This window comes from Pleurodeles waltl, chromosome 9 (assembly GCF_031143425.1).
Source record: "Pleurodeles waltl isolate 20211129_DDA chromosome 9, aPleWal1.hap1.20221129, whole genome shotgun sequence".
In the NCBI taxonomy this organism is placed as follows: domain Eukaryota; kingdom Metazoa; phylum Chordata; class Amphibia; order Caudata; family Salamandridae; genus Pleurodeles; species Pleurodeles waltl.
The window spans coordinates 373,668,403-373,777,992 of record NC_090448.1 but is presented as its reverse complement, the minus strand read 5'-3'; the positions used below and the strand labels follow the sequence as shown (position 1 = coordinate 373,777,992).

At 44.5% G+C, this 109,590-nt stretch overlaps 1 protein-coding gene across 2 annotated transcripts; it reads right to left on the bottom strand.

The window, feature by feature from the left end:
* Positions 1-17,040: 17,040 nt before the first annotated feature.
* Positions 17,041-100,094, bottom strand: LOC138259323 (ras-related protein ORAB-1-like). Of its 2 annotated transcripts, none has more exons than XM_069206959.1 (7): positions 100,001-100,094; positions 74,282-74,382; positions 71,012-71,084; positions 66,821-66,916; positions 54,420-54,515; positions 51,179-51,310; positions 17,041-18,471 (listed from the first exon to the last, which is right to left on the bottom strand). In XM_069206959.1, the coding sequence occupies exons 2-7, from the start codon at positions 74,302-74,304 to the stop codon at positions 18,256-18,258; spliced, it is 636 nt and encodes a 211-aa protein (XP_069063060.1). In that variant the 5' UTR covers positions 74,305-74,382; positions 100,001-100,094; the 3' UTR covers positions 17,041-18,255. The 2 variants fall into 2 exon arrangements, with proteins under 2 accessions (XP_069063060.1, XP_069063059.1); XM_069206958.1 differs by having other exon boundaries at positions 99,976-100,074.
* Positions 100,095-109,590: the final 9,496 nt, after the last annotated feature.

Here is a 109,590-nt window from a genome sequence, read left to right as displayed (position 1 = left end):
ACTTGTCGACCATGCCCGATCAATCTACTACACCAAACAGATTACAACATAAAACCAAGTGTCTCATGCACATTTCAATATACTCAGGAGTGTTAGACCATGCAGGGTCCATACAACAACAACCACGTGGACAATTTGTGAGCACAAAGCGCCACACATGAAGTTCGAAGACTTCCCTACACTCACACTGCAGAGTACGCACACTCCTTCTACAACTTCATCAGTATGCAATCTCCCTAAAGCCCTCACGATTCACCTGCAATTTGCATAAGCTGTGCAAGTGCAACCTACTTCATTCGCATTATCACTAGAACGCCGAGAACACCCTCAAACAACCATTAGCAGGATCCAGGATTCTGGGAAAGTCGTTTCTGGACTTAAGGGAACATAATTTTCTCTCCAATTAGCATCATTGAAAAATAAAATCCAGATCTTAATAATAATTATCTCTCAAAGGACGAACTCATCAAGCTACTACCATCTCTGGGAACACCTGTCACTCTGCACAGGATGTCTATGATAAGCTCTCAGAGAGACAAACCATCAGTCTGCTACCATCTCTGTTAGCGCGTCTGGCCTTAATAAGTAAACTTACAAGGGGACGCAAATACGTCAATGAACCTTTTGACTCGCAATTAAGATGTTCTTACCATAGCTCCAGTACAAAATCAATACACCATAATGAGTAATCATCAACAAATCAATAATGAAAATAATCAATGGAGTCAGTAATTATCACATTAGACATTTCAGTCATTAATAATCACACCTTTTAGTAAAAGTTAGAATATTTTTCCCTATATTAACAATGGTAAGGTCATGTAGATTAATCTCAAAAGCAAATGGAACACATACAGAAACAATACTGGCTGTCCAAAGCGACGAAAGAAACGTAATCCAATCAAAGCTTGAATTACAACACATTCTAAAGTCATGGTGCAAATCAGTAAGAAAGTCAGATGTGTTGAAGTAATTTCATACATTAAGTTTAGCAGATAATTCATCAAGCATTAATCCCTATTAACATGAGTTCATTAGTGAGGATCCTTAACTAACGCCAGATTATCATCAGCATGTTGGGCTTCATGCAAAACAGTTTAGAAATACAAATGTGGAAAACCATCTAATTATGGCTCTATCAAAACAGTGCAGTTGGTACCTAGAAAGGAAAAACAAACATGCAAAATAATCAACAGTCTGTTACATTATACCTATCTTCAGTGTGCCTCAGCAAGCAGAGTCAGTCTTTGTCCTCAGAACATCAGTCGATCAGTAAGGCATTAGGATTCAGCATCAAAGTTCAGTATACGCAAAGTCTCTAAGCATTAAAGTTAAGCAAGCATCTTGTCAAGACACACAAGAAATAATAACCTTTCGGTCAGGAAGAAAATGGGCAATGACGGTATCTTCTCTCAGTGTAGTATTGTTCTATTAAAACTAGTAAAACGACTTCCCTATTAGTCAGTTAATCGCATGTTCACACTTTGTCCAATAAAACTAAAACTTCAAATCTATGCGTTCTACTATTACTCCGTTCACATGTTGTTGATTGGTTTGTCCTGCAATGTCCTCATCATCCGGCTTGTCGAGTAACAATATTGTTGTACCTTCTACTCTAGTCAGTATCTTCATTGTTCTTGTCCTGGGAAAGTCATTCTCACGCACCTTACACATAAAATGTTGCATTAGCAAGAACATTATCTTCTAGCAGTTGGTTCTCATGAGAAAGCTTCCATTATTAGCACATTTAAACAATACAATAGAAACTACAGTTAAACTCTCTAGGACAGCCATTTTATTAAACGTTAAGAAATACTGTTTTTACATGAGGCCTGGCAAGTAGGCCAAGACATTCGGTAAGTTAAGGCCTACAATTAATAGAACTAAAACATAATACATAACCCTTAATATAACATATTACTACATTAGTCAAACATATATTCAACATTTCATAATATTAAATCATTGATTAGTACATTTCGTTAACATTGGTGGCCATTCTTCGTAATCACATTTTCAAATGCGTGCATTATTTTTCTACATAGACTTATTATTCATAATACATAAACACTCATTAATAATTTTTATTAATACACCTGCACTAGCAAGTACGACGAGGCTGCAGGAAAATTACTTCGGAGCTTTTTAGTATTAGTGTCAAAAATATTGATGCTAATCCTGCAAAGCCCTTTGTAAACAAGGGCGTGCCTCCTTTTAACGCCTGCTCTGAGCAGGCATTATAGTGCTGAAAAAAATGACGCAAAGAAATCTTCTAGATTTTTTTGCACCATTTTTTCGCCGCCCCCCCCCCCCCCCTCTAATGGGGGAATGCCCCCTTTGCATACATTGTGCCTGGTGCAGGCATAATGTAACGCAAAGGGTTGCAAAGTGGCGCAGTGCATGCATTGTGCCACTTTGTAAATTTGGCACAGCGATTTTGGCCTCGTTGGGCCACATTAACGTCAAAATGTTTTTTGCTAATGTGGCGCTAGGGGCTCATAAATCTGCCCCTTAGAATCTCCAGGCACTGGGTATTGACGGCGGGTGACCTTACAGTTCACTTCCAGAGTTGAAGTAGGCTTGCCCTATGTTGCTTCAATGGTCTCAATTAACACCTCATTGAGCAGTGTTTGAGGCTCAGAAGCTGAAGAAGCAGATTGCAAAATTCTTTCAGAATGTTTGGGTTATTTTCTGCCCTGGGCAAAGAAAGTTGCAGTGCCTAAGTGGCCTAAGAACAGCTGTAAATGACTGCCTCCTCTGGGGAAGTATCTAGGCATTTTGCAGCGCCATATAATTGTCTGAGTCTGTGTTCACTGAAGAGAGATTAACCGCCCCTCTGCTACCATCGTCATTATGGTGTACAAAGTCAGGTATTTGTATGTGATCTGAGTCTGACCTAATGAGCGCATTCATTTGGCGAAATATTTGTGCCTAGACAGTGGCAGGTGATTGTGACCCCACCACCAACTGAAGCCTTGCAGTAATAGAGCATTAGTATGGCCTTTGTCTTGGGAAAGTCGCTAGGCTTAGTGGTTCTAAAGACAGGGCCGACGGGGGCACCACTGGAAAAGCCTTCAGCAGAGGGACAGCCTCCACTGGTGTCAAAACGGCATAGGGAGTCGGCTGAGCTGAGCGGAGCAGATTAGCACTGAGAGAGGAACTGCTGGTAGATGCCAGTCAGAAGTTCTGATTGCTCCATGGGACGCGAGGGCATATCAGAGAGAGTGCTGTGGAACAGAGCCACCATCACCTGTGTAACTGTGGTCTTTGTGGGGTTAATTCCAGGGGCTTTATACTTCAGAAACCATAGAAGGCACCATGTCCGGCATCTGAGGAGTAGGCAGCACTAGGGTGATATCTAGCAGGTCTGGCTCAGAGGTTGAATCCAGGTCTGATGTTGGAGAAATGGCCCCTCTGCTCTGGAGAGGTTCTTCTCCAGTGTTTCTTACATTTTTTTTTTTTTTTTTTTTTTTTAAACACTTGTCTCTGCCCATTTAGGAAGACTTGCTCATCATTGGCGAGTGAGAGGTTCTGGATCAGAACAAAGATCTGGATTGATTCAGGGCTCATGGACATTGCTGGCCACACGCAGCTTGGCCTCCTGCTCCCTATTGTCCTTGGGATATTTAAGGCTACATTTATCACACAACCTGAAATTGTGGCTTGGTCCCAGACATCAAAGACACACCTCATGGGGGCCTGAAATTGACATCTGTTTAAGGCAGAACTGGCACTGTTTGAACTCTTAATCTCAGAGTAGTGACATCCTGTCAGTGATACAGAATAAAAGTTTTGATATGAAACATTCATCAAGGTGAACACCTTAGCTCTGTGTCGAAGAGTTTGGGGAAAAAGGTAGTCTTTCTCAAGGCACTAGAACCACAGAAGAAGCTATGCTCCCTTCTACCCTTAGCCACATCCAAGCTGGATGTGGCACAGTAATAGTGAGGCAGTAATTGTGAAAAGATAAGCTAAAGTCTCTGGGCTTTCTGGAGAAAAAAGGAACACTGTTCCCATTCAATCCCTTCTAAATTGTGCGCCTATATGTATTCTGTCTTGAGCTGGGTTCAATTTGTTTTCTGTATAGTTAAGTAGACCATGTGATTGTAGAACATGCTGAGCATCCAGAAGTCCTGCACGTGCTTCTCTGGAGGGAGCATGAAGAAGTAGTTTTCCAAATAAGGGAAGATGTTTCAACCTTGAGGAGGTAATAATGCTACCGAAGGCGTTTTCATCGTTGTGAGTACCCTTGGGCAGATATGATGTCAGAAGGCGGTGCCTGGAATTGATAACGTTTTCCTCGAAGAACAAGGTCCATATTTATACTTTTTTGCACCGCATTTATGTCGTTTTTTTTACACAAAAGCAGCTCAAACTTACAAAATACAATTATATTTTATAAGTTTGCGCTGCTTTTGCATCAAAGAAAGATGCAAATGCGGCGCAAAAAAAGTATATATACGGGCCTAAATCTGAAGAACCTCCGATGGCATTCTTGGACTGGAATGTGAAAGTAAGTGTCCATAAGATACAATGTAATCATGACCACACCTTCTGGGTTCAATGGAGTTATACTCTGGATGGTCTTCATCTTGAATGGAATTGTCATCATACACTTGTTGATATTCCTCAAGTTTATGATTAATCTAAAACCTTCCATGCTTTTGGAAACCTAGATGATGATTGTACCCTCTTCACCTGTTCATTCTATGGCACAGGAATGATGGCTGTTTTTACCAACAAGGTATAAATCGCAGATATCATGGCTTTGTTCTTGACAGTTATGCAAGCAAAGCTTAATAATGGTCTGATTCTTTAGAGGAGCTGCAGAAAACTCGATCTGATATCCCTCTTTTATGATCTTCAACACCCATGTAGCTGAAGTAGATGCCTCCCATGCCAAACTTAAGTGCCTTATCTGCCTTCCATCTGCGCACATTAGGCCATTTCCAGTATTGTTGAAAATATTTTGTCCTTTCCCACAAACTGACACTTGCAATTCCTGCTGCGTTGTCTGCGAATTAGCAGATTGCTGCTGCAAAAGTGGTCTTCCAAAACGTTCTCATAAATAAGACTTCCTGAAAGTTTACAAAAAAGAAACAGTAAAACCTGAAGAGTGGTGAAAACTGTATAGTGTTTACTTTCTTCGGAACGGTGGAGCTACTTTTTTAATTCTGCCCCAGAGAGCTTCACTACTTCAAACGGCGAACAAAAAGCTGTGGATTTCTGTACAGTCTGTATACCAATCCCTCAGATACAAGTGCCTTCTTGAACAAATAGTAGCATGGTCTGCTAATGATCAGACAACATCAAATGTTTCGGACAGATAATCTGTTTCTCCGTGGATTCCAGCAATTCCGAGCATTCTAAACCCTGCTGAATAAATCTTAGAAATCAGAAATCGGCTCGGATAAGTGCAGTAAATCCATGCAGGCATGTCCAGATGTTCACAAGCATATCCTTTTTTCAGAGCAGTCAATCTTTATATCAGTCTGGTCTTTAAGGTAACCACATATTATAGCCCCTGGGTACTCACAAATATTTTCCCAGGGGCCAAAAGGTTTTGTCTGAGATGTGACCAAGGGCCGCATTGATATTAGAAGTGTGGTGGTTGGGGGCTTAAAACCAGGAAAGGGGGTGGGGGTGGGGGTGGGGGTGCCTGTAAGGTGGGTGCAGGTAGGGGAGGCAAAGCATATACATCCATTGGCTGGATTGCTTAATGAGAAACCAGAAAACCTGGGATAATTCCCAGCTTCCCTAAATTGTGTGATCCTAGGCAATTGTTTAATTTCACGTTCCCTCTTTATTCTTCAATATCATATATAAAAGGACATTGAAATACAAGACTTCTGTGTGTGCATTGTACAAAAACTTCTCCTGTGTTTGATTTAATAAACTAATGTTTTCATGTATTATAGGATCCCAGCCCAAAATGTGCACTTAACGACTGACTTGCATTATTTTCAGGGTGTTGGAGGGGGGAGAAAGAATGAATGTAAAATAATGTTTGAAAACTATTGCTTAAAAAAAAAAAAAAATACACAGTGCACTGGTATAAAGTGATGTAGTAAGGGGAAACGGTTCTTCATGGTTATGAACTACATTCTTTGAAGTTTAGAAATACCTTATCATATTTTTACATTTTTGCTGCAAAATGTCTTTAAAAATAAAGGTGTTTCTTAAAAGTTAGGCTGTGCAGGATAACCTAGTTTCTACCTTTCATGAACTTCAATTAAGCTTTAAATACAGGATTGCCTATTTATTTACCTAGTTGAGAAAACAGCAGCCCAGTGCTGCTCTTGACCTGGGGGCCACATGTAAAGGTCAGGAGGGCCGCATGCGGCCCCCGGGCCGTACTTTGAATATCACTGTTGTAGCCTATTCAGGTCCTGGTTTCCAGCAGCTTATCTTTATTGATGCACTTTCCTCTTTGGCCTGAAGGAGCAACATTGACCCCCTCATCCTTACCCTAATTTGATGAAAAGATCATACTTCTGCTCAGCCTGCTTGCAAGTAGTAACATATTCTGTGCATGATTTAGTATTTAGCAGACTAGTCTGTTTGGGTGGTGGAGTGTATTACCCTCTGCCACCATGACAGACTACCATCTGCTCAGTGGTTACCGCTATACATTGAAAAGAACAACTATCAAGTTTGATGGCCAGTCCTGTCTGTTTTGATGGCCTTTCACTATCAGTGTTTCATTTCCATGTACAAAAAGTTTGGTGGACAGCTGCCGTCTGTGTTCATGGCTGCCGAACAAACTTTGGGGCATATTTATAAGCTCCTAGCGAGACCTTGTGCCACATTAGCGTAATTTTGTCTTAAGCTAATGTGGCGCGAGGCCAAAATCCTTGCACCATATGTACAAAGTGGCGCACTGCATGCATTACACCAATATGTAACCCTTTGCGCTACATTGTGCCTGTGTGAGGCATAATGTAAGCAAAGGGGTCATTCCCCTGTTACGGGGGGGGGGAACAAAATGGCACAAGGAAATCTAAGATTTCCTTGTTTCATTTTTTACGGCACTTTTAATGCCTGCTCAGAGCAGGCGTTAAAAGGGGGCTTTCATTACTTATAATGGGCCTCTATGTACTCTGCAGGAGTAGCGCCAATATTTTGGTGCTGCTCCTGCAGAGTATATCAATAGCGTCAAGAAAAATAATGTTCTTGCCCCCTACCCTTCGCCATGGTGTGCATTAGTTCAAAACATGGCGCATAGTGACGGTAAAGGGCGCAAGAAAAGTGGGCAGTGCCAGTTTTCTTAAATATGCCCCTTTATTTTTCAGAAACAAACTCCGAAAGCAAGTTTTTGTTTCTGGAAGAAAAGGAAAAAAAAAGACTCCCACTCCCTAGAAGCGTTCTGCCAGGGTCGTTATTGTTTTTCTGTTCCTCATCAGCAGCTTTTTTCTGGTGGTGATGGGCAATAAAAAAAGACATTACATCATTCATCCTGAGTACGGTGGGTGATGTCGCATCCTTCCTCCAACCACCTCTACACCGATGGGAGAAGCTTTCCATCTGAGCGAAAGAGAGGGATGGCAACGGAAATATTAACGACCGCTCGCCGCTAAATGTGGCAGGTGGGCAGAGGCTTTGACAGACCGGGTATTCCTTTGTGTTGGTGACGGTTCTCTGTCTGCCAAACTCAAAAGCAGGCCCTCCGTATTGAACAAATGGTCTTTAAAACATTCACGATTCCCAATTCTGTCTTCAAAGCTTTCAACAGAAAAATCCACTTGACTGCTATGCTGCTTTCGATGGAGAGCAGGAAGAATAACCATACACATAAGGTTTGCCCATAACTGTGGTATCCCTTCTACCAACACTGGGAGTCTAATAGGACTCTTACCTGCTCAGCGCGCTTTGACTAAGGACCATATTTATACTTTTTTTAGCGCCTCATTTGCGTCGTTTTTTGACGTAAAATCGGCGCAAACAAAAAATAAAATGGTATTGAGTAAGTTTGCGCCGATTTTGCTTCAAAAAACGACGCAAATGCGGCGCTAAAAAAGTATAAATATGGGCCTAAATCTCTCCAAATCGCGTGCTAGCAATAGGCGGATAACTAGTGAATCTGCAAAAGTGTCTGGCTACCGGCTCTATATGCATGCTTGTACACCAACAAAACAGACACTTACAGGAAGCTGCTGTGCCCGCACCCTGTGGATCTCTTACCTTCTCCAGCTGCCTGTAGGCTGTTACTACAACGTCACATCCTTGCATCCTCTCACCCACAACCTGCTGCTCCGGCTGCCAATACGAGGCAAGGCTAGATTCGGTGCTGTATTGGGCAGGCGTTTTCTGCCCTGTGCCCAGCCCCGGGAGAGCCTTGGGCATGCACCTAGGGATCCAAGCCTAACGGATCCCGCTTCGTGTACTCATCTCAGTCGTAAAACAGCAGGAAAAATAGAGTGCTACACTTTCATAGCAACCACAGGAGTGAGTGGAATTAGCACCTTGTTCACTTCTGAAGAAATGACTGGGGTGAGGGAGGTAGGGACAATTAGCCTTTCACTTTGAAATTATACAAACGTCTGCCTACTGAAAACTCCTCTTTATTTCCTTCTGTGACTGAGTCCTCTCAGAAACCTGGTGATGGTTTCTCTCATCCATTGGTCCCGCCTCTGTTTCTGGTTGCATGTTTCCGATTCTGTTAAAAATAATGGGGGTTATTACAACTTTGGAGGAGGTGTTAATCCGTCCCAAAAGTGACGGTAAAGTGACGGATATACCACCAGCTGTATTACGAGTCCATTATATCCTATGGAACTCGTAATACGGCTGGTGGTATATCCGTCACTTTACCGTCACTTTTGGGACAGATTAACACCTCCTCCAAAGTTGTAATAACCCCCAATGTGATATTTTTGTCGGAAATATCCATAAAAAAACAGCATTCTGTGCTTTTGCTATGGCCTTCAATAAAAAACGTTGTCAGAGTTCTTTATTCAGCCTGCATCTTGATGTAATATAAAGTTATTCCAGTCGTTTCCTATCGGAAATGCTTTTACTGTTTGCATTATCTATAAGTGAGTCTGGATTATGTTGTGCTGCTGCTCTAGGAAATGTTTAGAAATCTATAATTCATATTTGCTTTCTGATCTTGATTTTTTGCTTTAGCCAACAGGTTTTTACCTTCCTCTGTATTTTTCCAAAGTATGATCAACCGCAGGGGTACTTTATTAAGTATATGGAATGATCTGTTTTGCAAATGGTAAATTCTTTCACACTAATTTCATTTGATGATTTTGTGGCGCATTGTTACAGTTTGAACACTGAAAACTTGAAAATGTTAATTTTCAGTGGTAGAGAATACTACTTGGCATCTCTGCATTTAGTTAAACTCTTAGTGGATATTTAGGCCAATATTTAACTGAAAACGATGGCGGGCAACGCTACGCCAAAATTGCCAGCATCGCACTCTGCTATTTTCACAACGCAGGGATGCGCCGCCTTTAAGTGAATACGGCGCACCCCTGTGTTGTCACGTGCGCTGGCGCTACATTGAGCTGCCTAGCCCCAACACAGACATAATTGCACCATTGTGCAAGGATATCTCGGTTGAGGGGCTGAGTGTGAGAAGGTGTCCCTTCCTGCACATAAACAATGACTAAAGGCGAGTTGACACTTCAGAAGTGCCAAAGCGCCATTTTGAAATGATTGTTTATGTGCAAGAAGGGGCACCCTCCCGCACATAAATAATCATGTCTGGCATTTTTCTCTTTCTTTGCGTTCTGCAGAATGCAGCACACATGGGAAAAGCAAAAAAACGAGGAGGAAAAAAAGTATTCCTCCTCATTGCACCTTTCTTACGGCATCCCTGGGGCAGTGTTACATTTTGGCGGTGCCTCAGGTTTACGAAAAGTCGTAAATCTGAGGCAGTGTCAAAATGCAATGGGGGTTGCTGTGGCAGGCCCACAGCAACACCCATTGCACGCTCCTTCTGCGCAAAGGGCTGCGAGTGAAGGGGCCATGTTTAGAAGGTGGCGTTAAGCCACAAAAAGTGGCTTAACGCCACCTTGTAAATACGGTGCAGCGCTGAGTGTCACGAAAAGTGACGCTCTGGTGGTGCTAGGGGCTCATAAATATGCCCCTTAATGTTTTGAAAATGTTGGAATGCAAATGTATAACACCTCTTAAAAATGTTTTAATTCCTCATGTAATTTTAAAATGACCCACTTTTTTAAGATTGTTTTTGGCCTGATAGCTTTCTTCTAAGAATTCCAGGATGAATGACAACTACTCCATTATCTTTTTGGGCATGGGTTATAGGAGTGTCTGTCAATCAATCAAAGAAGCTCTGTCGTTTGCTTGTTGAAGAACTAAGGATATCTTCTCGCTCACAACTTTTGCATCACAACTTTAAAATCTCAGAATGCTCTGACCGAACACATTATACTTTCCAAGCCACACAAATCCTTCGTTTCAACAATTATTCTCTCCTGTCTTGACAGCTTCTCGCTATATTTTGAGCACACTGCCTACTACTTAGCGCTTCTCGATTTAAAGTTCTGTTAACTATCTCCTCTCCCACTAACCTATTACTGCCTCAATCACCTCCTCTCGTTCTGTTTTATGTTGGCTTGTTTGCCTTCTATTTATTGTTTGTGTATCAGTTTTATTTACCATGGTCTTTCACTTCTAACTATCTCTGCTTGATAAATAACTCTTAGAATTACTTACAATTGTTCTTGCTAGACCTCCACACTCCGCTCATTCCCATTTTCTTGCTTTCTTTAGACTGGCCCCAAAATACTGGAACTCTTCTGCTTGCTATACGCTCAACTGTTACACTTCATTCATTTTTTTTTTGTTCTGAAGGTCTACATTCCTTTTAACTCTTAACCGTAAAATGCTCATACTGTATTTCCTGTACACTGGAGGTATTTTTGTAAAGTCTTAATTTTATTGTTAAGCATTTTGGCGAAAGTGTTATATAAATTCAATGAATGAGATGAAGTTGAACATCACCTCACTGATAGCACAAGTATTGTGTTTATTTTAAAATGAGTCAGATACAGTAGAGTGTATGTTCAGTGTGAGAAGTTAATACTCCCTTCATTGACAGTAAAAGTTAGCTTCAGTGATAACAGGAAGAATACACTCCTCCAGCCCTTCTATCACCTCAGTGACATTAACTTAACTCTCCATTTGGTAGGGGCAGTTACATTAATCAGCCTTCAGAGTAGCATTATAAAATCAACCGAGTTGCTCCTTCCCAGAAGGAAATTATTGAAGCAATAAAATCAGAAAGGAGTGCTCAAGAATGTGGGCATTTGGACCAAGATTTGGAATCTACCATGTGTTGCAAAAAGACAGCAGCAGAGATGCGAGGTATATTCATGTAGAGATGTCTTCTGCACCCTGCCATCTGTAGTGTATACTAGTGCTGTAACTGGTATGCGCTCAGGGCCTATGGGACTATCATGAGGCGGGGGAGGGGGTTCAGTTCTAATTCACCCACAATTGCGGGTGTGTTGATGTGGCCACGCAGCTATGTAGGCCACAATACATAAAAGGGGATGCAGCCAGGCGGGGTCAGAGACATCACTGGTGCAAGAGCTCTGAAACCATACCTTACGGTGTCACCATATTATTCTGGTTCCGCACTGCTCAGTATCTGGAGCAACTTCACATTGGCAACAAGGAGGGGTGCATCTGTCTAGGCTGTTTTGCTTGTTGGGTGCATATGTTCTGATACCCTATGTGGTTCTCGTGCCACATGTGTGACGTTTTGGCCACGCTCTTCTGCCTCCAAACAGCAGCACCCAGACGTGCAGAGGCCCAAGGCAGCTCCCAGACACAGCAAGCCGAGGAAAAGGCCCAGAGTGCAACCCACCCACCCTCACTGCAAGCACAAAGCTGGTACCTAGAACCATGCCCGCCTCCAACCACAAGCAAGAGTGCTGGTGGCTATTGTGGTGGCCACCAATTTCTCCTCATCACTCCAGGATGCTCAAACAGCAGGCACTGTTACGAGCCCAGGGGCACTCATTGGTGGATGCAGCATGCCCGCCAGGCCATGAAATATTGCACCCTGACTCTTCAAGCTCACCTGGCACTGCACCCCATTGGGTGTCCAGTCCAGGCAGACACAATGTCCAAAATCCCATCAATTGAGCCATTTTTTGTGGAAATACTTCCATTGGCGCAGGTGCACAAGTAGAGAGACTGGGTAGAGTGTCTGGAACTTTATTTTGAGGCCACAGGGGTCGGGGATGACAGGAAGTGAGCTCTCCTACTGCACTTGGGAGGGAAAACCTTACACAAGATTTCAAAACAAATCACAGAAGCAACCCCAGAAACATAAGCCACTCTAGTTACTGCCCCAATGCATATTTTGAACCAGTGGCCAATCAATATTATGAACGATTCATTTTCAGACAAGGCTTGGAGTCGTTGATCAACATATTCTATACTAGACTGAAAGAACTTGCCAGCACGTGTGCTTTCACTGATGAGAACACAAAGATCAAGACGGCAAATAATTCAGGAACGTGCATTCACAAAACTACAAGAGTCAGGGAGGTCACTGAATGACATCCTGACAGCAGGATGCTCCAAAACGTTGTCGAATGCACAAGCCTCCCACATGGAAGTGGCCCTACAAAGGAAGATAGAAGCAGAACTTGTCAATGCAGTCATGCCTCGCCAAGGACCAGAAAAAACTAAAAAAAGTCCCTTACAGACTGTAAGCTTGTGGACACTGCAGAGGCCCTGCCAACTGCCCTACAGACTGTCCTGCGAAAGGCAAGAAATGTGCAGGGTGTGGAAAATAAAATCATTTCATGAGAGTCTGTTGGTCATGAAAGAGCCAGAAATCGCGCATGACAGCATGCTGCTGGAGGCCTAAGAAGACACAAATGACATGGATGATGATGAAGTTAAAGAATACCCAGTACATTCAGTCTTCCCTGTTGGTACAACCACTGCCACACAGCATTGGCTGCCCTGGTGCCACACCCGAGTGGGAACACACCCACTGACCACCACATCATGTCAGCATATGTGTTCAAAACTATGAAGCAGGCCCAGACCCTTCGGAGAGCCACTGCAAAAGCTCTAGGCATGGTCAACCTCGCATTCAGAGAACACCATGAAGAGGTCTCACACATCCTAACAGAATTCAGCGATGTGTTCAAAGGCATAGGGTCTGAGAGGAAAAGTCATCAAGCTGCATATTGACTACATCCAACCGGTGGCAAATCAACATTGACGCATTGCATTTCATCTGAGACTACTAGTGGAGAAAGAGCTGGAGAAGATCGAAGCGGCTGGAGTTATTGAAAAAGTGTCCAGTCCCACCCCCTGGGCAGCCCCCATTGTTGTCACAAGGAAGCTGAAACAACCAGCCGACGTCTGCATATGTGTGGACATGAGACTCCCAAATGTTGCAATAAAAAGGGAACGGTATCTAACTCTCACCATTGATGACCTCCTGGTGGAACTGAACTGAGCCTGCTGGTTCCTCAAGGAAGATTTGAGATTTGGCTTTCATCAACTAACCCTGGCTGAGGAGTCACAATACAGCATGACATTTTCCACCCATATCAGCCTGAGAAAATATAAGAGGTTCAGTTTTGGGATAGCAATTGCCACTGAGGTGTTTCAAAACACCATACTAGAAATACTAGTAGGACTACCAGGCGTCGTCAGTGCAAACAACAACATCCCAGTATATGCCAAGTCTGTGCAGGAGCATATTATGAAACTGAGGGGTGTCCTAAAATGGATACAAGAGTCTGGGCTTACGTTACACCAGAGTAAGTGTGAAATTGTGAAACAACAGATCTATTTCTTCGGATATACCTTCTCTGCAAAAGTGGTGGGTCCATATCCTGAAAGGTTTTGGGACATTAAGGAAGCACCACCACCATGCAACATATCAGAGTTACAAAGTTTTTCTAAGGGACGCCAGTTATTGTGGCCATTTCATCAAGGACCTGACCACTCTGACACAACCACTCTGAGGCCTAACAACATTAGGCATCTGGATGTGGGGCACAGGGCATGAGAGGACATTACAAGCTACCTAAGTTGACCCCCCAGAGGGAGACAACCGTAGCTGTGGATGCCAGCCCAAAAGGGCTCAGATCTATGTTGATCCAACAGCAAGAATGTAGGGAGTTAGGCTCCTGTGGACTATGCGAGCCGGTAGTTGAACCTGACTGAACGACAATACTTGCAAATAGGAAAAGAAGCAATTGTGATACACTAGGGCTGCCAGCACTTATATGTGTATGGCCATCATTTTGTGGTCGCTATGGATCACAAACCTCTGAATCCCCCTATTCAGAGAAATGGCATCAAAGCCACCCCAATGCATAGTCGTAACATCCATTTGTCTAAGAATATACCTGCCAGGTGGAATACCCCCTGGATTTAACAACCCCACTATCTATCCTGGCATCCCCATGCAGCTACTCCAGAGGAGGAAGAAGAAACAGAAGAGTACGTGTGGTACGTAGCAGACCAGTCACCCCCTATACCGCTGTTGATGGACACCTTATGCCATGCTAATTTGAAGGATGCTGAGTGTTTGCAGCGAGCTCAAGAAGCTGTCAGAAAAGGTCGCTGGTACCAGTTCAAAACACACTAGGCTCAACGCACTCTGGAAGCCCAACACATACTTGACTTCTTATGCCATGAGCTGGCAGTGGATCCAACTGGTTGCCTCCTACGAGGGCACCTCCTTGTCATTCCCACATGCCTAACCAATCAGGTGGTACCACTAGCCCAGGACGGCCATAAAGGAATAGTCAAAACCGACTCCATAGCAAGGTAGGGTTCCTTCCTATGGACAAGTTAGTTGAGATGAACATATGTTCCTGTCCATGGTCCCAGGTAGCAGGAGCACCAGACCTGCCAGCTCTGGTCATTACTGAACAAAGGCCTCAGCAGCCATGAGTATTTAACAGTCTTGACTTTGGAAGTCTTCCCAATGGGAAATATACCATTGTCCTCATTGGTGACTATTCCAAATACCCAAAAGTGGAGATCCTCAGTGTTCAGGGGGCCTACCAGGTATTCCCCAGCTAGATAAAAAGATGGCCACTCATAGTCTCTTGTAAGAGATCAGGACTGACAATGGGCCTCCGCAATATAACGCGTCATATATGCAGTCTCCAAATCTCAAGCACAAGAAAGCTACTCCCTGTTGGCCTCAAGCCAATGGGGAAGTGGAAAAATTCATAGGAACACTGAATAGAATCATTAGGATAGCATACGCTAACCAGCAATCACTTGAGTGGGCCATATACTTGTTCTTACAAGAGTACCGACAAACTTCCCACACGAACACCGGTAAAGCACCAGGAAACCTTATCATGGGACAAGCGATAAAGGGCTGTGTCCCTCATCATCCGGAATGGACACCACCCCCAACAGACGATAGTCTAGTGCTCCAGAAAAGACATGCAACCACCACCTGAGCCAATAGACAAAGGTGTCATGTCTACAAATAGCGGAGCAAGTGCTCCTCAGGGATTGCTTCCCAAGGAGCAAGTTAGACTTACGTTGGAGCAGCACCCATGGGTAATTCTTCGTAGGCAAGGCCAAAGGTTACAGCCTGAAGGGGAGAAGTGATCAACTGAAATATTTCACATTTAAAAAAAATAATCTATCCCATGCCTATGCCCCCTGTAGAGAGACCAAGTGATGCAGACTCAAGAGACAATGAGAAGTGATCAGCTTCCCAGCATGTAGTGGGACCTCAGAAAGCAGCACTATTAAGGCACCGGAAAGGTCTTGAAGTTTTCATCCTGCAGCTGATAATACCCTAATCCAAAACATAGAAGTGAGGGCCGAACCACATTAGACTAGGTGGGGGGGAGAGGGGGTACAAGAGGAACATTCTAGATATTGTCTCCAAATAATTCCCACCGCCATCCACACGGCTACGTTGTATAAGTAGCCACTCTGTATCCAGCCAGAATACGACATTGTGCTAGGATGTGCCCTAGTTTTTGTGCCTGGTGAGGTGAGACTGATTGTTCTTAAGTAAAGATGGTGTAGGTTGGTTTTGTTTACTTTTTGAGCTGTCATATTTCACTAAAAGGGGGAAGACTGTAGTGTATGCCAGTGTGACATGAATGGTGTGTGCTCAGGACCTGTGCGACTATCATGAGGGGAGTTCATTTGTATTCACCTGCTGTTGTGGGTGTGTTGCTGTGATCTCGCGGTCGTGGGAGCTACAATAAATAAAAGGGGGCACAACCAGGTGGGGCCAGAGACACCCCACTGGCACAAGGGTCCCAAAACCATACTTTACGGTATTAGCATATTATAATGAGGCTAGGCCATGACGCTGCCTGCATAGTGCAGATCCACACTGCACAGTATTGGCCGCAACTTCACACCATCCTCAACAGCAAACCAATCCTCTCCTCTAAACAATGAGCTCAGACTCTTGTATTTTGATAGAATCTCTCTTATGAGCAATGTTTTGACAAAAGATAAAATGTGAAGTCTTTACCAACACCCATAGGATATTACGGTTACACATGCCTTAGCTATTGAGTAATTTCAAGCCAATAGAAAAATGTCCTGTAGTAATATATCCTCCAGTGTTGTCTATCCTACCTCTAAAACTCAAATAGTTTCAAAGGATGTAATTCAGTTTTCTCACTTTTGAACATGAATTTTGGTTGTGAAAAACGGATTTTAACTCTGAGAATCAAGAGGAAAATATTACGATACGAAATATTTTGTTAACAGTGACGTCTTCAGATAAAAAAAAAGTCAAGCATCTGCTCTTAACTTTTAGCCAGACATTAGGAAGGAACTGCAATTTAAGGGTAAAATACAAAAGAAGGGAAGTTCAAAGGAGCAATCGACCAGGGGCATCACTTTATGTTAAGTGTGTGATGGGCCACATGGTAGCTCAGGTTGCATCCAGCGGCCCTGCACATCCCTGATCCAAACGGAAGAGACATGATTTTGTCTTAATTCGTGTTAGTATGCCAGTCAACATCGAGGAAGCTACTAGACAGGGATACAAGAGACGCAAAGTAACCACAGGGATGAAAGCAGTGATTAAGTTAAGTCAAATGTAAGTTTATTTGTATTTCATTCAAACGTCACAATCGTTATGGTAAGCCAACACATTTCTGCACCCTATAAAACAAGTCAACAGAAAAAGAAAAGGATCCAAGAAGACGCTTTGAACCAGTGTTTTCAGCACAATATCTTGTCAGATGGACGGTATCCAGCACAGTTAATAACCCCAGCATTACACGCCTCTCGGACGTTCTCTTGGCAGGTAACAGTATGCATGCACTCTGCAATAGTTGGAAAGAATTGGTGTACCTCGTTGGATACTAAATATGGCTCATTTTGCTCCATGTCGTTCGCAGGTCATTTTTGGGTATGGAGTGGAAGAGCTTCATCCTTCCCACATTAATCAACAGCACACAGTCTTTTATCTTTGTGTAATATGATAAACATCAGGTTTGTATTCTCAATGGAATGCTTCATCCCCCTGTGCTGGGATGGCACACGTCATCGGGAAGGGCAGTTCATGAATATGATACATACACATTTGGAATCATGCATGGGGGACGAGCATACTCGCAAAGGTGTAGGCTTGGAACCAAATGTCGGCTTGAGTGCTGCAGAGTTCAAATATCAAATAAGCCCCAACCTCTGCTTTTTTGTTGTTTGTTTTTTAACAAACTTAGAATTACTTGCCAGACAATATGAGTAACTGCTGCCTTCACTCTGTACTCAAACTGAAAGAGCTTCCTGAAACTGCTAACCATCATTCCAGGATAAAATAGGGGAAACGGCCCGGAGTTAGTCCCGGAAACATCTATTTGACAATCCCGGTCCATGCTGCTTTCCAGAAAAGATGCAAAGGCACCATGGGTCAGTTCCAAAAAAAATGAGACGTTCTTACACTACAGAGGGTGGGTGTAACAGAAGAGCCTGCGGTGGGCTTCCATACCTAGTTGGACCACAATCTGCACATACCCTGGCTTCCTTCTGTGTTTTGTTAGTTGTACTATAGGAAGACACTTCTCTGAATAAAGGCCTCAAGCAGGAAACCAAACGTTTTAACACAAACCGGTGAGCTGCAGACGTGTCAGGCGCCATGACACGACAGGAAAAAAAATCCAATAAATAGAATGAAGGAAAGGAATAATTTAAAATAAATAAAAACTGGCTCCCTTTGAAGTCTTCTCGCTCCAGCCATCTTTTTACACCAGACATCACTGGATGAAGAGCAAATCTATGCTGTCGCCCATTCATTTAGCAGCAGCCACCTCCTCCTCCAGCACCGGCCCCACCTTGCTTGAGTGGGGCACTCTGAATCCGGATGTTGGATTTCTGAGAATCGTTCTGCGTGGAGCCAGAGCCCACGCGGTTCTTAATTTCTGCTGCCATTGTGACGAAGGCCTGCTCTACGTTGTTAGCATTCTTGGCGCTGGTCTCCAGGAAAGGTATGTGTAGGGAATCTGCATATTCCTGTTGATAAGAGAGAAAATGTGTTAGAACAACATTCAATTTGGTTGTGCTCAATCTTATGAGGAACCAACGGTTGTATTCAAAGTACAGACCTGTCAATATAAGACATACAGTTAGACGCATCCCTGGAAGACTTGTACCATCAACTTAGTGGTTCGTGTGTATGCCTGTCGTTTGGCAGGAGGAACTGAGAATGCCCTTTCTAAGTTGTTAGGTCGAGCCTAGTCAGCGTGCATGTGCTGTGTGGAAGACATGCTGTATTCAGTCTATGGGCTTAAAGCACGCCCACTATTGTCATTCATTCTTTGTTAAGCTAGTCTTAAATGCTTCTTTTTTATTGGTGCATTTTTCTAAATGTCCTTCCTTTGTGTGCTTGGTTCCTTCCGAGGCAATTTCACTAAGAGAACATTTTTGTTGGCCATCACACTACATTCATGCTTCCTCCCGCCTGAGCATTGCAGCCTTAGTGTTTTGTTTTAATTGTCCATAGCAATGTGTTCACACCACACAAGTGAAAACACAGAGGGTTTCAGCTTTTGCTTGTGATGGGGCTTTGTTCTTGGATATCTCTCTCTCTCTCTCGCTACCTCTCTCCCTCTACCCCTCTTTCTGTACCTCTACCACTCTCTCTCTCTCTCTACATCTATGTCCTTCTACCTCTGCCTCCCTCTACCTACCTCTACATCGCTACCCCTCTACACTTCTACTTCTTTACACCTCTCTCTACCTCTCTCTATCTCTACCCCCTCTCTCTACCTCTATGTCCCTCTACATTTTCCTCCCTCTACCTCTATCTACCTCTCTACACCTCTACCTATACTTTCTTCACCTCTCTCTATCTCTAGCTATCTCCCTCTACATCTCTCTACACCTATACCTCTACCCCTCTCTCTTTTGCCACACCTCTACACCTTTACCTCTCTCTCTCTACCTCTAACCCCCTCTCTCTACCTCTCTCCCTCTCTCTATCTCTATCTCCTAGAGACTTCTAGTTGCAGATTCCTTCCCTTAGAATTTCTCACAAGCGTCAGACCGGATCTGAGATTTTACTTTGAGCAGTACCCTTGCACGACGTCAGGTGGTGTCGGTCGAATCCATGTCCGTCATTGGTGTCATGGTCGATGTGATGATGTTGCGGTCATGTTTAGGTGAAAACCGGCACGCTATCAGTTCTTTTCTTTCTGCGCCAGTCTACATGCAGATCTGTAGAAGAGCTACCTTCAATAGGTTTTTTTAACTGACTTTTCAATCCTTTTCTTGAAGATTTTGAGTACTTGGTGCATCAGGATTCTTCCTGCAAGTCCGGATTCAAGCCGTGTGACTCCTGTCACCACATGATGTTGGTGACGGATCTGTCTCTTGTGTGCTTGTGCTGCCTGGAATGCGACCACAACCCAAAGTCGTTCTCCGAGTGCCGAGCCATGAATCGGAAGGCTTTGAGGGAGCGGTGCACCTAAGGCTCATGGCGGCCCAGCGCTCTGCTCCAGGTCGGTCTCGTTCAAGAGGCAGATCTTGAGACCACTCGTGAAGCCATAACCACTTATCCTCGTTCCACTCCAAATCAACGAGACATTCGGGTCTCAAGAAAAAGAAGTCGAAGAAGAACAAACGTTCCTTGACTTCACCCTGTCGCATGGACAATGAGACGCAGAAGGAGCGTCGACGCTCTAGTCCTCTGAGCCTAATTCTGGGTCAGCTCCGCACCTCCCTGAGTTTTCACGAGCCAGAGACAGCCCTGCCCAAATGAGAGTTTTACGAGGTCATGTGCCTTATTTTTGGGCATACCGACCCTCCTGTGACACCTTCGGGCCCAGAAGGGTCGGAGGGGGATCCTCAGGTTCCTCACCAATGGCTTCGGAATTGGCTCTGGAGGGTACCCCAGATCTGTTACCGGATCGGTACCAGTGCCGGTCGTGCCATCGCATCCTTCCCCCGTGGCGGTAAAGACGTCAATGATTCAGACGCCAGTTGGATCCCATACTCATTCCTGACTCTGATCCGTAGCCAGAACAATGTCGATCGAGGCTGGTTCCATCTTCAACGGGGACTATGTTCCCCGGGTTGGATCCTGACCCATATGCCTGTGGTTACAGGTATGGTGAGAGTGAGGAGGAGTCGCTGGACCCTTTAGAATTCCAATAAGAAGATCCTGAAATGGACTGGGCTCTGGAATTGGGGGAAGCCAGTGGTCTCGACACCTCCCCTGACGCTGGCATGCTTTCTCTCCCTAATGTGGCCATGGAGGAGGGAGCCTCCTATTCAAAGGTGGTGAGAAGAGAGGTTTGGGCCTCGAGCTGCCTGCTTTGGCTGTCAGGACTAACCTCCTGACTGTGGTGCTTCAGCCAGGGGCTTTCATGTCTGAACCCCTTTTGCCCTTTAATGAATTCCTCACTGATGTCCTGCTGGGGAAGTGGTCTAAACTCAGCACAGGGGCTCCTGTCAACGGGACAATCACCCGCCGCCATAGGCTGCGCCTAACGACCCTACATTCCTGACCCAACATCCCAAGAGTTTGGTCATCCAGGCTTCTTCCTCTTCTGGTGCATTCCCACCAGCACCCCGATAGGGAATCAAAACGACAGGGCCAAATTGGGAAGAAGTTATTATCCTTCTCCAGTCTCGCATTGCGGTCTGTGAACACCGCATGCCTTTTGGGACGCTATTCCCATACTTTATGGGATAAAGTTGCACAGGTGCTGCCATAGGTCCCGGAGGAGGTCCGGGCCGTTCTCTCCCAAGCTCTTGCTGATGGAAGAGATGCAGCCAAGTTCATGATTAATTGTGAGCTGAACACAACTGATTCACTAAGCAGATCGGTTGCATCGACGGTAGCCTTAAGGTGCCTCGCATGGTTGAGTACATCTGGCTTTTCGGGGGATGTGTTGCAATCAGTTATGGACATGCCCTTCAATGGCACTTGTCTCTTCAGAGACAAAGCGGACTCGGCACTTGATTGCTTTAAGGAGTCCCGAGCTACAGCTTGGTCCCTTGGCCTCGCAGCTGCTCCTCCCCCCCTTCAATCCACTTTTTGCCCCTTTTGTAGCTACCGAAGGGGTGCCCAACTACGTCCATTTCACTCCAGCCACTGCGCTGCGTATGCTGCCCAGCCACTGCGTGGCCGCGTATGCGGGATCCAATGTGCCTGTGGATAAGGGAGCCAGCAATCAGCCCAGTCCATCTACCCGCTCCACCTCCCCCCCCCCCACACACACTGCAGCCTCCAAACCTTCCTAGTCCATCACGGACCAGTTGGAGGCCGGATTCGCCATCACCTGCCCCACTGGGTATCCATCACAACAGACAGGTGGGATTTGCAGATCGTCCGAAGGAGCTACTCCCTCCCCTTCGAAACTACCCCTCCGGCCATGCCAGAATCCTACGATCAGATATATACCTTTCTGCCATTACCACTTCTGCTCAGAGTTCTCAAGAAGATCAAGAACGACCAGGCCCAATTAATCCTTGTGGCTCCAGACAGGGCACGAAGAGTATGGTATCCCAAGCTTCAAAGTGTTGTCATTGAGCATCCACTCGGACTGCCTCTGCGGGAGGATCTTCTGTTGCAGCAGCAGGGGACGGTTCTTCACCCGAACCTGTCCAGTTGCAGCCTTCTGCGTGAACATTGAGCAGCACAGTTGACAACTTTCGACCTTCTGCAAAAGTCTGTAATATTATCTTTGCATTCAGGCGTCCCTCCACCAAAACGGTGTACCCCTGTCGTTAGAACGAAAGTGTGGCATGGTGTACCAACAAGTCGGTTGATCCCCATTTTGTATCTCTGTCTGAAGTTCTTTTGTTTGTACTCTCTCGCCCAGCAGAGTTCTGCTTTGGGCACCTTTAAAGGTTATCTATCTGCTATCTCTGCTCTCCTCAGACTACCAGACCAACCCTCCTTGTTTAAATCTTCCATTGTTGGGAGATTCCTCAAGGGTCTTACCCACATGTTTCCACCTACCCAATTAATAATGCCCCAGTGGGATTTGAATTTGGTACTCACTTTATGTGTGCTCTGTAGGAAGCTGGCCTGGTGTGTGGTGAGCAACTATGGTGTTATCACCTTATACCAGGTCCAGGTATCCCCTATTAGGAAGTGCAGTCAGTGTTTAGGAAGCCAGGGCTCTCGAGAGGTAGCTGTGGATGAGCAGCCAAGACGTATCTAGGAGACATGGAAAGCTTATGCAATACCACTATAGTCACACAGCACTTACAAACATGAAATAACCATACAGTGTTACAAAAATAAAGGTACTTTATTGTAGTAACACAAGTACTAAAACACTATGGGGGTTATTCTAACTTTGGAGGAGTGTTAATCCGTCCCAAAAGTGACGGTAAAGTGACTGATATACCACCAGCCGTATTACGAGTTCCATAGGATATAATGGACTCGTAATACGGCTGGTGGTAAATCCGTCACTTTTCCGTCACTTTTGGGACGGATTAACACCTCCTCCAAAGTTAGAATAACCCCCTATATAGACAATACTAGCAGTTGAGTAAACACACTATTATATATACATCAGAAGTCAGGAACTAGCATAAAAGGAAATAGAAAACGGTGAAAGCAATAGTAAGTATTGAAGGCCCTGGGGGTCAGGGGTACAACCCATATACTAAGAAGGTGGAATGCGAAAGTCGGTCCATCACCCAAGGAAGTGGAATCAGTAGAGGGGCACCAAATGTGCCCTTCAAAGCATACCAGTGACTTAGGGAGGCTACCCCTCCCAGGCCATGTAACACCCATTTCCAAGGTGAGAGTGTGTTGCCTCCCTTTCCCAAAGGAAATCCTTTGTTCTGCCTTCCTGGGCCTGAGCAGGTCAAGCAGCAGGAAGGCAGAAACCTGTTGGTAGGATGGCAGCAGCACAGGCTGCACGGGAAAATCCTGCCACCCTCTAAGGAGCCCCCAGAGTGCATGGAATCATACAACCAATACTGGCAAAAGTATTGGGGTATGATTCCGACATGTTTAATACCAAACCTGCCCAGGTTCGGAGTTACCGTTATGCAGCTGGACATAGGTAGTGACCTATGTCCAGTACATAGGTAAAATGGCTTTCCTGCACTTACGCTTTGTCTAAGAAGCAACCCCCTGAGGGTTTGCGTGCTCACTCTTCCAGAGCAGCTGCCGCAACCACTGTGTTAGCAAGCAGAGTTCCAGTCCTGGACATCTACCAGGCAGCACCTTGGGCATCCCTGCACACGTTCACTAAACACTACTGCCTGGACAGTCAGGCCCGCAGGGACAGCTACTTTGGCAGTTCAGTCCTGCAGGACTTCTTAGTAGGATCTTTAGTTCGCAGACCCACCTCCAGGGACGGTATTGCTTGGGTATCTATTCTAAGGTAAGTAATCTGCAACTAGAAATCTCTATCAGATGAACAAGTTACTTACCTTCGGTAAGAAATTATGTGGTAGAGACATATTCTAGTTGCAGATTCCTTACCGACCAACCCATCCTCCTGCTCTGTGAACTGATTTCAAGGGACAGGGACTCCCTTTCAGGGCCCTAGTTCTGGTGCACCAGTCCCAGTGTTCTTCATGGCTCTGTGCTTTTGGCGTGGAAAGTTGTGAAAAGAAACAGACGTCATTGACGGGGTGGCACCTATACACAACTGCAATGTCATCGCGGCGAATACGACACAACTTGACGGCGCACAAGTGTACTGCTCGAAACAAATTCTCTGGATCCAGTCTGACGCCTGGGGGAAATTCTAAGGTAAGGAATCTGCAACTCTACCAGATGATGCATTACCAAAGGTAAGTAACTTAAACCTCTACCCCTCTCTCTACCTCCCTCTACCTCTTTACCTCCCTCTACCTCTCTCTCCCTCTCTCTCTATACTGCTAACCCTCTCTCTAACTACCTCTCTTTCTACCTTTATCTCTACCCCTCTCCACCCCCTCTCTCTACACCTCTATCTGTACACCTCTACATCTTTCTCTACCTCTATCCCTCTCCGTCTACCCCTCTCTCTACCTCTACCCCTCTCTCTCTTTCCCACTCCCCCCAGCGCTTATTGATTCTGATACAGCTGGCAGTTGTATGTCATTCACAAAGCATATCAATAGTCTAGTACAAGCAGCTGGCTAATGCTCTGAACACAGCCCCAACCGTCCTATAACGTCAGGTGCAAGAAAAATATCAGGCACTTATAAAAAAAACACAAACAAACCAAGGGGGGACAGGGAGATTAACCCGGTCCAGTGTACAGTCTTGTAAGGAAATGTCTCCTTGGCATGGTTACCCCCTGACTTTTTGCCTTTGCTGATGCCAAGTTATGATTTGAAAGTGTGCTGGGACCCTGCTAACCAGGCCCCAGCACCAGTGTTCTTTCCCTAAAATGTACCTTTGTCTCCACGACTAGCACAACCCTGGCACTTTGGTAAGTCCCTTGTAACTGGTACCCCTGGTACCAAGGGCCCTGATGTCAGGGAAGGTCTCAAAGGGCTGCAGCATGTCTAATGCCACCCTGGGGGCCCCTCACTCAGCACATACACACTGCTTGCCAGCTTGTGTGTGCTGGTGGGGAGAAAATTACTAAGTCGACATGGCACTCCCCTCAGAGTGCCATGCCAACCTCACACTGCCTGTGGCATAGGTAGGGTGCACTATACCACAGGCGAGGGCATATGTGCATGTGCACTATGCCCCTACAGTGTCTAGGTAAAACCTTAGACATTGTAAGTGCAGGGTAGCCATAACAGTATATGGTCTGGGAGTCTGTCAAACACGAACTCCACAGCACCATAATGGCTACACTGAAAACTGGGAAGTTTGGTATCAAACTTCTCAGCACAATAAATGCACACTGATGCCAGTGTACACTTTATTGTAAAATACACCCAGAGGGCATCTTAGAGATGCCCCCTGAAAACATACCCGACTTCAAGTGTGGGCTGACTAGTTTTTGCCAGCCTGCCACACACCAGACATGTTGCTGGCCACCTGGGGAGAGTGCCTTTGTCACTCTGTGGCCAGGAACAAAGCCTGTACTGGATGGGGGTGCTTCTCACCTCCCCCTGCCGGAACTGTAACACCTGGCGGTGAGCCTCTAAGGCTCACCCCCTTTGTTACAGCGCCACAGGGCATCCCAGCTAGTGGAGATGCCCACCCCTCCGGCCACTGCCCCCACTTTTGGCAGCAAGGCTGGAGGAGATAATGAGGAAAACAAGGAGGAGTCACTCCCCAGTCAGGACAGCCCCTAAGGTGTCCTGAGCTGAGGTGACTCTTACTTTTAGAAATCCTCCATCTTGTAGAAGGAGGATTCACCCAATAGGATTAGGGATGTGTCCCCCTCCCCACAGGGAGGAGGCACAAAGAGGGTGTAGCCACCCTCAAGGACAGTAGCCATTGGCTACTGCCCTCCCAGACCTAAACACACCCCTTAATTCAGTATTTAGGGGCTCCCAGAACCGAGGAAGATAGATTCCTGCAACCTAAAGAAGAAGAAGGACTGCTGACCTGAAGCCCTGCAGTGAAGACGGAGATGACAACTGCTTTGGCCCCAGCAGCCTGTCTCCCTACTTTGAAGAAAAACTGCAACAGCGACGCATCTAACAGTGTCCAGCGACCTCTGAAGCCTCAGAGGACTACTCTACATCTAAAGGACCAAGAAGCTCCCGAGAACAGCAGCCCTGTCCAAGAAGCTGCAACTTTCTGCAGCAAAGAAGCAACTTTAAAGACCCCACGTTTCCTGCCGGAAGCGTGAGACTTTCCACTCTACACCCGACGCCCCCAGCTCGACCTGTGGAAAACTAAAACTACAGGGAGGACTCCCCGGCGACTGCGAGCCTGTGAGTAGCCAGAATTGACCCTCTGAGCCCCCACAGTGACGCCTGCAGAGGAAATCCAGAGGCTCCCCCTGACCGCAACTGCCTGTAACAAGGAACCCAACGCCTGGAACCAGCACTGCACCCGCAGCCCCCAGGACCTGAAGGAACTGAACTCCAGTGCAGGAGCGGCCCACAGGCCACCCTCTGCCTAGCCCAGGTGGTGGCTACCCCGCAGAGCCCCCCCCAGTGCTTGCCTGCATCGTTGAAGAGACCCCCAGCTCTCCCCATTGATTCCTAGGTGAAACCCGACGCTTGTTTGCACTCTGCACCCTGCCGCCCCTGTGCCGCTGAGGGTGTATCTTCTGTGCCTGCTTGTGTCCCCCGCGGTGCCCTACAAAATCCCCCCCTGGTCTGCCCTCCGAAGACACGGGTACTTACCTGCTGGCAGACTGGAACCGGGACACCCCTATTTCCATTGAAGCCTATGTGTTTTGGGCACCTCTTTGACCTCTGCACCTGACCGGCCCTGAGCTGCTGGTGTGATAACTTTGGGGTTGCCTTGAACCCCCAATGGTGGGCTACCTTGAACCCAACTTTGAACCCTGTAAGTCTTTTACTTACCTGTGAACATAACAAATACTTACCTCCCCCAGGAACTGTTGATTTTTGCACTGTGTCCACTTTTAAAATAGCTTATTGCCATTTTTGTCAAATCTGTACATGCTATTGTGATTATTCAAGGTTCCTAGAATACCTGAGTGAAATACCTTTCATTTGAAGTATTACTTGTAAATCGTGAACCTGTGGTTCTTAAAATAAACTAAGAAAATATATTTTTCTATATAAAAACCTATTGGCCTGGAATCATTTTATGTATTTACTTAAAATTTTTAATCTTGTGGTTCTAAAATAAAGAATATGTATTTTTCTATATAAAAACTATTGGCCTGGAGTTAAGTCTTTGAGTGTGTGTTCCTCATTTATTGCCTGTGTGTGTACAACAAATGCTTAACACTACCCTCTGATAAACCTACTGCTCGTCCACACTACCACAAAAAAGAGCATTAGAATTATCTCTTTTTGCCACTATCATACCTCTAAGGGGAACCCTTGGACTTTGTGCACACTATTTCTTACTTTGAAATAGTATATACAGAGCCAACTTCCTACAAGTCTCCCTAACTATATCCAACAATCAACAAAAGGTACACTGTTCCTAAAAAGAAAAAACAGGGCACTAGTACTCAGGACACTTCTAAATTTAGAAGCAAGAGCCCTCACACATCCACTGGATGTCATGCTTCATCATAGGGCTCGCTCCTCGTCAGACTGGTGCTGCAATGTCTGACGGGCCCCTCAAGGGGGCTCTTTGCCAGAGATCTTAAAAAGTGTGTGCCGTGATGGAGCCCAGTGGGGATAGAGTAAGTCTGCTACAAAGAAGAGCAGGAATTTAAAAGGGATAAAACTGACTCAAGGACCTCAAAAACAAATCTTTTAATTAGGACTTCAGGGGTCTTGGTCACGTTTGGAAACACAATAGAGTGGAAAGGAAACAATGTCACACCACTCTAACAAATGCAAGTAGCTAGACAGGGACACTCACCCTCTAGCTGAAATATCAGGTCAGGTCAACATGTTTCGCGCCTATAAAAGTCTATCCGGATCACATGGCGCTTCATCAGGACCAAAAACAGTAAATTCCTAAGCTACAGTATTAGTCCTTAATAAAATATAAAGGAAAAAAAGCAACTTACATCACATACTACAGTATTGAAAAACCTGAGTAGATGAAAAACCCTCCTGACTAGGAGCCCAGGTTCCTTGGGACAGTGCGAGCCACTAGCTTGACGTCACTCAAGTTGGGTGAAACGTCCATCACCTAGGACCTACCCGATGGCCCCTATCCTTGATTAAAACACCTCTGGGTGCACCACAAAATGCATAGACAGCAGGAAAGAAAAGGAATTACTTCTACAGCAGAGCCCCCTGGACAAAGGCTACCTCTAGATCCTCTGTTCCACTTTATGCCCTTGAGACTTATTTCCTCAGAGTTTGACCTCCAAAGCAGTCCCAGGTCGAGTACCACTAAAGAGGGAGTCTATCACTGAACGCTGAGACCAACCTGAAGAGGCACTGACAATTTTTGTACAGCTCCAGGTGCAGACACCCTAGGGCCTTGAGGGGCTCCTTCAGCCCAGAGCAGTCCTTCAGAAAAGGCTGCTGACCATTGCCATCCATCTTCACTGCCTCGAACCTGAGGCCCTGAGAAGGCAGCCTCAGCGCAGATAAACAGCTTCAGTTCCGCAGTCAAACCTAAGTGTGTCCCACCCTCCATAGAGCTTCCCGAGGTGTCTGATATAAGGCAGAGAATATGTATCCTTTCCTCCATGAGGAAGATCCATTCCAGGCCTGCCTTATTCTTCTCCCATCCCAAAGAAGAGGAAGCTCAGGCATGAAGAACACATCTCCAAGAAGCATTAGCCCTATCCTAGCTCCAGGCAGGATGGACAAGCCCACCAGCCCATCCTCACAACCTCCTACCCCTGGACCCAGCACACCACCTCCATGGCCTTGCACTCCATCACCTCCACCTCCTCTGTCACCAACCCGCTCCGATCACACACACTCGGACCAAGGCAGTCGAGTCCCTATGATCCCCAAGGCCCCTATTTAGACCCTGATACACCTGGGGAGTGGGAGAGCCCTCGGGAGGATTATCAGGTTGACCCACCAGGACGATCCTGACTTAGACCTCTACCCTGTTAAGGCTTCTGCACCAGACGATACCACTTACCACCACACAGACCTACAGAAAATAGGACAGCACCCCAAGGTCAATATCCATGTGGTTAAGGAGGAGGACAATTTGTTCTCCATTGAGGAAAAATCTCTTCCACATCACCCTATGCTCAGAAAACATGCTGAAGTTATGAGCCGACAACTTCAAACACCCTGTGACAGTTAGGGTTGTCACCCTACAGGCTCAGGAAAAAGTATAAGACAATCTGGGCTACATCATAGGACAGGTCCGCCTGACTCACTGCTTGTCTGCATTGTAAGAAAGAGAGCTTGGCTGAGGCAACGGCGTTTTGTCCTCCTCCAGACAAGGAGAAGAAGATCAATGCAGCTGAGAAACTGGTGCCTGTGAGGTTTTCCACACAGTAGAAGATTGCCAGTTTGGCTGAACTGCTTTGCATGTACGATCACCATCACTAGGAGGAGATAGAGGAGTTAAACACTCCATGAAGCCTACGGCAAGAGAAGACAAGAGCTGTCAGTGGGAGGGAAGGTATATGAAATGCAAACATCAGGTGTGCACTGGACTCTGCTGCATTTAACATTGACATCTTGTCAAAGCATGAGCTGCCTTTGGGAGGGAAGGTGGCATCAAACACAAACATCAGGTGTGCATTGGTATCTGCTGATTCTACTGAGTTTAACATCAAGTCAAAGCATGATTCTTAACAGTGTTGCAGGTTTTGTATCTGAGATACAGCAACACCTCGTCAATGTCCTGTCTGATTGGGATCATTTGTTCAGCCCTCAGGTGGACAGAATGCTAGAAAAGATACAAAGAAAAGGGACACCCACAATGCCATACGTGCACTAAAGATCTGAATACCTAGGTCTGCATTACGGGAACAATAGCTGAGGGGTGGCTCTAAGTCATTTGCTCCCACTCAGATGTATGGGTATTGCCAGCTATGGAGTGGGCAAGGGTAGAAGTTGCCACAACAAGGGTGCCTCTGCCTCTAAGCAGTGACTCGTCTGTGGATCACACAGCTGTTGGGAGAAGGTTGAGGTTCTTCTGTCCGGAATGCAAGGAAATAACCTCCAACAAAAGGGTATTCTCAGTAGTGCAGCACAGGTACTGCCAACAGTTCCACACCACGCCACCAATCATATGACCTTGCTGCCATGTACTCAGCAAACCTCCGCGACAGCTACAGGAAGAATTATAAGTCCTCCTTGACAAAAAAGCCATTGAGCTGGTGCATCCTCAGCAGTGTGATTAAGGAGTCTACTCCCTGATCCCCAAACAGGATGAAATTCTGCAACTTGTGCTGGATCTCAGGCTGCTGAACCGGGACATCCTGTTGGAGTACTGTCACATGACCACCCTGCTAAATGTCACGCCACTGTTCTGCATGGGGACTCCATAGTGGCCTTACCCTCAAAGACACCTACATCCACAGCCCCATACATCTGGCACAAGTGATGCTACCTGTGCTTTGTGGCACGTGCTCAACACTACCAATTCAAACCTCTACCCTTCGAGGTCACACACCCCAAGGGTGTTTACCGAATGTCTAGCACTGGTAGATGCTCACCTGCACAGAAACATTATTCATGACTTACTTTGACGACTGGAAAAAGAGCAACAGCGGGGAGCAATGACTAGCACACCCTCGGATGGCAGTGTCTTTGTTACACAGGCTTGGTTTCACCATTAATGTCAAAAATCCCTCTTCCAGCCAATAAGGTACTGGTATTTCTAGGGTCAGGCCTAAATACTTAAGCAAGCAAAGCCTACCCCAACCAAGAAGGGACGATGGCATTCTAAAAGATGCTGCCTCTTTTTCAAAACAGGCAGTTCTCTCACAGTACAATATTGAAACTCTTGGGGATGATGGATTCATGTATTGTGCTAGCACCACACATAAGGCTGCACATGAGAACCTTGCATGAGTGTTAGGGAGGAAATGGTCACCATCAAATGGTCCCTGGGAAGATCTAGTGTTGGTACAGTGCAGAAAGCAAAACTTCTCCCCTATGGTGGATCAACAATTTGTTGCTGGGCAGGCCTTTTCTTGACTTGCTCACCCAGGTGACCATTACCATAGATGACTCCCTTATGGGGTGGGAGTACAACTCAGCCACATCACTGTGCAGGGTACCGGGACACCACAACAGCATAGTTACTACATCAACTACCTTGAACTCACAACTATCAGTCAAACACTCAGAGCCTTTTACAGACTCATTTGTGGCAGAACAGTCCTCAAAAGAAAGAAATATACTGCATATCTATAGCAGATGGTTATTCACTCACTGTCTGTTACCACCAGCCCACAAGATCTACTACATGGCTAATCAGAACCACATTCAACTTCTGGTAGAGCATATGCCACAAGTATGTATGCGTATAGTGTCTATAACCGCAAACATAGCCAGGAGGCACTGGAACGCTGTACACGGTCAAAGACAAGCATACAGTTCACAAGTGATAGGGGAGGGTAGCCAGACTGTGGACGGTTAATGCATCGTTATGTTGTGTTCTTAAAAGAGGATCAACACCACACATGGTCAATAATCACTACTGTGTGGATATTAGGGCCAATCAGAAGGCTTTAGTTGGCCAAACACTTTTAAAGATGTTGTTGCAAACATCTTATCTGCTGGCTAGCCGCTGCTTACAGGAGGAAAATGCTTTACAGTCTATGCAAAGCATGTGCATCTACAGCTATGCATGCTACAAACAGAAAATGTGACCCTGTATCCAGCTGCTTGTGGAGCTGTAGATCCACATATGTCCACCCTCCCCAGAAGCGAGCTATGAATTCAGATGTTTTTTTTCCATTTCCAAACTTACATAAAGTACATTACTTGTTTTCTGCCTTGCTTCTCCCCACTCCACTGGCAATACTCACTCGCTGGGAAAACAGTCTGCGGTGGAGTCTTTGTCTTGGTGCATTGTGTGTTAAGGATGGAGTCACAAAGAGATTTGTTACACAGAGCTTCTTAAAAGAAAACCAACTTGCAAACATCCGCACCCAGCACTAGATGGCAGGAGTATGCAAAGCATATGAATCTGCAGCATGTACAAGCTGCAAAAAGATGGTTACATGGAAACATGATCCTTTTACATTCATTGATTTGGAAACCATGTAATAAAAGTGCTGAACAAATGGATGGTTAAGATAAGATGAAGAAATATTGGTTTGAGTGGTGTGAATCAAGGCAGAAAAATACAACTTGTTTAGAGCAAATATATACAGGACACCTTGTTGTGCGTGCAGGAGAAGACATACAATCCAAAAACAAATTCAGAAGAAAATGTAGCCGAAAAATAAATGAGGTGGTCAATTGATCACATTTTCAGGTCTTAGGTCCTCTTTACGAGTGGTTCATGTTAGGTGCGATATTTATTGCATACAATAAAATCCTACTCTGTAGGGGCTAGAATTTATTGAGTGTTATATATTGCACCTGTTCGATGTTTGGGGGGCTGGCATGCCGATTATGGTGCTTATAGCATCACAATTTGCTTGTACTGGTAATTACTGCCCGGTTTTTTTAGGGTAAATGCCAGCGGGTTTGTCCTGATGACATTTATGCTGGTGGGGTCTAGGGTGTGGCCTTTAGCCCATGCAAAGCGCCCAGACAGCCTAATCCAGAACCCATTGGGAATGGCTGTCATCCTTGTCTCAGCCATGCATGCTCCCCGTCCTCTTGAAGACAGTGTTTCATGGCCCTAACATGTTTTAACAAGGATCAACAAACTGAAGGCGCTACTAACTGGCCTAGTAATAGCTACCCCTGTGGTGCATACCTTCAGCATCGCTAAGATTGGGTGAGCTAATCTAACCCATGCATGACCAGAGCAAATTGTTTGGTACACCAACATCATAAGCCCACCAAAATAATGAACCTTCACCACCAATTGGATAATTTCAGGTTCTGGAACCAGAAGAGTGCCTCATTCAACTGGACTTGACTTTTCAAGCAAAATATGAATCACAAACCGGTTTCATAATCCCTCTAAACAAGCTTCTATGGTATTAAGACCCTTGGGAAACCAAGCTCTCTGTGAACTTTAAAGTCCAGACATGCATGGATTCTGTTACTGTTTTACATTTCCCTAGCGTTACCGAAGCAAACCAAACAAAGGGCACAGATTACAATGGAAATTAGAATTGCAAGTCTAACTTTAGTAAATACCCTATAACAAACCTTTTTCCGCAATCTGCACAGTAGGTTAAAGGATCATTGCTGAGATATTCCTACACCACATTTGGAAACTTTGACCCTCGTTTGTCGAATGCGGCTAAATGTACCCTTAATTTCGTTATTCTAGAGTAAAATATTTTTTGAGCACTCAAATTAGAGGTACTATCAAACTTCTTTAACAAGCACCTACATATACATATTTATGCCCTGCTAGTGAAAACAAGAACGGCCCAATAAAACATATTTGTAAAAATTAATATGTGTATATTTGCCCATTTATTACTACAAAGCACGTCAAATTTCACTTTACTATAATCGCACACTCAAACAAATGTAGGAAAGAAAGGCTTCTTACTTAACAGACTACATGTCACAGTGGCTTTACAGAGAAAAACAGATCTGCTATTACTCACAAAGCCTATTCTAGATGAGTTTATCCCACTGAATATATGTAACCCTTGTGCCTGTTTCTCGTTAATTGCCTTTCTTTAGTACTACTACTTCACAAGAAATGAAGTACGGAATAAATAATTTAAAAAAAATTCACAACGTGTAATGTCTTATTTACTACAATCGTTGAGAGAGGTAAGGGGCATCTAGAATCAACTGCATATTACATATACATAGTCAAGAACCCCAATATCATATTTTTTGAGAAACACCCAATTGAATATTTTGGAACCCCTAATCTAAATGCAATTCACATTCCACATAAATAGCAGTAAAATTCCACCAAATTAAAAACAATCAATCAATCACGTAATTCAATCAATCTTGTAATTTATAAAGCGCGCTACTCACCCGTCAGGGTCTTAAGGCGCTGGGGGATGGAGAACTACTGGTCGAATAGCAATGTCTTGAGGTGTTTTCTGAAAGTAAGTAGGTCCTGGGTCTGGCGTAGGTGGAGCGGTAGGGAGTTCCAGGTCTTAGCGGCGAGGTGAGAGAAGAATTTTCCTCCAGCTGTAGTGCAGCGAATGCGGGGGGCGAGGGCGAGGCAGGCGGAACGGAGCTGGCAGACGGGAGTGTGGAAGGTGAGTCTGTCGTTGAGGTAGGCCAGGCCTGTGTTGTGGAGGACTTTGTGTGCGTGGGTGAGTAGTTTGAAGGTAATCCTCTTCGATACGGGTAGCCAGTGTAGTTCTCTGAGGTGGGCAGAGATGTGGTCGCGGCGTGGGACGTCGAGGATGAGTCAGGCGGAGGCGTTTTGGATATGTTGCATTTTCATGTGTAGTTTGGTCGTGGTTCCTGCACAGAATGCATTGCCGTAGTCCAGTCGGCTGCTGACCAAGGCATGGGTGACATTCTTTCTGGTTTCAATGGGAATCCACTTGAAAATCTTGCGGAGCATGCAAAGGGTGTTGTAGCAGGAAGAGGAGACTGCGTTAACCTGCTGAGTCATGCTGAGTGCGGAGTCCAAGAGGATTCCCAGGTTTCATACTTGGGTGGTGGGTGTGGGTGCGGCTCCTAGAAAGGTAGGCCACCAGCAATCGTTCCAAGCAGAGGGGTTGCTGCCGAAGATCTCTGTTTTGTCTGTGTTTAACTTGAGGCGGCTTGATTCCATCCAGTTGGCGATGGCGTGGAGTCCATTGTGGAGGTTGTTTCTTGCTGTTGTAGGGTCTTTCGTGAAGGAGATGATCAGCTGGGTGGCGTCTGCGTAGGATACTATCTTGATGTGGTGGGATCTTGCGATGTTGGCGAGTGGAGCCATGTAAACGTTGAAAAGTTTACATGGCTCACATAAATCACTAAAATCACATAATACTTTAATATTTTCAACATGCTCAATACAAACAACACTTTTGTAACAGTATCTCAACCCTTCTGTAAGAAAACCATCAACCAATAACAGAAATGTTAAAAGTAACACAGACATTACACAGTTGTTAAACAAATACACTGTATCTAATCACTATATTATTATTTGAAAGTCTTACATATTTCATAGCAGTACCCATCAGAATATCTAAAATCGACTTGTCACACCTCACCAAAAGTCTATAAAAACATAAAAACTTATGTTTACCATCCAATTTCACATTGCAAACACTACTTAATAGGAATGAGAATTAGGGCTAAGTGAATAAGTTGCTCCTAAAAGATGAAGGAGAACCTTGACTTTTGAATTCCTTGTGTTTTCAGGTGTGTGCCGTGTCCTCTAGCAGCACAGCAGTAAATCTTAACTCCCCTTAAACTTAGTTTTATTATTATTATTTTTCTCTTAGGCATTATGTCAGAACGCAAAGTCGCATGCAAGGCTCTGAAGGGTGTGTTACCCTGGTCTTCATTATTTTTCCTTCTCAGTTTGCGTTTTTTGTTTTTCCCTAGTAAGCCCAACAACAATGCGCACTAAGGGGCCTCTATGTTTAATTTACTGTGATGCCATAATGTTTGACAGAGCTGGAGGGAACAATGTTAACTCTAGGCACAGACCTTTATTTCTTTTACTGGCCACCCCATTTAAAAGGTTCGGCTAACTGCCCATAGCCCATCTTTCACTTCGATGTTTGGGGTAGTATGTTTGGAAAATAATGGAGGGATTGCCAGGTGTTACACTAGCATGCCTATGACCCCTGAGACCATTTTTTTTTAAATCTCTCATGTTAGCAAAAGTGCCATCTTAAGGATTTTGGGGTCCTGGGTCAAGGCATATTTTGGGTGGCCCTGTATGGAACAAATCTGAATTTCATTGCCCATTTTCTGCTTCTAAGCCCACATGCTGCAAAACAATACTAAATTATGTTAAACGTTAACAGGCTCCCAAAAAGCAGTTGAAATATGTCTTGCCCGGGACTGCAAAAAAACAAAGATCTCTTGGGGTAGAAACACAGTGGTCGTATTAGCGGTGGGCAGAGAGCAAGAGCAGTTTAGATAGAGAAATAAAGTTGACAGAGATCAAAAAGATTTATAGAGGGAGGTAGTAAATACATAATGGGAAAAGAATGGAGCTCATATTCACCGAGTAGGGATGCTGGAGACACACATGGGACCTGTAGAGGAGAGGCAGGGTAGAACATAGAGAGACTAAAGGAGTGACACACTTAGGAGTTGCATAGGTGCGGGGCAGCAGCAGGAGCAAGGCAGGACATAACTCACAGCTGCAATGTGGCACATCACACAGGTCTACAGAAAGAAAGTGTCACATAGGGGAATACAAGAGAGGCAGAAGGCACATCTAGTTGCTACTGGATGTGTGGGGGCCTCAGATAGGGACTGCAGGGGCAAGACAGCACACTAACTGCAGAAAGACTGTAGACACACCCAACAGCACAGGTCCTCCCAAACAACATAAATCAACATCTTAATTATCACAATAACACCACCATCGTATGCCCACACAACCAACATCATACATCCACTCACCCACTCTAAAAAGCTAACAGACCCGTTGTCATACAGACTGTCATATGTCAGCACTCTCACTATATTACTTTCACACAGCTAACATCATAATACCAACACTGCTGCCATAGTGTCAACACATACAACATAGGTCCACAGACCCTCCATAAAAAAACATCCACAGAACAGCCATATGATGCCAATAAGCACAACAATACATTCACACAATCAACATCATACAACAAAGCCACCGCCATCAAACAGCAAGACAAGACACACACAACTAAGATCATATACCATCGTACATCCACACAGCCAATATCATAACCAACACATCAGCCGCCATATGCCAACACTCACCAGCATAATTCCACAGAGCTACCATCAAACTCCAACAGATCCACCCTCATAGACCACTGTACCCGCCTTTACATGTCCACACAAGTAACATCATACGCCAATATACACCATAAGGGAAAAAACACAAAATTGTAGGTCCACAAAACACACAACATGCCCATTGTATGCCAACACATCCACTACAACATCATACAGCAACACCAAACATAGGTCCACACAAACATCATAAATCCACACCCCCTACATCACATTAACAAACTATCATATGCTAACACACCCAACATCATATGCCAGCAAGCCCCCATAACAACAAACCCACCTTGATACACATCCAGCCACCATCATAAAGAAACACAGCCAACATGACCATCACTGCATGTTCTTATAGCCACCAATATGTTTAAATGAAAACTCATCAGACAACCACACAGGTACATTTATACACCAACATACTTGCAAACATCGGTCATGACAAGTCCCTACCAATCGTAATTGTTACCTCAAGGTCAGCAAAAGCATGGAGTCACCAGGTTTTAGTTTCTCCTCCCTCACTACTGTCTAACCTACGATATGCTTTTATTGTTTTGTGTCCTACAGACCATAAACCTCTTTCACGCCATGCAGAAGCTCCTGTCCCCGATTCAGAGACAATCTAAATTGGGGTGTGGCTTAGTTCTGAAAGCAAGGATGTTAACACCTCATCCTGGAGATGAGCTATAGGGGTCTTTTGTAGTGCCCCGGCTTCTTCTCTATGCAGGGTTACACCTCAGAATACAGCCCATTTTCAAACCAGTCGCCTCCGCTGATCGAAAGGGGGGCACAGGACACTTCCGGGCCATGGTTAGCACAGATTTTGCCAGCAGCAGCGCCAATTCAATAAATCTGATACTCACCTTATTAGTTCTGCTGCATCCAAAGTGGCCGAATAGGCAGCACTCAGGTGTTTGCAGACCAGTTTCCAAGTATTGAGTTGTCCCATCTTAGAAATGAGAGAGTTTGGGGCAGCTTCACACCCTGTGAAATAAACCAGTATCATTCTGCAAGCATCTGGACCATGTTGAAGGTATCAATGCCAATACCCTATTTAGTCTTCTGAGTGTCAGAAAGTGAATAGTCCATATTTAAAGCAGACATTCCTTGCTGCGTTGGGGCTTATCAATTAAAATGTGCCCCAAAGACGCATGGTCTGGCCACAGAAAATAATGGGTGCCTGAGCGAAGAGCTCCGTGCACGGGCAGGCCCTGGACGGAGGTGGAAGAGCCCTGGGGGCAGCGGAGGCCTTTACCATCGGCCTGGGGTACAGCATTAGTGGCATACTCTGGCCGGTGGACTGAAAAAGATAATTCTGGCCGCCGGAACTGGCAGCACACAGCGGTCGCGGCTGCAGGGCCTAGTGCCAGCATGAGGCAGCAGTCTCGCGTGATGACTGCGGCAGCCGAGGCACATCCTGCCGCGACTCTTCGGCCCTGCTTTGTGGGGGCGCACACTGGAGTTAGCAGCCCCACTCCCCGCTGCCAGCACCAGATCAATGGACATCTGGGGGGCCTCATCACAGAAGCACTCCCCCCCCGTCCCGCCTCCCCTCGCACCTTCTGCAGTGTTCTAGGGGAGGCGGAGGAAGAAGAAGGACCCTGACATCCAGAGAGCCCCATTAGACACAGTGAGGAGGAGCACGGCACCCGAAGCCCTTGAGGGACAACTCAACACAGGCAACCCAGCCTGGAGGTGGGGACATGATACCCCTCTCTCCCCCTTTTTTGGACTTTCAAACGCCACGGCCCTTAGGACCAACAACGCTTCATCACACCTTTGCTGGAACTCAAATTCATCCTCTTAAGGTAGGCTCCCCTCTTCTCTCCTTTTCACTGTCACTGGCTGTCTAATAACGGAGACTGGGGGACCCACTGTGTACCACATATGCCCAGGAGGACCCATCCATGCTTGCGGAGTATGTGGCTATGTAGCCACATGTCCTCATCAGTGCCTTGGCCCAGGCTGACTTTGTCTGTCAGCATCCCCAGGGATTAGGGTTAAATCATATCTCTGTTCTTGGTTAAACCTTCATGTTTCTAAGTAAACATAATGTGCTGTGTTACACAATTGGTTTTATCAATGCTTGTTTGCTAATGTGAGCACATGTAGACATGTGCTTCTAATTGGGTGTGGTGTAGACATGTACTTCTAATTGGGTGTGGTGACTCATCCACATGTGGAAACTCAACTGCTTTCCTGATTGGCTGTAAATAGCAGAGTGAAGCATGCCTCCCTGCTTGGCTTTATTTTGCTTCATGGTCTCAGCATCTGATTTGGCAGTCCAGCCACAGCTGTTATCCTCGTATTCAGGACTTTTGAGGCAATTCTTTTCTTTGTTCCTGTTCCAACTGACACCAGGCATTCCTCCAGCACTCTGGAAAAGACTGCAGCTAAGTGACTAGTATTCTCCAGGGAGTTTGTTCTTTGAGCGCTGCGCTTTCCTAGAACAGCTGGTGTATTTCAGACCTCGTATTTTGCCAGAGTGCTTTTCTTGAAGAGACAAATGCATTTCTGAACATCCTACATTATTATTGTAGTTACTTGCCTAAATGTGCTTCTGGAAATCCGCTTGAGCTCAAGTACTACAAAAAGGGACAGTGCAATTTTAAAAGAGCATTTACGTGACTTTTCTTTCTCTAATAGCATAACTCTTGGATTTAAATTACATCATTCATGCCTGTGTTTCAGGTTTGAGGAATTTGCTTTTGAAGGGCTTTTCACACACACACAGTGAAACCAAACCAAACTGTGCCACCCTAACTGTTTAAACCCTGAGTGGACATTTGTATTTCTTGGATTGTTTTTGTTCCTTTTAGTTTAACCCTATGCATGCAGGAAAGTTATACGCGATATAATTAATGCCCTTGTTTGCGTTCTTGTGCATGATAAGTGCAACCACAGTCCTAATTGTAGTGTGCAACAGTGAATCTCTGAAGCCAGCCCTAGTGTTGCAGTACTTATTGTTATGGTACTCAGTTTGGGTTTTTGGTAATGCAGTGTTAGTAATTGTGCCAACAGTTATTATTATCCAAGAAAAGTGCTGGAGTATCCCGGGGTTCTACCACTCCTGTACCCAAATCAGAAAGAGAGATTCAGTTTCAAGGAAGTTGAGTGCACTGACTATACTATCACTCTGTCAACAACGACCTGCCCCCCGAAGATACAGGGTGCCTGGCTGGACCGGCAAGACGTGGCAGTGTTTTGTCTCTTTCTCTTCCACTCCTCCTTTCCTTTTGGGACACCTGCCGGGGTTTCTGTGTCCACGAGGAACTGCCAAGAGGTGTTCCAGGAGGTCGGGGCATACCAACGCCCCTGCAGACATCCTGCTTTTCAGGTGAGTGGCCCTGTCTCAACATAGGACTCCGCCTCTGGGAGGTGGAGCAGAGATCAGACATTGAAGCACACCAAGGGACGGCCCCTTGACCTTCCACGCTTCAGCTGCCTTTGTTGGGTCTCCCCCTCGCAGCATCGACGCAATGGCTCGAAGATTGGACTAGGACCTATGATGAAGGTGTGAGGTGGATGGATAGAGGTGGGGCAGCTTAGAAGGGACCCCCAACTCCCTCCCTTCCCAAGGACCATGGGCCAGCAAAGGTACTGTTATCCCTCGTGTCCTGGTGTGGTGACCGCCAGACAGTGAACCTTGATGCCTATCCTCTGACTGAGGACAAGAAAGAGACAATACCCCCATCATTTATTGGAGGACACCCTGCCTTGCCCCCGATTGAGCTGCTGAGCGGACCATGACAGGAGCACTCTCTGGTCAGCGACTAGGTTCACATTGGGCCAGCTTCCACTGTTGCCGCAGCCCGGCCCTTGGGAGCACAGCCCGGAGATGCCCAACAGTAAATCAGCTGGTAAACCCTCTGGTAAGCCAGCAAGACAACTCCTCTTCTCTGAAGCCCTCCAACACTCACGCCCGCCGACCTCAGTTCCAGAACCACAGCTGGTGGATTCGCCCATCCCCATAGCGGGTCCAGGACAGGATAACACCATGGAGCGCATACTCTAAGAAATTGCAGCGGTGGGCCGCCGGCTGGAAGGGATGGACTCCACTATTTCTACACTGGCAGCTCAAACTAAATCCATATGCCTGGACAGTTTTCAGTCCAGAGTGATGGGGCTGGAGCAGCGCGTAATGGCAATGGAGGATCATCTTAACATCATATTGGAGCAGGACCAGGAAATCCTCTTCCTCCGCAGCAAGCTCACTGACTTAGAAGACAGAAGCCGTAGAGACAATGTCTGTTTTTTTGGTTTTCCGGAAAACATAGAGAGGGCGAACATCCAAGCCTTCCTCCAGGAGACCTTCACTGCCCTCACAGGTTTATCCTTTGATGCCCCCCCCCCACTTGAGTTTCAAAGGGCACACCGCCCTGGGCTGATGCAGCCAGAAGGAACATCCCGCCCAATCATTGCCTGCCTGCTGAGCCACACGCAGGTCTGCCAGCTCCTCACGGAGGCCTGCTCTTGTGGCCCGTTCCAAAATGAAGAATATGAGATTTGCATTGCTGCGGACTTCTCAAAGGAGTCCAACGACCACCGCAAGGCATTCCTGTTGCCCGCCCCCGTCAAATGGAGGTAAAATACGGCCTATTTGAACCTGTGCATATGTAGATCACCAAAAATGGCCAGTCAAAAGACTTCTACGACCCAGAAAACCTGCGTCTCTTCTTGGATGGCCTGCTGGCCCCAGCCAGGGATATGACTTCCCCAACTCCGCCCTAGGGGGTAGTCCGAAGACTCTCTGAGTACATTACCTTCACACACCTCACTGGAGGGATGGCACCGCTGTGACGGCGGGGCTCAACATAGAGACAAGATCCTGGAGAGACCTTCAAGACCTCACAGCGACAGAGACCAGGTGCTTCTAGCAGTGGCGCACCTCACCCAGCAGTCAGAAAGGAATAAATCCCACTCTCCACGGAAGCCTGTTCTCGCTCTGTGATGAAATATGTTTTTTTGACCACTGACTTTGTGTTGCACCACTTTGCACCCGGATTAGCTGTCTAGTGTTCACCAGTTGCAGACTACATTTTGTATTCAGTTTAGGTACCAATTGACTATCGTAGCATTAGACACTGCCATTTTAAAGCTGACCGTACTTTTCCACTTTGTAAACTGTGCTTGTTTTTGTGCTTTTTCTCACCAAGGGCTTTGGATGATAAGAATGTACTCAGACGGCAGAGAACAGCCTTGTTTTGATTTAGCATCTTGGGATTGTGGCCAAATCCCAACGTGTTATTTTCAAAGCAGACCTAAACTAGCCAGCATGTTTGAATTGCTAAATGAGGGTTTTTTTCCAGAAAGCTCCTTCTGGATTTTTAAGATATAAAAAAAGACCAAGTCCGACAGCGAGAGTGAGAGTGGCCTCAATCAGGTTTCTTGACGTTGGATGCCTGATATCTGTCCCGTGAGGGTGGTAATCTCTTTCTCACAGTCGAACGGGGTCATCGTCTTGCTGGCATGAGAAAGATGAAGAGCTTGGCAGCCCTGCAGTAATGAATTTTTACTTCATTATTCACTTTGCATAATATAACTACATATATTTGCAGTTGAGAATCATTTGGTATGTTTTTCTTTCATTGCTGTGACTATTTTTAAATGTGTGCTATCAACATGCTAATCTCCTTTTCAGGAACCTCGTGGTGAAATAATAATATATGTCTTCTTTGAACTGAGAAGTGCATTCCAGAGATTTTTGTCAGCTCGGTCATTAGTGAAAGCAAAACACGCTCCCAACTGAACTTTCAGCAGACACGTGGGTCTGGCGAGAACAGGGAACTGTGAGGGGACTGTGAGTACTATAATCCTACCTTGCTAGGAGCTGAGTATTGTGCTGCTATTCCGTATGTGTTCTGGGCACAGCAGTGCAGAGTCCAAGCTGATTATATGGCATAACTGAAGGCTGTGTCCACTCTCACTGCCCGCTACGCCTCTTTATCAATGCTTCATACTCTGTTCTCTCTCCTTCCTCTCTCCCGTGCCCCTCCTCAACCCTCCCTCTTTCTGATCCCTCTTTGCTCCCTCTCGTTTGCTACATATCCTTACCGGTGCGATGGTAGATAGGTCTATCCCATTCCCGCCTGCTCCATGTTATCTCCTGGAATGTCCATATATGCGCCCACTGGTTCCAAACGTTTGTTCCTCCTCCGCCTTAACTTTCCCCTTACAGAGATTGGGGCCTCACGCTAGCTCATAGGGGGCGACTGGAATCTTGCCCGGGATGGAGTGCTGGACAGGACTGGCCCCATCGATATCGGCAATAACCCAGACAGGGTGATAATGACTGATGTGACCTCCGACCACGGTCTAGTGGACTTCTGGATACTCACCCACCCAGCAGATAAAGAATATACTTTCCTCTCACCGGTCCCTGGCACCCAGTCACAATTGCACTATTTCCTTGTGCACAAAACACAGTGGCATAAGTCCGGGACACGCGGATACTGGAGTGTGCCCTTTCTGACCACTCACCGATTTTAATGTCTGTAGAAATGGGTCTTGCTTCCCGGGATGTAAATCTTGCCATTTTCGCCATACACCGGTTTCGTACCCCCAGAACAAAACACAATTACAGGCACATATCCCCACCTACCTGCAGGATAATCAGGGCTCAGTCCACTCCCAGAGATTACTGTGGGCAGCCGCGAATGCAGCTCTTCGGAGACAAATGAAAGGCGATGCAGCGATAGCCAATAGATAAAAGATAGCTTACCAAACTAAATTGGAAATCAATATTGCATCTCTCACTCAGTTGTATGCTGCCCAACCCTCGCTGTCAGTGCACCGGCATCTGGAGAGTGCCCGGCTGGCCCTCAACAAATTGTATACCTCCCAGGCCGAATATGTGCTGCAACGCCTACAGGGGCGTCATTATGAAAAAGGGGAAAGGGTGGGCAGACTCTTAGCAGCTCAACTTCGTCAACAGAAGGCTGCACAGGCCATTTCTGCAATTTCTCTCTCATCCGGTGAGCTTCTTACTCACCTGTAAGATATAGTTCAAGAGTTTGCAAAATACTACCAAGGCTTATACACACCAGAAACTGCAGCTAGCCCTACCTAATCAGAGTCCTTTCTGAAAGGTGCTTACTTCAACCCCCCTGCCCTCCCCCCCCACACATGCCCTACTGGATGGGGAGATCAGTAAGACTATAATTGCACAGGCCATATCTAATCTCCCATACCACAAATTGCCTGGGGAGGGCGGCTTCCCCGTGGAATTTTACAAAACGGCCAGCAAAGAGGCGGTTGACCTTCTATACGAAGCCTTCTGAAAGGCCACGCCGTGAGGGGTCACTGGACTCCATCTCTAACAGGGCAGTGATAGCGGTTCTTCCTAAACCCGGACGAGACCCCCTCCTTTGTGGCAGCTATTGCCTCACGCCTACGCAAGGTCCTTCCGGCTTTAATACATCCTACGTAAGTGGGATTTGTCCCGTAAGGCACCTCTAGGAACCATCTTTGCTTCCTCTCACAAGCCCTGTGGGAAGCCAGGGACCTACCGGCAGAGACCCTAGCTTTGTTCCTCGATGCTGAAAAAGAGGTTGACCCTATCAAATGGGACTATCTGTTCGCAACGCTACCGAAATTCAGCCTGGGTGATCACTTTATAGCCCAAGTACGTTTACTCTATATTGTCCCACGGCACAGGTTAACTGTGGCGGCTTCATATCTGACCCTTTTCTGATTTGCAGAGGGACGAGGCCGGGTTGCCCGTTCTCGCCTCTCATTTCTTCTAGCAATGGAACCGCTAGCAGCCACCATCCGTCAATCTCCTCTCCTTACTAGAATATTTGTACAGGGGAAGGAGTCCAAGCTCTACCTATATGCAGATGATATTTTACTCACCCTGACAGACTTGGTCTTATTAGAGATCATTGACGGCGTTGCGCTCCTATTCGGATACCGGATGAATTGGGACAAAAGCGAAGTGCTACCCCTTTCTACTAACACCACTAGAGGGGCGATCCATGGTTTCCCATTCCGTTGGATGCCATCTCACCTTAAATACCTAGGGATCCTCATTCACCCGGGACTGGATCGCATGGTGGCAGAAAATGTGGACCCACTTAAGACCCACGTGTCAGGATTTTGGAAAGCGGACCAACTTGGAACTCTCCATGTGGGGTAGGGTCCAGGCGGTGTGGATGGTTACTTTACCATGCTTCACCTTTGTAATGGGCATGTTACCCATACAAATACCCCTATTGACTCTTGGATGGATCGATATGGCGATCCAAGCTTTTGTGTCTTGCCCCCACCTGTCACCTGCTAAGCTCATGGGCCGCCGCTCTTGCAGAAGTATGGAACTTCCATCAGTGGAACAATATGCCCTAGCCCTCCATCTGTCCAACTGACATATTTGCTACCTGAAGCGCCGGACCCGCCACAATGGGTCATCACTGAGCGCCTGCTGCTCTCTAACTGGGGCAGCCTCAGCTCTTTGTACAGAGCTTGCCTCCCCCCCAGCCCAGCCCCGATGATCTGGTGATGGGGGCGACGCATGCAGCCTGGCGCCGGGCACATCACCTCAGAATACACCCCTGTCTCCACAAGAGTGCCCCTATATGGGGAAATGAATGGCTACACATTGGAGGGGATACCTTCCATTGGGTAAAATGGAGTGCAGCCGGTATTGAACACTTGGAGCAGCTCATTGAGAATGGTGAACTAAAATCATTTGCAATACTGCAAGAGGAATATGGCCTCTAACCATGACAGGCGTGGTAGTACCTGCAACTCCCAACACTGTCACCAACGTACCATGGGAGCCCAACCAGGGCCCTCCAGGACTCCCCTGTCCTGTCTTATCTTGTGACGTGGGGCCGCTTTAAGGGTGTGATGTCAGAGCTATACGAGGTGCTCACACATCACCTCTACTGACAGCCCCTCCTTGACAACCTACACTCCAGGTGGCAGCTCCGCCTCAGAACGCATCTGAGGAGGAGGACTGGACATATATCATGACGGCCCAGGAGAGGGGAACCCGGGAAGCACATCTAAAGTTCTGCCTTTTTTAAATAGTTCATGTAGGAAGTTGGCTCTGTATATACTATTTCAAAGTAAGAAATAGTTTGCACAGAGTCCAAGGGTTCCCCTTAGAGGTGAGATAGTGGCAAAAAGAGATAATTCTAATGCTCTTTTTTGTGGTAGTGTGGTCGAGCAGTAGGCTTATCAGAGGGTAGTGTTAAGCATTTGTTGTACACACACAGGCAATAAATGAGGAACACACACTCAAAGACAATTCCAGGCCAATAGGTTTTTATATAGAAAAATATATTTTCTTAGTTTATTTTAAGAACCACAGGTTCAAGATTTACAATCAATACTTCAAATGAAAGGTACTTCACTTAGGTGTCATAGGAACTTTGAATCAGCAAAATAGCATGTACATTTCTGGCAAAAATGGCAATAAGCTATTTTAAAACTAGACACAGTCAAATTTCAACAGTTCCTGAGGGAGGTAAGTATTTGTTAGTTTTGCAGGTAAGTAAACCACCTACAGGGTTCAAAGTTGGGTCCAAAGTGGCCCACCGGTTGGGGGTTCAGGGCAACCCTAAAGTTACCACACCAGCAGCTCAGGGTCGGTCAGGTGCAGAGTGGTGCCCAAAACGCAAAAGCTTCAATGGAGAAGGGGGTGCCCCGGTTCCAGTCTGCCAGCAGGTAAGTACCCGCGACTTCGGAGGGCAGACCAGGGGGGGTTTGTAGGGCACCGGGGGGGACACAAGTCAGCACAAAAAGTACACCCTCAGTGGCACGGGGGCGGCCGGGTGCAGAGTGCAAACAGGCATCGGGTTTGCAAAAGATTTCAATGGGAGACCCAGGGGTCTCTTCAGTGACGCAGGCAGGCAAGGGGGAAGGGGCTCCTCGGTGTAGCCACCACCTGGGCAAGGGAGAGGGCCACCTGGGGGTCGCTTCTGCACTGGAGGTCGGATCCTTCTGGTCCTGGGGGCTGCAGGGGCAGTGTCTTTACCAGGCGTCGGGTTCTTTGAAGCAGGCAGTCGCGGTCAGGGGGAGCCTCTGGATTCCCTCTGCAGGCGTCGATGTGGGGGCTCAGGGGGGTCAACTCTGGCTACTCACGGGCTCCCAGTCGCCGGGGAGTCCTCCCTGTGGTGTTGTTTCTCCGCAGGTCGAGCCGGGGGCGTCGGGTGCAGAGTGGAAAGTCTCACGCTTCCGGTGGGAAACGTGGAGTCCTTTTAAAGTTGTTTCTTTGTTGCAAGTTTTGGTTTCTTTGGAACAGGGCTGCTGTCCTCAGGAGTTCTTGGTCTTTTTAGATGCAGGGTAGTCCTCTGAGGCTTCAGAGGTCGCTGGACGCTGGGGAGCGCGTCGCTGTTGCAGTTTCTCTTGAAGTGGGGAGACAGGCCGGTAGGGATGGGGCCAAAGCGGTTGGTATCTCCGTCTTCTCTGCAGGGCTTCAGGTCAGCAGTCCTTCTTCGTCTTAGGTTGCAGGAATCTATCTCCCTCTGTTCTGGGAGCCCCTAAATACTCAATTTAAGGGGGTGTTTAGGTCTGGGGGGTTAGTAGCCAATGGCTACTAGCCCTGAGGGTGGCTACACCCTCTTTGTGCCTCCTCCCTGAGGGGAGGGGGGCACATCCCTAATCCTATTGGGGGAATCCTCCATTTGCAAGATGGAGGATTTCTAAAAGTCAGAGTCACCTCAGCTCAGGACACCTTAGGGGTTGTCCTGACTGGCCAGTGACTCCTCCTTGTTTTTCTCATTATCTCCTCAGGCCTTGCCGCCAAAAGTGGGGCCGTGGCCGGAGGGGGCGGGCATCTCCACTAGCTGGGATTCCCTGTGGCGCTGTAACAAAGGGGGTGAGCCTTTGAGGCTCACCGCCAGGTGTTACAGTTCCCGCAGGGGGAGGTGAGAAGCACCTCCACCCAGTACAGGCTTTTGTTCCTGGCCACAGAGTGACAAAGGCACTCTCTCCATGTGGCCAGCAACATGTCTGGTGTGTGGCAGGCTGGTAAAACTAGTCAGCCCACACTGGAAGTCGGGTATGTTTTCAGGGGGCATCTCTAAGATGCCCTTTGGGGTGTATTTCACAATAAAGTGTACACTGGCATCAGTGGGCATTTATTGTGCTGAGAAGTTTGATACCAAACTTCCCAGTTTTCAGTGTAGCCATTATGGTGCTGTGAAGTTTGTGTCTGACAGACTCCCAGACCATATACTCTTATGGCTACCCTGCACTTACAATGTCTAAGGTTTTGCTTAGAACTGTAGGGGCATAGTGCTCATGCACCAATGCCCTCACCTATGGTATAGTGCACCCTGCCTTAGGGCTGTAAGGCCTGCTAGAGGGGTGACTTATCTATGCCATGGGCAGTGTGAGGTTGGCATGGCACCCTGAAGGGAGTGCCATGTCGACTTAGTCATTTTCTCCCCACCAGCACACACAGGCTGGCAAGCAGTGTGTCTGTGCTGAGTGAGGGGTCCCCAGGGTGGCATAAGACATGCTGCAGCCCTTAGAGACCTTCCCTGGCGTCAGGGCCCTTGGTACCAGGGGTACCAGTTACAAGGGACTTAGCTGGATGCCAGGGTGTGCCAATTGTGGAGACAAAGGTACAGGTTAGGGAAAGAACACTGGTGCTGGGCCTGGTTAGCAGGCCTCAGCACACTTTCAAATCATAACTTGGCATCAGCAAAGGCAAAAAGTCAGGGGGTAACCATGCCAAGGAGGCATTTCCTTACAGTTCACGATTGGTAATGCACCCCGGCGAAATTGTGCAGAACGGGTCTACTGACTCATGTGAAATGCTGGCGTTGGGCGGTAACACGGTGTGATCTGACTCACATCCGCTGCGACTGTCCCTAGATTAAATCCCTATGGGAGGTGGGATCTACTCTTGGTAATTCTATGGCTCTCAGGCAGCCACTCTCTCCCTCTTTGATCCTTCTCCACAACATGGGAGATCTTCACGACCTGACCTAGCCGCAACACCGCCTACTGCACACTGCTCTTGCGACAGCCAAGATACGCATCCTCTGCCGTTGGAGAATCCCCTATTACTATGGAGGAGTGGTTGGTGGCGATGAGCCAGACTGCTGCCCATGAACGTGTCATCTATCATTTACAAGACCAGACAGCCCTGTTCCCACAGATATGGGCGCCCTTCCTCCCTAAAGATCCATAGAGTGTACCCGCGCACCCATTTTAGTCCCGACTGTTGCTGTTAACGCTATGATTACCTTCCTTCTTTCCCCATGGTCCCTCCCCTCCATCACCCCCTCTTCCTTTTCTCCTGCCCCCTCTATTGATCAGTATAACTACGGGCCTTCATTGCTTCGCTCCCTCGTTCTCATCTCTGCCTCCACCACACAATGCTAGGCGTGGGTGATGCACCTTACCCCCCCTCTTCCACCTTGCATCATTCTCTTCTACCCTCCCTATCTCACGCTGATCCTCTTGCCTTCCCCTATATTACAATATTCTACTGTGCTGCATCTTATTCTACCCTAACCTACCTACTTACCTCCATCTCTCACTATCCCGTTCTACCCTCTTCCACCCCACGATACATTATGACCATCAAGAGACCCGGCCTGACAGGAGGCAAAACAGTTACCCCCCCCTTGGCCGTTGCCTGTAGGACTTCCTCAGGGACCAGTGAATACCTGCAAATAATAATTACTTACTACTACCATATGCCATAATACTCTCTCTCCTGCACATCACTGATTTCATCAGATACCCTCACCCTTTCCCCCAGAGTACCCCTCCCCTGGTCTTCCTTTACGCTCTTTCTTTCTTTCCTATTTTTCAAGACCATTAGACGATGATCACATACACCTATGTTTATTTCTTCTTTCTTTGTAAAATGTGGAATTACAATGTGTCCTGTATTCCTGTACTGTTATAATTCTCTAATAAAAATTTCAACATTAAAAAAATGTGCTCCCATTCTGTCTTATCAAATTCCTTGTCTATGCCTGCTTCCCAATTAGCATTCAAATTGTTCAGGTTGGGTTTGTCATGTGTGCAAGTGTTTTGTAAAACCATGTTACAAGTGTTTTGCTATGACCCATTGTGTACAGAAATTGCAGCACTAAATGCATTTGTGATTCTGACACGGCCCCTTCCTCCCCCTTTGAAATGTTGTATGTAGTGCACTGTATTGCAGAAACTGCCCCCTCAGAAGGCCCCAGTCTAGTTGCGCCTCACAACAGTCCCTGGTCGTCACATGTCCTAATTTTGCCCATGTGCATAACTGATTTTCTGAGTAGAAGCCCAAAGGGTAGAGAGAGCTCTGCCGGAGGCAGGGCCAGTGCATACATCTTTGCAGGACAAGTCCTGACAAGCACCTCCTCAAAAAACTCCAATTAGACACAACAGCCTAGGCTTGTATCTATTTATCAGCTGTTTATTCGTCATTGTAAGTGGGAAAGGGCCCCTTTGTTTCCTTATGCTTTGAATGCTCTTAATATTTTGAGTTTTGTACAAATCTCTCAAAGGGTCATACTTAAAGGGACTGGTAAAAAAAAGTGATGATTTACAGATAACCTTGGCACTGTTTAATAAATTTGGGTGAAATTTTGCAGGCTGTTAGTGGGATAAGCTCAGTGCAAGGATTTCTACATTTAGTGGGGCCAAATCCAAAGGTTAAAGGGACATTATAGTGAGATGAACATGTCAGTTAAAACATTCAATTTTAAACAAACAAAACCACTGAACTTTATCAGTTATAACTATCCCATGTAACTGCAACTCACATCCTCGTTATGCACTGCTAATTACCTCAGATATTACACCACTCATGACACGTTCTATAACATCATTGATAACATCACTGCAACAGCTGAAATGACAACATTGATGACAACACTGCACATGATGGGGGTGCAAGTTATAGTTACTATAGGACTAGAGGTATAGTTACTTGAGAAAATCATAACGTGATTTTCAAGGGGGGAGAGGAAAGAGGGGAGAAAGAAAGAGAGAGAAAAGAGAGAGTGGGAGGGAAAAGAGAGAGAGAGAGAGAGACGCGCACTAGAAGTCCAACCTGAGTCCATCCTGGCTTCTAAGGTACCAGAATGAGCTCCGATGACAAAGTATGTCACTAATAAAGTTGGTGATGGTCTTTCTGCAAAACAGAAATTTATGTTTGGCTACTAATACTCTATTGGGGTTTACAGATCATCGCTCTGAGGATACCTTTGTGATACACTGATTAGGCTCTATGCGCGTCTGGTGAAACCAGTGTTTCAAGGTAATTATTTATTCCATCATACAGTTAATGTGTACTTACTTTTGCAGCTGTGTAATCCACAACCTTCTTAGTTGTCAGGTCACATTTGTTTCCCACCAACAGCTTATTCACATTGTCACTGGCATATCGATTTATTTCTTCCAGCCACTGATGTACGTTGCTAAATGAGTCCTTGCAAAAAAGAAAGAAAGTGGAAGAAAACAGTATAGTTACGATTCGTCTGGGAAATCTGGACTTGAAAGACTCTCTCCATGGTGGAGTGACTGGGGCAAGAATTAAAAAGATCAACAAAGGTGCCCAGGAAAACCACATCAACGAAAGAGCACAGCATCCACTACCGTTCAGGAAAAGATGCACTTCTTGTGCACTGCTATGAGAAACAGGAGAAACTGTAAAGCAGACTATCAGGGAGCTAGGCAACTCACCCATTAGTATACAACTGGAAACATATAACCAGTAGAATGAAAACACCTTGTTTCTTTTGCATTTTTGATAGAGCTGCAGGAACACACACATGTGGAAGTTGCCAAACAAACGTTTACAGCAATCTCTGTCAACTGTCCTTTGTCACATACATGCTCGCTGGAATAGCTGTGCAGTTTCTAAAGAAATATTCCCTTTGCACAATTTTAATTTTTGGTCTCTTCTCTGATTTTTCCTCATCTGTTTATTGGAAGCATGAGTCGGGGACCTCTGCTAAGAGCAGGTCTTTGCCATTTGGAAGAATTGCACCTAATAGAGGCCCAAGTTTCCTGCTCCCTACAAACAGAAGAGGATTTATGGGAAGAGAGCAAATATCGAACCGTGGCTCTTCTGCAAAGGACCCCTGGACCTAAACATTATTCTAGTGAGATGGGGTCAGTGAGAGGATTCTATAAAATTACTGCAGCCTCTTTTTTGTACTAAGCATTAATGTGTGACCTTGCCATTTGCTGAAGAGAATAAAGGCTCTTCTGTCAAGAGCCGGCATGGTAATCAGCAGGTTGTATGACCCTCAGTCCTTATCCAGAGTTAGCATTTCTATTTCTTTGGGAGTTTGGTCTTGGACGTGGTGATGATCAAAATTTACATTATAAAACACTGGTATTATGAATCAAATATTTTACCTTCACATAGATCATCCCTTATCATGGAGCAAATACTGAGATGAACCTTCCGCTAGACTTTCAATCTGTCCCAGAAGATAGAGGGGTGGTTTTATACCCAAATGGAAGTATACCAAACAGCACCTCACCATCATAGATCATTCACTTTGGTCACTATTATGATCGATTATTAAATCTCCAAATTGGTTCTGGTAAACCATTTTGAAGGGCAGATGCCTTAGACAAAAGGGGAAACTTGCAATCCTTTGAACTTGGGAAAAAGACCCTTTAGGCTGTTCTCCATGTCAGTAGGGTACTCACCTTTCACAATGTGTCTAATACTTTTCAGTCATGTGAACAAATAAAATGTCCTTATTTCTCCATGCTGCTCCAAACAGGTTTCCTCCATAAACTTCTGCAAAGCCATGAATGCTAACCCCCTCAATTGTCATGTTCAGCAGCACACTCCCTCGTGCTTCTAGAGCTACTAAACCCCAGTACCCCCATTATAACTGTCCTGATTACCATTGTGTATGGTTGATTTCGTGCTTTGCATGCACAGAAAGAAAGTGAGACATTATCACTTCAATAAGTTCATACCATTACACCGTCCACAGATCAAGAACAGCAATGTTTCTTTTTATGGACTGGACTGGGAAACATGTGAAATTGCCTTTAAACTTAGTTCAATGATCTCAAACATGCACAAAGATATTCTACTTTTTGTGAATTGTAAAGGACTACCCATGCTAAAGAACTAGGATTACAAGTAAGTAACTTTTCTTAACCTCAAATCCTAAATCAATAACCTAGCAGAAACCCTTATAAGGACTTCTCATCTTTAGTCTTTGATACAGTCCATCAACCCCTCTTCTTATACAGCTTCCTGATTTGAGATGCAGTAGCAAACCCTGTACTGGACTTTCTCTTTCCTCTTGGACCAGTCAAGATTATCTCATATTCACCCTTTACCATGTCCTGATGTGCAATAGACAGTAGAGCCCTGTGATTCCTCCAATCCTGTTTAAGCTATTTCTACCTCAGACCATTTTCCTATCTCACGGAAACTTTCAGCTTAATCTTGCAGATGTTGCGCCAATTTGCTGAAATATAATCCTTATTCTGATATCAACTGCTCTACACTCTTAACCTAGCCCACTGCCAAGTTCAGCTGATAACCTTTTGAAAATACACACTAGCTGGTCACTAATACACCTATTGGAAGCAAATTAGCGACCCCCATAAATTGGTACCCACCATTATTACTGCCCACATGGAAAAGCTTTATTGTAACACAGAACTTAAAATAAGGCCTTTGATTCACATGTGTCAAGACTTTCTTCCATCGATTAAAAACACTCAGAAGAATCCTACCTTCCTGTGATTTCCTCACTGAATTAAGGTGACCACCCCACTTCTGTCCCATGCCTAGGTTAAAGTCCTTTAATACACTCCCCCAAACAATCTGCTTCGACAGCTACAATGGATTCCAAACAGTGTATTGAGGCCTCTCCTGCAACTCTCTCCCAGTGGACCCTGAAACCTTCCCCATAGTAAAATAAGCAGCTGCCACTCCAAAGCAAAGTATCCGTTCCTTGATGTAAAATATGATTGAATTCAAACCATACAACAAATCACAAATTGGGGTATTTAGGTTCTATGACCAGAAAGCAAAACATTAGGACACACTCACTAAGCTAATTTCTCTTTCACAAATCACTGAAGACCTGGTTGTTTCCATAAATCTGAGCCATGTAGTGCAAACATTATGCCAAGCATTGTCACAACCCCAACCACCTGCATCAAGCATACAAACAAGAGAGACCTACCCTGGACAAAGCGTGTGTTATTTAAGGATCATTCAGAGGGGGTAAGAGTGCCGACATTTCACACTGTAGGAACAGTCAGCTCTCCAGAAAATGTTCTAACCGTAGCGGACGTCTGGTGGGATTTCAGGCATGCCTTCAGAAAGGACATTTGACAAGGCTGTCTGTCTTAAATCTCGGTGAGCTTCTAAGCTAAGTGTAACATTCTTCTTCCAGTAATAAGTACTCCAATTCTCCAGTAGTACTACCTGTTCCACACTGCATCATTTGTTCCTTTCTCCAAGGATAAACATCATTCCTTATTCCACATCATGTCTGACCTCTGGCCACACAGACCATTTTACTGATTATGCTATCAGAAATTGTTACCTGATCAGTGACATCGTACACAATGATGATGCCATGTGCCCCACGGTAATAGCTGGATGTGATTGTTCGAAAGCGTTCTTGACCAGCTGTGTCCCACTGAGTAAGAGAGGAGGGAAGAGATATGAAGACAGTGAGTTTTTAGTTCATGCACAGCTTCATTATGAGGTTCTCAAATACATTAGACTCTAAGCAGTTCAAAGTCATAGATGGAATCACTTCAGTTACCGAAAAAATTGAATCTTTCAGATGTGCCACTATTCATCATTATGTTATTGTGACCATCCCACAGACACTGGAGTAGTCCAAAGTAGAAAGTGAAAATCACCACCCATATTCATCAAACATCCTGGATTTTATAGGACAGGAAGGGCCATACTACAATAGGAGTGGTGCCTAAACTAATGAAAGGTTTTAGTTTACAAAATCTAAAATTCAGCAATGTGAAGGCACAAAGGATTTTGTCGTAGGATACAACATCACAATCATGTACTCTGGTAAACTGAGTTCAGAAATAGCGACGCATGCTGCAAATGTCAAGGGGGGGGGAGGGACGACTGGGGAAACAACTTAAAAAAGAAAAAACATGTACTGCTCTTGCCTCCACCTCCTGTCGCCTTGCTCCTCTTCTGGTGTCTGAGCATTCACTGAGACACCAGCACAGGCTCCCCAGCAACCCTGGCGCTGCTCTCATGCTAAACCAAGCATGAGAGCCACACCAGGATTGGTCTGAGCGGCTTGGGCTGCCGCTCAGACACAGTCCTGTGGTCTGTGCAGTTTCTCCAGCCCGGCTGTTGGAGAAACCTAAGTGCACATGTGTGTTTGGCTGGCCTGAAAAGGCCGGTCAAACACACATGTGCACTTAGGTGCTCTCTCTTCTCCCTTTCTTCACTTCTCCATCCCCCTCCCATGGCCCAGCCCCACCCCTTCCTACACTGCTGGCTGAGCCAGCAGTTGGAAAATAAAACAATAGTGAGCTATTGTTTTATTTGTCATCAGCTGGCTCTTAGCCGGGGGGGAGGGGGAGAGGACGCTCCTCCGCCATTGCAGAAGTGCCACCCCTGTTCAGATACTAATCATATCCAGCCAGGATTGTATGTATGTACATGGTATAAGTCTTTTGTAGAGCCACAGATCTAGGAGACTGAAGAATATTGTAGAGCCAGCATTGACCTTCAGATAAGCAAAGCCTCACAAAGAGAACAGGCACCAGCTTAGGGACTCACATCTATTGGAAAACCACAGATGTTTAGGTTGGTGAAAAGAACTCAGCTTCACCTCTAGAGACCATCAGATGTCTTTCTGTGCATTTTTGTTGCCTTTCCCATGTCTTTTTTTCCTTGATTTGGTAATCTTTTCTACCTGCAGAGGTCTATCATCGCAACTGCTGACTGAGTCGGAATATATGGGATAGCAAGATGATGCATTTTCATTTTTCCATTTTTTAAAATTGCTTAGGCATATTCCATTTTGAACCACTGTCGGGCTCTGCCTCTTACTTACCCGTTGTGACTCTTATTTAATTCTGGTGTTGACAGATTTGTGTCCTTTATTTCACTAGCAGTCACATATCATGCCACAAGGAGAAGGAATGGCTTCAGCTAAATTAGCCTATCTACAGTGCTGTATTCTGCCATTACAGACCAACCACATAGCAGATATATTGCTATCCCATATAACAGTGTTCTCCAAAATGATGAACATTGGTTATAATCAGATCTTGTTTGGAAGCTCACTTTTAAAGATCTTCACATGGAGGCTTATGTGTTCTCTGCCCGTTTTCTGAACCATTCCCATTCTGACACCACAGTACATTGTAGTTTTCACCGCTTTTAATGCTTAAGGATATATGTATACATCTCTCTCTCTCTCTTTCTCTTTCTCTCTGTGGAGTTAATGGACTCAGAAGAAAGGTACTGAGCAGTGTGAAGGGACTATTGCTTTGCAGACCAAAAGATTAAAAAAAAAGAGTAGGGAGTTTTGTGGCAACTCACTTGCTCTGGGACAAGACATTCTAAAGAGCCTAGAGGAACAAGGAATCAAATGCTCTGCAAGTCACTTGGTATACATGTCTGATTCTGGTAGTGGATGAACAGATTTCTGTGGGAAAATCCCAGTTGAAGTAAGAAGAGAGTTGTGTGACCCTCCTGCAAGATGAGAAGAAGTCTTTCTTAATTGACTGTGTGGAAAGGGGCCCACTGTGTTTTGGAGAAGTTGCCCTGTTTCCATGAGGCAATCTTGGAGTCTCACACAGAGTTTGTGAGACTGAAAAGAGTTCCCAGAAGATGGATAAGGGAAGATGTTGTACCCAGGCTAATGTCTAGAAGGGACAACAGAGTGCTAGTTTGTCTCAAACTTCAGAGACTAAATTGGGACTTTTGGGATCAAGAGGAAGACCCAACACCCGAAAGCCCAAGTTTTCAGGCTGCTCCAGTCCACTCAGAAAACCAGATGGCATCTCTACTAAAGTATACATTTGAAGATTTTGGGACAAAGTTGCATTGTCAAATTTGGCTCTTCTTCAGATTGCTTAGCTTGCTAAAGAACCAAAATCCTCATTACTAAAATCAGTAATACCCCCTTTGTGGCACTATCACTTCTACAGGTCCCAAAATGTGTTCTGTCTCTTCCTACTGCGTCCTAAGAGGGTTCAAAACAAGTGCACAGACTCTAATCTCTTCATTGCAAATTGTACTAGAAAGGGATGATCACACATATTCTGCTCCATCACACATACATCTATTCAGGACCTCTCCAATGGACCAGGGTATGTTCTTAGCAGTCTGGTGTTACCAAGGGACTCCCTCTTACTTCTGATGCATGACAAGGTTCCACAGCAGAGATCATGGTTTGTTTCCAGCTGGTCAGATTAGCAGGGGTTTGGAGGCACAATTCCTGAGCAGCATAGTCCTAGATTTAGTGTGTTCGTTACCAGATATCTACTATGTTATTGTTAATATTTTGTTATCATTTTCTCAATATGGTGTCTGTGATTTCCAATGCTTTGAATAATAGTTCTTGAAAGTACTTCTCCAAGCTAAAACATAAATAAACGAATGCAGAAGGACATATACATTTTGTATTTACATCGTTAAGATGCCATCGGACTAGCCCTTGTCTGGCTTTCCAATATTTATTTTCCCGCTCTGTGTCTGCCACAACACGGTGATTTTAAAACTGCTAATTTGTTCTGTCTTTGCTGAGGTACAAATGTAATGTCCTTGACGTCAACCTAAAAGTGGAACCAACTCAAATGAAGTTCAGGAAACTACAGAAAATGTCGTTCTTTATACCTTCATTCAACTGAGATGCACATGGAATAAGACTGTCATACTTACTTACCCCTACCCAACTGGATGTCAAGTTCACCTAAACACGGCCACTGGAATTAGGAGATTCCCCATGCATGCACATAATTCACCATTTTATGCATAATTCGCAGAATTCAACCAAAAAAGTGTTTCTAGTTGAAACAATTTAAAAGTTATTCAAAATGGACTACACATGGTGCTGCACAGTAGCAGGTCCTTTGCAAAGGTTAACTGGTCAACTGTTTAACCCCTTCTCTGCCAGGCCTTTTCCCCTTCAGGTGCCAGGCCTTTTTTTTGGGGCTATTTGGGGCAGTTCACACTTAGGCCCTCTTAACCTTGAAGGCCACATATGCTGCCCACGCCAAATTTGCGTCCTTTTTTCCCCAACATCCTAGGGATAATAGAGGTACCCAGAGTTTGTGGGTGTTCCTGGAGGAGACCACGAAATTAGTCAAAATACAGTGAAAATTTCGTTTAAAAAAAAAAAAAAATGAGAAAGAAGGGCTGCAGAAGGCTTGTGTTTTTATTCCCTGAAATGGCATCGAACAAAGGGTTTGTGGTGCTAAAATCGCATCTGCCCAGCTTTCAGGAACAGGCAGACTTGAATCAGAAAACCACATTTTTTCAACACAATTTGGGCATTTTACTGGGACATACCCCATTTACACTATTTTCTGTGCTTTTAGCCTCCTTCCACCTAGTGACAGAAATGGGTGAGAAACCAATGCTGGATCCCGGTAAGCTAAACATTTCTGAAAAGTACACAAAATCTGAACTCAGCAAGAGGTCATTTGTGTAGATCCTACAAGGTTTTCCTATAGACAATAACAGCTGAAATAAAAAAATATTAAATTCGAGGTGGAAAAAAAACAGCAATTTTTCTCCACGTTTTACTCTGTAACTTTTTCCTGCAATGTCAGATTTTTGAAAGCAATATACTGTGACGTCTGCTGGACTCTTCTGGTTGCGGGGATATATAGGGCTTGTAGGTTCATCAAGACCTCTAGGTACCCACAGCCAATGAATGAGCTGCACCTTGCAATGGGTTTTCATTCCATGCTGGGTATACAGCAATTCATTTGCTGATATATAAAGAATGAAAAATAGGTATCAAGGAAATCTTTGTATTTCTAAAATGGGCACAAGATAAGGTGTTAAGAAGCAGTGGTTATTTGCACATCTCTGAATTCCGGGGTCCCCATATTAGCATGTGAATTACGGTGCATTTCTCAATAGATTTTTACACGCTGTCTTACATTTGGAAGGAAAAAATTTAGAGAAAGACAAGGGCAATAACACTTGTTCTTCTATTCTGTGTTCCCCCATGTCTCTTGATAACAGTGGTACAACACTTGTGTGGGCAGGCCTAGTGCCTGCGACAGGAAATGCAACATGGACACATCACATTTTTACATTGAAATCTGACGTGTTTTTTGCAAATTGCCTAGCTGTGGATTTTGGACTCTATCTCAGTTGGCACCTAGGGAAACCTAACAAACCTGTGCATTTTTTAACACTAGATACCTAGGGGAACCCAGGATGGGGTGACTTGTGGGGCTCTCACCAGGTTCTGTAACCCAGAATCCTTTGCAAACCCCACAATATGGCCAACATTTAGGTGACAGAAAGTTCTGGAATCTGACAGGAGCTATACATTTCCTTTCACCCAGCGTTCCCCCAAGTCTCCCTATAAAAATGGTACCTCACTTGTGTGGGTAGGACTAGTGCCCACGAAACGAAATGCCCCAAAACACTATTTTTTGGGGGCGGGGGGGGGGGGGGGGGGGGGGGGAGATATGGGCACTTGCTTTTTTGATCCTGGGCTCAGCAGCCATATAAGGAAACCTACCAAACCCAAACATTTCTGAAAACTAGACACCGAGGGAGTCCAGGGAGGTGTGACTTGCGTAGATCCCCTAGTGTTTTCTTACCCAGAATCCTTAGCAAACCTCAACCTCAAATTTAGCTAAAGAAAATCAAATTTTTCCTACATTTCTGTGTGGGATCACTGCACTGGGACAAATTTCCTACCACCCAACGTTCCCCTCAGTCGCCCAGTAAAAATGATACCTCACTTGTGTAGGTGGGCCAAGTGCCTGTGACAGGGAAGAGCCAAAAACATGTCAAAACTGAGGGGGAACCAAAGCAGGTCCAAAAAGGCAGTTTGGAAAAAAATATTTTTAGGCTGACAAGTGGGGCAGAATTTTTATCGGTATAGATGTGACATGCTGGGTAGTAGGAATTTTGTGGATTCCTGCAGATTCCGGAAGGGTCCTTCACAAAAATGTGGGAAAAATTGTGATTTCCAGCAAAGTTGAAGGTTTGCAGGGCATTGTGGGTAAGAAAATGGTGCGGGGTACATGTGCAGCACACCACCCTGGACTCACCCAGATATTTAGTTTTCAGATGTGTCTAGGTCTTGTGGATTTTCCTACATGGAAGGAACGAAAGTCCAAAAAGTGCAGCCCTCGCCATTCCAAGTGGGACCATTTTGAGAGTTAGACAAGCTCTCATGGCCCACATGTAAAACCAAAACCCAAAATAATCAAATGTCCTCTTGCTTGTAGTGGGATTAGACATTTTAGTGTGCGGGGGAGAGCTGAAAGACTGTTACCCCCTTCAGTTGGGGTGGGGGCATAACCATGCCCATACTGGTTGGTAGACACCACCCCACTTTTTTTTTTTAATCCCCTGGCATCTAGTAGGCTTTCTGCCCCCCCCTTACGGGGAGTGGATCATGGGTAATTGCCCCATTTGCCCCACCGGTGGGCAAAACAACTTTGGCCCCATTTATTTGGGGTGGGGGTATGGCCGTAAAAAATAAAATCTTCCCTGGTCTCTGGTGGGCTTTGTGCCCCCCTTGGGGGCAGATGGGCCTTCCAAAAATAGGGCAATCTTCCCCCAAGGGGGGCAGATATGGCCAACAGTAATGTGCCCCCATGGGGAGCCACCCTTGCCCAAAGGGCTGCCACCCCCAAAGAAAACACACACACCAATCCTTGGTGCCTAAGTGGTTTCTGCCCCTCTGGGGGCAGATCGTCGTAATATAAATAGCCCGATCTGCCCCAAAGGGGGGTGGAAATGCCCCCCCCCCCCACAGGGGACGAACCCGTGCCTAAGGAGTCACTCCCCTTGTGTGAAATTGTTGCATAAAAAAATCTCCCACGTGGCTAGTGGTTTCCGACCCCCTTGGGGGCAGTTTGGCCTAATAAAAATAGGCCGATCTGTCCTAAGGGGGGCAGAAAAGGCCTATAATACATTTTTCCCTCAGGGGAACAAACCTTGCCTAAGGGGTCGCTCCCCTTGCATTAAATTGACCCCTCCCCCCAAAATAAATCCCTGATGTCTAGTGGTTTCTGTCCCCCTGGGGCAGATTGGCCTAACAGAAATAGGCCAATCCGCCCCCAAGGGTGTCAGAAACGGGCTAAAAATATTTTTTCCCCAGGGCAGTGACCCTTGCTTAAAATAAAAAAAAACATTTTTTTTTAAATCCCTGGTGCCTAGAGGTTTCTACCCTCCCCCCCCCCCCCACAAGCGGGCAGATTAGCCTAATAAAAATAGGCCGATCTGCCCCCTCGGCAGAAGTGGCCTAAAACAATTTTGCCCCCCCCCCCACCCAAGGGAGCGACCCTTGCCTAAGGGGTCACTCCCCACATCTAAAAAAGCATAAAACAAAAAAATAAAAATAATCCCTGGTGTCTAGCGGTTTCCGAACCCCCCCCCGCCACCCTCCCCAGATCGGCTAATTAGAAAAGGCCTAAAAATAATTTGCTCCCCTTATGCATAACTCCCTGGTGTCTAGTGGGCATTTCTGCTGCCCGATCCTTTCCCTTCCTTTCCATTGATGTCTCTCTCGCCCCCCTCCACGTGATCAGAGGAGAAATGCTAAAGCATTTCTCCTACGAGGGGGCAGCCTCTGATTAGGTCAGCGCACTATACGCACTGATGTCATCAGACGTTTGGGGGGGGGGGGGGGGGTGGAAGGAGAAGCGATTCCCCTTCCATCCCTGCCCAGGGGAGGCGAGTGCCAAGCCATCGGGGGGGAGCGCTAGCGACCGTGGCCGAAGGCGAGACCAGCTTGTCCAGGGCACCCGAGGGGTTAAATCTTTCTTTACTAGCATTTGTAAACATATTGACAGAAGGTTATAGTTAGCCAATAACACATGATACATCTCTATTAATAACTGTGTATGCCAGAAGGCTGTGGAAAAACTTAACATCACATATGAAGGAAAGGACTTGGACTTATAGTAGTACTTGGTTACGCGCTGTGCTTGAGTGCTGAAGCGCCGAGCCTTGAAATAAATATTTAAAGTCACAAGCATGGGTAAAGAGATGTTCAAAATGCCCTCATTATATTGTCGCCCAAGAGGGGGATTGTACATACAGGGAGTGCAGAATTATTAGGCAAATGAGTATTTTGACCACATCATCCTCTTTATGCATGTTGTCTTACTCCAAGCTGTATAGGCTCGAAAGCCTACTACCAATTAAGCATATTAGGTGATGTGCATCTCTGTAATGAGAAGGGGTGTGGTCTAATGACATCAACACCCTATATCAGGTGTGCATAATTATTAGGCAACTTCCTTTCCTTTGGCAAAATGGGTCAAAAGAAGGACTTGACAGGCTCAGAAAAGTCAAAAATAGTGAGATATCTTGCAGAGGGATGCAGCACTCTTAAAATTGCAAAGCTTCTGAAGCGTGATCATCGAACAATCAAGCGTTTCATTCAAAATAGTCAACAGGGTCGCAAGAAGCGTGTGGAAAAACCAAGGCGCAAAATAACTGCCCATGAACTGAGAAAAGTCAAGCGTGCAGCTGCCACGATGCCACTTGCCACCAGTTTGGCCATATTTCAGAGCTGCAACATCACAGGAGTGCCCAAAAGCACAAGGTGTGCAATACTCAGAGACATGGCCAAGGTAAGAAAGGCTGAAAGACGACCACCACTGAACAAGACACACAGGCTGAAACGTCAAGACTGGGCCAAGAAATATCTCAAGACTGATTTTTCTAAGGTTTTATGGACTGATGAAATGAGAGTGAGTCTTGATGGGCCAGATGGATGGGCCCGTGGCTGGATTGGTAAAGGGCAGAGAGCTCCAGTCCGACTCAGACGCCGGCAAGGTGGAGGTGGAGTACTGGTTTGGGCTGGTATCATCAAAGATGAGCTTGTGGGGCCTTTTCGGGTTGAGGATGGAGTCAAGCTCAACTCCCAGTCCTACTGCCAGTTCCTGGAAGACACCTTCTTCAAGCAGTGGTACAGGAAGAAGTCTGCATCCTTCAAGAAAAACATGGTTTTCATGCAGGACAATGCTCCATCACACGCGTCCAAGTACTCCACAGCGTGGCTGGCAAGAAAGGGTATAAAAGAAGGAAATCTAATGACATGGCCTCCTTGTTCACCTGATCTGAACCCCATTGAGAACCTGTGGTCCATCATCAAATGTGAGATTTACAAGGAGGGAAAACAGTACACCTCTCTGAACAGTGTCTGGGAGGCTGTGGTTGCTGCTGCACGCAATGTTGATGGTGAACAGATCAAAACACTGACAGAATCCATGGATGGCAGGCTTTTGAGTGTCCTTGCAAAGAAAGGTGGCTATATTGGTCACTGATTTGTTTTTGTTTTGTTTTTGAATGTCAGAAATGTATATTTGTGAATGTTGAGATGTTATATTGGTTTCACTGGTAATAATAAATAAATGAAATGGGTATATATTTTTTTTTGTTAAGTTGCCTAATAATTATGCACAGTAATAGTCACCTGCACACACAGATATCCCCCTAACATAGCTAAAACTAAAAACAAACTAAAAACTACTTCCAAAAATATTCAGCTTTGATATTAATGAGTTTTATTGGGTTCATTGAGAACATGGTTGTTGTTCAATAATAATATTAATCCTCAAAAATACAACTTGCCTAATAATTCTGCACTCCCTGTAGGTTACAAATGGCTAATCAAGCTAAGACAAAGAAAAAACAATAGGGCTATGGAGCGGTGTTCACGTAGAGGCCGATCTCTGGGACCCTGTCCCATGCACAGTGTAGAAGTGCATGCATGTGTGTGCGCCAATGAGATTGACATCCCAGTGCAGGGGGGGAGGAGAGGGCCCCTCTATGCTCGTGGTCAACTATTCTTAAATGCGGGGCCCAGTAACTATATGATTTAACCAGTGCGGCTGCTTAAAAAGCATCTGACGGGGGGGAACACCAGGCTGATGAGGGGTGGGGGTTGTCGGTGCATGACTAAGGAAGACCAGATGAGTATGAGGTATGATGGGGTTTCCAACTCATTCCACGCCTTGAGAACATATATGTCCCATAGTACAGCCACCCCTGCCGTCCCCCTGAGCTGAGCATCCCATTATCAAAGCATCAGCCTCTGCAATTGCCCATCGGTAGGTCACCCTCAGCTAGAAATCAAGTGAGGGAGGTTGAATGGGTTTCCAGGCCATAGTGATGAGGCGCTTATATAAGGCAATGGCTAGGTCCGCAAATTTCATGTAAATTTTGATGCATTTTGTTTGTTTAACAATCCCTACCAGGCAGAATAACGCTTCTGGAGAAAGGTGCACATCGATTTTATCCGAGATATGGGTCAGGACTTTCTCCCATTCCTGCACCAGTGGCGGGCAGTCCCAGACCATATGCAGAAATGTTGCATCTGGATGACCACAACATGGGCACAGCAAAGCCACTGTTGGGAACATCTTGTGCAGTCTGTGTGGTGTGAGGTACATGTGATGCAGGTAGTTAAGCTGAGCGAACTTATGGTGTGCATTGCAGGAGACGTGTTTCACTTGCTCTGTTGCCATTATCCATTGTCCAGGTGTTAACTCTGTCCCCAGACACTCCTCCCATTTACGCAAACCATGGGGAGTAGGTGGTCCCGCGTGCGCTGCCCTCATGTGTGTCTGATTGCCAGAAGGAGCGCATTATATGTTAGAAACGCTCCTGCCCCAGTCATGTGTAAATCTTGGATAGAGTGCAGGGTGCCCACCTTATATAGAGGTCTCCTATTGTGTCAATATTTGCTTCACACCAAGGAGTAATGTCATCTCTGCCCCTCAGGGATTGTGTTTCTGGGACTTTCCACAATGGGAGCTGTGGTGCGCATTGTAACCTCCCTCGCTTTGGTTGTATGTACCTATTCCAGCATGACGCAGCTGTCTGCACTAACATGCCTGGGGCCTCAGGTAGGTTGCCCCATGACAGCAGCCATTCTAGAATCTCTTTCCTGCCCAGTTGTTCCAGAATGGCCCCACCTTCACCCATCTGATCACCAACAAGTCATTTCATGAGCCTTGCAGATGTGCCAATGCAAAGTTTAGCTCCAGGTAAGGGACACTCAGGCCCCCCTCTAATAATGGGTGTTGCAATAAGAGGATGTTCACCATTTTGGGGGCCCTGCCTCAGACTAAATCAGAAATCAACTATCGGAGGTGTCCAAAGAATCTTTGGGTCGGGACCACCCGAATCACTGCAAACACATGTAGGAACCGTGGGAGCACAGGCATCTAGGATATCTGGTCAACTGTGAATTGCTGATTGCTGTATTCAGATGTAAAACTGGAGCTAACAAAGTTAAAACATTTGCCCAGATAGCACTATGTATTAAAACAGCGAAAGAGCAAATTAATACTGAGACACGATGTGTAGCGTGAGCGAGCATATTTTGGCTTTTTCCACATAATTTAGCTTTTTCCACATAATTTAGTTGACCAGGCACATAAAATGGTCCTCTGTTGCTGTAGAATTCCACGGGCCTTGCTGATAAGCACAACTACACAAAATTCCTAATGAATATATTGAAATTTCACATTGTTTAAGCATGTTCCTTCTGCCCAAAGCCTAAAATTATCTTTTGTATTTCCAGTAACTGCCATCCAATGGTTATTTGCCAGTGTGAGACCTGCACAGTTCCTTTTTAAAAGCAAGGCATTTTCGTCCACATATCTTACAGTGAGATTTTGTAGCCATTTAATATTTGTCTATATGCTCCAATTTCTCTTTAGGGGTGTCACTGAGGTTTCTGGCCTTAGGAAAGGCATTTGTACTGCTCCTTAATGCAAATCCGGGGATGATCAGGAAAGGTTATAGCCAGGCTGACTGGCCTTCACAAGCTTCTGATGTCCCATTCTGGAAGACCTCCCCACAATCCATTTGAGGGCATTCCCACTATCAGTCTTTGTGGTCTTTTAAGCGGAGCCTCAAAAAAGATCTTTAGTAATATGAACAATAACTTGAATCTTAAGGTGGGAAGAGCCTCTTCCCCTTTTCCCTGTGCTCTCGCCTGCCCCTGCAATCCTAATAGCAACTATGGTCTTTATACCCTTAATAATTTTTGTTCACATTGCTACAATCCTGGGAAGGTCTATCAAGAGGTTTACCTCAAGAGGAGAGACATCAATCTGTTTCTTTAGTATCAGACTTTTCATTGCAAGAAATAGTCCTCCTTTGGGCTTTTTTTTTTTTTTTAATCTATCTGTCGAGTTAAGTGCTGCCCCATTTAAGGGGATTTGCTTCAGTGGGGTCCAAAAGATTGTGCTCACAGTCAACAGATTGAAAGGTTATTACCCCCTTCGTGCAATCTCGTTCTCGTTATCCTTTACATATATATTGTGGTATAACTGTCTTGGAAAACCTATTAATCTTTTAACACATTTCACTACCTTTGTGACACAACTTGTTCTATTAGCATAAAAACGATAACTTGGCAAAGTAATCCAAAAACGAATTATTTCAGTAAACTAGAATCTTCCACTGGGGTGAATCACTCAGAAAACAGGTAGTACAGCTATGTAGCAACAGAATGACTAACCTAGCAATAGTGATAAGTTGCTGTAGACATAAACTGTTTAATAAATACCTGCAATTCCCCTACCCCCATGGAAGTAGATGCCAGTGGTACCCTATCACAGGCACTCCTAGTTGGTATAATATTCAGTCACACTACCTGCCCACCCCAAGCCTGAGTCTGGTGACACCAAAGTTCAGCAATCACACTAAATGGTTAGTACAGTTACAGCAACTGGAGTCTTCTGCCAACAACACCGTGCCCCTTAAAGACAATAGCACACTCACAATTTGTAGCTTGATGGTCTTGCCCTCCAGCTCGATAGTTCGGATCTTGAAGTCCACACCAATAGTGCTGATGTAACTGTCCGTGTAGGTGTCATCCTAGAAACACATGAAACACAAAACATGTTAATGTTTCCATGGGACAAAAGAATCTAATGCTGTGTGATAACACAGCACCTTACAACCAGAGTAATAACACTATGGGGGTCATTCCGACCCTGGCGGTCCAAGACCGCCAGGGCCGGGGACCACAGAAGCATCGCCAACAGGCTGGCGGTGCTTCCCAGCCCATTCTGACCGCGGTGGTAAAGCTGCGGTCAGAAAAGGGAATCCGGCGGTTTCCCGCCGGATTTCCCCTGCATGGCCTGAATCTCCATGGCGGCGCTGCAAGCAGCGCCGCCACGGAGATTCCGACCCCCTTCCCGCCATCCTGTTTCTGGCGGTTTTTACCGCCAGGAACAGGATGGCGGGAACGGGTGTCGTGGGGCCCCAGACAGTGAAAATCGCGACGGGTGCAACTGCACCCATCGCACCCCTGCAACTCCGCCGGCTCCATTCGGAGCCGGCTTCATTGTTGCAGGGCCTTTCCCGCTGGGCCGGCGGGCGCTCTTTTGGCGGTCGCCCGCCGGCCCAGCAGGAAAGCCAGAATGGCCTCCGCGGTTTTCTGACCACGGAGCGGCCAAATGGCGGTGACCGCATGACGGGCGGCGGTCAGAATGACCGCCTATATTCCTTACAAGCGATATATTATGTGGAACCACGGAGAACCTGCCACTAACCTGTCTATTCCATTCTCAGCACAGTTTACAGCTGGGGGTTTACAAGAAGCAGAAGACAGAGGAGTTCTCTACTGCCACATCTGTAAGGTGGGGACATTTGCCAATTTTTCCAAGATACATTACTCTCATCACAGTGGGCAGCTGGGTTTATACCGCTAACCTGTTCACACGTGATGCATTCCACCATACACTACTGTTTGCAGAAGAGGATATGCCACTGATCTGCACACAAGAGGTGTATTCCATTCTCAACACAACCGGAGGTAGGAGTTGAACCACTGACCTTATCACGAGAAGTACATTTTATTTGCACAAAGGCCTTAGTTTGGTATAAACCATCAATAGTCATACGCAGTGCTTAATTTGTAAAAGAATGAGTGCCAGTGCCCAAAGCACTGCTCAGAACCAGTGAACAGTGCTATTAAAGGTTGGCGTGCCGAATACCTTGGCTGTGTAGTCTTGACTGCACCTCATGCCTCTATAATCCACAAACATACACTCCCTGCCTCCTTATCTCACTATTGCAGATTCTTGATTTCCCCTTTGGCAATAGGTTTTTCGTCCTTCTCGTACTCCTTCTTTTGGGTATTTTTCTTTCTCTTCCTCTCATCAGTGTCTTATGAGGAAAACTAAGTTCTTGTCCCCAAAAACGAGTGCCAGTTGGTTCCACAGGCAACCATCAGCTCAAATCAAACACTGATCACATGTATCTTATATTCTTTCCTTAGCAAAGCAGGTAAACCAGCATGTATCAATAACCTTCCCACGTGAAAAGCATTCCTCCTAGAAGACGGATATGGAACATGCTATTATCCTACCTGCAAGAGGTATATATTCAAGTCATAACATGGGCAGCAATAGGTGTGGCACTCAACAGCACCCAATAGATGCATTCCCCTACAGCACATTGGTTAGCTTGTATGTTTCACTCACACAAGAGGGGTCTCTCCAATGATGTCACAGGTATAGTTTTACTTTTAATGAGAGGATTTTGTTTTATATTCAAGTTTATCTTGGGGATAGCGGATTTCTCTCATGGGTGGTTCGGGCCAATCACAAAAATGTAAGAAATTCAGCCCAGTGTTTCTCTAAGTCTAGAGAAGCGGAACAGAAAAGGATGCACATTTATCAAAGTTGGACATCCAGCACCTAAGTGATCCGTACTGTATTAAAAATGTGTGACATGTATTATTTCAAAACCCTTCCTACTACGGTTTGTAGAGTACACTGCATAAAGCACATCTAATTAAAACGGGGGGCGTGGAAAAAGCAGTGAACAACATAGGATAGCTGTTAAGAGGACAGCATTTTTTATGTAGATGCACATTTTTAGAAATAAAATATGCAAAATAATGGCAATTTGACTTTCAATATTATTGATGCCAAACTTATATGGCTAAGCAGAAATTTTGAAACAATAAACGGAAGTGATAATTACAATTGTATTTCACAAAACCTTATTTTCAACAGTTTTAAACTAGAAAAATATTTCTCCCACGTCCTTAATGGAGTTCTCATAATTTCAATAAAATCAGCATCCAATCCAAGCACTTAAGTGTTAGAAACTTAAAACCTTGCTCCAAACTTCAAGAGTTATTTTGTAAGTCCCAGAAGTCTTGCTTTGGATACTAAGAAGCACCACTACACAAACACAGACCAATACTCTTACTCAATTGTAATGGGTATTTCTCTAGCCATATTTTCTTTTTTAGTACCGGTCCTTTGCAAACAATTGTCGAAGTTTCTACCTCTGAAACAATTTAGTGAAGGGTCATCATCAGGACTAGGAACTTCAACCAGGAGACACCAAGTACAGGTAAGCGAAGCACAAATCTAATTGACATAAAGGAAGATCACCCTTTGAGGTTCTGGTAGGTAGGAGGGCGGATCCTTAGTTTTCAGCCCGCTAGGAAATTAATCAGACAAAACTGGTGAGTTAATAGAGAGATAAATCACGGGACATAAGTAAATTCCCTCATTATTTCTCGAGGAATGGACTGGAATCCACTAATGTTCACTTTCAGGAAATGTATAAGGCTGTGTAAAGCTCCTGCAGGAAGCCGCCAGGAATCATCATGTGCAGGCAGAGCAATTCCAAAGAAGATCACATCAGAGGGCAGCAGCATGGCGTCACATACTCTCAGCTGAGATTGGATGATACTGAAAGCGTTCCAGTGTGCAGTGGCAGGATGGGAGCTATGTTGTGCTTTTTCATACTCAAGGTGGCACAATCAGTACTGCAGCGTAGGAGGATACTTTAAATTACAGGCCCTGGGCACCCTTGGGGACCATATACTAGGAACTTATAGCTAAGTTAAGTTATGTTAATAGGAAACAGCCAATTGAACATACATTTTGTAAAGGCTTAAAACGCTGGCACTGAGATCTGATTAGCAGGCCTCAGTGCACTCTCAAAATTGAAAAACCAGTAGCTTCAGTCCAAAACTTTGGGGATGATCATGTACAAAGAGGCATTTCTTTTCAGTTTAATTCTATATGTTTCATCCTGTAGTGAACTAATGTAAATTGAGAAGTTATTGATTGTCCATGACTGACTAGCTATGCTGGTTAACCACTAAACACACATTTTTATCTCTTAATCTTTTTTTTCTATTTTTCTTAATTTCTCTTTTGGGATGTCCGCTGTTATTGTTGATGACAAGATAAACGGTGCAGCGAACTCAACTTTAATAACATACCTACGTTGTTTCACTCCAAGCATGCAGTTTATGGGTTTCAAAACATGCAGTTTAAACATGTTCAAATACGTTTACATTTCTATTGTAATCTGGCTTAATGAATTGGAAATGTCTATGGCATCATACTCTTGTCCCATTAAAGTATGCATCTAGTTAAAAAACTACATTATTATATTATGATTTCATGTTATATACCTCCTCTTCCACACCTTCTCAGCTGCTACAACATTCATCACGACTCCTGTGTTTGTGACGCAGGTATTTAATGACAATTCTTTTGCAGGCATATAATTCATTTAAGCATCTGGTCCTGTGTACCCGATTCTCAGTCGAAAAGGTTGAATGAGGTATGGGAGGGTGTGGCTTAGGCATGGAAGGCTGGGGTAGACAACCGGGGCGATGGGTAGCAGCAGAGGAACAGAGCCGGGTCCATGCCAGATTTTTAGCATATCCACATTTAGGAAAAAGACGTTTCAGAAATCTAAATTTTTCTAAATGTGGATATGCTAAAAATCTGGCATGGACCCGGCTCTCGAGGACCGACTTTGCAGAACCCTGTGTTATCCCATTGTTGAACTAACCAGCTACCATCTATTTTCAAGGACAAACTTCAGCAAAACAAGTATAACAATAAACGGACGCACATCAAGATGTACATACGTATCTTTTCAGTAAACACATGTTCAGAAAAGGACATCAAGATGTTGTAAACTTACTGCAAACCGTAGCAGCAAGCAGGACTTGCCAACCCCGGAATCGCCAATCAGGAGGAGTTTAAATAAGTAGTCACTAAAAATTAGATGCAAAAAGAGATAGATCAAACAGTGACTCATAACTTACACAGGAGTCTCATAACTTTCACAACACCAGCATTGGTACAACCTCTTCGCCCTGCTTCATCCCAGTAAAAGAGATGATGCACATATATATTTGAGGCTATATATGTAAGAAAGTGTAAGGAATTCATGACTTGCCACCTCTGAGTTTAGATATTCGTAATCTATGTCAGACAACTGCTGGTCTCAGAAGACTGAGTGCTTCCCCAGTAATGGATTAATGATGTTCTGTGACTGACTGAGTTTAAGGGCAGCATTCTAAGTGAGGACTTGAAGAAAAGTCAATGTGGAAGACGAAAGGTTGGTAGGGCATTCGGTGTAGATCGGGTGAAGAAGTCATTCTGAAACAGGCCTAGATTAGTAGCCACTGTGCCGCAGCTAACATGAGAGGTCAGAATGAGACAGGGCAAGAAAAAGAAATAATTAAATGCAAGCCTATGAATGTGAGCCTCAAAAGTACATTTTCATTGAAGAAGGTGCACAGGTTGCGTGCCCTACAGGCTACAGGCACGAGTAGGAGGATTCAGAGCGAATCAAGCCACCAACTGGAGTGCCATATAGATGGATTTCCAAAAATAGTGACTTCAGTCTTGCCTGTGTTGAGCCTGAGAAAATTGGAATTAATGAAATTAGTCTCTGAGCATAAGCACCTTAAGAATTGATCCGGTAGATAATCTAGGATTCCATCAAGTCTAAGAACTATCTGGATATCGTCTGCATAGGCACAAAATGTGAGGCACAATGATAATATAAAAGCAACCAGGGAGCAACATGCATGTTAAGCAATGTTAGCTTAGGGAGAGGCTGAGAGTAAACATGCTTTTATTAACCTTGAATGCCATGTGAAAAAGGGCTAACCACATAATTTGGCATTAAGTATCATCCCGATGCCACTACTGGCCAAGACCAATATGATGCCAATGGTCATGCTGGAACAGAAATCCAACTGACGAGCATGCAATAGACAGTGATCTTCAATATACACTTACCACTGTTATTGACAAAGCTTTTAAAAACCTTAGCCACTAGAGGCAGAAGCGACACTGGGTGATAGTTGTAAATTATGGAAGGATCTGCGGTAAGCTTTTTCAGCAGAGGAGGATTGGGTCATTTTTTCAAGACTCCGGCACAATACCAGAAGGAATTGCAGCGAGTGGTTAAAAAAGGTGCTAAATATCGTTAGTGCCTTTATCAGGGAAGGAATCAAGAGTTTATTCCAGAGAGATGGTGCTGAGTTTACAGATGATGTTTGGCAGACTGGGCTAAAAGACGTCCACATGCAGAGAATGAATGGATAGACGTTAGAAAGGTGATATCTAGCAGGTCTGAGGAAGTACTGCTGGAACATGAGGGAAAAGGAATTTAATAGCATGGAAATGAAAGCAAAACTGCTGAGTGACCGCCACAGTAGCAGAGACTGTTGTAGGATGGGCAAAATTATATAATATAGAGGACTCTTTGATGGTGTTTTTTTGCAGATGAAACGTGCTCATGATAGTACATAGATGTAGTGTGTTGTACACTTACTTCATACGCTGCAATTCAGTTTTGTAAACAGCTTCATCAGCAGAGTTGGAGTTTTGTGCACTGCCTCTTGGGTAAAGGTAGTCCTTTGGTAACCAAAGAGGCAGAGGGTGTTACCTGATACAGTTTCTTTTTAGAGGGGCAGTGACATCTAATGCATATTTACTCAAATGCTGAAGAAAGCACAATTGATGTTACCTTCAGAATGTAAATGAGGCACAGAAGATCCCCAAAATTGAGTCAAAATGTGTAATAGAAAGTTTGGTTAATGGCTTGGTTAAAATATGGGCACTAAGTGAAAAATATAGCTGTATCGTCAGACCACATACCTCTAAGGTGAGAGTTGCCTAAATTAAAGATCATAGGGCAAAAATAAGTTCAATAGTATGTCCCACTGAGTGGGTGGGTCCACACATTAATTAAGGAAAATTTAAAACCAGAACATGAGCTAAGTAGCTCTCGGGCAATCACAGCTCTTCTATCATTTACCTGTATGTTTAAGTCTTGTGGAAATTGGACAAAAAGTTCGTTGAATGGTTACTGCTGAAGGATAGATTCTGAATCCTTAATGTGCTCTGATGAGTGGGTGGATGTAATTATAGTAGACTTAAGAATTACAGCCATGACACCACTAGGGCGCGAAAGTCGATTGAGCTGCTTAAAATAATTATCCTGGGGGATTCCCAGGGCAATGCCAGGACCTGAGTCCTCTTTCAGCCAGGTTACAGTGACTAAGGGTAGAACCAGATTAATCAGTAAACGATTCATGACCTCTGTACCATGTTTTACCATGGGTCGATTGTTGACACCATGAGTTCTGCTTGAGGAATTGTTAGATAACGATACGAGAGATGAAGACATGGAAACTGAGAGACTGTCTGTAGGTGATGCGCATTGAGAGAGTGTCATGGAGGAAGGAAGGAGTGTTTGAAAGTTCAAAGGAAGAACAAATATGAATATTACCATCTATAGTTTTTTGAGTAAAAAAAAAATGAAACAGGCTGGAGCAAACTTACTCCGGGGAGAGGCTTGGAGGGTTAAAATGTACTCCCTGCTTATCCCGAATGTGAAGCTGGAAGCATTCCTGGCCTGCTGCCAGGACTGTGCACAGGTTTACACCAGCCAATCCCCATGCAAGCCCCCCTGTGACATCAGTAATTAAGCCAGGGGCGGTCTGCAAAATCACAATGGAAAAAAACAGTAGTGTGCGCACTGACCAAGCTCTAGTGTGGAACACGCAGGACAGCACAGAACATGGCGGGAGCTCTCACCACAACCCCTAGTGTAGGCCACAAGCAGTAGACTAAAGAGCAGCAGGAGGAAAAAGGCGGGGAGGAAGAGTGAAGCATGAGCGGGAAAAGGAGTTTCCAGTTGGAGAACAGTAAAGAGGGTGAAACAAACAAGGAGTCACACAAAGAATGAAATAATGCAGAAACGATCTCACAACGAAAAGGCAATAGGCAGTATGCCAGTAAAAGTACCTAAAAAACTTCAAAAAATAACAATGCAAGTGTCAGTAGTGCCACTTGTAGCACAAATTCCTCTTGGTGGTGTTCTCGGGGTTCTTCTGTACGTTTTCACATATAAAGGATTGTTTCTCTACCTCAGGTTTGGTTTTATACTTACTATTCTGGGTTCATCGCAGACATTGCTGTTTTGGCTGAAGTTCTGTCTTATTTTTAGGGTTAACCTTCTGATCCTGTAGTACCTTTACTTCAATGTGGGATCTGCAGCAACAGAAGCGAGAATTAGATGAGTGAGAATTCTTGGCAAGCTGAACAGCAACAAAAAAACAACTACATTTCTCGGAGTGAAAGTGCTTTTGTGCAGTTCCTTGGCATGACAGAGAAATTATCTCCAAAAGGGGTTCAATATATAGTGTTAGAACTGAGCCTCGTCTCCTGCTTAGATTGATTATAGCCATGTAACATACCTTTATGGATTAAAGGAATTTCACAAGAGTGTAGTTGGTGGTGTACTGTAATTAACATTAAAATAGTTATGCTATTTTGACCTTCACTCATCACTGGAAATGTCCTTACAATTTATCTGAAAACCCAATCAGGAGAGAGAGTAGTAGGTCACATATGAAGCTGTCCTATCTAAACTGATAGGTAAGGCTGGGTTCTCTTGAATGGGTAATCACAGGTGTTTTGGAGCTCTTGAAATGTGAAAGGTCTTGTGGTCCATAATAATTAGCACTCAATGTACACAGTCTGCAACAAAATGTGGGAGTGCGTTTCAGCATTCTCGACTCTAGGTAGACGTGGGCCATTAGTCTAAGACTTACGTTAAAAGAAGTACAGTAACCCTAGGTACAATATAACATAGACATCCACGCAAAATATGTACCAAGGAACAGCAATATGACATAGGGACACAACTCTTTATACAAATTCAGATAGACACATATATAATACATAAGCAGATGTAAATTCAGTACAGAAAAGGTGACAATGCAGCAGAGTCCAAATATCCAGAGATGGCCAAAGTAAAAAAGGTAAATTGTTCAAACAGGAATTCTTCCACTGTCCATAAGATCCCTGTAAACAGGTGCTCGCCTAGTACGTTCACCCTGCCACCATGGGTGAAAAATGTCTGGCCTGGAACAGACCCAGAATGGGAACAGATACAAGACGTACCGAAGCACACTGATGATACATCTCAAATCCAAAGGTAGGATTTATTCTTCAAATTTCCCAAAGGATTCTTGTATAGTTCAGACAATATGTCCAAAGGGAAGCAGACGACATGTGTTTTGTCACCGGGACTTCCTCAAGGCTGTAAAAGAATGATACTCAAGCGTCTGAGTATACTATTCCTAAGATAAGAGAAGCCCAATGCAGCACAATTGAAGGAATGCCATGAAAGCACCAATTGTTGGTCTGGGAAATGGCATTTTCATAAAATAGAAGATAACCAACTGTTATATACTGTTGAACCAAAAGCAGGAGTTAACTATATACTTAGAAAAAGCACTGAAACAGGTGTAGTTCACAAATTTCAAATGAATGATGAAAAAGAGGTTGGATAAATATAAAGAAAAAATCATGACCAGAAAACTGAGAAAATTCTTAAGAGGGAAGGATCTCAGGAAGATCATAAACAGGTCTGCCTTTTTACCTTTGTCAAACACTTAGATCTGGTATGCAGAATGGAGACAATACTAGAGAAGAGACAAAAGTTAAGAAACCCTACCATCAGAAGTCAGCTTGATTGAAGCTGAGCACAGAAGGGGAAATTAATACCACTACTGAAGTACAGAGGGAATCAAATGACTAGTCTCTTTTCTAGATGAATTTCGACTACTGAAACAAGACAAAAACTAAACTCAACAAAAATTGGGGATGCCCAAGAGGTGGTGCTGCAATAAAAGCATGCAAAGAAATGACAAGGAGGGCATACAAAAAAGACTACACACTACAAGTGTACAAACCAAGAAAAACATAACAATGGTCAACATGTAAGATCAGGAGATGACTTATCTTTCTGTCCAGACAATCTATATGACTATATAATAACATGAATTGACACTTTCAAACTAATACGAAAAATGAAACTTATACATGTACACAGCATGGGCAAGCAGAAGGGAACCACAGGGCATTAGAACAGATAGTAATCTCCAGATATATGACACTGATAATTTGTTAGCATTACAAAAATTAGGATGTTATGTTGATGAAGCAAGGAGATAAAGCTACAAGCATTCTGGACACCATGGTTAAAATAAAGAAAAAGGAGAGCCAATGGGGGTTTAAACCAAACTCCATACATCTGCCAAATACTCCGTTAGATTAAACTGATGCTTTCCATGATATGGTGGTGAGACATCTTAAGAAAATGAAATGGTAAGGCAACGTTACCAAAAACAGAAAGACAGGTGATTGGACCCCTAAAGGAGGATGGGCAGACAATTATAAATACACTGTATTTTCAGGGCAATATAATCCTCTGATAAAAAGTTTTGTTTAAAACAACTAATAATTGAACAATATACCAAATGATAACACAGAGAGAACACAAGCAAATGCTGCATCTGTTTTTGTATAGACTGGAAAATGGAAGGGATAGGAGAATTTTAAATCAAGATGAATAACTGTTCCTTAGGAATGGTTCCCTTAAATACCCATATTCTATATGCTCCCAAAGGTCCATAAGAAGACAAAAAAAACAGATGGTCAATTGTTTCCTCAGTTTAAACTGGCATACATTTACATAGATTATTTTCTATTAGACTTTGTCATTGGTCTTAGCTCATGTGTCTGAGACAGAACTGACTTCCTTAGTAAGATTTACAACTTGCAATGGCAAAGCCAATATGTTATGATTGATTTCAATGTTATTTCATTATACATGAGCATCCAACATGTAGATGATATAGCAACATGCAGCTATTTATTTATAGCATGACCTTTAAATCTGTATATTCCATCCTGGAATGTTTAGGAATATGATTTCATTTTGTTTGTAAAACAATATGTTTGACTTCTGTGCTGAACTTTATAGACACATAGAGGAAACTGCCTTTGTTGCCTATTTAGCCCGTTGCTATGCATATTTGTTCCTGGGCTAGTGAGCTATTCATAGTACAGAGAGGATAAAAAACTAAAACTATAAAGTCCATACAATAATTGAATGAAAACAATCTGAACTTAAACTTCGAGTCAAAACAGCAGAGGCAGCTGAATTTTTTCAGAAATTAGAGTGTTGTTAAAGGAGGAGGATTACAAAGGACACTTTACACCAAAGCAGCAATCATCTGCTGGCCTTAATATGGAGCATCCCATAAAGGGAACTACTCAGATGATGCTGAATTCCAGCTCTAAAGAGGCATACAATTCAGAGCTTAAAATAAAATAATGCAAAGATTAGAGGGGGGGTTTTAAAAAAGGCAGATGAACGAGAGATACAAAATGGAAAGGCATGTTTTTAAGCCAGAAATAGTGGACAAAGAGGTGGAAAAAAACAAATACCCAATTGAACACAACGTATAATAGTAATAATAATATGCCTAAAATCAGGAAGGCTTTTAGGAAACCCTGAACTATACACAAGCTACACAAAATGGGAGGAAGGCAACAGCAGCACCACGGATTACATGATGTCAAGCATCACTGATAAGGGATGACTTGGTATAGTCATTTTAAAACTGGGAAACCAACCACTTGGTAAATGGAAAAACAATGTTTCTAGTCATCACAAAATGCAAAACTTGCCTATCCCACTCTAGTAGAAACAATCATCAAGTCCAACAGAAGAACAAAGAGAAAAGAGGAAATTAAAATTTATGAATTTTTTGAGTTTTCAATCATTATTGTAAGTGTTCCATAATGCATCTGTAAGAAGAATTATGTTGGAAGTACCAAGCTTACGTTAAAGAAAAGAAATTTGGAAAAAGATAAGGATATTGACAAAAAAAGATCCAACATCCTCAGTTGTCAGATATTTAAGGAGATGTTACTCAAGAAACATACATTTTTTCAATTTGTTTTTAATCGATACATAGCAATCAGACCAAAGAGGAGGCAACCAGTTAAAGATATTAAAAAATTAAGAGTTGAAAAACATAATTTATCTGAACAAGAAAGTAACCAATGGGCTGAACACAGAAGAAGAACTGTTAGTACATAAGTAGTGAAACCAGAGGAATGGGATTCTAAAGATTGCCGGATCCTGAAACTTCAATGGGACTCAATTAAAACTCTAGCTGTTACTCAATCAGGTGGAAAGGACTCCATAGAGCTTATCCCCTAAATATTACATGCATAAGCCGATGACTGTGCATATGAGCTACACAGCATGATGTGAAATATTAATGTAAACTCTTGATTTTCCAAAAACATGTGAAAGGAAACAATTAATGTACCCACTATGGACGAAACAGAATAAAACCTCAATAACAAATAAATCAGGTCATGTGTAATACAAGGCTGAAAGCACCACTGCATACTTATAGTTAGGTCAGAGATTAGGTAGAGTGTTTATTTTTTTGCTGGGAACTTTGGCACTGTTTGGCGAAACTGCACAAAACTTTCCAGAAAAGTGTGTCCAGTTCAGATCGTTCCAGGAAAGTCAAGTGTGAGCTAAGAAATAGTAGGGGTCAAAAACATTGCTTTCTCACATTATTTCCATAGGAATATTTGCTCTTCAGTACAGGGAAAGTGGCTTAACAGAATAACACCAAAGTTGGCAAAAAGGTAAAACGTTACTCAGAAAATTGCACTTTTATTATTTGGTGTAACTCCATTCAGTCATTTTTGAGAAATTCACATTTAAAGAAGTACTAGGGTAGGGTTTGAAGGGGTTAAAATGTTGGTTGTACATGGCGGCTGGTCCCGCTGGTCTCCCAGCGTACTGATATTTTTTTGTTTTTAAATGGACTTCTGATTCGCCATGGGAGCTTTTTTTCCCCCATTGGCCCTTTCAGTACCGTGGGACTGATACTGGTTCTGCAGTACCGAGAAATGTGAGTGCCTGGCTGCTACCCACATAAAAATGTTGAGATTTGTCCCCATGTCCTGAAGATGCAAAAAAAAAAAAAGGGGAAAAAGGCATAAGGGGGCATTCTTAACCCCCTGCAAATTACGTGGAAGATCCAAAAGGACCACCCAAGGGGTCAAAATGAAAAAAGGTTGTGCCACTGGTAGAGCAGTACTCCAACGGCACCCTGTGCGGGACTCCCATGAGGCACTGAGGTACTCCTGCAGGAGCCACTGCACAAGCACTTTCTTCCGTGGTACTGTATTACTATTAAAGCTTTTAAAAATATAAATATAAAAAAAGCAATGGGTGTAAAGAGTCCATTGAAGTTTGGCCTTACAAGGTGAGGTTTGAGCAGGGTATAGTTAAAGGCCTGGTACAGCAAGGTAGCTGGCTGAATATGTTACAAAAATAGCAAATCACAGAACACACCAAAAGTTAAGGTAAAGTTCTAGTTAGGTATGGTAATAAGATCCAAGCTTACTTTTAAAAAAACTCTAGAAATTCACTGAAAAAAAACAAAGGTTAAATTTATGTTATATTTACGTGTTGAAAAAAGATAAAAATTTAATTTACCAAACAAATCATTGAAATTTCAGTTGTAGTTTACTGAGCAAACAATACTTGACCCCCCATCATGCACTGCATATGACTTAACATATTACTTCACCCATGATATGCTAAATCACATCACTGATGCCATCTCAAATGTCATCACTGATGTTTTGTTGTGTTTGTTGGCATGGCAGTGTCGGCAGTGCAACCGCCACTAGACCGCCGACTGCCAGTAAGAATGCTGGTGGTTTTCTGCCTGGAAAATGGTGGAAAGCCACCAGCAGTTGTAATATGGCGGTCTGAGGACCGCCGTGCTGGAGGTCTTTTGGCCGCCGCCAGCACGGCGGTCGGCAGTCTTACCCGTTGAAGTCATAATGAGCACCCATGTGTCAGACCTATATGCATCCCTTCATAGTATTGTAAAATAAACTACACACATTCCTGAGATTTGCACAATGGCCTACAACCTTAGATTATGCTTACACCACCAGTGAGAGATAAACATCTCTGAGGGGCATCTCTAGATTCTATATTATTCAGCAATGTGCAATGGATCAAAATGTTCAGCGAAGCTCTGGAAATAAACATCCACACCTTATAAAAGTCCTTGCTATGTAGAATTTGTCTATAGAACTGTATTGCAACAATATAACACAGGCACACGCCAAGATATCCAAAGTTGGGTAATCTACTGTTAAAAGAAGCTTTGGCCTTTCCCACAAATGTTTTGCATCAAAATGTCAAAAACACACACTGACCTAATGACTAGTGTCTCTGTATGATTACAAAAGCATTTCCATACTTAGTGACAGCAACAGAAGCTATATGGTGAGTAGATAAGCAATGTCTTTGTCTGATGGAAAAGCATATATACACTTTCAGCGGATGAAATTAGTCCTTGATTCTTTAAGTGCTGTCTTTGACTGGGAAAGCAGGTTATGTTATAATACATGGACCGTAAGAGAAGTTATTCCCTCAGGTGTTTAGTATGGTCTTTGACTGGAAGATCATATACACAATGTGGCAGCAATAGAAGCTATCTTGTGAGGCGCTAAGTGCTGTCTTTACCTCACCTGAGAAACATATACACAATGATAGCAACAGAGATTATGTTGTGAGGTGCTGGAGCTAACTTTGCCTTTCATGGGAAGGTTCAACATGCTGACAGAATTAGTTATGTTGTGGGGTGCTTTCTCCCCTGAGAAGAATATACACAGTGGTATCAACAGATATTACGTTTTGAGGTGTGGAGGGCTCTTTGTCTGGCATAGGAAGCATTAACACACTGACAGCAGAAAATGTTCTGTTGTGGGGAGCTGTCTGACATGAGAAGCATACACACAGTGATAGCAACAGAGATTCTGTTGTGAGGTGTTGAGGGCTGTCTTTGTCCACCGTGGGAAGAATTAACAAGCTGACAGAAAACATTATGTTTTGGGGTGCTGTCTTACTTGAGAAGCAGATACATAGTGGTAGCAACAAATATTATGTTGTGAGGTGTTAAGGAATATCTTTATCTGGCAAGCACATACAAATTGGTAGCAGACGAAGTTAAGGTCTGAGATGTTACATGCAGTCTTTATCTGAGCAGAAAAACAAGTATACAGTGACAGATCCAGAAGTTATGTTGTGATACATTGAGTATCGTCTATGACTACAGAAATGTATGTTAGGTTGTTAGAAAATGGCAGAGGAGTTAAGCTGCGAGGCTCCGAGTGGTCTCTGTCTGACCAGAAAAACATACAATCCCTGCCAACAAGGGAAGTGATCCTTTAAGATACTGAGTATTCCCTTTGTTAATACACAGTGACAACAAGACAAGTCACGCTGTAGTGCCCGGAGAGCTGTTTTCACCTGACTGGAGAAGCATAAGTCAATTTGTTACACAGTGACAACTAGAGAAGCATAAATTATGTTAATACACAATGACAACAAAAGAAGTTATACTATGAGGCCTGGGGTGCTTCTTCATCTGACTGGAGAAGTGTAAATTATGTTATTACACAGTGACAGCACTTACGCTGTGAGGCCCGGGCTAATAAGTGTGGGGGATTTAGCCTTACCATATTTTGGAGTAGAGGGGATATAGTGGACACGCTTTGGGGGCTGCAGGGGACAAAAATATCCCCTGTGCACTTCCACTGTCTGCAGTGTCACTGAAGCTTGAGGGCCCTGCTTTATACCTGCTAATCTGCCTTCAGTCAAGGTTGGCTTTAGAAGGGGGGGGGGGGGAGGTTCGCTGATTCCGGAAGACAAATTCCTGAGGCCAGATGTTTTCTTTTCACGGTTGGGACAGGCTCAGCACCTAGCACAAACTGATGGCCAGGCGTAGTAATTCCATATAGAATTGCAATGATCACCCCCAACAGGCTCATCATGTGGTGCGCATCCTACTATCCTGGCCTAAGGGCACAGCGGGGAGGCCTCTGCTGCTGCTTCTGAGAAGCAGAGACCCCCCCCCCAACAAAGGGAAGTGCTGGGGCTATAGAAATAGTTTTTCTTTGATCCCCAGATTGGGTAGCCACCCCCACATTGATGTTGATTAGGGGAGGCATCTGTTAATGCAATCCACCTCAAATGCAGACAACGAAGAAAGCAACCCTGTTTCTTACACGTCTATTTCTGATTTGTCACTTAATGGAAGCGCATTGCCAACAGATGCCCTGAGCAATGTGTTTGCAGTACCTAAGGGCTACTGCAGTATAGTCTTTCAATTACTTTAGTCCATAAACAGGCACTCAAGGAAGCATTTCAGATTTATCAAACGGATAAAATGTTTGGATCAAGCACTCCTTTTTGGGGAAAAAGAGCTATAAAACCAAACAAGTGAAACAGAAAGCGTTTACAGCCTGCAGTTTCATGGTTAAGAAATCACTCTGATTTAAGTGCTTTCTGCTGTGGTGTGTTGGCAGGGTCGGACTGGCCTGTAGTGCAGTCTCTTGGTGCCAGAAGGGCTGGTCCGAAGGGTCAGTGTGTGGGCTGGTTTTCTGGCTGCTCGTAGACAGTCTGGTGGGATGGTTTTCACTGTTGATTTCCCTGATATTACCACAAACATTACTTGTAGAAAAGGCACATTCATGCAGTCTGCTGTACCAAAGGCCACTGGAATTATGGGATTGTGCAACCGCTGCGTTTTTAATAAAATTATGCATTTGCAACATAATCCATCATCTAATGCATAATCTGCAAATTTTAAGGAAAAAAATGTTTCGAGCTCATACTATTCAAACGTTACCAAAAAGACAGCGACACGTGTTCCTGCACAGTGGAAGCCTCTTTGCAAAAGTTGACTTAGTCACCTTTATGTTGCTTATTGCTGTATTTTAAAACTGGATATGAGATGCAACCAAAGCCCAGACAGTGGTAACAAGTGTGAAAATGTCAAGATAATGAGGTAAAAAATTTGCTGCATTATGCTGCATAATTCGATTGGCCCTGGCCATATCTTGCAAAATACCTATGCAGTGTGTCTTTATAAGTTAAGTCCTATCCCGATTTCCAAATGTGGGCCACTTTTTAAGTTACCTGATTTGCTAACGGGGCACACTCTATTATGGTGCCTGAACCTATTGCACCTCAGCAGCCCCTGCAAGGCATGCATTTTCTACCTACACAAGTCCAGGCTAGCCTCACTACTCTTCGTCAACCTCTAAGAGGAAGAAGCTGGTGGGCCTAAACCTCACTCTTTCCCAACACACACCATAGTGACATGAAACGCTGCCCCTCCTTTCATGGCTGCTCCCTTTCATGATGCACAGACCTGACTGCCCCACTCCATTTGTAGCAGACTTTTGAGCAACATGAGGTGCTGGCTTCTCTGATTGCCCTAGCCTGTAAGACAAAAAAAGACCATCGATAGGAGATGAAATATCTGTTTTAAGACTTCCAGGTAAGCCTCAGACACATTTTTGAGGGGTCTCTCTCTTTCTCTGTTGGCTCTCTGCTTTAGGTCATATTTAGTATGTTTTGTTTAGTATCCAACAAGTCTTTGCAACTACTTCAGAGCACTTTGACACAATTATCAGTGTGCAGTCATGCGAGTTAGATGTATTAATCTGCCCATAAATACAATTTGGAGAGGTGCCTGCTTCCAAAAATACATTTTGTTGTATTTTATCGAATGGAGAGGTTGTGGCACTATGACCAGACATGCCAACTTTGGAACTGGGGAACCAGAATTGAGTTTGGTGTTGGCGCAATATCCTGTGATTCTTGGCAAATCACTTAGCTTTCCTGTACCTAAAAAGAAAAAATAATAATAATTTGATCTTGTGTATTGTAAGTGCTGCTCATGTAAAGGTTTCCAGTACCTTTGGGTCAAGTCTCCCCTTTATAAAACTGCAAAACAATAAACACAAAAGACCGGTCTCTGCTTATAAAGCACTCACTTATAGCCATGTTCTCACAGCCTCATAGAACAAAAAAAACTGCAGAGATTAATATTATACCAACTCAGTGGCACTCATGTTATGAACCTGCGGTTATGAAAAGCAGATCCTGCCGTCAAACCTGTGACCTCCATTCTGCGTTCGCCCTTTGGCAGCAAACGCCTTGACTCCCAGCTATTGTACATCAGGCTGTGTTGGATAAAACTGTCTCTGAACATTGTGTAAAAATTGCATAGCACTATTTCACTTCAAAACGCTGTGATTGAGCAGGTTTACTTGAGCAAGCGGTATGAAAACTGAAGGCGATTTGAACTGGGTCTCTGAGACTGAACGCCCCCGCCCGAACTTTAGTGCCACCTACGCCCCTGGCCCGTAGAGCTATCTGCTTCTGACTACAGAAGCATACGTTATGTTATTACACAGCGACAGCAAGCTAAATTAAAAAACACATTTATCACCCCGCCCCCGTTTAACCTCTAACCGATCTTTAATATCTTTCTCAGTGTAGGCCCAAAAAGTCCCTTGGCATTACTCCATGAGCGACAGAATGTGGGATCTCGTCGTGCAAGCACAGGCTCGAGTTAACAATGTCTTTACGGAAGTGGCAAGGAGTTTAAGAAAAGACGATTTAACGACAGTTGCATACAAGACTACCACAGGCCCTGATGCAAGCAAGGAAACGCATCTCTCTCTCTCCTTGTTCGAAGTAGAAACAAGGATGTCAGGGTCTCGTTTACAAGCAAGGAACATGTCCCCTTTGACTGATCTTGGGGTAGTAAAATGCAGCAATTATTGCGTGTCAGGGGACCTCGGTGCCTCTGCGCCTGCTGCACCAATGTCCTGCTTGCTCGATATTGCAAACCCGCCATAATTGGAAAATGGCCATCCAATGTCCTCGGTGCCACTGCGACACCTACACAATCGAAACCTACCCATTGGTTGCTGGTTTAAAGAGCAAAACATGCTCCTCTAAAAGATTACAGCTGTTCGGATGGGAGGGCTCTGTACAAAATGCCGCAGGGAATGTTGCGCGGCTATCAGCCAGCTCAGGGCCTCGACCGCAGGCTGCTGCTGATGGAGGGACTGTGTGTATTACCCAGTGTCGGTGGCTTCCCCCTCCCCCTACCTACCGTCTATAGCTATGTCTTCTGTCCCTCTTCCTGTCCGTTCGCAGCACTTCAAAATGTGATGTGATAAGGTAAAAGCCACGTCTGGAAGTTCGATAGGAAGAAGGGGATACAAGTTCTCTCTGAGAAACAGAGTTGATAAGGGGCCAGCATACACCTGGCAACGATACAGCGTAATCATTTATTGATCAGGGCGGAAACGATTGCGTTACATCCATGTTGCAGCTGTCTCCCAATGAGGGAGTGTCCATGGACGCTGTTGTCTACAGAACGCCTCTCGTGGAAACAGGCCGCGATGATTTGTGACTTTTTAGATGAAGTGAGTAGCAACCATGTGCATCTAAACTGCTAGCAGAGGTGTAAAACACGTCCAACATGCAGGTAAACGAATTACCGAAGTACACAATACAAGACAACCAGCGGTCAAAGTACATTAGAAAACAATAGGAACGGCCATCCTGAGTGCAGTGCCTGCAGGGTCAATGAATGCGGGGGCGGGGTTAAAGGCATGGCTAAAAATAACAAAATATTATGTGATTTTTTTGGTTCTTTCACTTTCAAATAACTGCATATCAAATAATGCACACACCTGAAGTGAAACGATAGATGCAATTTTAACTGATTAGTTGGAAATGCACTTTTATGTAATGAAACCTTCACTTGGTTAATGGGACCACTGAAGATGTTCATGTGTTAAACCAGACAACCACATAATTCAATACTGGTTGGTGTAGTGGGGGATAGTGGCTTGCATATTTTTAGTGCTACCAGACTCCAGCCTGTGACAAAAAGCACTGTGAATATGTAGGTCATTGCTTTACATACAGTAAGATAAGCTGCGACAAAATGAGCTATAAGATTGTGATTTAAGGAATACAAGTGCTTTCAAAATATAGATTTTGGTAATACGTAGTCAAACTGCACCTAGCGAAAACAGCTTTTATACATTACCACTAAAAGCATGCATTCTAAAACTAAGCTGGTAGGTAATACCCTTACATTGCCCGTCAAAAAGAATACATCCCTTGTCCTTGTGAAGCTTCAAGTGTCTCTATCAATTAAAACCAATACTGACTTCCAAAAGCCTCTACATTTGCAGATTAACTAGTTGGATACATTTATATTTCTTTCAGGCAGCAGGCACCCGGGTGAGAAAACCTGTTTCTTCTCGTGAAAACTCCCTCCGTTTCCCTTTCAGTTGAGGCACTGCAACTTTCGGAATTAACCGTTCCGGACGTCTGTCTTCTTTAAGTAGAACTTCTTTTTATTACATTTAAAAACTATGGGTAGGTTGTGCTATACATGCTGCACCCACGTCGACCCAGAGGCGTAAAGAAACCTGAGGGGCTCCCCCTGCATAGCAGGGGCCTCACTCAGGAAGTCTCAAGCCAGAGCACTGTGCTGAGGGGGCCCCCTGAGTTTGTGCCCCCAACCATCGTACACCACAGGGGCTGTAAGGGTCTTTGTTATGCCACTGCTTCGACCTCTGCATACAACTGGACGTATTCCAATGCACCATGACCCTGCATGTCTTACCGATCCTAAAATCTCCGTTAGAGGGTCATCTCTCACATTGCATGAGAACACAGGTCCAGGCTCTGCACTGCATGTCTATCCTTCAGGTGATACAGAAAGTATGAGCGAGGCATTACACTGTTATTCTAACCATCAGGCTTCATATATTTCTAGAGTCCCAGATGTTTTGCAGCAGGGTCACACACACACGAATCTCATTAGCTCAAGCATTAGGTGGAAGAGAGATCCCCCACTTTACATCAAACTTGCAGAACCCACACCTTGCACTGCAGGGACCAAGAGTATCCTTCATGTAATGTAAATCTTTTAAGCTCAGCCACTAAACAACTGAGAAAGCACCGAGGTTGCAAAAATCTAACGTACCCAAGCCTCAAAACAGCAGTTACATCCCGCAGGTTACATAATCATACAGGCCTACCCTTTGCAAACCTATCCGGCTGCACAGATCTTGCGAACCGAAGCATTAGACAGCAGGTAGACCACTGCATACAAAGGTACGTTCTCATGTTAGATTTTTTTTTAATAAGGTGGTGTTACACCCCAAAAGTAGGTGTCCTGCTGTGCTAGTTTATTTCAAAATAGACTATCAGTTAGTGTTTCTATTAGCAATTAGAGAGGTCTTCTGGCTTCCACTGACTTTAGATGAGCATATCGCAGCAGGATATGCAAAGTAAAGTATACCATAAGGTGGGGCCTGAAACAGCATCTGCCAAGTTTAACCCGAGGGAAAAAAGGCACAAACAGTTACTGAGGTCTTGACTAAACAGCACTCTTAGGAATACATTCTCTCTGGTAAAACATGGTAATACAGTGTGACAAGCTCTATGTTTAAGGCATAATTTACTACTTTGAAAAATTGACGTGTGCATTTAAATTAATTCATGGTGGCATTGACTATTAGGTACCTAAATGCAGTTTGCTACTTAGAGAGATATAGATTGTGTTTAACCACAATCCAAATTTACTGCACGGCACCTGTTTGAGGAGTTTAACACTGCAGTTGGTGCCAAAGGCAAAACCTTCAGTTGCTATAGGATCTAACTACAATTTGAGTGTGTCCACGCTTCTTCTTGTTCAGACTGTTGTGGTGTACACATCAGCCAGACGCCATTTTTCATCCTTAGCATTTGCACTTTACTAGATGCCATCTTGGTGGCGGTTTAGATGCTGTTCGATGTTAAAGCAGGACCATGCCTATTCAAAGTGAACCTGCCGCGCAGTGACGAGCACAGCCGGCAGTTCAAAGGCAAGTCTGTCTGCACCCATCCAAGTTCCGCACCAACCATGCTGCCCAAATGAACACTGATGGCAAGCCAGCAACAGAGGCCTAAGGTATTCCGAAGAGGCATTTTTTAGGGGGTGGGTTAGAATGGCTGGGTCCCTCAACCTTCTCCAATTTAAAACGATTACAGCTACAAGTAAGGAGCAGGGTGGATTATGTTAGCTGATGTGCACATCTGCTCGCCTTTTGTGTTAGATCTTTCTGAACCCAAGAATAACCTCTCACCCTGTCAATGAAAGTTGAGAGAAAGGCAATAATTTGTACCTTGATCAATGCACGCTGTTTAGTGAAACATGCTGAGGAAATCCAGGAAATACTAATTTCTGAAGGGTTAGATCTGCTTTTCATAACAGAAACATGAGCATCAACTGAGTCAAACCCTGATTTGGAGAGAGTCTGTTGGAAAGTTCATCTTCCCATTCGTTGAAGTGACAGGTTGGGGGTTAGATTTAAAACTAAGTGGAATATGAACATTTAAAAATTAGGTGACCTTCCCCAGGCTGAACTACTTGGAGTCTCACTAGACATAAGTGAATTTAAGCCCATAGCAGGCAATTTGTGTTATCACCCCATACATCCTTCCCGGACTGGCCAATAATTTTGTGGAATTTTTGATAGACTTCATCACTCTGCTCATTTTAGCCCAAACAACATTTCTTATACTGGGTGATTTAATGTGGTGGCTGATATTTCTACCAAGTCTTATGCAATGGAATTTGTTTACTCAATGGCAAGATTGTGCTTAGAGCTATTGGTTTTTAGTCTTACCCTTAATAGGGGTCATATGCTAGACTGGATCTTTTTCTCTAATTAGCTTGTCACCAAGGTGAAAATAGAGCCTCAGGTGTCGACAGAGCATTTCCTGATTCTCTTCCAAATTATGGCTGGCAAAAATATGAAATCGAGCAACCTTACAATGAATAAACCTGCTTTGGCTTGACCATGGGCAAAAATAATCCTACAATGAGCTGAGAGAGGTGCTCAAAATACTGAAGAAACACAGCAGCCACTCCGTTGATATGGAATATCTTACCTATAAGGACTAGGTAAAACAAGCACAGGATACCGTCCTCCCTCGGGAAAAGAAAATACAACAGAGCACTTACGTATCACTTCCTTGATGCAATGATGCTCTTAAAGATGCTAAATTAGGCTGCAACAGAGTAGCGAACAATAGTCCTGATTTTGTGTTTGGTGGATGAGTTACTCTGTCACAAACATGACAGCTATCCCGTCCGCCGTATTACGCTCTCCATAGGCTATAATGGGATTGTAATGCCGCAGATGGGATATCCATCACGTTTGTGACGGAGTAAACCCCTCTGTCATACTCTAAATCAGGCCCAATGACAGGTTAGCTGTACATCAGAGTTAAATCTGAAGCTAAAAGATGTTTTAAAAGCCTACAAGAAGCTAACTACCTTCACTAAAGCAGAACATTTCACAGACAAAACTCCTAGGTGCCCCTATTCTGACAAAAAACTGAGTATCCATTGTATGGGACACAGCTAACCAATCTTGTACTATAAAGGCATTTGAAAATTCACAATATCTCCGTGACAAGCTTTCTAACTTTTTTGAGAAAAAACTTACCAACATTGTTAGAAGCTTGGGGTGAGCAGAGCAAAAAAGTAAACCACAGTACAAAGGTAGTCAGTATGGCCAGTGATTCGGCGACAAAGACTCCAAATCTAACTGACTTTGCCCAGCTGGATCTTGAATTCTTCATAAAAATTGCAAATTCTATTTCCTCAGGTTTACCTCTGGATCCTATACCTTCTAGGAATTGGAGTAATATGTCCTTCTCCTCAGCCAAACCCCAACTAGCCATCTATAATAAATCTCGGGTACGATTCGGACTCCTCAGATTGGAGCAACTTCCAGCCCTTATCTCTCCTCCCACATCCACATCCACATTTCATGGAGAAATATGTTAATAAGTGGCTTTCAAACTTTGTGGAATATCACAAACTGCTGGATGCTGCCCAGCCACGTTTTTGCCCAACACATGCTGCTGAATTTGCTCGTCTTGAGCCCGACAGCCTTAGAATGTAAGCAGAGAGAGGCCACTTTGTGGCCCTCGTCTTACTTGATTTGTCTGCTGAGTTTGTAACAGTAGTCCATGATACTCTGATCAAGGTTGGTATCAGAGGAAAAGTGCTGAATTAGTACACATCATATCTAAAAAACAGATCCCAACCGGTTCATCTTATGTATTTTCAATCCAAATTTAAATCTTTGAATCAAGCCGTTTTTTAAGGGTCTGCAATAAGCCCTACCTTGTTTAAATTGTATTTAAGGCTTTTAGCTTAGCTGAGAAGAGCCCACAGAGTAAACTTCATTAACTATGAAGACGATACTCACTTGATTATATAAGCCAATTGTTATATCCTTCATCCTTTTGAGTCTTTCATAAATGTATGCAGGACATTACCACCACCAGGATGGTGATGGAGATTAAGGGCCTGATTACAACTTTGGCAGAGAGGGTTAATCCGTCCCAAATGTGACGGATATCCCACCTGCCGTATTGCAAGTCCCTTATATCCTATGGAACTTGTAATACAGTAGGTGGGATATCTGTCACATTTGGGCCGGATTAAACCCCTCTGCCAAAGTTGTAATCAGGCCCTATGTGTCGGTGTTCAATGAGGGTGCGGCTCATGAATATGAAAAGGAAATAAAAGCCTTAGAAGATAATTTTGGTAAGAAAAATCAGCATTGTGGTGGAAAGGCACAAGTTTTTTTCAAGATCACAAATGTCAGGAGAGAGTGTGGAGCAGTATGTGTCAGTGTTAAGAACATTAGCTTCAACTTGCAAGTTTAAAGACTTGCATAAGGAATCATAAGGGATCAATTGATAAATGAGACAAACAATACAAACATTCAGGAAAGGTTGTTAGAATTGAAGGATCCTTCTTTACAAAAGACAATAAATATAGCGCGTAGAATAGAAAACACAACGAGATATGTCAAAGAACTTAATGAAGAACCCGATAATGGTAAATGTGATCATACAAAAGTAAATGTGGTGCAAAAAGAGGAAAAAAATGTTGCTGGAAATGAAAAAAACAAGTAGTTCCAGTGGTAAAAGAACATGCTACAGATGTGGTAGTGTAAGATATAATGCAGATGCTGAGACGTGTCCAGCACTTAAAGCGAAGTGCTTCAAATGTAAGAAAACTGGACATTTCTCTCGTGCCTGCAAATCTGGAAACAGCAAGGGAAACAGTCATGAGGTAAAAAGTTGTTAATGAATGCTGATGAATGTTTGAGAGATGACGAAAACAACAATGTGGAAGTGTTGGAGGTGTATGAAGACTGGGTAGGGGAGATTAAAGAAGGGTATCACCCACCAAAGTGTACTGTAAGAATCAACGAGAAGGAGGTCAATGTTTGGGCTGATTCTTGCTCTCCATATACTATAATTGACAAGAATATCTGGGAAAGGCTGGACAACTGTGATTTATGTGTACCTGACATTGAACCTTAAGGTTATTGTGGGGTGAAGTTGCCTTTGTTGGGTATTTCAAGGGAAAATTAACATATAAGGACAGACATGTGGATGGGAAGGTGTACGTGGTGCAAAAAGGCAGAGCCTTATTAGGATGAAATGATCAAAAAGGATTGGGAGTCATACTTGATACCAACCATCCTGAGCAAGTTTTACTTACTGGGGAAGCACAGAAGGCTAACTGGAAGATGACATTTCCAAAGCTATTTGCTGACAAAATGGGTTGTCTAGAGAAATTTGAGCATCGCATTGTTTTAAAATCGGATAGTACACCTAAAGTTCACAAATGAGGAATGAGCATCGCATTGTTTTAAAATCGGATAGTACACCTAAAGTTCACAAATGAGGAATGTTCCCTTAATTTTAAGAACCCAACTTAGGGAAGAGTTAGATCGTTTGTGTGCATCTGGAATAATAGAATCTATAGAATCTTCAGATTGGTTAAGTCCCATACATAGTATTGGCGCAAAATGCAAATGGCAAGTTGCGCATGTGGGTGGATTTCAGGGACCTCAATCAGTGCATATGGTTCGACCGGCATCCTCTGACGCATATAAATTAAATGATTTTTAGTGTTAAGGATGCAAAATATTTTTCATCAATCGATTTATCAAATGCATGCCACTGAATAAGTTTGCATCCTGACTCAAAACATCTCACATCTTTTATCACACCGGAGGGTGCATTCCAGTTTATACGCATGTCGTTTGGGTTAGCGTCGGCATCGGCTGTGTTCCAAACAGTTATGAGTAGCATTTTGAAGGTTGTCCCAAATGTACTAGTTTTCCAGGACAGTATCTTAGTGTGGGGTAAAGATGTTGGAGAGCATGATTCCACAGTGAACGATGTACTATCTAAGCTAGAAAAGACTGGGTTGAGTGTTAGTGAGGAGAAATGCAAGTTTGGAGTACCACAAGTGGATTATCTTGGTCATACATTATCGAAAGAGGGGGTGAAACCCAAACTTAAACTTATGGAAGCAACTGAACGTGCACCTCCACCAAGAGAAAAACAGCGGCTAAGGTCGTTCCTTGGTCTGGCTGAGTACTATTCAAAGTTTGTGCAGAATTTTGACGACAAAGTGCATGTGTTACGGGAACTAATGAAGAAGGGTGTGAAGTTTGAGTGGACATGTGAGCGCCAATCAGCGTTTGATGGAAAAAAAAAAAAGAGGTTGTACAGGCAGTGGCCTTAAACCGGTTTGGTCCCAAGGATGAGACGATAATTGTGGTTGATGCTAGTGCTTATGGGTTGGGTGCTATTTTGATGTAAAAGAAAAATGAACAACAGCATGTGGTAGCTTTTGCTTCACAAACACTAAAAGGTGCAGAGGCAACATATTCTGTGGTCAAAAGAGAGGCACTGGCATGTTGGTGGGGTGTAAGGTATTTTTGAATGTATATCTGGGGAATTGCTTTTGAGTTGCGCACCGACCATAAACCCCTAATCGACATATTCACCACAAAAGGGCAGAAAGAGCTACCCCGAGGATTGCCAAGTGGATTTACCAGCTACAGGGGTATAACTTTACACTTAAATATGTTGCAGGCAACAAAAATTTGAATGCCGATTGTTTGTCTAGGTTACCATTGCTGGATGAGAGTGAAGATGGAGATGTGAACAAGGATTAGGAATGATTAGTTGCCAGTGTGTCTGAATTTTGTGTGGGTGAAAAAAAAGAAGAGGGGAAACAGGCTATAGAACAGGATGATGTTTTGAAACAACTTAGATTGTGTTTGTCCAGCAGTTCTAGCTAGGCAGGAAATGTAAGGAGGGAATTTGGGGACTTTAGGATGATATGGTCTGAATTGTCCTCAGTTGACGGTATTTTGAGGAAGAGTGGAACGCTGCTGGTGCCCACTAGTTTAAGATCTGGATTGCTAGAATTACTTCATGAAGGTCACTGTGGCATGCCAAGCATGAAAAGTAGGGCTTGTATTGACTTTTGGTGGTTGGGCATGGACAAAGATATTGAAAGGTTTGTGCGTCATTGCGAGGCGTGTAATCCCACAAGTCTGAGGAGTCACCCATGTCATGCATGGAGCTACCAGAGAAGCCGTGGCAAAAATTTGCCATGGATATATGTGGACCATTCAGAGGCAAAGGACAGAAGGAAAATATGCCACTGTTTTAATAGACTATTACTCTAATTGGCCAAAAGTGGCTTTTGTCAGTGAGTTTACAGCATACAGTGTAATAAGTGTTTGTGAGGAAGTGTTCAGGAGAGAGGGTTACCCTGGGTGTATAGTTACAGACAATGGACCGCAATTTACCGCTGAGGAATTTCAAAAGTTCCTGAGTAAGGGGGGTGTTACTCACTACAGAACAGCATTATATCACCCTAGAGAAAAAGGCCTTGTTGAAAGATTTAAAGCATTTATAAAGGTATGTGTACAACTGAGTGTGGTCAGTGGTGCAAATGCTAAGGAGGCAATCAAGGATAGTTGTGGAGTTATCTCAACACACCACACTCAGAAACAAAAAAGACCCCTTTCTGTTTATTGAAAAACAGGCATGTGGGTACAAAAGTGACCCCACTGTGGATGAGCAAAGATAGGCTGAGTGAGGTGGACAACAAAGTGCTGGTTCAGAGAGTAAATAGGTATCAAGAGAAATATGTCAATAGACACAATGACAAGTTGAAGAATGCTGCTCAGAGTTTTAGGGTAGGTGATTGGATAGGGACTTCTCACATGGGTTGTCCTAAATCTTGTGTGTCAAAATGGTCACGACCCAAGGAGGTAAAAAGGGTGTTTGAAAATAGTGTATTGTTAGATGACAACAAAAGATGGAATATTAGAAGAGTAACATCGTGTAATGAACTAGAATATAAAAGGTGGAAGGAACAAGTGGAAAAAAACAAGGTATCTTCAAGTGAGTTTGTACCCATTGCAGAAAAAAACAGAAAATGAACGTATAAAAAGAAAACCTGTCTGGCATAAAAATTATGTATGTGAATAATCTTCAGGCAGTTTTTGCTATCAGAATGTTGTAAATAATTTTGTTAAATTTCATCCTACAATTCGTGCCCTGAAAACATAAAATAAAGTAAGTTAGATTAGTGCAATCAATGCTCTATTTCTGGGTGCTCCAGAATATATCTTGAATTGATTTTACTGGATTCAGACTGTTGCTGCCAGACTAGCATTGCTATGCCCACGCCACTCATTTGCAACTGGTGCCCTTGAGCACTACATTTGCTACATCTGTCTAAGAGGGTTATGTTTAATTCACTCTACATAGCTCCGCGGTTTCTGCAACAGAATTTTGAACGATGCCGGCCCTCGCATCTTTTGCACTCTGCTGATGCAAACCTGATCAGCATCCCCAAGTTCAGACGACAGAGAGCAGGAGGCCAAGCATTTTTTTCCGAGCTGCTTGTCTCTGGAATAGCTTACCTCAGTCCCTTCACTCTACAAGTAATTCTTGGCATTTAGGAAGGCCTTAAAAACCTGGCTTTATCCCCTCTAAGTTGCTGGTGCAAACACCATTGCTGGGCTATTATCATTCCCAGGACACCTGTATAGGTAGCAACTGCGCTCTGTAATTTTTGTAATAGTAATAATTAATAACAATGAAATCAATGGGATGTGTATATGGACTGAGAACCTATGAAAATAATAGGGACATGCAAAATGTTGTTTATTACTCATTCAGAAATGTACTGTTCTAAACTCATTCCAAGCAAGTTAGGCGTAAATGTAGAAGAAAAGAGAAAAAATTTGCTGACCGCTGTAACACAATGAGGGAATTACATTAAAGGCCTCCTCACAAGAGCATCAGATGGTAAGTGGTGACCTTTGTGACCAATGAGCTCTGAACTTCCATGAAAAAGTAAGAGTCTATGAAGATGCTCTGGTACTAATTGTAATTGCAGGTTAGGGGCATTTGCCTCTCCAAGAGTGCCAGAGGTCAGCCTACCACATGAATTTATGGTTTTGATGAATTTAATTCCATCTGACTGGCTAAACTTCACCGGTGATTGAATGCAGGGCCGACTTGATCGTCTAGTGAATTCTAGCCAATTGATATTTAAAACTGAGAAGCAGAGGACAACTGTTTGCTTACAGGAACAACTTGATTTCAACTTAATTAATAACTGTAGGCCTGAGATAACATGTAAATATCAGTAAAATTGCCGCACCCTGTGGCATTACACCCCCCACCTTGTTTGTCTATGAGAGTACTGGAATGGTGGAATAACAACACAGTGGGATCAATATTCCAAGATCAGGATCATATCTTTTAGGACTTTGTCAGCACTTGAGTAAGAGATACAACAGGCTCAGGTTTTAGATACAGAGGGCCTGATTCTAACTTTGGAGGACGGTGTTAAACCGTCCCAAAAGTGGCGGATATACCACCTACCGTATTACGAGTCCATTATATCCTATGGAACTCGTAATACGGTAGGTGGTATATCCGCCACTTTTGGGACGGTTTAACACCGTCCTCCAAAGTTAGAATCAGGCCCAGAGTGCCTCCTCAGATAGACAGATCTTGTAAGCTTGGGCATTAAACAACAGTGCTATGCCTTGGTAAGCTCGGGTATTAAACAACAGTGGTATGCCTCAGTTTACACAGATTTTACAGAGTCATGTCCAGACTTTAAACAGCAACAATGCCACTCCTGTAAATAGATATGGCCACAGAGAGTGAGGCTTTCCCTTGTGTTATACAGATATTACCTAATAAGGACTTAGAACAAATATGTTCCGCAGTTTACATAGGTTACACAGATTTTACAAGCCCAAAGGAAGAAACAAGAGGACTCACACAAATTACGAAGCAGAGATAAAGCACAAGTTGGACAGATTTGTATGTTTCTGGTCTTAAACGCAGAGTGGTCCAAAAGATAAACCACAGTTTGTACAGAATAAGGTTTTACACACCAAAGTCAGCCCTAATCAGACAGGTTCAGGTCCAAGACCACTGAGCTATTCCCCAGATAGCAAAGATTGCATAGTATAGGGCCTGACAGCTGAACTTTGCAGGCCTCAAGCAGTAGGGATATAATTTCAGATGACATATCTTCTGGAATCAGGCCGAAGACAGCAGACTTATCCTCAGCCTTTATTGACTAAGGGCCTGATTACGAGTTTGGTGGAAGGGGTCCCACCATTAAAATGCCATTGGATTTCCAGCCCGCCTAACTATGAAGCAAGCGGATGCATAGACTAAAGACCGCCACAGCAGAACCGTCTCCGCCAGAAAATCTCGGCCACAACGGTGGTGGTATAGGTCAATGCATCTGTCGGAGGACAGACCACCAGTTTCCCTGCTGCCCCAATCAGGATCTCACTTCCCGCCAACGTGACTGTGGTGGCAAAACCTCCACACCTGTGCTGGCGGAAAAGGACTGATATAAGGCAGAAACTCACCTATACGCAACTGCACACATCCTGTGCCACCATGGAGCCAATCGTACACGTCCTGCTGCTGCTGCTTGATCACATCCAAAACCTACACCGTCGTGGAAGCAACCGATGATCAGCCACAATTTTACCCATTTCAGTTCACTTCTCAATTAATAGATGCACAGGCAGGTATATCTTAAGGTGTATGGGTGTCCTGGGACAAACGTATTTTGTGGGTCCATGTTTAGAACAGCTTTGAATGTATGACCCAAATTCAGCTCTTTGATACACTCTTTGGCCAGGTCACTGACACTGCACAGGTACACCGTTCCAAATTCTAAATGTGTTCACAACTAATATTCAGGGATAGTGATGTGTCTTTACAATATTGTAACACAACAGCAGCTCCTCACTAACATTACAGCAAATAATCTCTGTGACCGCCTTCAATTTCTCACATGCTAGGTCATATATTGATAGAAAAATAAACGTAAGTAGGGATGCTTCATGAAACAGAAACACACGTTCTCTGAAATATTTCTGTAATAGAATTTCACACGTCACACACATTAAGAATAATTTTGGGAACATGGTATTTAAAATAACCTTGATTAAGACGTATGTGGTGGTCATCATGGAAAGACACTGTAGAACAAGGTTGGCTCAATCAGGGGGCCCCATGAAAGTCTGGGTCCCTAGGCCAAAGCCCACTTTGCCCATGCCTCAAAATGTCTCTGTGCACAGGCCCCCTGGCTTTAAGTATATCTGGGACAACCAATAGCATCACCAAGCGGCACGCATATGTGTGTAATATATAAGTGCAATATATTTAAAACAAACATCAGTAACAGCATTCATTTGATATATCTAAAGTAGGTGTAAGCTACACACAAAATAATGGACATAGGTCCAAAAAAGAAGACAAAAGGGTATGACAACTAAGAACCTTCCAAGTATGGATAAACAAATAACAAACACATTCAACGCATATCCAACATACATCATAGGGAGAAGTGCAAGCAAAATGATGTAGACATTACTCAAGACAAGCAGAAACCTTTACCATTTGAAACACCAAGGGATGAAAAGAAAATGTGCTGGAAAAGTGTGTGGAGAGTAGTAAAGGGGATAGGGAAAAAGGGCCTAACTTCTGTCACCAACATTTTGTCTCAGAATTGCTGTACTGCAGTGGAGTGGCAAAGGATCATGGTTTGAAATGTGGTCTGTTTTATAGTGTTATCTGCAGGTGTACCCACTTGGCCAATGAACATCAGGTGTTTTGTACTTGTATATATCCAATGGCCACTGTTATGGTGCTTTGCTAAGAGCGTACTGCCATCAGGGCACAACCGCAAGGGGACCACCAGTGCAACTGTGTTTCCTTAATCTGCTCAGCGGGAACCCGCAGCCCTGACAACGACAGAGTACGAATCAACCAGCATTACAGTCCACAGCGTAGCAGGCGGGACACAATCAGTCGACGTGGTCCAGGTTTCATGCATTGTAATAGGGTGGGCGAAAGACCGCCAACTTCACGAAGTACTTGGGGCCGCGGTGGAATGGCAGTAAGACTGCCAAACCCGTAATCAGGCCCTACATTTTTAAGACAGTAGTACACAAGGACCAATGCCATGTAATCTAAAATAAAAGCAAGAAATTCAAAACATCTAACCTGCAATTTCCAAAACACTAATACTAATTACCAATGGCCTTCCAGTGTAAATCTCTTTTTAATTATATCCCCTGCCTTAGTGTTGTCAATTCCCTTTTATTTCTGGAAGTAAAGACTGTGAGACTTCCAACAGGTAAACCAGTTATGGCTTGGGGTAGTTTATTTTGGATACCGCGGGCTTGGCACTCAGAGTAGTTTTTACAAAAATCAGAAGAACAACTTGGCTGTGTGAATGGGAAGGCCTTAGTCCTGGCTGGAGCAAAGTTGGTCCAAGAGGAAATGTTTGGAGTAAAGTCATCTTGGTGTCTGGTTTCAGATCACTAGTGTTTAAATCACAGAGCATTTTCATCTTAGTTGACACGGTCTCGACAAAGAGCAGTTGTTCTTCAGGCATTTAGACGAGGATATTTCAATGTGAGAATAAAAGAGTTAGGATTTGTGGAGCTGTGTTGACTCATCTGGTTGTTTCTGTGGGCCGGTTCGAACTGTGGAGTATGGTTCGGAGAATTCTCGGCCTATAATACAATGTATTTTGTTAAAATGGGGCCTGCTTACCCTGGATGCAGTGTTTTAGCGCAGCATTCTTGGACCTGTGGTAGTGCTTCAAAAGGCGCACTGAACTTATTCCAAGTGGAGTGTGTTAGGGTAACATGGCTGATCCGAAGGAAGAGTTACAGTGTTGGCAGTCTAGGTAGGGCGGTATTGTAAGGGAAAGATTGTTGGTCGAGGGATGATACATGAGGGTTACATGCATGACGCAGGAGTTCCATGAGGCAAGGAGGGTGTTTGGCTTCTGGGGAAGTGTTTACGGGACGACATACTAAAGCCTTGGCGTAGTGTTTAGGGAGAAGCATGCTAGATACAAACTTTGGGTGTAACATTGTTGGTCTAGCTGTAATATTATAGTGGGAGTGTGTTCAGTCCATGGGTGATATTTGTGGAACAGAATTCTTGGTCGTAGTAATATGGATGTGCGCTCGGTCCAATGGTCATATTTTGTAGGTGTCTCGCTCAGTCCAGGATTAAAGTTGTAGGGAATAGGTGCCCCACTGTATACTGACGAATGCAGACTTTGCTCAGGTATATTGTATTGTCTGGAAATGTTTGGGTTGTGCGTGGCCACCCTGTTATTGTGTGTAGGACAACATATATTCTAGCGCATCCTTGCTCAAGAAGGTAATGTTGCTCAAGAAGGTAATGTTAGCTGTCCGGTTTGGCCCATGCAGAATGTCTGTGAGACATGTTTTGTACAAAGAGTAGTGTCTGGAAGACATGTTAGGCCCAGTGAAACACCTGTCCTCTCGTCATGTATTATTTTCTCCGAACATCTCCCTTTTCCCTCCTGCCTCCTCCTGCGATCTCCGCCTTCGACTTGCGCCCCTTTTCCACGCCAAACCCTGTCTCACCTGGGATCTCCTCATTCCCTCTCACCTTCCTCCGTCGCTTTCTCTTGGGCAGGCCTCCCGTTGACAGCTGCCCGACCCTCCTCCGTGCTGAGTGCCTATTCCACCAATCACAGAGCGGTACCCAACACGTAACACCGCCCTCTCACACCACTTCAACCAATCGCACATTCGAGTACGGTAGCCCCCAGTCATTCTGTGACAGCCCCGACCTTTACCCTGCACGCGGAAAATAGACAGAAAAAGAAGACAAAGGCCACAGAGTCGCGCAAGTAAGAAGAGCATCACATTGGCCTAGAAAAACATATCGCCTTTACAGCAATTAGCATGGTGATGTCCTTTAAACTGCAATCACGGCGGCCAGCGTGGCGGCCATCTTGAACTGAATCACTTTAAATGCGTTATGGCGATTACAGTAGGTTTACTTAGACCACAGCATTTTCAATTCAATGTGTGAGTCGCTTTCCAAATAAAGCGTACGTTATGAGTTTGTTTATATAATTTATAATGTAGCACATCAAGATTTAGTAATTAGTTGCTTTAAGTAAAATACTTTCATATACGTTATGTTTTACTTTTCCATCAAAGCATCCTATCACAAGCTTTGATATGTTGTATTAAAATATATTTGATGAAAAAGATGTCTATTTTCAGTTTGTTGCATACTTTGCAGTAGTAAAAGACAGAACCAGCACTAGCCTCAGATGACTGCCACCTCGCCCTTACTGTTGACAGTGGAACCTGAGCCAATGCGCAGTCCCGTGTTACCTGTTTAACCCTTCTGTGCCGCGGACCTAATGGTTACGTCCTACGGCACAGTGCTCCTGTGCCGAGGATGTAACCATTACGTCCTCGGCCCGGAGCCCGGAGCGCTCCTTCCGTGGGGTTCCCTCCCACCCCACAAAGGCAGGGATGGAAGGGGAAGCCCTTCCCCTTCCACCCCTGACAGCCCCCCAACCTCCCCAACCCCTCTGTGACATCAGCGCGCGATCGCCTGCTGACGTCACAGAGGCCTCCTCCCATCGCGCTGGAAGCTGACGGAAGAGAAATGCCCAGCATTTCTCTTCCGATCACGTGGAGGAGGCCTGAGAGGCTTCAAAGGGAAGGAAAGGAATTTCCTTCCCTTTGAAGTCTCTCTGAGCATTTTAGCAGCCGGATTGCGAAGTGATCCAGCTGCTAAAATGCCCACTAGACACCAGGGATTTATTTTTTTATAAGAAATTGGCATAAGGGGAGCGACCCCTTGGACAAGGGTCGCTCCCAAGGGGGTACCTTTTTTTTAAGGCCTTTTCTGCCCCCAGGGAGGGCAGAAACCTCTAGGCGCCAGGGATATTTTTTATTTTTTTTGTTTTTTAGAGGTGGGGAGCGACCCCTTAGGCAAGGGTCGCTCCCCTAGGGGGCAAATTATATTTAGGTCATATCTGCCCCCTTGGGGGCACATAGGCCTATTTTTATGAGGCCAATCTGCCCCCAAGGGGGACAGAAACCACAAGACACCAGGAATTATTTTTTTTACATGAATTTCATGCAAGGGGAGCGACCCCTTAGGCAAGGGTCGCTCCCCAGGGGGTCATTTTTTTTAAAGTCCTTCAGCCTATTATTAGGCCGAAACCTCTAGGTGCCAGTGATTTTTTTTTTTTTTAGAGGTGGGGAGCGACCCCTTTGGCAGGGGTCGCTCCCCTAGGGGGCAAATTATATTTAGGGCATTTCTGCCCCCCTGGGGGGCAGATCAGCTTATTTTAATTAGGCCGATCTGTCCCCAAGGGGGCAGAAAACACTAGGCACCGGGGATTTTTTATTGTTGTTGTTTTACAGATGGGGAGCGACCCCTTAGGCAAGGATCGCTCCCCTGGAGGGGCAAATTGTATTTAAGCCATTATCGTCCAATTTTTGCTACGCCAATCTACCCCAAGGGGGCAGAAACCACTAGACACCAGGGATCTTTATTTTTTTGCGTCAATTTCACGCAAGGGGAGCGATCCCTTAGGCAAGGGTCGTTCCCCTGGGGGGCAAATTTATTTTAGGCCATTTCTTCCCCCCTTGGGGGTAGATCAGCCTATTTTTATTAGGCCGATCTGCCCCCAAGGGGGGGCAGAAACCACTAGGCACTGGGGATTTTTTTTGGCGCCAATTTCACACAAGGGGAGCGACCCCTTAGGCAAGGGTCGCTCCCCTAGGGGGCAAATTTATTTTAGGCCATTTCTCCTCCTCTTGGGGGCAGATCGGCCTATTTCTATTAGGCCGATCTCCCCCCGGGGATGGGGAAGAAACCACTTAGGCACCAGGGATTGGTGTGTGTGTATGTGTGTGTTTTGTTTGGGGGGGCAGCCCCTTGGGCAAGGGTCGCTTCCCATGGGGCCACATTACTGTTGGCCATATGTGCCCCCTTTGGGGACAGATTGGCTTATTTTTGGAAGGCCCATCTGCCCAAGGGGGGCAGAAAGCCCACCAGAGACCAGGGAAGAATTTTTTTTCAAAATAAGAGGGTGGGGTTATGGCCATACCCACACCCCAAATAAATGGGGACAAAGTTGTTCTGCCCACCAGTGGGCAGATGGGGCAATTACCCCCGATCCACACCCTGGGGGGGCAGAAAGTAGATGCCAGGGACTTAAAAGAAAACAAACAATTGTGGGGTGGTGGCTACCAACCAGTATGGGCCTGGTTATGTCCCACCCCAACTGAAGGGGGTAACAGTCTTTCAGCTCTCCCCGCACACTAAAACATCTTATCCCACGGCAAGCAAGAGGACATTTGATTATTTTGGGTTTTCGTTTTACATTTGGGCCATGAGAGCTTGGCTAACTCTCAAAATCGTCCCACTTGGAACGGTGAAGGCTGCGCTTTCTGGACTTTGGGACGCTGACATGTAGAAAAATCCACAAGACCTAGACACATCTGAAAACTAAACATCTGGGTGATTCGAGGGTGGTGTGTTTCAAATGCACTGCACCATTTTCTTACCCACAATGCCCTGCAAACCTCCAACTTTGCTGGAAATCACACATTTTTCCTACATTTTTGTGATGGAACCATCCGGAATCTGCAGGAATCCACAAAATACCTACCACCCAGCATTGTCTCATCTATACTGATAAAAATTCTGCTGCACTTGTCAGCCTAAAAATGTTTTTTCTCAAACTGCCCTTTTGGACCCGCTTTGGTTCCCCCTCAATTTCGACATGTTTTTGGCTCTTCCCTGCCACAAGCACTTGGCCCACCTACACAAGTGAGGTACCATTTTTATTGGGAGACTTGGGGGAACGCTGGGTGGAAGGAAATCTGTGGCTCCTCTCAGATTCCAGAACTTTAAGTCGCCGAAATGTGAGGAAAAAGTGCTTTTTTTGGCAAAAATTGTGAGGTTTGCAAAGGATTATGGGTAACAGAACCTCATCAGAGCCCCACAAGTCACCCCATCTTGGATTCCCGTAGGTGTCTAGTTTAAAAAAATGCACAGGTTTGGTAGGTTTTCCTAGGTGCCGGCTGAGCTAGAGGCCAAAATCCACAGCTAGGCACTTTGCAAAAAACAGGTCTGTTTTCTTTGGGAAAATGTGATGTGTCCACGTTGTGTTTTGGGGCATATCCTGTCACGTGTGCTAGGCCTACCCACAAAAGTGAGGTACCAGTTTTATCGGGAGACTTAGGGGAACGCTGGGTGGAAGGAAATTTATGGCTCCTCTCAGATTCCGTAACTTTCTGTCACCGAAATGTGAGGAAAAAGTGTTATTTTGGCCAAATTGTGAGGTTTGCAAAGGATTCTGGGTAACAGAACCTCGTCAGAGCCCCACAAGTCACCCCATCTTGGATTCCCGTAGGTGTCTATTTTTAAAAAATGCACAGGTTTGGTAGGTTTTCCTAGGTGCCGGCTGAGCTAGAGGCCAAAATTCATAGCTAGGCACTTTGCAAAAAACAGGTCTGTTTTCTTTGGGAAAATGTGATGTGTCCACGTTGTGTTTTGGGGCATATCCTGTCACGTGTGCTAGGCCTACCCACAAAAGTGAGGTACCATTTTTATCGGGAGACTTAGGGGAACGCTGGGTGGAAGGAAATTTATGGCTCCTCTCGGATTCCCGAACTTTCTGTCACCGAAATATGAGGAAAAGGTGTTTTTTTGGTCAAATTTTAAGGTTTGCAAAGGATTCTGGGTAACAGAACCTGGTCAGAGCCCCACAAGTCACCCCATTGTGGATTCCCCTAGGTGTCTAGTTTTAAAAAATGCACAGGTTTGCTAGGTTTCCCTAGGTGCCGGCTGAGCTAGAGGCCAAAATCCATAGCTAGGCGCTTTGCAAAAAACAGCTCTGTTTTCTTTGTGAAAATGTGATGTGTCCACGTTGTGTTTTGGGGCTTTTCCTGTCACAGGCGCTAGGCCTACCCACACAAGTGAGGTACCATTTTTATCGGGAGACTTATGGGAACGCTGGGTGGAAGGAAATTTGTGGCTCCTCTCAGATTCCAGAACTTTCTTTCACCAAAATGACAGGAAAAAGTGTTTTATTGGCCACATTTTGAGGTTTGCAAAGGATTCTGGGTAACAGAACCTGGTCAAAGCCCCACAAGTCACCTCATCTTGGATTCCTTTAGGTGTCTAGATTTAAAAAATGCACAGGTTTGCTAGGTTTCTCCAGGTGCCGGCTGAGCTAGAGGCCAAAATCCACAGCTAGGCACTTTGTAAAAAACAGCTCTGTTTTCTTTCTGAAAATGTGATGTGTCCATTTTGTGTTTCCTGCCACGGGCGCTAAGCCTACCCACGCAAGTGAGGTACCATTTTGTATAGGGAGAGTTGGGGGAACACAGAATAGCAAAACAAGTGTTATTGCCCCTTGTCTTTCTCTACATTTTTTCCTTCCAAATGTAAGACAGTGTGTAAGAGAGATGTCTATTTGAGAAATGCCCTGTAATTCACATGCTAGTATGGGGACCCCAGAATTCAGAGATGTGCAAATAACCACTGCTTCTCAACACCTTATCTTGTGGCCATTTTTGAAATAAAAGGTTTTCTTGATACCTATTTTTCACTTTTTATATTTCAGCAAATGAATTGCTGTATACCCGGTATAGAATGAAAACCCATTGCAAGGTGCAGCTCATTTATTGGCTCTGGGTACCTAGGGTTCTTGATGAACCTACAAGTCATATATATCCCTGCAACCAGAAGAGTCCAGCTGACGTAACGGTATATTGCTTTAAAAAATCTGACATCGCAGGAAAAAGATACAGAGTAAAACGTGGAGAAAAATTGCTGTTTTTTTACCTCGATTTCAATATTGTTTTTAATTCAGCTGTTTTTTTCTATAGGAAACCCTTGTAGGATCTACACAAATTACCCCTTGCTGAACTCAGAATTTTGTCTACTTTTCAGAAATGTTTAGCTTTCTGGGATCCAGCATTGGTTTCACACCCATTTCGGTCACGAACTGGAAGGAGGCTGAAAGCACAAAAAATAGTAAAAATGGGGTATGTCCCAGTAAAATGCCAAAATTGTGTTGAAAAATGGTGTTTTGTGATTCAAGTCTGCCTGTTCCTGAAAGCTGGGAAGGTGGTGATTTTAGCACTGCAAACCCTTTGTTGATGCCATTTTCAGGGGAAAAACCACAAGCCTTCTTCTGCAGCCGTTTTTTCCAATTGTTTTGAAAAAAACAAAATTTTCGCTGTATTTTGGCTAATTTCTTGGTCTCCTTCAGGGGAACCCACAAAGTCTGGGTACCTCTAGAATCCCAAGAATGTTGGAAAAAAAGGACGCACATTTGGGGTGGGTAACTTATGTGGAGAAAAAGTTATGAGGGCCTAAGCGCGAACTGCCCCAAATAGCCAAAAAAAAATGCTCGGCACAGGAGGGGAAAAGGCCTGGCAGCGAAGGGGTTAATTGTGCTGATGGGCTTTTTATTAGGAGGGAGGGAGGGGGGATATGGTTTTCCCCTGATTCAACTGTGTGATTGTTCGATCTGCTAGGATACTTCAACTGACTCCATTTTTTATTCCCAAACCGGGATCACTCGTTTTGATGGAGTAAAACATAGATGCCAACTTTCCCCGGTCAATTCATTACCAATTACCCCAGTCCTATTTTTTTCTAAGAATTCTGGAGCCCGTAGTATTATTTACCCTAGTAGATTACCAGGGCTACAAGTCACAGAATTCTAAGAAAAAACACAGGCTTGGACTGACTAACTAGCCATGCATCGATTGACCTGGGAGACTTAGCAGCTAAGAGCATGCATACCAACATTTTAGAAGAGGCAAGTGGAGGAATTTTGAAAATTAATAGGGATATTGTGTTTCCCTCATTGACTTTCTTTGAAGCAGAAGCAATTTCAAATAGGAAATAGCCAAACGTGAGCCATTTTTTGGTCTCTTGTTAACTGAATACCGTTGTGAAGTTGTGAGAGAAACTTGTTATTTGGAAGTTGTACAGTTAACCTTTTGCCCTGTTTGACAGCAAAAGCAAACACAATACATGCTAAGAGTCCCATGTCCATGAGACATGTGCTGTGCCAGTCCAGCTTTTTTTAAATTATGGGTCTTGTAGTTGTTATGTTGTGGGCTGTAGGCCCAGATGGTCATCTGACCTGTGATGCCAACGATGGATGGGTGTGGGGTGGCTGTATGTGCAGCCCCAAGGGAGGGGCTGCCTTGTGACCTGTCCAGCAGGACACTACAATAGTCTTGTTTATGCCATATAAAACAGCACTACAAAGCCCAGAATTCATAGAAAAAACTGGACTGGCGCAGCACATCATACATTGATCTAGGAAACCCGATAGATAATGAGTCAGTTTCCACAGTAATAACTGTTCTGGCGGAATTCTTTGGCAGGGCCAGAGATGAAGATTATGGTTGACTTCCTTACTGAAAAGAACAGTAGCCAAGCATACACTACAATACTAAACTTTCACTGTGATAGAGACAATAATTATATGATTACAATAACCAGTAAGCATCTACAACACATTATAAAAGGCATACTCCTCATCCACCAGTTGTACTGCCAAGGACACCAGAGGCACAGGCAAGGTTTTTTTCACTTTCAGCACTCCACACATAATGCAATAACTGCAGATTTGTATAGCTAACAACATTCCAATTCAATTTCAACAACCATGTGAGAGAGTCACAGACACACACTCAACAGGGAAGAAGGACCAGGAGTGGAAAGGCGATAAAGGGAACAAGAAAAACAACCAAGTAGAAGGCAGACAAATAATGGTATTAATTCAGCATATAAAACCTTCTCCCTCATAATTATTTTAATACATAATATTTGAATAAAACTAGAGAAGCAGCATTCCTCCTGATGCAAACCTCATCTGCAAGAATAGTTCCCTCACTAGGTGAAGTAACACTAGTGGAACAACCAGCATAATTTCTTCTGCCTTCCACTTCACTACTCACATCATGCATTGCATCATCCAAAATATTGACGGTTCTACAGGAGTCTGATACAGATCACGTGGAAGGTTCTGTCAGCTTCATGACAACCACATTAGGCCCACTACACTACTGTCCATTGTCTGATAAGTTTGCAGTACCCCTTATCCTAACCACCCCATTGGTTCACTGAATCTGCTCATGTTTTGTCTTCTTTTAGGGTAACTTAGCCTTACTTGATTACCAGTATGCACAGACATTCTCTTGACTGCCCTTCTGGCATCACATGCCAGAAGTGCAGTCAAGAGAATGTCTACGCATAGTTATTGGTGTCTGTAAACTGGTTCTCACATATGAGCATCATCCTCTGCCAGAATCCTGCCTTACCATTTTTTCCATATTAGCGACCAATTGGGTTGCATATGCATTATGGCTAATCTACCTCTGAGTAACTTAAATGAGAGTTTGCCTGTGGTGTTATGTGGATAATGCGGTACAACGACAACCTAATCCTTAAAGCTTCACCAATTTGAATGTAGGTTCATAATGCTATTTAGATAGTCTCTAGTCTCCTTGATCAAATGGGTTGCCCTTTCAACTTGTCCATTATTTTGGGGGTGGTATAGACAGGATACCTCATTCATGTTTAGGAACTTCAACATTTTGTGTGATACAACTGTACCCCATTGTTAGAAATTGGATCTCTAGTTGGCAGAGGTATGCACCCTGTCCAATCAGGGACCACAATCCAAGTCAGGTTAAGTCAGATACACACTTTAAATTAACCTGTGCTCATCATTTGGTAGCCTGGCACAAAGCAGTCAGGCTTAACTTAAGATGCAATGTGTAAAGTATTTAAGCAACACGCACGGTACCACAATGAAAACACCACAAAAAGAAGGACTCCACACCAGTTTAGAAATATAGGGAATCTAAACATATATGAGTTAAACACGACCAAAATGGCAAAAATCCAATCAGTAAACGTCAAGACATTCATTTTTAAAGACGAAATGTGAAATACTGCTTAGAAGTCACTAGCGTTCAAGAGATTACTTGAGGCCCGAGGTACCGGTGCATATCCAAAGTTCAGACAAACTGCGATGGAGGGTAGGCTGGCTACAGAACCCACGCAGGGTCCGCTGAAACAGTACCTTTGATGGAGCACAGCGTCAACATCGAGTGCATGATACACTGGTATTTTCCACACAGACGGGTCACTGCATCATCGTAAGGCTCTGCTGAAGTGAATGCAATCCGTTGTCGTTGAGCCATGCACAGTGTCATCGTCGGGCTGCGCAGACTGTGAATGTACTGCAGTCAAACAGCTCTGCATCGAAGTTCAAAGTGCAATGCAACTGAATTTCTCACACTACTCGAGGCGATATGTCCGTTTTTGCAGATATCAGCTGCAGAACCCACTTCCGAGGCCCCGGACTGGAGGGGCACCTAAGGCAAGGGTAGGACTCACAGAGTCCAGCAACACCAGGAGAGTTGCAGGCAGTTATTGATGTCCCTGAGACTACAGGAGAACAGGGGGCAAGCCAACAAGCCCTTAGAGTCACTGTGGGTTCAGCAAGATGGGTCCAGTCCTTGTTCTCAGAATGGCAGCAACCAGCAGGCAGTAGGGCAGCTCAGGAAAGCAGAGAAGCACTTCCTTGGAACAGTCAGTCAAGGCAAAGTGCCAATCCTTATGGCACAGCAGACTTTACTCCAGAAGAGTTCTTCACAAGTCCAGACGTGTACTGATTTCAGGGGGGTCAGAGCCTTTGAAATGGGGGTGACTTCAGAGCAGCTCCTTGAAGTGCACCGGTCCCCCTTACATCTCAGCCCTGGCTCCAGACTATCAGTAGGGGATAATCAGCCCTTATGTGGGGCTCAGGCCACTAACCTTTGAAGTGTAAGTGTGAGCCCTTTCCATCTACTCTGCCTAGGAAAACCCATCAGTATTCAGATGAATGTGAGTGTCCTGTGTTGTAGCTGTCTGGAAGGAATGCACAAATGTAGCTGTCATCCAGCCTAGTCAAGACATGTATTGGAGACAGGCTGTCAGGCACACAGAACAGTGGGAGCAGAGAAATGCCCACTTTCTAAAAGTGCATTTGTAAAATGGTGATAATAAATCTGACTTCACTAGTAAAGAGGATTTATCATTACCATTCCAATGATATGAACTATGATGTAACCACTCCTTTCTGATTAGCAATTACAGCTTATAATTATATTGAAGAATTCCCAATGCTGGTCTATAAG

Coding starts and splice junctions, on each gene's coding strand:
- LOC138259323 (XM_069206959.1), bottom strand. CDS start 74,304: ATGTCTGCGATGAACCCAGAATA. Junction 71,085..74,281: donor TCTGCGATGAACCCAGAATA/GTAAGTATAAAA, acceptor TCTAATTTTTAG/TGACTACTTATTTAAACTCC. Junction 51,311..54,419: donor TGTACGATGTCACTGATCAG/GTAACAATTTCT, acceptor CTTTTTTGCAAG/GACTCATTTAGCAACGTACA.